At 35.4% G+C, this 144,179-nt stretch overlaps 4 protein-coding genes across 5 annotated transcripts; all 4 read right to left on the bottom strand.

The window, feature by feature from the left end:
* Positions 1-38,360: 38,360 nt before the first annotated feature.
* On the bottom strand, positions 38,361-40,677 carry LOC134853146 (uncharacterized). The gene is made up of 3 exons (XM_063869098.1): positions 40,580-40,677; positions 39,756-39,863; positions 38,361-39,360 (listed from the first exon to the last, which is right to left on the bottom strand). The coding sequence occupies exons 2-3, from the start codon at positions 39,839-39,841 to the stop codon at positions 38,418-38,420; spliced, it is 1,029 nt and encodes a 342-aa protein (XP_063725168.1). The 5' UTR covers positions 39,842-39,863; positions 40,580-40,677; the 3' UTR covers positions 38,361-38,417.
* A 7,695-nt stretch (positions 40,678-48,372) lies between these two features.
* On the bottom strand, positions 48,373-136,537 carry LOC134853404 (uncharacterized protein DDB_G0283357-like). 2 transcript variants are annotated; one of them, XM_063869399.1, is made up of 21 exons: positions 136,177-136,537; positions 135,969-136,063; positions 135,806-135,898; positions 135,637-135,721; positions 123,361-123,440; positions 122,724-122,807; positions 122,165-122,420; positions 120,449-120,549; positions 114,970-115,194; positions 109,986-110,180; positions 87,641-87,791; positions 64,392-64,568; positions 59,809-60,157; positions 58,632-58,765; positions 57,735-57,913; positions 56,526-56,697; positions 54,253-54,567; positions 53,663-53,907; positions 53,092-53,287; positions 49,262-50,316; positions 48,373-48,770 (listed from the first exon to the last, which is right to left on the bottom strand). In XM_063869399.1, exons 1-21 carry the CDS (start codon positions 136,393-136,395, stop codon positions 48,740-48,742), a joined length of 4,437 nt encoding a protein of 1,478 aa, XP_063725469.1. In that variant the 5' UTR covers positions 136,396-136,537; the 3' UTR covers positions 48,373-48,739. The 2 variants fall into 2 exon arrangements, with proteins under 2 accessions (XP_063725469.1, XP_063725470.1); XM_063869400.1 differs by having other exon boundaries at positions 114,970-115,185.
* LOC134853276 (uncharacterized) lies at positions 68,087-73,295 on the bottom strand. The gene is made up of 3 exons (XM_063869250.1): positions 71,737-73,295; positions 69,284-69,839; positions 68,087-68,747 (listed from the first exon to the last, which is right to left on the bottom strand). The coding sequence occupies exons 1-3, from the start codon at positions 72,350-72,352 to the stop codon at positions 68,441-68,443; spliced, it is 1,479 nt and encodes a 492-aa protein (XP_063725320.1). The 5' UTR covers positions 72,353-73,295; the 3' UTR covers positions 68,087-68,440.
* Positions 123,880-135,602, bottom strand: LOC134853405 (uncharacterized). Its single transcript, XM_063869401.1, has 6 exons — positions 134,955-135,602; positions 128,734-128,896; positions 126,369-126,547; positions 124,928-125,123; positions 124,530-124,724; positions 123,880-124,260 (listed from the first exon to the last, which is right to left on the bottom strand). Exons 1-6 carry the CDS (start codon positions 135,108-135,110, stop codon positions 124,139-124,141), a joined length of 1,011 nt encoding a protein of 336 aa, XP_063725471.1. The 5' UTR covers positions 135,111-135,602; the 3' UTR covers positions 123,880-124,138.
* Positions 136,538-144,179: the final 7,642 nt, after the last annotated feature.

The following is a 144,179-nucleotide window of genomic DNA, read 5'->3' as shown; positions in this document are numbered from 1 at the left end:
ATCAGTGGCTGCGTTTTTTAGTCCACGCATTTCAAAAAGGAGCCATTTCGTAAAGTTTTTTTAACTGAACAATTGAATTTACCTCGAATAAAGATCTACTTGAAGCAGGTCAAGAACATGAACATTTTGAAAGAACATTTTTTATAGATTTCTCTTAGCGTTTTTTTATCCTTGTTTCTGAATTAATATGCGTGATCCCTTAAATAAGTCAGAGCTTGTTTGATGTTTTGTTGGATTTTTTCTCACTTTGGATTTTTTTTTATAAATTACAGAGCTGTTGGTGATGCTACTTTAAATGATGTAGTCATTTCTCATTCGTAATTTGTCGAGGGTTCCTTTTTCTTAGGTCCACTGTTTTGGTCTGAGTAAATTTCCATTAAATTATTTGGCTCTTGTGTTCTCTTTTTTGTCCTGTTTTAGGTTAATTTTTTTTTCGTGGCATGTTTATTCAATTACTGACAAATCCATTCTAGTAATTTTTTGCTTGATGCCTTTTCAAAAACCTCCATCAAAAAATTTTGTTGTCTTTATATTAAATACTTTTCTTTCCGACAAATTTCAAAAGAAATTGTTGTAACATTACTTTTTTGTGGCAAAAAAAATTCAATTTACGTTAGAACTTTGCTAAAACATTGGTTTCCTTATTTATTCCAACAGACACAACGCCGCAGCAAAAAGTTGAGTCAGCCATATAGGACACTTTCGATCCCAAGTATCTTTTGATCCCAACTTTCAAAACCAGAAAAAAATTTGGTCGTTTGCAATCGTGGTAAAAACTTTCTAATCCATAGCGTATCTGCTGTCTTTTCCACGTTGTGCTGAATTATTCGCTAAGGTTAGTGAGAACTGGCGGTGATGCTGCTTTGGTTGTAGTCGTTTTTCATTCATAAATGGTCTAGGGTTCATTTTGTTCAGGAACACTGTATTGGTTAGAATAAATTTTCTTAAGAATTATGAGCTTTTAAGATTTCTACTTTTTTTTACTTTTTTTAGAATCCTAAAATTGGAATCTGTTTTTAACGTAATATGGACTACTGTAAGTGGAATCTACAATAAAAAACATGTAAAATTTTTTAATGTACGCCTTCTTTTCAGCAATTAAGTGCTACTAAATAGTTTTTGACCTAGAAACATGGAAAGAATTATCAAGATTTAATGCATTGGCCAAACATTTTTTTGGACTGACCACGAGATAACAATAATGCAGCGTGATAGCTCTCTTTCAGTAACAGCAAAGTATCTATAACAGATTGGCTTCACTGTCAATGAGAAAATTTTCATCGAGGAGACTGAATGCGAGCATGGTAACATGCACACCTCCAATCTTTCAGATACTCAAGCTTAACTCTTGTGGTTCTGTATATTTTAGCATAAACTATTTCAACGCAAGAACATTTTTTATCCGATTCACAAAAATCCATAAAAAAGCCACTATTTCATTGGCTGCTCAGTGAACGTACCTAGAGCAAAGAAGGAATGATAAGGCCTTGAGAGGACCCCGTTTCGTAACTAAGCGAGTAATCAAAAGACTAATCGAAAAGCTTTACTACAGTTTTTTTGATCACCATTCTGCGATTTTTTTAGACATGTCCATTAGTTCTTAAAGGTCAATTTTAACGATCATGAACAGAATTGGCCGCCAAAGTTTTAACTCTTCCAGCAGTGAACCACTATCTGAATTTTGCCATTGAACTCTGTCGGTTAGTCTTGCTAGGTATAACATTTTTCGAAAATCCATCAAAGGGCGCTGATGTTCATGATCTTTCTGACAGTGCTGATGTTCTTAACGGATCTAAGAGTGCCGGAGGATATTGCCGATATATCTGTTGATTGCAAAAATGCTGATGTTTCTGATTTTGCTCAAGGTTTTTTTCCCGTTTTTTTTTCTATTTCTAAAAGGTGCGTAATCTGGCATCAATACGTCAGAAAAAAAAAGTAACCAAGCTCCTCTTTTTCGGGTCTGCAGAGAAGTCCTCAAAGCCCCATAGATTTATCCTCTGCAAAATTCCCATTGCTACTGCAGTCTAATGACTGCGCTGCCGTGGTTTTGCTTTTTTTGTACAACATCATCAATTTTTAGCATAGTTTCCTCGGCCATTTCTGAATGGAGTCTAGTTGCTAGTCGATCTTTGTGTGTCATTTTTTTTCTCATATTTAGCTCAATCGGCCATTTTTTAAATGAGTCTATGCAATAGCCAAAAATTGTTTTATTTTTTTCTCTGGAATTTAGTTCCTTGGGTATAGTAAACCTAGTTACCAGTTGAGCAACGTTTGTCAAATATTTGCTATATTTTTTGCTGGTTTAAAAAGTCATTTTTTTAAATTTTACGCAATACTTTTTCCTTTCAATCTAGAACAATAGGCTGTGGAATGTTGCGATGAGGATTCGAATGTAGGTCAGATAGGATTCGAGCCTTTAGGTTGGTTGGGATGTCGTATGTGTTTGGTTTGTATCTCCGCTTTTTTGTCGAGGCGTATGTCGGTTTGAATTTCTACATTTAGGATCGTATTTAAAGGTTGTGCAAGTCCAACGTAGGTCAAATTAGATTGGGATGTCACTGATTGGGATGTCGCATGGGTTCCAGCTTCGGTTTGTATGACGATGCGTATGCCAAGATTCATAACAGATTAGATTCGATCGTTGATGTATGCGATCAAAAACTGATATAAGAAGAAATCAAACCAACTGCAATGATGAATGAAATTAGATCATTTGTTCTATCCAGGAAACTTGGCAAATTGCTCCAGTCAGACTGCTTTACCGGCCAACATAGAGCTTTGTTAGTTCCATCGTTGAATTCACTATAGTTTTTTCAAGCCAAGCGATGGGGCCTGTGGGTGGATGGCAACCTGATAGCTGCACTTTCAGGAAAATTTATTTGATGATATCATTTTATGATACCATGAGAACAAAAAAAAACTTAATTGTTTTGTTACGTAATCAGCAACTAATAAGTCATCAAATCTCAGATTTGTAATGAGTTTTAATGACCTTAAAACACAAAATTTTAGTTGAGACAGAGACACCGACGGTGCAGTCCAGCTATCTGCTGATGTCGCAGGCTGGTGCACTAGCACTGTTTCTCTCGAACTTTTCCAGCAGATCTGAGAATTATGTTTTTTCAGATTTTACCATGGTTTTTTTTAGGTCAAACGGTTGTTTGGCCATCGTATTTTTCTTCAATTTTTTCTCTTTTAGCCAGCAAGACTTTTTAATTTTTCCATCCATTGATCAAAAACAAATAAAATTAAGGAATACCCTCCAACAACACAGTAGAACTGCTTAAAAAATACTTTAACATCCCATAAGCCTTCAACTAGAGGTGATTTGTCCCGGGCATACAAAAAAATGACTCTCCAGATCCATGGGAAGCAAACGATAGTGATTCCAGGAAGTGCAAAGAGCCCTGTCGTATCTCGGTATTTCACGGCATAACTGAACTCAAAATTAGTTTTTTATAGACATAATTAAGCCAAGCTTTAGTTTTGAAACACAAACCCCTTGGACCCTACCTTTGGGCTTACGCCCTTAGTAGAAAAACCATCTAAGTTCTGGAACTCGTTTCTCGGCTCCGATAGAACGTTGCGAGCTATTGGCACTGGAAAAAAACACACCCTCAGACCTCGAATAGGCAATTTACGTAGAAAAAACTGAGCAGGGGTATCTCGATTTTACAGCGGCAAAAACTCAAGTGGGATAACATACTGGACACAAACAAAAAGCCTACACTCATTGTTAGCTAGAGAACAGTTATTAGTATGCGACGAGATAATTTCTTCATAGTACAGAGAACGATTGAGCGAGCCGAGAAGGGTAGCCGGTCCGTGGAAGACGCTTTTGCTTGAAGCAAACTAGGTGTGTCTTATAGAACTTTAGATGATCTGAACCCGAGTTTAGTACCAGGTAGAAATAGTCGCGTGAGCGAATTGATTTGTTGGAATTGGCGAGTTTGAAATCCCATCAAGTGAAAATCGACCTGCAAGTTAACACAGCGAGAACTGAGCGGAACAAAACGCCGACTTTGTTATGGAAGTAGTTTCTTGGTAGTTAGCTATGTAAGGGCATTGTAAGTCTCACGCTGCAATATTGTTATCTCGTATTCAGTCCGAAAAAATGTTAGGTCAAAAAATGTGGAGTAACGCTTAATTGCTGAAAAGAAGGCGTACATTAAAAATTTTACATGTTCTTTATTGTAGATTCCACTTACAGTAGTCCTTATTACGTTAAAAACAGATTCCAATTATTTTAGGATTCCAAAAAAATGGAAAATAGAAAATTCAAAAGCTATTATTTCTTAAGAAAATTGTTTTAACCAATACAGTGGTCCTGAACAAAATGAACCCTAGAAACGAATGAGAAACGACCTTAGCGAATAATTCAGCACACCGTGGAAAAGTCAGCAGATATGTTATGGATAGAAAGTTAGTCCCACGATTGCATGCGACCAAAATTTTGTCTGGTTATACAGCCCAATAAACTTGCTAATGGCGCTTCAATAATTATGTCTGCTGAAACTTTAAGCAAATTCTAAGTTCCACAGACACTGGCATTTTATTTTAACGTAAAAAGTTAATTTCATATCAATTTCATTAAAAAATTGTACTTATGAAAAGTATTTAACATCAAAAAAACGAGTTGTAAATGAAATTTTATATAAAAAAAAACACCAAACAAAATATCTTTGAATTGCATTTGACAGTAAAAAAATCAATATGCCACGAAGAATTTTTATTACCCTAAAAAGGTCAAAATAGAGAACAGCAGAGCTAAATATTTTTAAGAAAATTTTTTTAAACCAATACATTAGACCTAGGAAAATTGAATCCTGGACAAGTTACGAATGAAAAAAGACTAGCTCATCTGAGTAGCATCACCGCCAGCACTGTAAATATATAGGTAGGCGTCCGGAATGAGGAAAAAGTGCAACAAGCTATCCAGCACGCGAGCAAATTTTGATTTTTAAAGGGATCACGCAAAATGATTCAGAATACGGATAAAGCGACGCTAAGGTAAAACTCTAAAAAACCATTTAAAACTTTTTGTATTCTTAAACTGTTTCAATTAGACATCTAGTTGAGGTATATTTACATTTTCAGCTGAAAAAAGTGTTATAAAATGGCTCCTTTGAAACTGCACTAACTGAATTTCGCAGCCTGGGAGTTGAAATTCCATGAAAAACAGACAATTCAACTAGAAAAACAAATCCAATTAAAAATGAAAAATAGATTATGTTTTGAAAAAAAAAAACTGTTCAACAGTGAGTGCGTTTATGTGATTTTAATTAAGGTTGATGGCTTGATTAGGTTCGCATATATTGTTAATTTTAAAGCCAGCTTATGAAGCAGTGAAAACTTGAAAAAAACCAAGCTATTTGTATATCGTGCAATGATTTAAAAAAGCAAGTTTTTGATGCAACTTTTCACGCCAAAAACTGAAGTTTTGAAAGTAATTTGATGACGTGAGTTTCTCTGCAAAAGCAATTATAACAACTTTCTGATGTCAGCTATTCAAGCGATGAGCCTTCCATTTTAAGTTATATCTGATTACTTATATTGGCGTGCTTGAGGTTGAAAATTAACTGAGCAAGCTGGTAAGATATTTTTGGCGTGATTGGATTTGGATCAGGAAAAATTTGGTCGGAAAGAGAACAATTTTTTTTTCTAAAGCGAGCTTTCAGATTATATATATTTTTTAACATAAAAAATTTTTGATAACAAAATACGGTTTGCGAGAACTTCGCGAGAAGTGAGCTTTTTTTCGACATTTTTTTGTAAAGCGAGCTATCAAGCTATGATTTTTTTGAATATATTAAAGCACGCTTTCGATTTATAAAACTTTTAAATATATAAAGTTACTTCGATAACAAACTCGGGTTCACCAAAATTTTAAAACTCCTAAAGTAAGCTTTACAACTTTTGCTTAAAGGCCATTGAATTGCCGGAAAAGTTGAAACAATTTATCTCTTCTGATAGCTCTCGCAAACCATTTGAAGCAAACCATTCAAACAAGCGAACCATTCAAACCATTCAGATTTTTGAAGCGAACCATTCAAAAAATTCTTTTGGACCCCTTCATTTTGTTTTGAGGACAAAATTGAATCGTTGAAGGCGCGATTTCTCAAACGTTATGAATGGTAAGCTGATACACATGGAGCCCATAGCAAAAGAAAACGACATATAAAACTTTGAGAATGAATTTACTCGGAAGATCTGTTTGTGTTCAGATGAGTTTGTAAAAAAAACTCGTCAAACAATAAGTAGAGGGGCGTTACATTAAGAAAACTGTTTAATTGCCTATTTTTTTTTCTGTTTAATTCTTCAATTTTCAAACAATGTAGCATCACGTTTAGAAAGTGTTACTATCATTCTAATTGAGCGTAGTTTCAACGAAACTTAAACAAGCTTTATTGAGTATAAGTCATTTAGAATTTTCACTCCACGAGTGAAGAATATTGTGAAACGGAGGAAATAAAAAAACTAATTCTAAGATTCAGTTGAACAATAAAAAACTGGGGAATTTGATTATGAAAACCACTGAAATTTATTTGATTTTTTTGTCCTACTTCTACGACAGCTTGAGACAGGTTTAAAAAACAACAGCTGCTAACCCGCTAAAGGACAAAGATCTTTTTTGAAATATTACATGAAATTTTACTCTCCAAACTAGCTTATACCTTTTCATTCTGTCTATTCCAAAATAGGTTTCAAATTGTCATAGATCATTTCACCCGAGGCTCGTTAAAGTTAAAACTCACTCTGCTTCTCCTCAAAAAAATCTGTGGATCATACCCGAAAATTTATCAAAGAAACATAAAATTTGATAATGAATTAGGTGTCACATGAGAAAAAAGTTTCAAAGCAAGGTAAAAAACACTAATTCGAAATTATGATTCTAGATCGAGCAAGTAAAAACACTTCTGATGAATGAACAAAAGCAACGCAGTGCATCTGCTCCTTGAATGAGGAACAAAGTCGTCCTTTCTGTTGTTTTAGAATCATAATTTTGAAAAAAGTGTCCTACTTTAACGACCGCTTGAGACAGGTTTAAAAACAGCTGTTATTCCACTAAAGGACAAAAAACATTTTTGAAATTTACATGAAAATGTACTCTCCAAACTAGCTTATACCTTTTTATTCTGTCTATTCCAAGCTAGGTTTCAAATTGACATAGATCATTTCACCCGAGGCTCATTAAAGTTAAAAGTCACTCTGCTTCTCTTTGAAAAAATCTGTGGATCATACCCAAAAATTTATCAGAGAAACATAAAATTTGATCATGAATTAGGTGTCACATGAGAAAAAAGTTTCAAAGCAAGGCAAAAAAGACTAATTCAAAATTATGATTCTAGAATGAACAAGTAAAAACACTTCTGATGAATGAACAAAAGCAACGCAGTGCATCTGTTCCTTGAATGAGGAACAAAGTCGTCCTTTCTGTTGTTTTAGAATCATAATTTTGAAAAAAGTGTAAAAGTGTCCTACTTTAACGACAGCTTGAGACAGGTTTAAAAACAGCTGTTATTCCACTAAAGGACGAAAAGCATTTTTGAAATTTACATGAAAATGTACTCTCCAAACTAGCTTATACCTTTTTATTCTGTCTATTCCAAGCTAGGTTTCAAATTGACATAGATCATTTCACCCGAGGCTCGTTAAAGTTAAAAGTCACTCTGCTTCTCTTTGAAAAATCTGTGGATCATATCCGAAAAATTATCAAAAAAAAACAAGAAATTTGATCATGAATTAGGTGTCACATGAGGAAAATGTTTCAAAGCAAGGTAAAAAACACTTATTCAAAATTATGATTCTAGAACGAACAAGTAAAAACACTTCTCATGAATGAACAATAGCAACACAGTGCATCTGTTCCTTGAATGAGGAAAGAAGTCGTATCACATCGAGTCGAAATAGTTTAGCGGATAATATATGAGCTTGAGAAGAAAAAATTGCAAGATCAACTGACGGAAAGGTCAGTTTTTGAATGAAACTCAAAAACTTCTTACGAGTTGAACACTTGATTATGAAAGGAGTGATAGAAACCCAGTACCAGGCCGATGCGGTTTTGAAGGGTCAGGTTGAGGAGAGAGACAACGTACTTTGATATTGGCCCCTATCGCTTTTTAAAATCTCAGTACTCAGGGACGCCGGAAACAGCAGAAAGTGTAATTTTTTGGAAACTTTGGAAAATTTATATTCACGAATAGCTCCATTGAACAAGGCAATTTAAAAAATAATGATTAATTCTTCATAGAACCTAGTTACAATGATTGTTACTTGTTCAAACTGACTTCAATGATTTTCCGGTTGAAGGTTTGAGGGAATTTGAAAAAAAATCCTTTGAGCTGTGTTCCCGGATTGTGGGAAGAGAAAACGTTGGAGTAAAATTGGAAGAAAAAAAGGAGAAAAAAGTTGGGTTTCGCGTTTTGAATTAGCTGTGGCAAGCTGTTGAGAAACTCGATTGGGAAGCAGAGCATTTATCACGTTTATTGGGAAGCAAAGCATAAACGAAGGAGGAAGAGGTAAAACCAAACCGTTCAGTTTAGGCTGTATATGATTGATAAAATTATTCTAAGCATAATTTAAAGGTGCCATCAAAAAGCCATAAATCAACAACTTTGCAAAAACATAATGCACAACTCAAGATCACTCAGTTTTTGACGGTTGCCGATAACAAAAACTTTACGGCATCCTCATAAACGCCGTCGAAAAAGCATTAGCCCTCAAACTGCTTTCCATTTTCAAATATCTTCTCAATGATTCGTGGGCAAATTTTAACTCTTTTATATCGTTCAAATTCGAACCCTGTTTATTGAAGATCGTGAGAAAAAAAAAGCTAACTGCTCGCTTTTTCTCCACCGCGGGTTGCAAACAAGTATTAATTATACTCCTTTTCACCAATTTTGGTATCTTTTTTCACCTTCTGAACAAAATTTCGTGCGTTGGGTTGACCAGCGAATGTTTCGCGAATGTGCTCTTTGCGTAACGGAGTCAGATCATGCCAAGTGTGATAGCTGTTGCCTTTCATTTTTCGAAGTGCCAACTTGGGCGTTTCCGGTGTAAGCAAGAATGCTAAGTTTGCGCTGCAATAACTTCCAAGAAATTTGCATCTTTTCTGTTGCAACTTTGAATAAGAAAAGATGCATAAAGAAGTACTTTTTGCAATCATTTCACCCTCAACGTGTGGAAATTGTGTAAATTAAACTTTGTAATTTAAATTGTGTATTTAAATTTACAATTAAATTTACATTGTAAAATATGATTCGACAATTTTTTAGAGGATAAGATGGAACAGGGTTATTCCTACTGCTACCTAAGGTCTTTGATTGTTTTCAAATAGCAAATACTTCAACACAAACAAAAATACAACGTGAAAGACTATTTCAACTGCACTTTAAACACTTCCTTTATCTCTGTTCTATGTTACTCGGGTCTGCCTTTAATTGTCGCACACATAGTCTGGGTGGTTGAGCTCTCACTTGAACTCTAGCTTCAAGTTACCAGAACCTGGTCAATTTCGATGGCATTATGAGCACTAAGTTAAACATCTAGACGCGAAAAAAAATCAAATTGAGTTTTAGAAAAAAAGTTGAAAAAAGATTACTGATTTAAACAAAATTTCTTAAATACAATTTTATAATGTTCATTTTTTGAATTTCAAAGAAGAAACAGACGGCCCGAAAGCTCTTTGAGCTTGTAGAACAATTTATAATGGATAATTTTAATAAAACGGAGAAAGTTTTAGATCCTTTTTTAAAGAATTATCTGAGAAAACAGGATAATATGTAATTTTTCAATTCGCAGGGAAATATGATAATTGTTATCCAATTTTATGACAGAAGATGATCACTTTTTTGTGACCTTTATTCGGCTGTTCAACAGTGACTTTTTGTTGACTGTTCAGTATAAGTGCACGCCTAACGTTTATCTATAATTTTAGTATTTAAGAGCTAAGAACAAACATAAAAGTTTTCCAAATATGTCTTTTCAAAACTTTATTTCAAAAATTCTAGAATAATGAATAAACAATTGAACTTGTGTTTTTTTCAATGGAGTAGAGGCAAGTAAAGAAAAAGCAGCAGACGTCTCCAATGCGCACGCTTCAATTCTAGTTAACGGCCGCAGAGTTTCTCTCCGTTGCACCGCGTGGGCTCTTTCGGATCTCTTTGAGCAATTCCAGTTACCTCGGCAAATTTTGGGAAACAATATTATAAATCTAACTCAATCGCATACGAATTAAAAGTAATATACAATGCCCTTACTTAGATAACTACCAATAATCTACTTCTATAACGATATGCGCGTTTTGTTCTGTTCAACTCTCGCTCTGTCAACTTTCTGGTCAATTATTGCTTGATGGGATTTCAAACTCGCCAATTTCAACAAATCAGTTCGCTCACGCGACTATTTCTACCTGGTACTAAACTCGGGTTCAGATCATCTAAAGTTCTATAAGACACACCTAGTTTGCTTCAAGCAAAAGCGTCTTCCACGGACCGGCTACCCTTCTCGGCTCGTTCAATCGTTCTTTGTACTATGAAGAAATTATCTCGTCGCATACTACTAACTGTTCTCTAGCTAACAATGAGTGTAGGCTTTTTGTTTGAGTCCAGTATGTTATCCCATTTGAGTTTAAGTTACAGTTAGAGTTATAATTGTACCTAAAAGTCCAGGCGTCCGCTTAGTTGACTCCTCCGCAAATTTTATAAGAATACGTCCCCAACACTGTCAACAGTGTGAATTGCCAGTTTCTGTTTCTGTTATCAATCTCGTCACGCTTAGTTTGTGCCAGGTATGCGGTAGGTGTCGACTCCATCCATAATTGTCCTACATTCCTAAACAAATAATTCCTGATCTCCCTAAACTCTAGCTCTCAAATTGAATTCAACTTCAATTCATGCTATACATTGTTAACCAGATTTCCATGGTCTTTTCTTTAATCATCCCGTCAACAATCCGACCTCAACGGGTTAGTCGAAGACCGTTTGACGAGGTTATTTTTTGGGTTTTTTTTTGGTTTTTTGGGTCATAACACCCAAAAGACAACTTAAGATCAACTAAGGATCACCAGGGGTCTAATTTTTTTCATTCATGTTCAGAGTCTCCTGAGGTTCCTACTCAAAAGGTTTCTCGTGTCAAGAGGTTTTTACTCAAGAGGTTCCTACTGAAAAATATTACAAATCCGATTATTAGCCTACTTTCTATCCCAATTTAAAGGTCCAGAAGTGCTTTTGGCTAAAGAAACCGGAAGGTGTCGCCGGAGGAGTTAGTTTGACCGGTTTTTTTGAGGCGGTGGGGACTAGTATTGCTTGCTGCCATATAATCAATACGCCCGCCTTCTGTTTTTTGCGTAATTTGCCTATTTCAGATCTGAAGGAGCGTTTTTCCAGAGCCAATAGCTTCCGATTCATTCGTAAAATTTGGTTCAAATTCTAGCACATGCTGTATCATGCCACTACCCAGCATGTCCCCAATTAAGGCTCACCACGTTCTATGGGGGCCGAGAAAAGAGTACCGGAATTTAGGGGTGGGTGTTAGGTCCAAGATTTTATTACCGAGATCCGATAGGGCTAGTTGCATCGCCAAGAACCGTCATTGATTGCTTCCCATGAACCTGAGGAGTTACGTTTTTTGCATGCCCGGGTCAAACTATCTCTAGTTGAAAGCTTGGGGAAGGTTAAGCTGTGCTCCCGGATTGTGGGAAGAGAAAACGTTGAGAGCAGCACTCTAAAAATGAAAGGAAAAATGGTTGGGTTTTTGTGTTTTGAAGTAGCTGTAACAAGCGACTGAGAAACTTCTTGTAGGAATACTAACATTTGTTGGTGAGCAAAGCATAAACGAAGGGGGTAAAAACAAAAACCAACCAGTTCAGTATAGACTGTATATATTTGATAAAAGTACATGGAGCATATTTTGAAGGAGCCATCATAAAATATTAATTCAACAAAATGCAAAAACAACGCACAACCCAAGAGTATTTACATTTTGAAGGTTACTGAAGATGAATTCTCTTTCGGAATCCTCGATAACGTTGTTGAAAAGGCAAAAACCCTAAGATTGCTTCGTATTTCCAGATACATTATCAACGATTGTTGATTAAAAGTTCTTTCTACTGTTTTCTGTCAATTACGAACCTTGCTTTTAGCAGATCGTGAGGGGAACCTATCAGCACAGCTTTTTCTCGGCCACGTGCTGCAAGCAAGTTTCAATTATACTGCTGTTTACTGGCGCCTGCTGGTTTTTGGTATCTTGTTTCACATTCTGAACAAATTTTCGTGCTTTGGGCTGACCAAGGAATACTTCGCGGATGTGACCATTGTGTGACGAATACAGATCATCGCCAAGAAAGGATTCCGGTTACCTTCCGTTTGTGGAAGTGCCATCTCGGACACTTCCAGTAACTGTTTTCCACTTTGATCTCTTGCTTTTCGATATACACGGGGCGATCAAAAACAAGAGTACTACGGTTGCGCTGCGTCAACTTCCGAGAAGTTTGCATCTTTTCTGTTAAAATTTTAAATAAGAAATCAGGCATAAAAAAGTATTTTTTCAATCAATCTACCCCAAACGTGTGGAAATTGCGGAGGATAATTAGTCAACTGTGATAACCTTCAGTCTTTGGACAAGCCATAAAATGAATCTTCACAAGAATTGGTTCAAATATGCAAATTAGTGGATTCTTAAAATCTCTCCTCAAGCGAATTAACATGTGCAGTTTAAATGTTTCCTATTTGGAATTGAGTCATGCATCAAAGAATAAAACTAAATGCGACACAATTGCACTTGCGACAAATCAGCATAAAAGAGCTTTAAAAGTGGATTAAACTGTCAGTTGGATTACAAGGTAAATTGGTAAATGGCAGTTTGACACAGGATAAATTGAAATAAGGTAAAATGCCCTGCTACCTAAAGTCTTAGATGATATGCAATTAACTAATACGTCAACACAAAAATGAATACAACGTGAAAGACTATTTGAAAGCACGTGAAACACTTCCTTTATCTCTGTTCTGGCCCACTTTTTTTCTCGCTCCCAGTTTTTCATGCCAATCAAACCGCACAAAAAGTTTTTTTGGTTTCTATAATCTGTGAACTACATTTGTGAAGTGAGGCGTTCACTTCTAGAGCGTCAGATTGTGTGATTGATCCCCTGCGGTGGTAATGACATTGTTGGGGCCGAACTCTCACTTGACCTCCAGCTTCGAGTCTAGCAGAACCTGGCTAGTTTTGGTCGCAACATTAGTACGAAAAGAAACTTCCAAACGCAAAAAAACCGCAAAAAAACGCAATTTTAGTTTTAAGACAGCTAAATAGAAGAAAAACAATTCAATCAAAACGTTAAAAAAAATTGAAAACTTTCAATTTTTGAAATTCGAAGAAAAAAAAAGACGGCCTCAAAGATCTTTGAAATTACAGAAAATATTATAATTTACACTTCTTTGATGAAGTTGAGGAAAATTGAGTTAAAGAAAAAAAAACACTTGAGAAACTTGCATAAAAATTTAAATTTTTATTTCGCTGGAAAATCCGTTTTTGAAAAAAGTAAATGATCGCGTTTTTCGTGACCTTCCATTTTTCTGTTCAAAAGTGTTTTCTGTTCAATAGTTTTTTTAAAGCCCTGTTCGTGAATAAGACACAAAAAATTAACAAGACATAAATAACGTACTCCCAATTTTTATTTATAAAATTAGTAATTTTTCTGATCAAGAGTTTTTTTAAAGACCTGTTCGTGAATAAGACACAAAAAATTAACAAGACATAAATAAACGTACTCCCAATTTTTATTCATAAAATTAGTAATTAAGAGCTACAAACTAACAGAATCGTTTTTCAAATATTGTAGCTTTCAATTTTTACTTTGAAAAAGTTTAGCTTGATCTATTTACAGATACAGCTTGATCTATCTCTAAGCACGCTTTCTCTCTACTTAACGACCGCAGAGTTCCTTCCCTTTGTACCGTGTAATAGCGGGGGACACAAAGACAGGAGATTATCCACAATCTCGAAAAGTTTTTTTTAGTGGTCAGACTAAATCGACCGATCAGAGGATTAGACAATTTCATCTCGGCGTGTTCTCTTTATGGCTCTCCTTGTTCAATTAGAGCTATCTCAGCAAATTTTGGGCACAATATATAAATTGTACTTCAATCGCAGACAAAATCAAATTGAATTACAATGCCCTTATTTAGCTAACTATTAATAAAACTCTTCTATAACAAAGCGTTTGTTTTGTCCATTTTTTTCTCCGTCAACTTGCTGGTCAAACCTCGCTTGACTCGATTTCAAACTCGCCATCTCCGACAAATCATTTTGCTCACACGACTATTTCTACCCGTTACTAAAAACAGATTCAGAATCAACATAACTTCTATGAGACACAAAGAGTTCGCTTCAAGCAATGGCGTCCCCAACGCACCGGCTAATCTTCTCGGCTTGCTCAATCGCTCTCTGTGATGAGAATAATTTACATCGTCGTATACTAACAATTATTCTCTTACTATCTATTACAACCAACCGTTCGCTCTTTCTTAGCGTAAGTGTTCTCCTATTAATTAATGTATCTATACTCTAACTCAGTACCAATTGTTATATCTAAGGATAGGCTGTTTGCTAGACTCTATTATGTTTTTTCGTTTGAGTTTTAGTTTGATGAATCATTTTGTCTCCAAAAGTCCTGGCATCCGCCTAATTTTGCACATGTTTTTTGACTACATCCCTCACCATGTCATCACTGCCAAGTGCCAATTTCGGTGTTTTCATCAATCTCGTCAGGTCTATTAGATACCAGGTATGCGGTAGGTGTCACAGTTCGACCCAAGCAAACATTTATCATTCGATCGCAATAAACTTTTTCCTGACCTCCACAAACTGTAGCACTCGAGTTCAATTCGACCTCCACATCAGGCTATAATTCCTCAGTGAGCCTATTCAGATCTTTATTTTAGTTATCCCGTTATCGTTTCGATTTCATTTCAAGTATCTAAAAGTTCAACCTATCGTTTTGAAAGTCAAAATACACCAAAAACGTAATTCTTGGAAAAACAGTGAATTTCCCGTCAAATCATGTAACTGAGAGACTTTAATTTTACTGTAATTTTGTTCAGGGACTTTTTTCTTTAGTAGAGTTTAATTGCTAATAACAATAACTCATTAATAACAAAAACACATTCGCCAGCCAAATCTAAGTTGAACCCAATGCTTACCAAGTCCACTGTATTTAGCTCCACTACTCCAAGACTACAGACGAAGAATAAGATATTATTATAAGCCCCAAAACTTCTAACGTACCCCGTACAGGAAAATTGCCCCATACTTCTAAGAGATGGGTTACCTCCCGTGTTGAGTCTAAGGGTATTCATGCAGTTTTGGTTCATAACGCTCATTATTCATCTTAACCTGGGGGTCAACAGGTGTCAAAGAGGCAGGATTCAAGCAGGTTTAGGGTCTCTTGAGGGTCGTACGCAAAAAGTTTTATCCAGATTCGAGAATTAGCTTACTTTTTGTCCCACTTTAAACGTCGATTTTTGAATTTTGAAGCTGGGAAGACTAGTATCTTTTGCCATCATAAAATTATTATGCCCTTGCTCAGTTTTTGAGTAAAACGCCTATTTGCGAGCTGGGGGGTGTTTTTCTCAGTGCCAATAGTTTCCGATCCAACCGTAAATCTGATTCAAATTGAACCACATGTTGTTTCATGCCAGTACCCACCATAACCCCCAATTTTGGCTCACTATAATCTATGGGGGCCGAAAAATGAGCTCCGGAATTAAGGTGGGTTTTTCTACAAAGGGCATAAAACCGGAAGTAGGGGTCCAAGATCTTATTACCGAGATCCGATAGGGCTATTTGAACTTCCAGAAACCGTTATCGCTCTCCTCCCATTGAACTGAGGGGCCCTTTTTTATAAGTCCGTGTCAAATTATTTCTAGTTGAAGGCTTAAGAGAGGTTAAAGTACCATCCTTTAGTCTGCACACGCGGCTTGCGGGCAGCGAAAATGTTACGAGCAGCGTAAAATACTTGACCGTTTGTTTCCTGTGCTACTTAAATCATTGCCTAATTATTCTTAGGCATAGATTACTATGGCATGTAAACTGTAGAAATGCCATTTCTACAGTGATTATTCAGAATACACTCTACTATGAAGCAGATATAACACTTTACAATTGAATTTTCACATCATTATTAACTAAATTTAGATTTCATTTACAGATGAGATAAGTATAAATTTTTAATTAAAATTGTAATCTCTGGTTAGTTGAATCTTTTTCCTGGTTTCGTTTCTTCACACTTTTAAGAAAGTCACGCAGTGTGGCCATGATATTCATATGTCCACTTTTCTGTTGGAAGTTTTCAGCTGCTCCTCCAGCCACTGGTCCACATAATTCTTGTCCGACGGATCCTTAGGCAGCGCAGTCAATTTAATGTGCATGCAATCAGTCAGACTGACGAAGTTGTCACACATCTCGCTGATATCATTCGCTTTCTTTCGCATGGTGAAATAAAAAACCTGCTGCACACCTTTTTCGCCTTCATCCCTCATCCTTTCTATCTTAGTTATTGACAGGTTCACAAACTTCAGAAACACCTCGAGACATTTTATGAAGCTCTCTATTGCCGGAATTAAATCTGTAGTTGTAAGTGCAGCAGCTTTAGCAGCGATATTTGCGTTCTCATCCCTCGCCGCAGCATTACAAAGATGTTGCTCCCGCTTTGTTTCGTGATTATCGGCAATAGCAGATCCCACCAATGCAGAAATGCCGCACGTGACCGGAACAAAATTTTTTCCCCATGATATGGCCGATTCTGTACTAGCAGCTACTCCATCTGCTTGTCTCACCAGTTTGTCACGTTCCTGTTGATACTGGGTTTTCATTTTTTTAAAGCTGCTCAACCCCAATAGTTGCTTGGGATTTGTTTTTCTCTAACTGAGTTATTATATCCTTGTGCAGGTCCCTCAAAAACTCGCACGCAATTTCTGCTTCTCGGAAAGCTTCCATAATAGGGTAAGGCAATCCTTCATTGTTCAAAAGTCAATGCAGTGTAAATCTTCATGTAGGTTGCAGTGTAAATCTACAAAGTCAATGCAGTGTAAATCTCCATGGTGACCGGAACAAGATTTTTTCCCCATGATTTGGCCGATTCTGCACTAGCTGCTGCTTCATCTGCTTGTCTCACCAGTTTGTCACGTTCCTGTTGATACTGGGTTTTCGTTTTTTTAAGCTGCTCAACCCCAACAGTTGCTTGAGATTTGTTTTTCTCTAACTGAGTTATTATATCCTTGTGCAGGTCCCTCAAAAACTCGCACGCAATTTCAGCTTGTCGCAAAGCTTCCATAATAGGGTAAGGCAATCCTTCCATTGTTCAAAAGTCAATGCAGTGTAAATCTCCATGTAGGTTGCGAATCGTTTCATAGCCGTCTCAGTAGAAGGAAGAACTTTCTTCTTATACACGACCGCTTGCTTTCTCATATTGTCTCGAACCTCAACAAAATCTTTTGTGGCAGCATCTCGTACCGTTACTTGAAATTAGTTGAAGAGCTTTGCGATTGAGTTACTAAAATATTCAAAATGGATGCGAGAAACCAAAAAAAACTAATGACACAGTTGTATCTCGAAAGTTGGGTTGACATTATAGTTATTGCAAAAACGTGGATGCTGTTCTGCTCAATTTACTTGACCCCTGAGCGAATCTTTGGGCAATAGATAGCTATGTGTTTTGCCGCATTTTTTGAGCACAGGAGGATAGAAGCAAAAGCTTGTCATATTGGCGCAAGGGCTGTTTGAAAGGGCTCTTTACTTGCAGTTAAATAAAAAATTCATTTTTCATCGTTCACTTATTGTTTTGGAAAATTTAATACTTGCACTCCAATTGCTCATCACTTATTCATCGTTTTAGGAAAATCTGATTCTTAGACTCCGATTGCTCACGGAACAAAATCAGCATGTCGCTAAATTTTTGACGAAATGATAACTTTCTTTACTTTTTTTGCAAGCAAATTTAAGGTTTCTGTACTTTTAAAACTGAAAATGAAATAAATTGACCTGAACGACGCTAGACTGATCGGTGGGTTAACCAACGCCGTTTTCAGTTCGACCAATTGTTCATCTTATATGTCAATTTCTGCCATAGTTCTCTTCCGTTGGACACACCTGACATCAAATCAAACTACTATAATACCCCATTTTTGGATCATGTAGAATAAAATTGCAGTGGAAATAACTTCTTTACTTGACTGATTCCCCAATAACTTCAGGTCTAATAACTGGTAATAACTGCATAAAGTGTCTTTCAGACGGCTATTTTTTCTAGCAAATGAAGGAAATCGAACTCTTAGCTCTCTAAATACTTATTGTTCGTTAACCTTGTCCTGTCCTAACGTGAAAACAAACAAAATTGTAATGTCATTGTTTTTAAGCAACTACAACGCCTTCAACAAAAAAAACTTCATTGAAAGCAAATTTCGCAAAAAACTTGAGCAGGTTAATGGAAAAGTTTTTCATCATTTCTTTTAAAAAAAGAATGCTTTATTCTTTTTTATGTTAAAAGTGAATTGATTATAAAAAAAACTTCATGGCTAGTATCTTTCAGTATAGTTTTGGAAGTTTTTTTGCAAAAAATGAGCAACTCACCTCGTGCTGAAACTAAGCGCTCAATTATCTGCTGAATTTGATTTTAAACGAACTGAAACTCCGAGATCCAACAATGCTAATTATAGTTGATAGTCCATGTAAAAGATGCTTAAAAAGTGAAATAATGTCTATAAGTAAAGCTTGCAACTTATGAGTAGCGTGGTCTAGCATCAATAGTCTCCTGATATACAGAAGACTATTGGTTGTATCTACAATCGAATCAAACCGTTTTTATGGTAAACTTGTGTACATTGAAGAATTGGTAAATGTAACCACAGCTAGAGAAAATGATCAAATGCAGATTGAATTATCTCAGTCGTCTACGACAAATGATTTTAATCGCCATTCATAATCGATATGCAGAGGTTAGAAAAATTACCTCGACAGAGATAAAAATAAAATCAATACTAAATACTTTACTGTGACAATATTATAATTTGACTGATTCAAATTTTGTGTGATTAATATATTCAATTGTAACTACATATAGATTCTTATTTTTTCGTAAAATGCGAGTGAGTTTCTAATTATAGCCTTAAACATCTGAGAAACCGAACATCAAAAAAGTTCCAAATAGTTGAATTGATTTATTAGAACACAAATCCCACTACCCGCACCGAGCGCCCATGGATTCTAATCAATTATAATGGATTCTCGAGACAAAAAAAATCGAATAGAATCCGTTACGAATGTAAAATTTAGACCACGAAATCGATTATGTAGCCATTATAATCGATTATTTTTGAACAAATATAATCCCTTATAATCCATTATAATTGATTTTAATCCATTATTTTTGTCACTGAAATCGATTATTTTTGCCAAGATAATCCATTATAATCGATTATTTTGAAATGAAAATCCATTATAATCCATTATAATTGATTATAATCTATTTCATTTTTAGAACTAAATTCGATTGTTTTTGCAAAATTTTGCGAGAAATTTGCAGAATCTATGCCCTGTCTTTTACTTAATGCCATGTCTCAACTTCGTCCCCTCGCACCCTCAAGCTTTTTACCCCCCTCCCTTCCCAACAAAAGGGGCAGGGTAAACTGGGGGGAGGGGTGTAAGCTGGGGGGTATAAACTGGGGGGATGAGGAAGTAAACCGGGGAGGGGGGGTGGTAAATAAACCGGGTGAGGGGGGATAAATGGTGGGAGGGGAGTAAGCTGGTGTGGTGTGGTAGTATACTGGGTACTGGGGGCTTAACTGGCTGGGGTTTGGGGGGTGAAATGAAGTGTTAAACTGCGATGAATTAGAAAAAGTAGAGATAAAAAATATATAAATTTTTTCCTTAAATGTAACATTTTATGAGACATAACACGTAGCAACTATACTAAACAAGAAATGAGATAATTTTGAACAAAATTGTAAATTTCATGAATAACCCCTCAAAAATATCCATTATCATCGATTATAATTGATTATAATGGATTTTATTGGGTTGAAAAATACTAGGATTATAATCCATTTTAAATGGATTATAATCGATTATTTTGTCATTTTATAGATGATGACCATATTATTACAATATAATCGATTATGATCCATGGGCGCTCAGTGCGGGTACCAAAAAAGCATTACTAAAAGCAAAAAGTGCTCAAAAAACTTTACATTGCTGTATAAAAATTTTGATTATCCTTTTAGTAGTTTTTATTGTATTCGAAACTCAAAAGCATGTTGATATGAAAAAAAACTGCAGTGCAATCTGATGGATAAGTTGAAAGTCAAGTGATAGAGGTAGCTTGGTAACTTTGATAAACTGGAACATGGCCAGAGAAATTGAAAGGAAAGCACCAGCAAAGAATATGAAAAGAGAAGATCTGAAAAAAAAACAAAAACCAACTAAGATACTGTCAGTACTGAGCCAAAACTAGCGTCTGCACGACATAAATCCGGTGCATAATCGGTCTGAACTCTCAAAGAAGGGTGGAGTTTACGGCAACTCAAAGAGCGGCATCAAAGAAAAACTCGAGGTGTAATTTGTTAAGGTGTTATGAGGAAACTAACTACAAAACCAAATGCAAAATAAAAGTCAAAGAATTATTTGGCAAACAAGGTTGGACAATTCGTTCTGCGTTCAGATCTGAACTCATAGTCACTCTGTTGAAACTTGGATTTCTCACCAAGCAGATGTTTTTTAGTGAAGAAGGACGGTAAAAAAAGAAATGATATTGAAACTGATTCTGAACTAAATATAAAAAAAAGGTTCGGTAGAATCAATTTTGTTGCTTCAAAAGTCAGCAATCAAAACAGATGATAAAATCCGTAAATTGGGGAATTGGCCTTTTTGCTGAACTGAGATGACATAATCTTCTGCATAATTGCTCGGCGGGGAGACGCCGTTTACTAACATTCAGATTGGTTTATTTGGCCCATCACTAGAAGTATTCAATCAAATCATACATAGGAAACACTTAACTTCTTTTTAGGATTTTAAATTTTAAAATTTAGGATTTTATTTCCTGATCTTTTTATATAGGAAAAGGTACAAACGCCGAAACTGAAGTACTCCTAGCAGATATTGGTTTTTTGGATAGTTCATTTGCAGGGGGGTAATTTGGGCGCTGAAAAGAGCAAGAAACATATGTTCTAGATTGTTCTAGACCGTTTCAAAAAAATTATTAATTGTTCTAGATTATTTCAGAACTTTAATCCATTGTTTGGAAGAGCAATTTTGTCCATGTAGGCTACGTTCATACAGCAAATTCAGTTTAATCGACAAACAAGCACTTGTACTCGTGAAATTGAAGGTTTTTTGCACTTGTACAATGTTTACCCAAATTTATTGGTTCATATTTTAGACAAGTGCAAAAGAACCTTCAATTTCAAGAGTACAAATGCTTGTTCGTCGTTTAAACTGAATTTGCTGCTTGAACGTAGACTACATGGACAAAATTGGTCTTCCAAAGGATGGAACAATTTTAAATATAATTTGCGTACATTAGCTTTAGTTCCATCTCACTTCGTTCCTGTACAGAAATCAATCATTGCTCATCATGCATATTAAGCTCCTGCTAGGATGACTCTTGATTCATTTAACACATCTAACAAAGTCCAGGTTCATCAGGAAAAACAAATTGGTGGACCAATCAAAATTTTTGCCTATCTATAAAATATATAAATTTCACATTTTCAGTGGAGATACGGAAACCTCAATAGATAGAATTTGCAGATTGTTCAAAGCGCTGATTTGATTCATTTAGAAGATAAATGGATGTGGCGCAAAATAGACACATTGCAAGATCTCGATCAGACAATCATTAACCGAGTCAACAGGGGCAATAAGTTGGCAGCCTCTAAATTTAAAAAAAATTCACAGCCATACAAAACTCTAAAATTCGTCATACCAACCAAAATTTCCAGCGAAAGGATCAAGTCTGCAATACCTCAGTGGACATGCCTTTCCCTAAAAGCTACCATCAACAAATCATAGATAAAATCTATGAAATTGTCGAAAAATTGACATTTCACCGCCTGCATTTATTCAACAATAATGAAAGATGAGGTGTAGAATGAGGAACTTTACAAAGAAGAAAAATCAAAACAACAACATATTATATCCATTTTTGAAGAAACTTTGTTCTGGATGGTCGAAAATATCAGCAACAAGCTTTTAACATTTAATTATGTTGACTTTGAGACAATTTGTTAGTGGTCTCCAATCAAAAGTTCTACGGTAGCTCACTATGCAATTCTAATTGTCTCCAAATATTTAATATCACCCGCCAAACTAGTTAACATTTACTGCAAACATGTAGCCAGAATTTAAGGACAGAGTGAAATTAAAGGCGCATGTTGAAAGAGCGGTCAAGCGAGCAAAGTAGTTCGTAGATTGCTATTGACACATATTGGCGGAGGACTTTCACACAAAAAAAGAAAGCAAGCTTTTTTTAAAAAACAGTGTCTCGAAACAGTCGACCAAGCCAAAACATGTAGACAAACGCCAACATAAAATCAGATTTTTCGGAAACCTTGCCAATGGAAATTGGAAAATCCCACGGCATCGAAACATTCCAGCCTGAAAAATTTTGATAGACACCAATTACGAGTGTAGAACACCCATAAAATGTCGCTTCCCGTCACATCGATTCGATTTCTGTAAATGGCAATCGATTTTTTTAATGGCCGAATGTGGAGTAGCAAACTCAAGCAGCAATGAAAATAGACGCCAATATGCCAGTGTAGCAATTGATGAAATTTGAGGAAAACAAACAGATGCTTTTAAATAAGCATTCTCCACTTATATTTTACACTAAGGTTTTTCCGGTTTCAGTCTTTTATTGAACATTGGATTTGTCAACAATTCCAGCAAATTATACGCTCAAAGAGCTCTTCATCAGACGGAGCTTTTTCTTACCGAAGTCTGCGTAGAAAATTAACTAGCTACTCAATGTAATTCTTTTGAAGTAGATCCTTCGTAATTTGATATAGACAAAAGATCTATGCTAGACGTCTACAGTGGACTAAAAGGTCTCAAAGTCAGGTTTTTTGAAAAACTGGCTGGTGCATTTTTGCAACGGACCAATTAATGCTTCATGCTTCAGCGACATGAGTATAGGGCTGGTTGCAAACCGGAATTTTTTTGGCAACTCAAAGAAAAAAGTTCCACAGATTGCCGTGAGCGGTACTTCTCAGTTGCCTGTCAAGTTAAGTTCTTCCCGCGGAAAATCAGAACAAAACGGCCACATTTAAACTGGATAATAATTCAGAATTGCCTTTGGTAGTGAGTAATTGAAAAAAAAACTCTTCAAGACAACTGATTGGAGATTTTCTTTTTATAACAATCTAATCAGATTTTTGATATGGGGAACCTTCTGGAGAAAAAGTGTTGCAAAAAACGTCTGATTTTTTTTTTCAATTTTGTTTTCAGTTATCACAGCTAGCAAAAAAATTATGATTTTTCAATTTTGTTTGGAGTCATTACACCTAAATGGATTTTAAAATGACGGGAACAATATATCAATTTTCATGTAATAAAATGGGGCTATTACATGATAGAGCTTTTTTCTAGAAAAGTCTTAAACCTCAAAACAATTCAAAAAAATCGACTCTTTTTTTGTTCAAACGGATACAACTGGATCGATTCTGTTTTTTTGCTCAGTAATAGCTTAAAAGATAGTTCAAACTTGGCCAAATAGGGCGTATTTCAACTTTAAAATCATTACGGTGAAGAAGCTTGAACTTGGCAAGATATATGATCCGACAATTTTATGGAGTTGAATTTTTTAAAATTCATTTTTAAAGCTTGCAACAAGTCAATTGTTTGCGAAACAGTTAGTATCCTAAAAAATTCTTAAAATATGTCGAAGTTTTGTCTTACTACAAAAATAGAAAATCAATTCAGTTGAAGCTATCATATTGAATTGGAGTTTATCAAATTGTCATCGCTCGAAACTATTGCTTCAAAAAAAACAGCAATATTTCACTAATTTGTCCATTGAATCACAATAATTTAGTTTCATGGACGAATTGCTTGACTTCAACAATTCAATTTCGTCCTCAAAACAATTTGAATTGTTTCAAAAAGGTTGTTTGAATCACTTGCCTCAAAAATCTTTAACATTTGCAAACCAATTAATGAGCTATCAAAAGAGTAAAATTATTTCAGTTTTCCGGTAATTCAGAGGCTTTTAAACACGAGTTAAAAATCTTACATTAAAATTTTTTGAAAAATTGGGAACCCTAGTTTGTTATCGAAGTAACTTTATATATTCACAAAATCTATAGGTTGATAGCTCGCTTCACAAAAAATGTCGACTTTTTGTCGACCGAAAATTTCCTAATCCAATCAAACCAAAAACCTAAAAACATTGCTTAATTGAAACTGATCTCCAAGCATGCCAATTTAGGTAAAAAAATTTAATTTAAAACCGAAGGTTCATCGCTTGATCAGCTGATTACCCCTTAATTACCTTAAAAGTTTCTTAAAATTTTGCTTTTTTAAAGCATTGCAAGCTATACAAAATAGCGTCTTTTTATCCTCGTTTCTGAATTAATTTGCGTGACCCCTTAAATAAGTCAGAACTTGTTTGATGTTTTGTTGGATTTTTTCTCACTTTGGACTTTTTTTTATAAATTACAGAGCTGGTGGTGATGCTACTTTAAATGATGTAGTCATTTCTCATTCGTGATTTGTCGAGGGTTCCTTTTTCTTAGGTCCACTGTTTTGGTCTGAGTAAGTTTCCTTTAAATTATTTGGCTCTTGTGTTCTCTTTTTTGTCCTGTTTTAGGTTAATTTTTTTTCGTGGCATGTTTATTCACTTACTGACAAATCCATTCTAGTAATTTTGTGTTTGATGCCTTTTCAAAAACCTCCAATAAATAATTTTGTTGTCGTTATATTAAATACTTTTCTCTCCGAGAAACTTCAAAAGAAATTGTTGTAACGTTACTTTTTTGTGGCAAAAAAAAATTAAATTTACGTTAAAACTTGCTAAAACATTGTTTTCTTTATTGATTCCAACAGACACAACGCTGCAACAAAAAGTTGAATCAGCCATAAAGATCAGCTTCGATCCCATATATCTTTTGATCCCAAATTTCAAAACCAGAAAAAAAATTCGGTCGTTTGCAATCGTGGTAAAAATTTTCTAATCCATAGCGTATCTGCTGTCTTTCCCACGTTGTGCTGAATTATTCGCTAAGGTTAGTGAGAACTGGAGGTGATGCTGCTTTGGTTGTAGTCGTTTTTCATTCAAAAGTGGTCTAGGGTTCATTTTGTTCAGGAACACTGTATTGGTTAGAATAAGTTTTCTTAAGAATTATTAGCTTTTAAGATTTCCATTTTTTACTTTTTTTGGAATCCTAAAATTGGAATCTGTTTTTAACATAATATGGACTACTTTAAGTGGAATCTACAATAAAAAAACATGTAAAAATTTTTAATGTACGCCTTTTTTTCAGCATTTAAGCGTTACTAAATAGTTTTTGACCTAGAAACATGGAACGAATTATCAAGATTTAATGCATTGGCCAAACATTTTTTTGGACTGACCACGAGATAACAATAATGCAGCGTGATAGCTTTCTTTCAGTAAAAGCAAAGTGTCCATAACAGATTGGCTTCACTGTCAATGAGAAAATTTGCATCGAGGAGACTGAACGCGAGCATGGTAACATGCACACCTCCAATCTTTCAGATACTCAAGCTTAACTCTTGTAGTTCTGTCTATTTTAGCATAAACTATTTCAACGCACGAACATTTTTTATCCGATTCACAAAAATCCATTAAAAAGCCACTATTTCAACGGCCGCTCAGTGAACGTATCTAAAGCAAAGAAGGAATGATAATGTCTTGAGAAGACCCCGTTTCGTAACTAAGCGAGTAATAAAAAGACTAATCGAAAAGCTTTACTAGAGTTTTTGAGACCACCGTTCTGCGATTTTTTTTACCTGTCCATTAGTTCTTAAAGGTCATTTTTAACGATCATGAACAGAATTGGCCGCCAAAGTTTTAACTCTTCCAGCAGTGAACCACTGTCTGAATTTTGCCATTGAACTCTGTCGGTTAGTCTTCCTAGGTAAAACATTTTTCGAAAATCCTTCAAAGGGCGCTGATCTTGATCTTTCTGACAGTGCTGAGATTCTTAACGGAGAGAGTGCCGAAGGATATTGCAGATATATCTGTTGATTGCAAAAATGCTGATGTTTCTGATTTTGCTCATGGTTTTTTTCCCGTTTTTTTTTTCCTACTTCTAAAATGTGCGTAATCTGGCATCAATACGTCAGAAAAAAAAAGTTAACCAAGCTCCTCTTTTTCGGGTCTGCAGAGAAGTCCTCAAAGCCCCATAGATTTATCCTCTGCAAAATTCCCATTGCTACTGCAATCTAATGACTGCGCTGCCGTGGTTTTGCTTTTTTTGTACAACATCATCAATTTCTAGCATAGTTTCCTCGGCCATTTCTGAATGAAGTCTAGTTGCTAGTCGAACTTTGTGTGTCATTTTTTTTCTCACATTTAGCTCAATCGGACATTTTTTAAATGAGTTTATGCACTAGCCAATAATTGTTTAAATTTTTTCCTTAGAATTTAGTTCCTTAGGTATAGTAAACCTAGTTACCAGTTGAGCAACATTTGTCAAATATTTGCTATATTTTCTGCTGGTTTAAAATTTTACTTTTTTAAATGTTACGCAACACTTTTTCCTTTCAATCTAGAACAATAGGCTGTGGGATGTTGCCATGAGGGTTCGAATGTAGGTCAGATAGATTTCGAGCTTTTAGGTGGGTTGGGATGTCGTATGTCTTTGGTTTGTATCTCCACTTTTTTGTCGAGTCGTAGGTCGGTTTGAATCTCGAGTAGTATGTCAATCTACATTTAGGATTGTATTCAAAGGTTGTGCAAGTCCAACGTAGATCAAATTAGATTTGGATGTCGCTGATTGGGATGTCGCATGGGTTCGAGCTTCGGTTTGTATGTCGAGGCGTATGTCAAGATTCATAACAGATTAGATTCGATCGTTGCTGTATGCGATCAAAAACTGATATAAGAAGATTTCGAAATCAAACCAACCGCAATGATGAATTAAATTAGATCATTTGTTCTATCCAGGAAACTTGGCAAATTGCTCCAGTCAGACTGCTTTTCCGGCCAACATAGAGCTTTGTTAGTTCCATCGTTGAATTCCCTATAGTTTTTTCAAGCCAAGCGATGGGGCCTGTAGGTGGATGGCAACCTGATAGCCGCACTTTGAGGAAAATTTCTTTGATGATATCATTTTATGATACCATGAGAACAAACAAAAAAAACTTAATTGTTTTGTTACGTAATCAGCAAATATTAAGTCATCAAATCTCAGATTTGTAATGAGTTTTAATGACCTTAAAACACAAAATTTTAGTTGAGACAGAGGCACCGACGGTGCAGTCCAGCTATGTGCTGAAGTCGCAGGCTGGTGCACTAGCACTGTTTCTCTCGAACTTTTCCGGCAGATCTGAGAATTATGTTTTTTCAGATTTTACCAACGGTTTTTTTAGTTCAAACGGTTGTTAGGCTGTCGTATTTTTTTTCATTTTTTCTCTTCTAGCCAGCAAGACTTTTTAATTTTTTCATCCATTGATCAAAAACAAAAAAAATTAAGGAATACCTGCTCAACAATCCAGTAGAGCTGCTTAAAAGTTGTTACTTTAACATCCCATAAGCCTTCAACTAGAGGTGATTTGTCCCGGGCATACAAAAAAATGACTCTTCAGATCCATGGGAAGCAAACGATAGTGATTCCTGGAAGTGCAAAGAGCCCTGTCGTATCTCGGTATTTCACGGCCTTACTGAACTCAAGTACGCCCTTAGTAGAAAAACCCATCTAAGTTCTGGAACTCGTTTCTCGGCTCCGATAGAACGTTGCGAGCTATTGGCACTGGAAAAAAACACACCCTCAGACCTGGAATAGGCAATTTACGTAGAAAAAACTGAGCAGGGGTATCTCGATTTTATAGCGGCAAAAGCCGCCTCAAAACGAACCCGCCGCCTCAAAACGAACACTGGCTAACCAACTCCTCCAGCGATATCTTCCGATTTTTATAGCCAACAGCAATAAAGTAGCTTTGAATTGGACAATAGGTAAGCTTATAGTCGAATATTGATAAAAACCTTTTGAGTAACACACTCAGGAGATTCTGAACCTGCCTGAAAAGTTTGACCCCTGGTGACCACTAGTTGATCTTAAATTGACCTTTGGGCGTTATGACGCATATTCCATAAAAACGCATAGAAGTAACACCGGAAAAAGTTTTGACCATATCCCCGTGAGGTCGGAACATTGAGGTGATAATTAATGAATCGGAAGCTATTGGCTCTGGAAAAACACTCTTTCAGATCTGAAATAGGCAAATTACGCAAAAAACAGAGCGCGGGCGTATTAATTTATTGGCGGCAAGCAATACTAGTCCCCACCGCCTCAAAAATAACCCGGTCGAACTAACTCCTCCGGCGATACCTTCCGGTTCTTATAGCCAAAAGCAATTCTGGACCTTTAAGTTGGGATAGAAAGTAGGCTATTAATCGGATTTGTAATATTTTTCAGTAAGAACCTCTTGACACTAGAATCCTTTTGAGTAGGAACCTCAGGGGACTCTGAACCTGACTGAAAAAATTTGACCCCTGGTAATCCATAGTTGATCTTAAGTTGTCTTTTGGGTGTTATGACCCAAATACCATAATAAACCCAAAAAAAAACCTCGTCAAACGGTCTTCGACTAACCCCTTGAGGTCGGAACGTGGACGGGATGATTAAAGAAAATACCATGGAAATCTGGTTAACAATGTAAAGCATGATTTGAAGTTGAATTCAATTTGAGAGCTAGAGTTTAGAGAGATCAAGAATTATTTTATTAGGACTGTACGACAATTATGGCTGGAGTCGACACCTACCGCATACCTGGCACAAAATAAACGTGACGAGATTGATAACAGAAACAGAAACTGCCAATTGGCACTGTTGACAGTGTTAGGGACGTATTCATATAAGATATGAGGAGGAGTCAACTAAACGGATGCCTGGACTCTTAGGGACGATCATAACTCTAACTGTAACTTAAACTCAAATGGGATAACATACTGGACACAAACAAAAAGCCTACACTCATTGTTAGCTAGAGAACAGTTATTAGTATGCGACGAGATAATTTCTTCATAATACAAATAACGATTGAGTGAGCCGAGAAGGATAGCCGGTCCGTGGAAGACGCTTTTGCTTGAAGCAAACTAGGTGTGTCTTATAGAACTTTAGATGATCTGAACCCGAGTTTAGTACCAGGTAGAAATAGTCGCGTGAGCGAATTGATTTGTTGGAGTTGGCGAGTTTGAAATCCCATCAAGCGAGAATCGACCAGCAAGTTAACAGAGCAAGAACTGAACGGAACAAAACGCCGACTTTGTTATGGAAGTAGCTTCTTGGTAGTTAGCTATGTAAGGGCATTGTAAGTCTCACGCTGCAATATTGTTATCTCGTGGTCAGTCCAAAAAAATGTTAGGTCAAAAAATGTGGAGTAACGCTTAATTGCTGAAAAGAAGGCGTACATTAAAAATTTTACATGTTTTTTATTGTAGATTCCACTTACAGTAGTCCTTATTACGTTAAAAACAGATTCCAATTAAATTAGGATTCCAAAAAAAAATGCAAAATAGAAAATTCAAATACTAATAATTCTTAAGAAAACTTAATTAAACCAATACAGTGGTCCTGAACAAAATGAACCCTAGACCACTTATGAATGAAAAACGACTACAACCAAAGCAGCATCACCGCCAGTTTTCACTAACCTTAGCGAATAATTCAGCACAATGTGGAAAAGACAGCAGATACGCTATGGATTAGAAAGTTTTTACCACGATTGCAAACGACCAAATTTTTTTCTGGTTTTGAAAGTTGCGATCAAAAGATATTTGGGATCAAAAGTGACCTATATGGCTCATTCAACTTTTTGTTGCGGCGTTGTGTCTGTTGGAATCAATAAAGAAACCAATGTTTTAGCAAAGTTCTAACATAAATTGATTTTTTTTGCCACAAAAAAGTAATGTTACAACAATTTCTTTTGAAATTTGTCGGAGAGAAAAGTATTTATTATAACGACAACAAAATTTTTTGATGGAGGTTTTTGAAAAGGCATCAAGCACAAAATTACTAGAATGCATTTGTCAGTAATTGAATAAACATGCCACGAAAAAAAAATTAACCTAAAACAGGACAAAAAAGAGAACACAAGAGCCAAATAATTTAAAAGAAACTTACTCTGGCCAAAACAGTGGATCTAAGAAAAAGGAACCCTCGACAATTTACGAATGAGAAATGACAAAATCATTTAAAGTAGCATCACCACCAGCTCTGTAATTCATAAAAAATCCAAAGTGAGAAAAAATCCAACAAAACATCAAACAAGTTCCGACTTATTTAAGGGATCACGCAAATTAATTCATCAATCAATGACGCTTTAATAATTATGTCTGCTGGAACTTTAAGCAAATTCTAAGTTCCACAGACACTAGCCTTTTATTTTAACGTAAAAAGTTAATTTCATATCAATTTCGTTAAAAAAATTGTACTTATGAAAAGTATTTAACATCAAAAAAACAAGTTGTAATTGAAATTTTATAAAAAAAAACACCAAACAAAATATCTTTGAATTGCATTTGACAGTAAAAAAATCAATATGCCACGAAGAATTTTTATTACCCTAAAAAGGTCAAAAAACATTTCAACAGTGAGTGCGTTTATATGATTTTAATTAAGGTTGATGGCTTGATTAGGTTCGCATATATTGTTAATTTTGAAGCAAGCTTATGAAGCAGTGATAACTTGAAACAAACCAAGCCATTTGTATATCGTGCAACGATCTAAAAAAGCAAGTTTTTTGATGCTACTTTTCACGCCAAAAACGCGAAAGTAATTTGATGAGGTGAGTTTCTCTGCAAAAGCAATTATAACAACTTTCTGATGTCAGCTATTCAAGCGATGAGCCTTCCATTTTAAGTTCAAGAAATTTGAAAGTAATTTGATGACGTGAGTTTCTCTGCAAAAGCAATTATAACAACTTTCTGATGTCAGCTATTCAAGCGATGAGCCTTCCATTTTAAGTTATATCTGATTACTTATATTGGCGTGCTTGAGGTTGAAAATTAACTGAGCAAGCTGGTAAGATATTTTTGGCGTGATTGGATTTGGATCAGGAAAAATTTGGTCGGAAAAAGAACATTTTTTTTCTAAAGCGAGCTTTCAGATTATATATATTCTTTAACATAAAAAATTTTTGATAACAAAATACGGTTTGCGAGAACTTTGCGAGAAGTGAGCTTTTATTTCGATTTTTTTTTTGCAAAGCGAGCTATCAAGCTGTAATTTTTTTGAATAAATAAAAGCACGTTTTCGATATATAAACTTTTAAATATATATAGTTACTTCGATAGCAAACTAGGGTTCACCAAAATTTTAAAACTTCTAAAGTAAGCTTTACAACTTTTGCTTAAAGGCCATTGAATTGCATTGAAAAGTTGAAACAATTTATATCTTCTGATAGCTCTCGCAAACAATTTGAAGCACACCATTCAAACAAGCGAACCATTCAAACTATTCAGACTTTTGAAGCGAACCATTCAAACAATTCTTTTGGACCCCTTCATTTTGTTTTGAGGACAAAATTGAATCGTTGAAGGTGCGATTTCTCAAAGGTTATGAATGGTAAGCTGATACACATGGAGCCCATAGCAATTGAAAACGACATATAAAAATTTGAGAATGAATTTACTCGGAAGATCTGTTTGTCTTCAGATGAGTTTGTAAAAAAAAACAATAAGTAGAAGGGGCGTTACATTAAGAAAACTGTTTAATTGCCTATTTGTTTTCTGGTTCTTCAACTTTCAAACAATGTAGCATCACGTTTAGAATGTGTTACTATCATTCTAATTGAGCGTAGTTTCAACGAAACTTAAAGAAGCTTTATTGAGTATAGGTCATTTACAATTTTCACTCCACGAGTGAAGAGTATTGTGAAACGGAGGAAATGAAACAACTAACTCTAAGATTCAGTTGAACATTAAAAAACTGGAGAAGAATTTGATTATGAAAACCACTGAAAGTTATTTGATTTTTGTGTCCTACTTTACGACAGCTTGAGACAGTTTTAAAAAAAGAACAGCTTCTATCCCACGTGAATTTGATCATGAATTAGGTGTCACATGAGAAAAAAGTTTCAAAGCAAGGTAAAAAAGACTAATTCAAAATTATGATTCTAGAATGAACAAGTAAAAACACTTCTGATGAATGAACAAAAGCAACGCAGTGCATCTGTTCCTTGAATGAGGAACAAAGTCGTCCTTTCTGTTGTTTTAGAATCATAAGAGCCAAGAACAAACATAAAAGTTTTCCAAATATGTCTCTTTCAAACTTTATTTCAAAAATTCTAGATTTATCATTTAACAATTGAACTTGTGTTTTTTTCAATGGAGTAGATAAAAGTAAAGAAAAAAGCAGCAGACGACTCCAATGCGCACGCTTCAATTCTAGTTAACGGCCGCAGAGTTTCTCTGCGTTGCACCGTGTATTAGCAGAAGAAACAAAGACGGGATATTGTTCATCATCTCCCATGAAAAGCATACGAAACTCACCCATAGCGTGGGCTCTTTCGGATCTCCTTGAGCAATTCCAGTTACCTCGGCAAATTGTGGGTACAATATTAAAACTCTAACTCAATCGCAGATGAAATAAAAATAAATATACAATGCCCTTACTTAGCTAACTACCAATAATCTACTTCTATCACGATATCCGCGTTTTATTCTGTTCAACTCTCGCTCTGTCAACTTTCTGGTCGATTCTAGCTTGATGGGATTTCAAACTCGCCAACTCCAACAAATCAATTCGCTCACGCGACTATTTCTACCTGGTACTAAACTCGGGTTCAGATCATCTAAAGTTCTATAAGACACACCATGTTTGCTTCAAGCAAAAGCGTCTTCCACGGACCGGCTATCCTTCTCGGCTCGCTCAATCGTTCTTTGTATTATGAAGAAATTATCTCGTCGCATACTAATAACTGTTCTCTAGCTAACAATGAGTGTAGGCTTTTTGTTTGTGTCCAGTATGTTATCCCATTTGAGTTTAAGTTACAGTTAGAGTTATGATCGTCCCTAAGAATCCAGGCATCCGTTTAGTTGACTCCTCCTCATATCTTATATGAATACGTCCCTAACACTGTCAACAGTGCCAATTGCCAGTTTCTGTTTCTGTTATCAATCTTGTCACGTTTATTTTGTGCCAGGTATGCGGTAGGTGTCGACTCCAGCCATAATTGTCGTACAGTCCTAATAAAATAATTCCTGATCTCTCTAAACTCTAGCTCTCAAATTGAATTCAACTTCAAATCATGCTTTACATTGTTAACCAGATTTCCATGGTATTTTCTTTAATCATCCCGTCCACGTTCCGACCTCAAGGGGTTAGTCGAAGACCGTTTGACGAGGTTTTTTTTGGGGTTTATTATGGTATTTGGGTCATAACACCCAAAAGACAACTTAAGATCAACTAAGGATTACCAGGGGTCAAATTTTTTCAGTCAGGTTCAGAGTCCCCTGAGGTTCCTACTCAAAAGGATTCTAGTGTCAAGAGGTTCTTACTGAAAAATATTACAAATCCGATTAATAGCCTACTTTCTATCCCAACTTAAAGGTCCAGAATTGCTTTTGGCTATAAGAACCGGAAGGTATCGCCGGAGGAGTTAGTTCGACCGGGTTCTTTTTGAGGCGGTGGGGACTAGTATTGCTTGCCGCCATTAAATTAATACGCCCGCGCTCTGTTTTTGCGTAATTTGCCTATTTCAGATCTGAAAGAGTGTTTTTCCAGAGCCAATAGCTTCCGATTCATTCGTAAAATTTGGTTCAAATTCTAGCACATGCTGTATCATGCCACTACCCAGCATGTCCCCAATTAAGGCTCACCACGTTCTATGGGGGCCGAGAAAAGAGTACCGGAATTTAGGGGTGGGTGTTTTGACAAAGGGCATAAAACCGGAAATAGGTCCAAGATTTTATTACCGAGATCCGATAGGGCTAGTTGCATCGCCAAGAACCGTCATTGATTGCTTCCGATGAACCTGAGGAGTTACGTTTTTTGCATGCCCGGGTCAAATTATCTCTAGTTGAAAGCTTAGGGAAGGTTAAGCTGTGCTCCCGGATTGTGGGAAGAGAAAACGTTGAGAGCAGCACTCTAAAATTGACAGGAAAAATGGTTGGGTTTTTGTGTTTTGAAGTAGCTGTAACAAGCGGCTGAGAAACTTCTTGTAGGAATACTAACATTTGTTGGTGAGCAAAGCATAAACGAAGGGGGTAAAAACAAAAACCAACCAGTTCAGTATAGACTGTATATATTTGATAAAAGTACATGGAGCATATTTTGAAGGAGCCATCACAAAATATTAATTCAACAAAATGCAAAAACAACCCAAGAGTATTTACATTTTGAAGGTTACTGAAGATGAATTCTCTTTCGGAATCCTCGATAACGTTGTTGAAAAGGCAAAAACCCTAAGATTGCTTCGTATTTCCAGATACATTATCAACGATTGTTGATTAAAAGTTCTTTCTACTGTTTTCTGTCAATTACGAACCTTGCTTTTAGCAGATCGTGAGGGGAACCTATCAGCACAGCTTTTTCTCGGCCACGTGCTGCAAGCAACTTTCAATTATACTGCTGTTTACTGGCGCCTGCTGGTTTTTGGTATCTTGTCTCACATTCTGAATAAATTTTCGTGCTTTGGGTTGACCAAGGAATACTTCGCGGATTTGACCATTGTGTGACGAATACAGATCATCGCCAAGACAGGATTCCGGTTACCTTCCGTTTGTGGAAGTGCCATCTCGGACACTTCCAGTAACTGTTTTCCACTTTGATCTCTTGCTTTTCGATATACACGGGGCGATCAAAAACCAGAGTACTACGGTTGCGCTGCGTCAACTTCCGAGAAGTTTGCATCTTTTCTGTTTAAATTTTACCTAATACGTCAACACAAAAAAGAATACAACGTGAAAGACTATTTGAAAGCACGTGAAACACTTCCTTTATCTCTTTTCTGGCCCACTTTTTTTTCTCGCACCCAGTTTTTCATGCTAATCAAACCGAGCAAAAAAGTTTTTTCTGTTTTCTATAGTCCTAAACCGCAAAACAATTAAAATACTAAGCTATTATACAAAATAACGGTAGTACGAGAAAGCCAATTTCTTAAGATGGTTTTTCAGTCAAGCTGATACAAATGGCGATGATTTAATAATTAAACTTCAGAACTGCGTCAGTTTTTGTTCTTTCCACGTGCCTTTTTACAATTAAATTATTTTCCTAGGTTCCTAGGACAAATCAGGCACTTTTGTGAAGTGAGGCGTTCACTTCTAGACCGTCAGATTGTGTGATTGATCCCCTGCCGTGGTAATGACATTGTTGGGGCCGAACTCTCACTTGACCTCCAGCTTCGAGTCTAGCAGAACCTGGCTATTTTTGGTCGCAACATTAGTACAAAAAGAAACTTCTAAACGCAAATAAAACCGCAAAAAAACGCAATTTTACTTTTAAGATAGCTAAATAGAAGAAAAACAATTCAAACAAAACGTTAAGAAAAAAATTAAAAACTTTCAACTTTTGAAATTCGAAGAAAAAAACGGCCTCATAGATCTTTGAAATTACAGAAAGTATTATAATTTACACTTCTTTGATGAAGTTGAGGAAAATTGAGTTAGTGAAAAAAAAAACACTTGAGAAAATTGCATAAAAATTTAAATTTTTATTTCGCTGGAAAATCCGTTTTTGAAAAAAGTAAATGATCGCGTTTTTCGTGACCTTCCATTTTTCTGTTCAAAAGTGGAGTTTTTTTAAAGACCTGTTCGTGAATAAGACACAAAAAATTAACAAGACATAAATAAACGTACTCCCAATTTTTATTTATAAAATTAATAATTAAGAGCTACAAACTAACAGAATCGTTTTTCAAATATTGTAGCTTTCAATTTTTACTATGAAAAAGTTTAGCTTGATCTATTTACAGAGGTTTTTTTACAAGGTATTATTTCAACAATTTGGGAGTGTCTCCTCTAATCACGCTTTCTCTCTACTTAACGGCCGCAGAGTTCCTTCCCTTTGTACCGTGTAATAGCGGGGGACACAAAGACAGGAGATTATCCACAATCTCGAAAAGTTTTTTTTTAGTGGTCAGACTAAATCGACCGATCAGAGGATTAGACAGTTTCATCTCGGCGTGTTCTCTTAATGGCTCTCCTTGTTCAATTAGAGCTATCTCAGCAAATTTTGGGCACAATATATAAATTGTACTTCAATCGCAGACAAAATCAAATTGAATTACAATGCCCTTATTTAGCTAACTATTCATAAAACTCTTCTATAACAAAGCGTTTGTTTTGTCCATTTTTTTCTCCGTCAACTTGCTGGTCAAACCTCGTTTGACTCGATTTCAAACTCGCCAACTCCGACAAATCATTTTGCTCACACGACTATTTCTACCCGTTACTAAAAACAGATTCAGAATCAACATAACTTCTATGAGACACAAAGAGTTCGCTTCAAGCAATGGCGTCCCCAACGCACCGGCTAATCTTCTCGGCTTGCTCAATCGCTCTCTGTGATGAGAATAATTTACATCGTCGTATACTAACAATTATTCTCTTACTATCTATTACAACCAACCGTTCGCTTTCTTAGCGTAAGTGTTCTCCTATTAATTAAAACCATCTATACTCTAATTCAGTACCAATTGTTCTACCTAAGGATAGGCTGTTTGCTAATCTCTATTATGTTTTTCCGTTTGAGTTTTAGTTTGATCAAATAATTCTTTTGTCGCCAAAAGTCCTGGTATCCGCCTAATTTTGCACATGTTTTATGACTACATCCCTCACCATGTCATCACTGCCAAGTGCCAAGTTCGGTTTTTTCATCAATCTCGTCAGGCCTATTAGATACCAGGTATGCGGTAGGTGTCACAATTCGACCCAAGCAAACAATTATCAATCGATCGCAATAAACTTATTCCTGAGCTTCACAAACTGTAGCCCTCGAGTTCAATTCGACCTCCCCATCAGGCTATATTTCCTCAGACTTTAATTTTACTGTAATTTTGTTCAGGGACTATTTTCTTTAGTAGAGTTTAATTGCTAATAACAATAACTCATTAATAACAAAAACTCATTCGCCAGCCAAATCTAAGTTGAACCCAATACTTACCAAGTCCACTGTATTTAGCTCCACTACTCCAAGACTACAGACGAAGAAAAAGATATTATTGTACGCCCCAAAACTTCTAACGTACCCCATACAGGAAAATTGCCCCATACTTCTAAGAGATGGGTTACCTCCCTTGTTGAGTCTAAGAGTATTCATGCAGTTTTGGTTCATAACGCTCATTATTCATCTTAACCTAGGGTTCAACAGGTGTCAAACAGGCAGGTTTCAAGCAGGTTTAGGGTCTCTTGAGGGTCGTACGCAAAAAGTTTTATCCATACTCGAGAATTAGCTTACTTATCGTCCCAATTTAAACGTCGATTTTTGAATTTTGAAGCTGGGGAGACTAGTATTTTTTGCCATCATAAAATTATTATGCCCTTGCTCAGTTTTTGAGTAAATTGCCTATTTGCGAGCTGAGGGGTGTTTTTTTTCAGTGCCAATAGTTTCCGATCTAACCGTCAAATTTGATTCAAATTGAACCACATGTTGTTTCATGCCAGTACCCACCATGTCCCCAATTTTGGCTCACTATAATCTATGGGGGCCGAGAAACGAGCTCCGGAATTAAGGTGGGTTGTTCTACAATGGGTATAAAACCGGAAGTAGGGGTCCAAAATCTTATTACCGAGATCCGATAGGGCTATTTGAACTTCCAGAAACCGTTATTGCTCTCCTCCCATTGAACTGAGGGGTCCCCTTTTTGTAAGGCCGTGTCAAATTAATTCTAGTTGAAGTCTTAAGAGAGGTTAAAGTACCATCCTTTAGTCTGTGCACGCGGCTTGCGGGCAGAGAAAATGTTACGAGCAGTGTGAAATACTTGACCGTTTGTTTGATGTGCTACTTAAATCATTGCCTAATTATTTTTAGGCATTGGGTAATATGGCAAGTAAACTGTAGAAATGCCATTTCTACAGTGATTATTCAAAATACATTCTATTAAGAAGCAGATATAACACTTTACAATTGAATTTTCACATCATTATTAACTAAATTTAGATTTCATTTACAGATGAGATAAGTATAATTTTGTGATTAGTATTATAATCTCTGGTTAAATGAATCTTTTTTCTGGTTTCATTTCTTCACACTTTTAAGAAAGTTATGCAGTGTGGCCATGAAGTTCATATGTCCACTTTTCTGTTGGAAGTTTTTCAGCTGCTCCTCCAGCCACTTGTCCACGTAATTCTTGTCCGACGGATCCTTAGGCAGCGCAGCCATTTTAGTGCGCATGCAATCAGTCAGACTGACAAAGTTGTCACACAGCCCGCTGATATCATTCGCTTTCTTTTGCATGGTCAAATAAAAAAGCTTCTGCGCACCATTGTCGCCTTCATCCCTCATCCTTTCTATCTTAGTTTTTGACAGGTTCACAAACTTCAGAAACACCTCGAGACATTTAATGAAGCTCTCTATTGCCGGAATTAAATCTGTAGTTGTGAGTGCAGCAGCTTTAGCAGCGATATTTGCGTTCTCATCCCTCGCCGCAGCATTACAAAGATGTTGCTCCCGCTTTGTTTCATGATTATCGGCAATAGCAGATCCCACCAATGCAGAAATGCCGAACGTGACCGGAACAAGATTTTTTCCCCATGATTTGGCCGATTCTGCACTAGCTGCTGCTTCATCTGCTTGTATCACCAGTTTGTCACGTTCCTGTTGATACTGGGTTTTCATTTTTTTAAGCTGCTCAACCCCAATAGTTGCTTGAGATTTGTTTTTCTCTAACTGAGTTATTATATCCTTGTGCAGGTCCCTCAAAAACTCGCACACAATTTCTGCTTCTCGCAAAGCTTTCATAATAGGGTCAAGGGAATCCTTCCATTGTTCAAAAGTCAATGCAATATAAATCTCAATGTAGGTTGCGATTCGTTTCATAGCCGTCTCAGTAGAAGGAAGAACTTTCTCCTTATACACGACTGCTTGCTTTCTCGTATTGTCTCGAACCTCAACAAAATCTTTTGTGGCAGCATCTCGTCCCGTTACTTGAAATTCATTGAAAAGCTTTGCGATTGAGTCACTAAAAATATTCAAAAATCGATGCGAGAAACCAAAAAAAACTAATGACACAATTGTATCTCGAAAGTTGGGTTGACACTATAGTTATTCCAAAAACGTGGATGCTCTTCTGCTCATTTTATTTGACCCCTAGCGACCCCTGAGCGACTTTTTGGGCAATAGATAGCTCTGTGTTTTGCCGCACTTTTTGAGCACAGGAGGATAGAAGCAAAAGGTTATCATATTGGCGCAAGGGCTGTTTGAAAGGGCTCTTTACTTGCAGTTTAAAAAAATTCTTTTTTCATCGTTCATTTATTGTTTTGGAAAATTTAATACTTAGACTCCGATTGCTCACGGAACAAAATCAGCAAATTCAAGGTTTCTGTACTTATAAAACTGAAAACGAAATAAATTGACCTGAACGACGCTAGACTGATCGGTGCATTAACCAACGCCGTTTTCAGTTCCACCAATTGTTCATCGAATATGTTAGTTTCTGTCATGTTTCTCTTCCGCTGGAAACACCTGACAGCAAATCAAACTACTATAATACCTCATATTTGGGTCATGTAGAATAAAATTGCAGTGGAAATAACTTCTTTACTTGACTGATTCCCCAATAACTTCATATCCCATAACTGGTAATAACTGCATAAAGTGTCTTTCAGATGGCTATTTTTTATAGAAAATGAAGGCATTTGAACTCTTAGCTCTCTAAATACTTATTTTTTGTTAACCTTTTTTTGTGAGTATATTTTGTAAAATTGTAAGGTTTCGACGACCAAAAAAAATTGTTTTTGATGTCAAAATCAGAAACTAATACTTTGCTGAAGTAAAACCTTGATGAATGGCATTATCCAAAGCGAGGCTACTGAAGGAGACAGTACAAAAGGTTTGAGTGAGCTCCTCGAGCTCCTATTTTGAACATTTTTGCAAACCAGAAGAATGAAACTTCTTTTCGGACAAAAATTTTTTTTTTTGAGATGCCAGATCCTAACGTGAAAACAATCAAAACTGTAATGTACTTGTTTTAAACAACTTCAACGCCTTCAAAAAAAAATCAATAGAAACAAACTTCGTAAAAAACTTGAGCAGGTTAATTGAACCTTTTTTATCATTTCTTTAAAAAAAGAATTCCTAATTCTTTTTAATGTTAAAAGTGAATTGATTATAAAAAAACCTCATGGCTAGTCTCTTTCAGTATATTTTGGAAGTTTTTTTGCAAAAAATGAGCAACTCACCTCGTGCTGAAAGTAAGCGTTCAATTATCTGCTGAGTTTGATTTTACACGAGCTGAAACTCCGAGATCCAACAATGCTAATTATAGTTGATAGTGCATGTATAAGATGCTTAAAAAAGTGAAACAAGTGAAGCTGTCTATAAGTAAAGCTTGCAACTTAAGAGTCGCGTGATCTAGCACGAATTGTCTTCTGATCTACAGAAGACTATTGGTTGTATCTACAATCGAATCAAACCGTTTTTATGGTAAACTTGTGAACATTGAAGAATTGGTAAACGTAACTACTGCTAGAGAAAATGATAAAATGCAGATTGAATTGTCCGAGTCGTCTACGACAAATGATTTTAGTCGTCTTTCATAATCGATATGCGGAGGTAAGAAAAATTACCTCGACAGAGATAAAAACAAAATCAATACTAAATACTTTACTGTGACAATATTACAATTTGACTCATTCAAATTTTGTGTGATTAAGATATTCAATTGTAACTACATGTAGATTCACTTTTTTTGGTAAAATGCGATTGAGTTTTTTGCGATACATGGCTGTAGCAAAATTTTGATTATCCTTTTAGTAGTTTTTATATTATTCGAAACTCAAAAGCATGTTGATATGAAAAAAAAAACTGCAGTGCAATCTGATGGATAAATTGAAAGTCGAGTGATAGAGGTAGCTTGGTAACTTTGATAAACTGGAACATGGCCAGAAAAATTGAAAGGAAAGCACCAGCAGAGAATATGAAAAGAGAAGATCTGAAAACAACCGAAAACCAACTAAGATACTGTCAGTACTGAGCCGAAACTAACGTCTGCACGACATAAATCCGGTGCATAATCGGCCTGGACTCTCAAAGAAGGGTGGGTTTACGGTAACTCATAGAACGGCATCAAAGGAAAACTCGAGGTGTGATTTGTTTCGGTGTTATGAGGAAACTAACTACAAAACCAAATGCAAAATAAAACTCAAAGAATTATTTGGCAAACAAGGTTGGACAATTCGTTCTGTGTTCAGATCTGAACTCATAATCACTCTGTTGAAACTTGGATTATCACCAGAGAGATATTTTTCAGTGAAGAAGGACGGTAAAAAAAAGAAATGATATTGAAACTGATTCTGAACTAAATATTAACAAGACTGCTCGTATCAAGGCGAAGCCCTGAATATTCCGACTGCCTTTTAAGGTTTATGGAGCAGCAGTAATAACATAAAAAATTAAATGAAATAAAATGAATGAATTTTTTTTTTCTAAAATTTGAATTTTTTTAAATGAAAATCATCCCCCCACACGCCATATAAAGAACAAAAAGATAGATTTCGTTCCTTGTAACAAATCAATTATGACAAATAAGCTTCTTTCAACCAATTTGGAACGATTTATAAGACGGATTAAATCTCCGGTTACGCGTTAATATCGCGAATTATATCGCGCGTTAATTGTCCCAAATTGGTCAAAATGGCCAAAATGGCAATCTTTAAACCCTCATAACTTTACAAAAAATGATCACAGAAGAAAAATTATTTCAAATTTCAGCTCAGGACATTAATGGCTTTCGAATGATATAAAAAAAATTCCGTCAAAAATGGCTCGTTAAAAAGTCGAAATTTGTCTGAAGAAAAAAAAACCCACCCCGAGCACAAATACTCCGTTACTTTCGTATCGAACGTCGGAATAAAAAGGTTCAGTAGAACTTTTCAAGTTCAATTTTGTTGCTTCAAAAGTCAGCAATCAAAACAGATGATAAGATCCGTAAATTGGGGAATTGGCCGTTTTGCTGAACTGAGATGACATCATCTTCTGCATAATTGCTCAGCGGGAAGACGCCGTTTACTAATATTCAGATTGGTTTATTTGGCCCATCACTAGAAGTATTCAATCAAATCATTCATAGGAAGTACTTAACTTCTATTTAGGATTTTAAATTAAAATCTTGCGCGGAGTAACTCAACTTTAGTATCTCAAAAAAGAAAGCTTTTCTTGATCTTTTTAAATAGGAAAAGGTGCAAACGCCGAAACTGAAGTACTCCTAACAGATGTTGGTTTTTTGGATAGTTTATTTGCAGGGGGGTAATTTGAGCGCTGAAAAGAGCAAGAAACATATGTTCTAAATTGTTCTAGACCGTTTCAAAAAAGTTACTAATTGTTCTAGAATGTTTCAGACCTTTGTTCCATCGTTTGGAAGAGCAATTTTGTCCATGCACGCTACGTTCATACAGCAAATTCAGTTTTTACGACAAACAAGCCCTTGTACTCGTGAAATTGAAGGTTTTTGCACTTGTACAAGGTTTACCCAATTTTATTGGTTCATACTTTAAACAAGTGCAAAAGAACCTTCAATTTCACGAGTACAAGTGCTTGTTCGTCGTTTAAACTGAATTTGCTGCATGAACGTAGACTACACGGACAAAATTGCTTTTCCAAACGATGGAACAATTTAAATATAATTTGCGTACATTAGCTTTAGTTCCATCTCACTTCGTTCCTGTACAGAAATCAATCATTGCTCATCATGCATATTAGGCTCTTGCTAGGATGACTCTTGATTCACTTAACACATCTAACAAAGTCCAGGCACATCAGGAAAAACAAATTGATGGATCAATCAATTTTTTTGCTTATCTATTAAAAAAACATTTTCAGTGGAGATACGAAAACCTCAATAGATAGAATTTGCAGATTGTTCAAAGCGCTGATTTGATTCATTTAGAAGATAAATGGTTGTGGCGCAATATATACAAAGTGCAAGATCTCGATCAGACAATCAACCACCGAGTCAACAGGGGCAAAAAACATGGCAGCCTCTAAATTAAAAAAAAATTCACAGCCATACAAAACGCTAAAATTTTTCATGCCAACCAAAATTTCCAGCAAAAGGATCAACTCTGCAATACATTAGTGGACATACCTTTCCCTAAAAGCTACCATCAACAAATCATAGATAAAATCTATGAAATTGTCGAAAAATTGACATTTCACCGCCTGCATTTATTCAACAATATTGAAAGATGAGGTGTAGAATGAGGAACTTTATAAAGAAGAAAAATCAAAACAACAACATTTTATATCCATTTTCGAAGAAACTTTGTTCTGGATGGTCAAAAATATCAGCAACAAGCTTTTAACATTTAATTATGTTGACTTTGAGACAATTTGTTAGTGGTCTCCAATCAAAAGTTCTAGGGTAGCTCACTATGCAATTCTAATTGTCTCCAAATATTTAATATCACCCGCCAAACTAGTTAACATTTACTGCAAACATGTAGCCAGAATTTAGGAACAGAGTGAAATTAAAGGCGCATGTGGAAAGAGCGGTCAAGCGAGCAAAGTAGTTCGTAGATTGCCATTGAAACAAATTGGCGGAGGACTTCTCGAAACAGTCGACCAAGCCAAAACATATAGACAAACGCCAACATAAAATCAGATTTTTCGGAAACCTTGCCAATTGAGATTGGAAAATCCCACGGCATCGAAACATTCCAGCCTTAAAAATTTTGATAGACACCAATTAGGAGTGACATTTGAACACCCATCAAATGTCGCTTCCCGTCACATCGATTCGATTTTTTTAATTGGCAACCGATTTTTTTAATGGCCGAATGTGGAGTAGCAAACTCAAGCAGCAAAGAAAATAGACACCAATATGCCATTGTAGCAATTGATGAAGTTTGAGGAAAAAAACAGATGCTTTTAAATGTTCATTCTCCACTTATTTTTTACACTAAGGTTTTTCCGGTTTCAGTCTTTTACTGAACATTGGATTTGTCAACAATTCCAGCAAACTATACGCTCAAAGAGCTCTTCTTCAGACAGAGCTTTTTTTTAACGAAGTCTGCGTAGAAAAAGAACTAGCTACTCAATGTAATTCTTTTGAAGTAGATCCTTCTTAATTCTTAAAAGATCCATGCTAGACGTCTACAGTGGACTAAAAGGTCTCAAAGTCAGGTTTTTTGAAAAACTGGCTGCTGCGTTTTCGCAATGGACCAATTAATGCTTCATGCTTCAGCGACATGAGTATAGGGCTGGTTACAAACCGGAATTTTTTGGCAACTCAAAGAAAAAATTTCCACAGATTGCCGTGAGCGGTAATTCTCAGTTGCCTGTCAAGTTAAATTCTTACCGCGGAGAATCAGAAAAAAACGGCCACATTTAAACTGGATAATAATTCAGAATTGCCTTTGGTAGTGAGTAATTGAAAAAAAAACTCTTCAAGACAACTGATTGGAGATTTTCTTTTTTTAACAATCTAATCAGATTTTTGATATGGGGAATATTCTGGACAAAAAGTGTTGCAAAAAAGTCTGATTTTTTTTTACAATTTTGTTTTCAGTTATCAAAGTTAGCAAAAAAATATGATTTTTCATTTTTGTTTGGAGTTATTACACCTAAATTGATAAAAAATGATAATTCCATGTTTAATCTAACCATGAAATACAATAAACCACTTATACTCAATAAATAACACTTAAGACTTCGCAAGTAAAAAACACAAGTCTTTTGAGTAAGTACTTATAATTGAACAAAATTTTACGTTTTTTTCAATAATTTTTTGTCATGTTACTCTCACAATGATATCATGTTACGCACACAATCATCAATTAAGAAGATACAAAACTTATCTTTTTCGAGCTTGAGATTTTTTTTCTTGTCTGCATTTCCTCCTCATTTGCGCTTTCATCTAACTCTTTTGACGAACATAAATTTTTTAAGAAAACAAACAAAAACATTTTTTAAAAAACTATTTTTGGGAAATTATAAATTGGTCGAGGAATATTATCGAGAAAAGTTTTACTTTTTCATTTCTTAGCTGAAGCAGTAACTGGAATTTTCTAACAAACGAAAAACAACTACTTCCAATGTATACCAATTCCATGAAGATTTTTAGCATTTAATTCGATTTATGAAAAGCTTTTCAAATATATGAAGCAAATTATATGCAGATTTTGATTTAAAAAACCCGGACTTTTTCTCAATGTGCGATATCTTGATAAAAATAGGCTTTCTCACTTTCTCGGAAATATAAAACTGTCTAAAACGAACAAGTGTGTTTTGTATCGGGCTCATTCCTGATGCATTTGATGACTCGAAACCGAGCATCACTACAAACTTTTCACAATCACTTTTCAAACCAAAAATTTTCTCAGTTCCCGTCGTTACCCTATCCTCGAACTCAAGTTCTTCCTAATGACGCTACCTCACTTCTCTCAACCCTTCCAGCATTTTTTCCGACACTCCAAGCCCTGTGACTGATGACCAATAAGAATTTAATTTAGATGACTTCAATCAGCACCACAAAAGCCATCATGCTAACACCCAAGCACAATCCGCCGACCAACCCACTCCACTTCTCCATCAGAAACATCAACATCATCCATCCCTAGCACCTCCACCCGTGCACAACGCAACTCAATGAATGAAAGTATTCAACCAACTCAACCAAAGATTTAGTCAATCGACGTTCACCATCACGACTTCATCGCACAAACCACCCTAGACACAATAACACCCACGAGTTCCTAACTGACAACCTTCCTTTTTTTCCCAATATCTCTACAACAGAAACGTCCCCAAAGTCAACGAGACCCTAATGTTGACGAGCACTCACTAATTCCTATACATCCTTGGTTTTGTTACAAACAAGTTTTCAGCCCGCTCCAAAAAGTAACCCGCTCAAACTTTCAAGCTACGCAGTTTATTTTTTAACTTGAGATTTAAATGTTATGGTATTGAAGGCGTTATCAATTGTGTGGTTTTGCTCAAGGTTGTTTATCTGAAGCACTCAGACTGTTAAGCCAGGCAGTGTAATTCAGAGCACATGCATTTTATGAAACATAGCTCACTAGCCTTATGCATTTTACTTTACATCGTTCAAACTTACCTACAAACACATGAAAAATTAACAATTATAATGCTACAAAGAACTTCATAGTTCAGAGATAGCTTTTAGTGTTTAATTAATTATTGTAAATTTTAGTTCTATTTACATAGGTATGTGTGCATGAAAGTTCACACAATCTCAAACAATAAAAGAACCGTTTGAAACGTTCTAGAACAGTCTAGAATGATTTGTTCCGCGCATGCTCATTCATCTTCCCCAGCTAGTGAGGTATCCACCCACCTTCTACTCCTCATGTTAATATGTGGGAGGTTTCGGGTGCCAAAAGTCTTAAACCTGGTTTTTTAATAGATAAGTAAACTTCTAACTTCTGTCTTATCTGAATAAATGGGAAAAAGGCTCGATATTATTAAATTTGTCTTCAGGTCAGACAGAAGGCTAAGACCAATCTAATGAAATGGAGAACTGCAAGCGTCTCCCACTGATCTACTCACCTACACTAAATAACTGTATCAGAAGTGAAAAACCGAATTGGATAGGCGAAGACACTGAGGACGTGTTTTCAAAGACGCATCTAGAATTGGTCAATATGGTTAGTGTTAGATTTAAATTTCAGACAACCGAGAGGTAATGACATTAACTGACTTGAAATGGATTGACTGGCACACAGAGCATCAAATATGATTACTTAAATCGAAGAACCCGCAAGACTAACTTAATTGTAGTTTCCAACATATGTTTTAGATACCTGTAACCAGATCTGTTGATGAACACTTGTGAAAGCACTGTAGGTCCAATGGTGCTCTCTTAGGTGGTAAAATTTTTCGCGCACTTTGAAAATTTTTTAACAACCTACAATAAAATTTATAAACAATTTACAGACACATGTACTCAAAATTGCCGACTAAACTTCTCGTTCTACGCTTTAGTGCTCAAACAATAAAGCAAATTATTTAAGCTTGGCGAGGTACCCCGAATGAGCACTTTTATCTGCGACTTAGCTTGGAAAAAAAAGAAAGGTCGCAGTAAAACGCTACGCTCGAATGTATAAGCACCTAATTTTATTATAATCAGCATCACATTCAAAGTTTGATATCATTTTTTCAATTATCAAAAATTATTTGGAATCAGTCAAAGGGCAGTCGGAACAATGAGACCTTTCCTCTAATACTAGTATTCTTATTTATAATTAATTTCCATTAACAGGACAACAGAATAATGAAATCAGACAAGGGCAATCAGCCCAAAATTTATCTTTCCACTCATTTAAACTATTACTTTGTTTACTCGATCTTCTTATATCACCTTTTATCATTAACTCAGTTCGGCAAAAACTCGAAACATTCTAGGGTGCTACATTTTTTAGGCTTAAAAAAGGAGCACAGCCTAAAACTACAACACAAGCGTTTTTTGAAAAAAGCTTAGAATATCTATTTCGAACTACCATTTTATTGTTCAAATTTTCCGCGCTCAAATTTGAATACAAGTCTTCCTCTGTTTTTATTATCGTGGAGCCCTTTCCTTTCTTCTCGTTCTCAAGTTATATGTTAACTGCTGAAGGACAACATTTTTTTATGATCTGTAAAAGATATTTCAGTGAAACATAAAATGTATGTAAATTTTATTTCACATTGTCTAAAACAAAAATTGGACACCGAAAATTTATATTCAATAGATTTATCGCCACTTTAGAAACCACTAGTCATAATTTATTCAACTTTATGCACGAGAAGGGAGCGAATGTAACTACTCATAAGGATTTGATACAAAAATAGAGTTTACAAAGCAGGACACAAAACTGACAGTACATTGTAAATTACACCGCATTATTATCACCTATTTTTTAAAACTTTAAATCAATTAGATCACTCATTTTTCAACCTCATTGATTATTTGAAAAACCTCTTTATTGATCGAGCAAACCGGGTAGCTTAAATTTGTAGTATTTGAATTTGACGAGAGTTGAGAAGAATGTCTAAAGCACTCCAAAAGCAGATGATGTAATTCGGTGAAATTTTAACTTTTGTCAACAAGTTTTTATCAAAGACTTAAAATAAATATCGGGTTAAATTACATGTTTCAAAGTAAACTGAAGAAACAAAAAGTAAAACTTGGGCCAAGTTTATTGCATCGTTGAAATGAAAATTAAGTTTTGAGTAATTTATTTGCTGGCATAAAAATTGATACGGAAAAAAGTTTTGAAGGCCACACAATTGATGAATTCTAGGAATTTGCCTGTTGAACAGCCTCTCTTCAGTTTCTTCTCTCGTGAAGCGCATCTGCCCTAAATCATTCCAGGTCAATCGAGTTGGTTTTTGACTACGTTCAGCTACAGTCGGAAAGAGAGAGGCGTGGAATCACTAAAATAATTCAATCGTAATTTTTAAAAAACCAAAATTTAGCGTGAACAAATTTTAAGACTTTTCCTGTAAAAAAATCAGCAAAACCTATATAAGAGTACTCACTACGTTCAATACTCTTAAAAAGTTATTCTAAATAAGACCTTTCCAACTAACACGGCCCTTAGGTATCAAAACTGGCACTTAATTATTTCAGTTTAACATAATCTTTTAGCGCAAGATTCCAGCTGAATATTTGATAGACATTAACTCTTCAATGTATTTTCTTGTCTTTATAAACGAACTTCGATCAAGTTCTTTAATGTATATTTTGACATTATAATGGTCAATAAAACAATGCGCGAATTTTTTAGCCAACGTATCTATTTCTCTGTATATATTCACCAGGTCTAAAACGTACCACCAGAAAAGCTCTGATGACCTGTTTGGTATCATTGGTACCGTTTTTGTCAATGCCATTCTAAATGAATTCAATTTTCAATTCGACTAACCCACTACGTTCTGAATAGGTTACTTCTGACACTACGTAAGCCTCATTTGACCTCTCCATTCCAATATTCCTTTCACCCCCAAACCCCAGGGGGTAATTTGACCCTTGAACCATCTGTCCATTTTGTGCTAACTTAGCCTTCAATTTATGGACTGGGCTTTGATAAAAAATTTGCGGTGAACCGGGTGATATTTTTTCAGCGTGGTCGAAATCCGACTTAGAGTGAGTCATACTCGTTTCTCGGTGCTCCTGAGTCGTGTTTATTCCAGTTTGAAGTGAAGTTAAACTTAAAGATTGGGGGAACATTTCGTCGTGACTGAGATTCAATTCTTGTCGTTGACTGATATTACCACTCATAGCATACGAGTTCGTGTTGTGAAAAACTGTTGTAGCTGTCACTTTACTCGGTGAATATTCAAAATCTGAAGAACTGTAGGGCATTGAAAACTGATTGGACTCGTTAAACGTCGTATGTAAATTTCCTCCTGTAGTTTTAGCAACAAAGTGTTCGGTAGAACCATTTCTGATAGAAGCATTATTACTATTATATGTTGTATTATAAGGCATGGCATAGTACTTTTTGGATGATTCCCGGACGGTCGGACCTCCAGTTGGGAAAAATAAGTTCGGGGTCTGAATGGAGGAGTCCGCTGGATTCGATCGCCTAAACAGTTGCGTCTGACTTGCGATTGATGATGTTGATGATGCTGAATGTTCGACCGCCCTGCTGGTTGATATGTTTGAACTTAAACTGGCACTTGACATTGCTTGTAGCTGATTTGAACCCGAAACTATTCCTGGTGACGGGATACTACAGGTCGACGCATTTAGATTCAAATCTATCCTCGAAGTTGGGTAATTTCTGTGAGTACTTGCTCCCATTTGTAAACTGACACTTGATGTGGGTTGTCGCCAATTGTTGCTGTTGTCGCCAGTTGTGGTGTAGGACGTGGATGCGTATGATGATCTTGAAGATGAGAGAAGGTCGTCGTTTGATTTATGTTTCAGTCGCATCGAAGAGTAAGTCGGGTATCTTCGGCTTCGGTAGTCCGTCACCTATTCAAATACCAAAACAATTCTCATTGTATCAGAGATATTACAAAAATGGGCCACTCTAAAAGCAACAAAAGTGGATATTAACAATAATGTTTTATTTAGCAAAAGTTATGTCATTTTCTTCTACAACCCTAATTGACTCGTTCAGTAAAAATACAGTAAGTTAAGAGCTCTGCGTCTGGTTTGCATTGCCCTGTTTTAAAGACAAATTTTGCTGAAGAAAATTTCTATTGAAATCCCTTGTCAACTTTTTGTCGAAAACGCAGATCATCAAGTTGCAGATTTATTTTTAAAATCAGCGCAAAATTGAATACAAACACTAGAAAAACGACAAAAATCAGCTCTATAAAGTGAAATAAGAAAAAATAGAAATAAACCTGAATTTAGTTCAAACCACCGACCACAGGTTCTCAATTCTCAACACACACTAGCCACAAATCAAGCAGAGATCAGATGCTATGAAAATTCCAATGCTACAGATTATAGCAAAAGTGCCACCAAATGAGCAGTTTTATTTGCAAGTTAGGTTGGAAAAGAAGTAAGCGCGTACTAAGACACTGCGCTCGATAGTGTAAGCATACAGATGGTTGGAAAAGTGTAACAAATTCAGCAAGGCGACAAAAAATGATTCAAATTTGTTGAGCATTTTTCAACTTCCGATCTTCAAAGAAAAAAGTATATCACGCAAAAGATCTATGAATTTCAAGATGTTTATGAATTTTATAAAAACTGGATCAATAGGCCATTTTTTTATTTCCCTGTAAATAAGAAAATTAAAGTCCATTTTTGGAAAAAAGCCAATCACTTTTTTGGTTTTTCTATTCAATAAAGGAGCTTGTATTCCTTTTAACAAAGAAAATGGAGTGAACTCAAAACTAATTCAAAAGTTGAAGCGCCAAAAGTCAAATTTGAGCTTGAACAATTTTTACGGCCTTTACTTGAAAAACAAACAAACAAACAGACGAAGTCATCAAAACATAAATGAGTGACAATCACTTCATTCTTTTACTTTTAAATGGCGAGAGCTCTAAAACTGAGGTCAAAATCAGACAAAAGCAACAATGATGATTTCAAAAAGAAAACTAAAATCAGTTTATTTACTTACAGGCTCGCAATATCCTATCAAGAAACCCTCATTAAGTTCATGCACTTCATCTCTCAAATTATTCATTTTTGATGGTGGCGTCTCTCTCCCTCATGAATGAGAAACCAAATAATGTAATTTCTTTTCAGCCAATCAGAATTGAGTAATCACAAATCTCAAAACATAGCCAACTTAAGAATTGATTTGTTGACCACGGATTTATGGAAAATAGTCTGAATGCAAGTGAACAGAAAAATAGATGCCCTTAAAGTTCCTTGAATTTCTAAAACAATTTACGTTTGCTTAACTTATTTCGCTGGAAATCTTAAATTAAATTCCACTTTCGAAACTAGAAATAGATCACCAATTGTGTGACCTTTACAATTTCGCTGTTCGATAGTGGACTTTGCCTTTCTTTTAACAAATTAACAAACTCAAACCGCGAAAAGTAAAATTAAGCCTACACAAACTTTAAGACTTTTCCTGTAAAAAAAATCAACACGACCTATATAAGAGTCTGAATTACGTTCATCGACTCTTAAAAAATTTCGAAGAAATCGAATAAATTCAAGCCACTAAAATTGATATTGGCCGAGTAAAACATAGGCATATACATGAATTTTCAAACTTTCGACATAGGCATATACATGAATTTTCAAACTTTCGAAATCGAAGTCGCGTGATTTCGAAAGTTTGAAAATTTAAAAAATCTAAGACCAATTCCAAAAATTCATCTAAAAAATTCCCAAAATACCAATTCATCTAAAAATGAAAAAAAAATTTTTTCCCATATTTGCACGAATTATACAGCAAAACTTTTCTGGGCTGGTATAATTCATTTTCTGTTCATAATGACTTCGGTTTTGTGCAATAGTGGTTCAGCCAATAGGAACGTCGGATCAATTGAGCAATCTCTCCCCCCCCCCCCATGAAATCATAGAAAAGATTTTCCAACGAATGTGGAACTCCAAATTTTCAATATAAAAAAAGCTCAAAAAATACAACCAGAGTGAAAAAGACTCAATAAACTGAGGCATGAACAGCGACATTTTTCTGTCCTCAAAGGAGGAAAAATGTTTTGCTTACAATATTAAGGTGCTGCGGAGAACTGTGTTTGATATTCAGATAGAAGGCTAGAAGGCATCAACCTGGTAAGTCGCATACCTCGATGAGGCAATGCTCGCCCAAACGAAATTTCGCAATACTTTTCTCGATACTTACATAAAATAAACTTCAGAGGGTCAATTGATTGCGTGCTACGAACACATCAACTATCTACTTGCTTTTACTGATGTTTTTTGTAGCGGTTTACCGTTTTTGCTTGGGGGGGGGGGAGAGAGATAGCTCAATTGGTCATTGACTACATTATCGCAAATAATAGAGATTAAAAACATTGTCAGAACAATTTAGCTCAGAGAGGTCAAATAAAGATTGAAACGTTTTAGTCCAGTGAATTGAAGTCGTTTTTTTGAAAAAAAAACATCACAAACGTTGATCACATAAATATTAAACCATATGTAGAAATGAAAATTGAGGTAAATTCATACCAGAATTGTTTAAATCGTAACCAATTATTCGCAAATTAAATTCAATTCTGAACTAAATAAAGGCAACCTACAGACAATTTAGACTGAATCATCACTGAGTCTTAATAAAAATATATCCAGGCACTACAAAATATCCAAGCTGACCTGGTAAGCAGTCTTGGGCACATATCCCTCTCCATCATCCTCATTCCCCTCAGAGGGGGTGTACCCCCCATAGAGATTGTTGTACTCTGGTGGGCGAGAGTAGAAGGGGTTGGCGCCAGAGGGAGAAGGGAGGATAGACCCCCTACTACTGGAAGACTGGGGGGTTCGGGGTAGAGTGGTTGTGGCACTGTTGCGACTGAAATTGAAGACAGTACGAGGTCGAACCAGAAGTTTTTTAATCATTCATTAGCATCAGAACTTGTCTTATACATAAAATTTTAAAAAAATAAGGAACTAAAAAAGGAAAAAAGTGTAGATATAAAAATATTGTCTCCTTTCGATATTAAGAAGTTTTCAACATTTGATTTTCATTTTAACAATCTTCAAATGACCAGACTCTTTAATCATTGACATTTTTTGGCAAATTAACTCAATTATGGCTGGTATACTTTCGTCCGTAAAATTTGCGACTGGATAAGTTCACTGTGATGATTTATCTGGGATAATTTTGTTTCGATTTTTAAAAGAATTCCGAAACGCTACAAATCAGCAAACAACAGCAACAACCAACTTGATCATCATTAAGGCTGTCGGAGTCGCATCTAAATCCCTCTCCGACACCCCCGTGGAAGAGAAGTCATGTTCCTCTCCTTCTCCTCCCCCTCCCCCTCCCCCATTAGTTCCCCACGTGGTGCTGAGGTGGAGGGGGTTATGTCTTGAAAGAACCAGTGGGGTGCTGGGACTGGACTTGACGATGTCTCTAGAGATAGATGTCGGGTGGGGGTTGTTGTTGACAGGCGTGTATGAAAGGGGAATCTGAAAAATAACAATCTTCAGATAAAACTTCAAAATAAAATTTAACTAATTGAAACAAAATACTTGAAACAATAAACATAGTTTCATGGGCATTCTAGCCGAATAGAATCATACACAAATCTGTTGAAGCTTAAATTAAGAGAAAAACTTGGAGCCAAAACTTTTTTTAGCAAAAAACTGAAACGAAAACATCTCTCTCCAATTTTTTTTTAATTACCCTTTTAATCCCTTTAGTGAGCTTAAATATCACCAGTAAAAACAGAATTTCCATAAAACTAATTGCAAATTCTTTCTTTCTTCATTAAACTGATTGCTGCCTATAACATACTTATTTTCCCTTCTTACCTGACTATGATTAGAATACATCCCACTATTCGTCGGAGTTGGAGTATTTAACGCGTCTGTACTCTGAGCCGACACGCCTATATGATTCCTCAGTCTATCTGTCAGACTATGTGCTCTATTTCTATTCACACTTCCCATCAATGTTGTTGTTGTTGTTGTTGACAGTTCGTAGTGACGGAGGGTGTCTCCACCGCGTAGTCGGTGGGAGGGGTCGGTGGCGATGTTGTTGTGAAGGTGAGAATTGTTGTTTGTTTCGATTGAGAAGTTGTCGATGTCTCGTTTTAGTTGAACTAGTTTGAACTTCATGTCTCGCAGCTGAAACAAATTCATTTCACTTAATTGGTATTTTTGCTTTTTCGAAAAACTCTGGAAAGACTAATGATCATGAGCTCTGATTGCTCGACGTTTTTTCCATTGGTTTTGTAACAACTCCTTCCGTACCAAAAAAGCATTCTTCTAACCACAACATCACATGTCCTAAATAAATGAAAAGTCAATTTATTAATGAAGATTACTCAAATTTTGGAAAAACTATAAAGGTAGTGACATATTCCCCTGCATCATCATTAATTTACACGTAGATTTATCCCAAAAAGTATTGATCGTTTAAGCAGAACAGGACTAAAGGTGCTATACGATCCAACACTGATCTTTTTTCAATTTTCAAAATCATATTATGATGCTCAAAACTGGTCATTTCAGATTCATTCGAGCAAAATTATTCGAGCGTATCATAATGCTCACATCTGGTCATTTAAGCTTCGTTCGAGCAAAATTATTCGAGCGTATCATAATGCTCAAATCTGGTCATTTAAGATTCATTCGAGCAGTATCTCAATTATTGTTAGAAACAGAAGCTCATTTAACCAGTTGGTATTTTTGGACCGTGTAACAGAAAAAATTCGTAACTTTCTCTGGCAATTCATTTAATAGTGCTGCCACAGCTTTGACAAATTTTCTAAATGACCTATGGCAAAATTCAGCTGTTAAACCTTACATGCTCTTTGACAGTTTAGCATAAATAATCTGCAAAAAATACTTGAAATTCGATGACGATTGATAGATCGATCATGAAAAGAAGCTGTCACCGATTTCTCAGAAAGCAATTAGGTTTGTAGGGGGCTATTCTCATAGGCGAAGGACCGAATGGTCGAAAAACTCATGGACGGAGGACCAAAAACAAAAAAGTCGAAAGTCAGTTGTTAAAATGACACAATTGCGGTTCAACTAAAAGGAATTAAATGAAGCAATATTTTGCTTCTTTTATAACGAACCCCTTGAAACATATTTTCATATACCCTTGAACTCGCCTGCGGTCAATGACCATTTTAAAAAATTGCATGGTTCTGCCGTTTTTATATTCGGCCAATACTAGTATTAAGTCCTTGGAAACGTTTAACTTCTTTGAAATTTTCATGATTACGTTCCAAACTTTGGAACACTGAAATCTGATTGGCTGATTTTCGTTTTTGCCCCATCGGTCCTTCGCCTATGAGAGACTCCACTAGGCCCGTATTCTGCCTTTGACAAAAATACCTTTTAAAGAAGTCCATAACAAGCATACGACTAATAATGTCTCGTTTTAAAAATTCAGATCAAGGATGTTCAATATTATCATTCATTTAACAATTGGTTTTAAAAATTGGTTAATTAAACTGATTTAACCGAAAATGAATTGGTTGAAGCAATTTGGCTAAGAAGGGCCATATTTCACCATTTCGATTTGCAATGAAAAAAAGCCCTAAAACAGCCCTAAAAAAAGCTCATTGAATTTCTAGAACAATTTATAATTCGCACTTTTTCGATAAAAATGACCCAATTTGAGAAAACTGGATCAATAGATGAACTTCTTTTCGCTGGGAAATCTGAAAAGTAAATTCCATCTTCAAAACTAGAAAACGATCACGTTTTTCGTGGCCTTTACACTTTTGCTGTTCGATAGTGGAGTTTGCCTCCCTTTTAACAATGGAAATGAAGCGAACTTTGAATTGAACTTAAAAAGAAATCAAAAGCCGAACGCCGAAAAGAAAATTTAAGACTGAACAAATTTTTAAAGACTTTTCCTGAAAAAAAATTAAAAGCATCGCGACCTGCATAAAAGTTTGAACTACGTTCATCCTCTCTTAAAAAGAACGCTAAATAAATTCCGTAGCAAATCATAAGGTCTGTAATCTGATTTTGAAAAAAAAATGCCTTTAAACCAAGTCCATAATAAGCATACAACTTAAAAATTAATTTAAAAAGTCTCGCTTATAAATTCAAGGTCACCTTACCTGAGTCTCCATCTTGGCAATGTTCTGTTTGCGCTCCTTCCTCTGACCTCGTCTGACCTTCCTCCCACTGGCCCCCTGTTCACTCAACAGTCTCTTCTCAGCCTCCACTATCTGCGCCTTCAACTCCACCTCCGCCTGCAGGTCACTCCTCTGTCTCTTAAGTGCTTCCAGCCTAATCAGAACAAAGTGAGGAAATTAGGATTTATTTTATAAACCAGTAGGCAGTACAAAGTTATATCCAAGTTTACAAATTCAAAGGAGAAATTCAAGTGCTTCCGGTCTACTCAAAACATAACAAACAGAGAAAATTAATATATATTTTTTCAATATTCCAGAAGGCATTACAACGTTCGATCCAAATTTATAAATTCCATGAAGAAAATCAATAAAGTCCAATGATGAATATCTACTAAGGAGCAATAACTATCCAAAAACCCTAAATTAACTGCTCCGACCCTAAGCATCGAAACAAATTGAGAAAGAAAACATCAAATTAGCATCGATCTAAGTAAAGACCCAACAAAAGAATTTTAAAAAGCTCACAGAGAACCTCTTCTCATCCATGATTACAAATCATATCCGTTTAACACTTAATTAAATAAAAACAAGTTGTCTCTTGTATATTGAGAAATAGAAAAAATCATCTGCAATTCTAATCTAGCCGATGTAAAAACTGAAACTGAGGTGGTGTAATATACAAGTCACGTAAGCCTGCTTATTATAGCCTAGTACTTAAACAAGAACACACACAACTGATGCTTTTTCGACAAAACCAAAGACATATGTTAACAAGGATAGCCAGCTACTGTGCAAGTAGCACAGAACGTTCCGATCATTTTCATTTAAAAAAAAACAAGAATAGTTGGTAACAAGAAAAATACAAAAAAGGTTTTCCAAATTAGTGTCGCTTTTTCTGCTTGGTGTGATAAAGATCTGAACGAAAAAAAATAGAACTTAGACATGTTCGGCAATCAGGGTAAAAGATGCCAATTGGAAAACAGTTTTTTGTAGAAAAATGACTAGAAAAACGAAACAAAAAAATTGTTTAAAAAAACAAAACCGATCTGAACACTCAATCTTTGGGTCAAAGAGAGCCAAAATTCACAAATCGAAAACAAATTGAATGTGAGAATTTAAATAAACTAAGATTTGACTCAAAATTCATTTTTTCATTTATATGCACATCACTGAGAGAAATGAAGTTTTTACCTTTCCTCTGCTGTTCCCATGCCCAGTTTGGCCTTGTAAGCTCCTACTTGACCCAAATTATGCACTGACATGAGGACACTCTCTGGCAGCTGGAATCTAGTGCCCACTCTCTTGCGGGGCTGAGGGGGAGTGTTGCCGGGACTGACTGGATACTCTTTGGGAACTACGCCTGTGATCTCCTGTAGAAGATAATAGAAGAAGATCAGTATGCACATACATAGTTATAGACGTACATTGTAAAAAACCAAAAGTTTGAAGTATAATTTCTTTTACTTAAGTTCTCAAATTAGCCAAATTGGCATACTCCTTTTCCTGTTTTTTTTTATTCAGTCAATGGTGGCTATACCGGAAACTATTACGTATTAAATAGTTAAATAAAGTAAGCCAAAATCTATTTAGGGCAAGTATAACCGAGTTCGATAAGTTGCCTGAACAGCAAGAATATCTGGTTGCTGTACAAGTAGCACATAATAACCCGCCCACTGTAATCTAGTTATTGTAACTTTAAAAAAAAAGAGTTCAAAACGAAAACTTTTTTTAGGTCGACCAAACTGATTTTCTGAGCTCTCCTAAAGCACTACAAATACACTGTTTTGGCCAAAATGTCTGCGCCGCAGGCAAAATTTTGAAAAAACAGGCCAAAAAAGGCGTTTTAGACACTTTTTGGAAAATTTTTACGCTCCCCACCTCAAAATTAAAATATATTGGCGCCAAAGGCGCCTTAAGAAAAATTTTAGCTTCCGTCACCAAAAATGAATATCTCAAAATAGTACAAAGGGGGGACCCTTTGGGTCGGCAGGTGGTCGAATCCCTGAGATCCGCCGCTGCCATGGGCCAATAGTTACTTCCCACTCTGCGAGTGCAACAAAACTTAAAAATTCAAAAAAATGAACTCACGCTCTCCTGCATGCAGACTTCTTTGAGTTCGTCCAACTTGTCTCTCAGTTTGTCCAGAAGAGTGTCCCGCTGTGCACTGAATGCCACAACCAAGTCCTGTAGAGTCTCCATAGAGGGACCCAGATCACTTGTTCCTGTCATACCATCAAAATAAATTAATAAATGATAACTTAGTTATGATTATGATGCTAAGTATCATCAACACGCGCTGTGTAATATTCAACTAACGAGAGCCTATCTCAATGAAGTGTTATTGTGGTAAATGAAAGATTAAAATTGGCTCAAGACGAACTGCAGAACTAAGGACACTATCAGCTGTCATGACAACTAGGATTATAGAAAAGGTGCAAAATCCTCTCATTATTCTTATGAAAACCCAGTCAAATAAATTTAAAAGAACTTCGAATCTTCTGCTAGCATTTGGATATGCACTTCTTGGAAGCAAATTTGATATAGATGGGAATGGTCAACAGATAATAACAAACAATGGAAACTTTTCTATTTTAAATTTAAGATATCTTCTAAATACGTTTTAATATATTATTCAGAATACATTGAATCCTGATTTACACCATCAGTTGTCTAAAAACGATCTTTTGATCATTTAGAATTAGAAAATCAAACTTTATTGCACTTCTATTTTCATTATAGTTTCAAATCAATTGTTTTGACCACAACAATTAACACAGCAAGTTCAGTTTCAATCGATTTAAAATATCAGCAAAACCGCACTTCGCGACTTGAGATAACATGTCACACGTTTGAGCGCTTAGTGGTATTTTGATTACAGCTGTCGTGTTAAATATGTGCACATTACATGGCAATATCAGCCGTGAAGCGATAACCTTCTAGGATTAAACGGCAATTCCTACCAAAAATCATCATTATCACCACCAAAAAATGACTTGTTAAAAGAAGTGAACAAAAAATTTGTGAGATTTTTAAGACAAGAGCACCTTTTTGCAGTTTCATCAAAGCACCTTTTTTGCGATGTGAATGAAAAGAAAAGCTTGATTCCAAAAAAATGGACATAAATATAAAGAAGAACTTCAAATTTATCCGATCAAAAGAGTCAACGGTTATCAAAATATTTTTCTCATAACAAAGTGCCTGCAGTTTAAATTCTGAACGCTTTATAAATTTTTAAAAAGTCGCCAAGTTTTTCACTCGAACTCACCTGAGAGCATGGAGAAACTCGAAGAATCTTCGCTGAACGAGTTAGTATCCCCAGTCTGCAAACTCCACCCAGTGCCACTGTGTCTACTACCCCCACCACTTCCTCCTCCCCCTCCCCCTCCTCCGTGCCTATTACCCCCCACTGAACATGCACTATTCTGGAGTGACTTCTTATGTAGGGGACTGTTATTCGTGTACAGTTTATGATGGTTGCTGTAATAATATCCGCCACTGTTTCTGTGACTGTTGTTGTTATTGTGATATCCAGGTCCGATATTGTAGCCTGAGTCACTGAAGCCACTCGAAGAGTTGATTGACAGCTCACTATTTGATAGATGACTCATGCCAACCTAAATGCATGATCAGTTTCGAAACTCAAGTACAGAAAAAGTAGTGTCCAAAAAGTAACATCATCATTACAAAGCATATATGAAGTAGAATGATTGAACATTAAACTCGGAACATACTCGGAACATTCTTCGGTACATATTATCAGGGTTTTTAAAGCACAGTTAAACTAATATTTTTTAGTTTTGCGACATCTATCATCGGATGCATTATCCACATTTAACAATTATGAAGGTTAATCTAAGGCTACGGCAACCAATTTACTTGTCAAAGCCAAGATAAAACACAGAGGCAAAGCGGAGCTTCGCACCACCTGCGATAGAAGAAAATCATAGAAAATTGAAAAATGTTGAAAAGAATTAGGTAAACCATAACTTTCGTATGTCTCGATGAAAGACAACTAGGGCCCAGCTAGAGCAACAGGTACGTAATTGGTATTTTTTAAATTTTGTTAAACTGATGCAAGACAAAATGCTTTATTTCAAAATTGTGCTTAGCGCAAAATTCTGTTGTTTCTCTTAAAAATAAGTGAGAAGTGTGTGAAAATTTTAAGACATAACCTTTCCCTTTAAAAAAATTAAGGAGTAGCCACTTCGGCGAAAAAAACTTCGCGCAACCGCTTTTTTAGCTTAAAAGTTTTATCTCAGACTTGATAGGGTAGTTTTTAAAAAAATTCTGAAAAGTTTCTATAAAACGGTCAAAGTCCAAAAACATTTCTCTGCTAAAAGCAGGTCGTGGCCTGTAAGGTAGATCAAATTCCAAAAATCGGGTTTCTCGGTTGAAAACTCAACTTGAGAATTGGCACAAGAGATTTCGAGTATATAAAAAAGCAAACTACCAAGGCAAGCTTCCAACAACCTAAGTCGATTAAACCTATGATATCAGATTTGGCAGGATATTTATCGAGAAAAGTCCAAAAAACGGCCAACAAATCAGAAAGTTGACATTTCTGAGAATCAAAGGTTTTTTGTTTTCAAACAACTGAGCGTAGCCGCTCATAAAGCAGAAATTCGCACAACCTGTAATTTTGATTGGACCCAAAAACCCAGGTTTGGCAAGTGAAAAAGTTTAAAAAAAAACAACAAAAAGTTTGACTTTTCCGAAAGCCATAATTTGTGTCAAAAAACTTTGCGCCTAGTCGCCTATGCAACGAGCTTCTCACAACCAGTTTTTTGAATTGAACCCAAAATCTCAGATAAATGAAGGTATTTTTCGGTAAAAGTCAAAAATTAGATAAAAAATTCTTAAAATCAAAAAAATGACTTATCGAGGATGATAATTTTTTGCGTTAAGCTGAATGGCCACTAATGCATGGAACTTCTCATTATCCGTTATTTCCAAATTCAACCCCCAAAAAAATCTCAGGTTTGTTTTCGACTACAGTTAAAATAAGATTCAAAAAACAGTGAAAAAACCAAAATTTGACTATTCCGAGGGCCATAATCTTCTGAGTTAAAAGTTTGAGCGTAGGCGCTTATGAAGGAAAACTTTTCATATCCATTCTATTCATTGAGACAAAAATCTCAGACTTGGTATTTCTGTTTTCGAGAACGAAAAAAATTCAAAAATATCGGTCAAAAGCAAAAAAGAGCTCAAACAGGTAAACATCGTGAAATATGTAGATTGAAACACACCATGAAAAAAACTATTATCCAGATAAAGATTATCACCTTTTCACATCTGCTCTACGACCGCTGGTAACTGCAAAAAAGCAGCTACAGTTTCTATCACATTGCCAATAGTATGCAGCAGAAATAGACCAAAATAAAACTAATTCAATGTTCCGAATTTGAAAATCCGACCTGTTCATTAGGAGTCTTGCGTCCTCGCATCTGCGCCACGTCGCTTGAAAGTAAACTAGTAGCCCAGCTAATGCTGGATCTTTGTTCTAATAATTTTAATGAAGTTTTGTATAGAAACGAAAATGCATAATTTTGAAAATTCCAAAAAAAAATTGGTTTTACACAAAACCCTAGTGTTTCTCTGCTTCAATAGGGGATTAACTGCTTATTTAAAGAAGAAAAATGAAGTCTTTATCTCAAATTTAGCCAAGTAATTTTCAGAAAAAGTGAAAGAGATTCCAAAAATCAATCAAAAATTCAAAAATGTGTCTTTTCCTGAATCCATAAATTTCATTATAGTTAAGAATGGGGATACTACTTCTACTATTAATAATGATAATGCATTTATTGTCCACTTTTATATTGTGGCAGAGTTGGAACTTCGGAGAGTGCGTAAGCAATGGTTCAGATGAGGGCATTCAAGCTATTTAATCGAGAATAGCACGTTTTTCCACGCTAATCGATTGTGAATTTGAGGCCCAAAGTATTCAGGTCTCGTTTAACACAACCGATCTAGCGTTTTTCAGGCATTCCTGCTGGTCTTTTCCCTGTATCTGTTGTTTTGAGCGTATAGAAATTTTCTCTTGTAGCTTATCCAGATCAACAATACCTGTCATTTTCATTACGGCTTCGTTTGTAACTCTGACTCCTGTAATCCTGAGCTTTCATATCTGCACTCTTAAAAGAGCTGGATACTGCCTTGGTCTGCAGCCAGGTTTCAGATCAGTACATCAGACACTTTGTAACCAAATCAACACCTTTATTCAGCAGCAGAGGCGCAAATTACCTCAATTGTTTCCAGAAAGCTGCTATTCTGCCCTATGATGCACTTATTGCGTCACTTTCATCAGAAATCATATCACCCAGAAAGCAGAACTCTTTGAGAGGACTCAGGGTTTCAAATTGATTGATCCGTGGAGTAGCATTCTGATTTGAGCAAAAATTAGAAGGATTATTGCATCTTGGACAAATATAATTAGTATTATTTTGAGGTATTTTTCTCAGACCACTGCAACTTTCATGCACCCATTGATTACAAGAATCGCAGAGTTATGAATTTGCGCCGACTCCCTTTAAGCAACAAGCGCATTTATATTTTCTGGTTTTTGCGACATATTTCTGCCCTGGAATCCAAAGCTTTACTTTATCCACTTTGATTTTTAAACCGCGTTATTGCAAAGCCTTGTTCCAATTAATAAACTTTTCAATAGGCTGGGATTCTGTTTCAGCAGGTAACAAGTTCAACTGCATATAGCATATCCCATGGTGCCATAGAATGGCCGTTTCTTGTAGCCTCTTCCATTAGTAGTATAAATAACAATAGGCTAAGTGCCGATCCCTGATGCAAGCCTACTTTAATTTCAAAGTAATCACTGCATCCTTGAGGCCGGCGAACTCTGGTTTTCAACTCGGTGTACAAACACATGTTTAGTCGTACCCGATTTTCAGTAACTCTCTGGTGTCTTAGAGCCTAGGGGATCAGCTCCCTGGGAACACCGTCGAAGGCATTGACGCAATCAACAATTATGTGATGCATGGATTTTTCTTTTCCGCAAATAGCTCTTTCAATTGTCCAATAAGAAAAACTATTTTTATTAATTGTCTCAGACGTGTTTCTGGTACTCTTTCGAAAATTTTAAAAGCAAGTTCCAGTAATCTGATGCCTCTGTATAATCCACATTCTAACAGTTTCACTTTCGCTCCAGTCGGAAGGGATAAGACCGGATTCTAACACTTCCTCAAGGACTTCAAAAAATCCAGCAAGTCCACAATTCCTGGCTCATTTTAGCCTCTCCTTTCCACACCAATAATTTTAGATTGAAAACTCCCGCACCTTGATTTTTTACATTGAAACCTTAATATATGATTTAGCTAGTAGTTTTCTCGAACAAAACGTCTCAAAAAACGGTAAAAATTAAAGCAAGAATTTTTCCGAAGTCTATATCAGCTTTTCTAAAAAAAATAACAGGGTAAAACAGATAACGCAGGAAATCTCTAAGCACCATGTTTGTTTAAATGATATATCAACCTCAGAATCAGCAGGTTAGTTTTTGAAAAAAAAACTTTCCAAAAAACGGGCAAAATTTCCTGCGCGTCGCAAAAAAGAACGAAAAACAACAAACCTCATATCTTTTCATAATACATGTTTTTTTTCTAACAGGAACTAACATTAGCCAAAAATAAAGCAGCAACCTATGCCATTAAATTAATTATGCTTAATTAAGCTTAAATATTATTAAATTGAAACTTTTATTTGCGACTTGGGTTGGAAAAAAATCTTTGTGATAATACACTACGCTTCGCTTGTTTAAAAAAATCGTAAAAATACACTACGCTTCACTTGTGTAAACAATATTTAATACTTGTAATTACTCAATGATGCTTAAATACCAACCTCGTTTAGACTAGAGTGGGAATCTCGTCCTGCTTCGCGATTGTTGTTGTTGTTATTATTATTATGACTATTCGCATTGTTGATGTTGGTTTGGCTGGTGGCCACCATTGCCGCCGATGCGTAACGAGCAGGCAGAGAGGGTCGCTTTATTGCTTGGATTGCTGAGTCAGCTGGATCCTGGAACAAAAACAGAAGCAGTACAACCCTCTTTGTCAGGTAACCGAAGTTGTTATTTGCACTCTTTCTTGCATGCAAAAAATTCACATTAGATATTTATCTGTTGAAATTTTACATCATCCATTATTTTACGTCATCACGATGGGAATTCTCTAGCTCTCAATGTAAACATATTTTACCCGAATTTCTAAACAAAAAACGTTCCCTATAATTTCAAAGTGCAATTGAATTGGCATACAATATCATAATGAGATTCATGAACTTACACAATTTAAATGATCACCAAAGATGGGCTTCAAAAATTAGGTCAAAAAAGGGTCTTTATAGTGATTTGGGGAAAATCAATTTGGTCGACCTCAAAAAGGTCGACAAAATTTTGTTTTATTTTGAAAATCCGCCCTCTCGAAAAAATTCTAGATCCAGCCCTGGCCCCTGCTAACTGCAATTTGCGAGTTGAGATCTAATAAGATAGCCATAACTCAGTGAACAGTAAATAATTAGCCTCCTGGATATGCGATTTGCTGACACCATGAAAAAATTTCAAGCTGCTAAGACTCGAAACGCATATTCAAAAACTTGGGAAAAACGCCAAACTAAGTCTAAATCGAATCTCCAAATTTTGCGAAAAAAGGTAAAGGATGCCGCATAACGTGTTATTTTTTAAAAGCAATAACAATTTTCTTTCACGGACATTTCAAATTTTCTATTCTCTTAATTCGTTCACGTCATCTCATGGCTGAATACAAGATCTTACAAAATTAAACATGATAAATATCTGCTCGCCATTTGGGATACAGAAACGTAACTCAGAATTGAGCCTAAAAAATTTGACTGTAGAACATCAACATATCTTTCAAAAGATTACAAGTATTAGTACGATCTAGTCAATTTCCTACACTTATGATTCATAAAAGCTATCTTGACAAATCAAACCATGTAAATGAAACATATGCCAAGAATGAGGAAAATCTGAAGAAAATTTAGGCCAAAACACTTGCATTCATATTTTATAAATTCAAAAAAATCATAATTTCAGGTGCTTCAGTATTGCTTTCTTCGGAATAGAAAAGAATGCTAAGAAAGAACAAACAATACGAAAAAACTTACGGGCATTTTTTCTATTCCGCTGGGATCCTTAACCATGTTAGACTTACCAAAAGATCAAGTTATGTATTAATTTCAATCAATATTTTTGGTGAGGGTCATTTGAGTTTACCTGGAAAATTGACAAAGAACAGACAGTTGGATAAACGTTACCGCTTAAAAAAAGAACGATTGCTTAAAATTCAGAAGAGCCAGTTGCTGAAAGCACATCTACAGTTATTAGAGAACAGAACAATAATTAGTATAAAAACGAAAATACTCCAGTTTTTCCCAATACTGGAATTCTACTGTCTTCGAACTTAAAAGAACAAGAAACCGACCAAATCAAAAACACTTGAGCTTTAATTTGATACCGAACTTGTTGTTTCCTATGATTTATCCTCATAGGGAAAAACATACTACGCCACAGGGGCGGACACCCCCCCCCCCCCCCCCCCCCTCAAGGATTCCAACCCCTGCCGACCCAGAATTTTCAAAATTTTGCCTGCGGAGCAGAAATTTTGGCCAAAACAGGGTCTTTGTAGTGCTTTGGGAAAGCTCAGAAAAGCAATTTGGTCGACCTAAAAAAAATCAGCCCCCCTCGAGAAAATCCTAGATCCGCCCCTGCTACGCCATAGCTCGATCGGGACACAAAACTAGCGTACTCATCACAATAAAGCTATTTTGAATATCTATACGTGAACGTACTTTATCCCTCAAAACCTATAAATTACGGCTAGTCACGGGCAGATTAACAAACAACACAAAAGGTTCCGAAATCTTTGAAAATTACAAAAATTCGGTTTAGATTTGCAAAATTATCCGTACAAAAATCTGAAAGCTTGAGTCACCAATACATTCACAACCCTATATTCGAGTCTATAGGCAATTCTGTTTATTAGAGCAGAAACCTGCAACTATATGAATAAGATCCCACAACGATCAACGCAAACTTTGACTGATTGAATATGTCAATTTTTGACTGGTTTTGAAAACAAAGCCTTATACGTACAAACGCTCCGAGGCCAAAAGTCAAGACTGCTTGTACCAGGGCTCTGCCATGAATATATTGACACGCCTATAACGACTACGAGAAACTTTTTGATTCACGAAACTTTTTTCAGAAGTTTGGATTTTTTCCAGACTTTCTCAAAAATCTTCCTCCATAAGTTCTGCAGAGAACAGAGATACATTCAACATACGAAAAAAAAGCTTGCAGCCTTTCAATTTGGATCGATTTCTGCCACGGATTAAATCTCCGCTCACTCGTTAAAAACACGAAATATATCGCGCGTTAATTGTCCCAAATTGAGAATTTTCGAATCCCATAAGTACGTCACAAAAACAAACATAGGCGCAAAAAAAACTTTCAAAATTCAGCTTAGTACGGAAAAAACTTTGCACAAAAGTTTACTCTCTAATTTTATATTAAGATCAATTATCCACGAGAGATAGGACCAACATACGAGCTGTACAGCTAATCACGGCGGACCGCTGTTGTGCCCCTGCTTAAGAACTACATGCAATTTTTTAGGTTATTTTTTCTGGGCTGGGTAATGTTGCCTCACTCTCAAGCAACGAGCACGGTGGGCCTCGAACATCCGACCTTTCGATTGAGAGGCAGAGACGTAACCACTTCACCACTGCTCCCCTTTGAAACAGGAATGATCGTATCTGGACAAAGCCATGAAAGTTCCGCCCTTTAACGTCTATGGAGTTAAGTCCTTTTTCAAACAATAGATATAACTTTTAAAAAAAATGAAAATTTTTTCAGTTTTTTTTGAAAATTTTGAAAACCATCCCCGAAGTACAAAGCGATTTCTTTGGATTATAGCTAAGTATCAAATTGTCCCAAATGATATGCCTTAATTGGAAAGAATTCTAAAACGGATTAAATCTCCGCTAACGCGCTAATAGCGCAATATCGCACGTTAGACATCCCAAATTTGAACCCCTATAATGTAACAAAAAACAATCACAGCTGAAACATTTTTAAATTCTAGCTCAGGACAAAAAAGCCATTCGGATGATATGAATAAGTATCTTCACAAGTCGCTACGTAAAAGTCGAAATTGGTCTAAAAAGAAAACCGCGCAGCGCACAAAAATTTTGTTACTTTCATCGAAAATTGGAAAAACCAATCTTTTAGAGATAAACCTAAATAAATGAAAAATCACTTGAAAATTAGACGAAATACCATATAAACAGAATTTTTTTTGCTATTCCGGATAGTTATAGTACTTACGCAATATTCTTCTGAGCGAAATAACTGATATATAAAAAAATTTCTTAGCGCCATTAACTGATAAATGAATTACAAATTATTTATGGGTGAGCTCCAGCTTCAAATTTCGTATTGCTGAATTAGTACAAACAAAATGACAATTTAGCCTTATCAGCTCACTGCAAACTATCAATTTCTTCGAAACCGCAGTCAATTCATATCATGATATGATATTGCACAAACTGTACTAAATAAGAACCTAGATCGTTCAAATTTATCCAAGATACTCTCTGAAAGTAGATTTAACCGCGAAATGACCTTGGTGCAAACTTTAATTCGATACTAATACGGATAACATGAGGTCATGACACACAACATACTGTTACCACGTTAGGCGAGCAACACTCGATACCCTCAGGACTCTAAATTCTTACGAGGACAACTTCTAATTTTTCTTTGAAAACACTTCGAAAATAAATTTTATTGCTTGTTTAAAAACTTTGAAAATAATTGTTATTGCTTGTTGAAAAAACTTTGAAAATATAATTTTATTGCTTGTTGTATATTATCTAAGAGAAGAGGACACTACTCGGTAACACTTCAAAGCTAAATCTGCTGAAGTTTTTAGCACCCAGTATGCAACCAATGAACTCATCGCCAGAAGAAACGGGACCGAAATCAGAGCCGAGAGCCACAGTCCTGTGATGAAATACTGCGTGGCTCCCCCGCCATTTCCGAAGTGGTTGTCGTGGGGTTGTTGTTGAGCTAGGGTTAGTGACCCACAGATTAGAATTAAGAGGGTGATGAATGGGAGGAAGAATATCTGAAGGCCTTTGATTACTCCTGCTTCATTGTATAAATCGCGTTCGTGTCTTATTTAACAAACAAATACACGCTGATACTTAGAGTTTTGACCCAAATAGTCTAATTATATGACAGCCAAAAAAATAATTAGTTAACCCAGCAACTATAAATAGCAAACTTAACAACTTACCTATAAAATGATTAACAATTAGTCTTTATCAGGGGCGGATCTAGAAGTTTCTCGAGGGGGAGGGATTTGGGATTTTAAAAAATCGAAAATCTTGTCGACCTTTTTTTAGGTCGACCAAATTGATTTTCCTAGCTCTCCCAAATCACTATAATGACTCCATTTTGAGTCTTTATTGGTTTTACTTATTAAAGGCTGCTGGCTGAAAAAAGGAATCTTTTTCAGGTTTGGAAGAGAGGTAATGCGTTCATTTAGGTATGGATTTTGAATCGGCAGATTGTAATGTTATATCGCGTCAGTTTAAACTAACAGAAGCAAAATTCTGCGCCTTCTATAAAAAATACTTTCAAAGCAAATCATTCCTCTCAGATTTTTTTTAAAACTCGAAGCGTGTATTTGCAAATTCGTTATATTCACATGGGAAACTTCTCGGCAAAGTAGCAACAAGGTTTCTTCCACAAATACACAACCCAAGACTGACACCAATGCAGAACAACTTCAACTACTGTCAACGCCAGAACCAGACCGAAGTTCGAATCATTAACTGCAAACTCTCTTTGCTTAACCAACTTCAACGACACTTTAAATTCACCAACAGCACTAGTCTCAATATCTCCAAAAATTTGTTCACTCTTATTAGTGGGTATAAAAGTTATTCCCGCGTAAAATAGTGCGAACTGCATGTCACATAAAACATGGTGCAATAAAGTTAACAGTGCACTAATAGTAGCCAAATGATGCACGGGTGCAAGGCGACCAATTCCTGGTTGATAAAAAGGTCCCCCGAATGCAGGTCTCGGGTTGGTTAAATTGGGTTGCATTGGCAGGGGTAGAACAGGGGAGAATCCGTTTTGTATTTGTAGCAGTCCTGTGGTTGTTTGTGAGTCGTTTTGACTCGAGTATCCGCGGTGTAATCGGTGTTGTATTCGGTTCAATTGTCGCAAGTAGCACGAGAAAGAAACGAGAGCTAACACTGGATGGCAGACACCCGGTTCAAACAAGGTAAAAAACTGGAAAAAATACAAACCGATAATGGATGCAAAATCCAATACACTCAATCGTCTCAATTCATTCATAAATTACGTGAACACAAAACAAAAAAAAACAGTTTCGAGCGCATGTTTTAAGAAAGAGTCACCTTTATTCATTATTAAGCAGTCCTAACAGGTCAGATGACCTTTTTAGAAATCTTTTCCCTTTTTGTTTTAGCAGGCTCTTTCATTGAACCCAAAATAGCAAATCTGCATTTATCACTTCTGTCAATTAACACCGGATCTACAAAACAAAGGTGAGATCAAAGAATTCTTCCGATTTCCCTTTCATCATTTTTGACCCTTTGCCCAGGCTGAACTTAGTGAGCTTTTATTTTTCATGTTCTTTCTGACCTTTGAGCACTGACTTGGAAAAAGTCAAAAGTTAAGAGCTATTTTCTTTTTTCTCGTTTGAGCTGCACATGTAAAAAAAATGATGAGAAAGCTGCAGAATTTGAGCATTTATAAAACAAAAAGATAACCAACAGACAGTTGGAAAAATCTCAATTAACGCATGGAAACCCAAAACAAAATTTTACTTAAGAAAAAAAATTGTTATCTAAACTTCATGTTGATTTTGGATAGGAAAAGCAATCTATCAATGAAAAATAAACAAAAAAGCGGTTGAGTTTCTAGAAAAAGTTATGATTGGCACTTTTTTGATAATTTTAAACCAATTTGAGAAAACTGGATCAACAAGAAAAAATTCTATTTGCTAGGAAATCTGAAAAATGAAATTCCACTTTCGAAACTAAAAGTCGGTCAGGTCTTTCGTGACTTTTACACTTTTGCTGTTTGATAGTGGAGTATGCCTTCTTTCGAACAAAGGAAATACGGAACTAATACAAAAAATCGAAAGTCATAAATTTTAGCCAAAACGAAAAAAAAACCATCGCGACCTATATAAGAGTCTGAACTACGTTCATCGAATCTAAATAAAATCGTCAAAATTCAATAAAGAGCGACAAAATAGAAGCTTTTACTAGAGAAACAAAATGAATACGATCTTTGGCTGATAATTTAAAACTACCATAACAATTAACTTCTGTAGCAGCAAAAGATTTGGAATTGAAAAAATCATCATGAAAAGAAAAACTAAAGAACTCGATCATCTTTCACTGATATTTAAAACTATCACAACAATTAACTTCTGGAGTAGCAGAACAATTGGAATTGGACAAAATACTTACAACACTGTAAAAATCCGTAACAAAATAACTAAGCCGACCAAACATTAGCAGACACACAACAAGTTCACATATTTTGAAACTGGAAATTTCCTTTTTGAATAAAAACGCCAGGTTCTGGCCAGATTTGAACAAAGGACATCTACCACCTCAGGCAGAGTGCTTTTCTCAAAAACCAAATGTACTAAGATAGGTTCAATTTGATTTACGCAAAGCTATCATTTGATTTAAATATTTTGTTAAATAAGAAAATTACGTGATGCGGCAACTGCCGACAAAACAATCAGAAACGATAGGCCGAAAATTTCTTTGAAACGGAAAAATTTGACTTTTAATAAATAGACCTGCCTGGATTTGAACCCAAGACCTTTGCCGTCCCAGACGTGGTTGTTACCCAGGTTTGGCCAAAAATCCGAGAAGCGTAAAAATATAATTGGTTGAGCTATGAAAAACTAAACTATATCAAAGCGCATTTTTTTTTTTCGGTTATTGGAAAGCAACATTTGAGCTGTGCTTTCAAAACGAATATCGAACCACAAAAAAATTGAGCATGGCATAAATTACTGCCTTGATACGCAAAAAAAACACCGAAGAAAAATGATAGTCGCACTGCTCATTGCTTCTGGAAAAATAATCGGGTGACTGCCTTTACCAATATGCACTGAAAACAAGGCCACGTCCAGAAGCAACGAACACATTGAGTAGAAGCAAAACTGATGATCGAATTTCGCCTTCAATTCAAGAATAACATACAGTTGCATCGCAATATTCATAACAGCTAACGATAGCAAAAACATCTGGAACCCGCAACGTAACACAAAGCGTAGCCCTGTAGCTCGAAAAGGCGAAAAATCTTGATAATCTTGTGAGCTTTTATGGCGTATTAATTGTCGTAAAGGCGATGGATGAGAATTAGAGCTATGGCCTTTTTCATAGTCTTCGTGGTCCTTAATTTCATGACTGGTCGATTCAACCTTTCCATTCATTGGAGTTACTCTTGGGCTGTCGAGTAAGCCACGTGACAACTCTGAAGTTTGCAAACTAGTAATTTCTTCGCAGTCTAATGATAAACAATAATTACTAGTCTCATTTATTTCAACAACTGATTCAGTTTGAGGGTTTGCAATTGTATCGATAGGTATTAAACTGCTTTGGCCTGATAATGGTGCGCGATACTTTTTCTTTTTCGATTTTATTTTCGCTTTTTCTGGTGAAATAACAAACCAGGCGGCAACATTGACTGCAATTTCAAAGCTCCAATCCGGCATAATCCAAATGGTAACGGTCAACAAAGTTGCAATTTGTGGATAGAACAATTTGTGGGTAGAACGAAATTTCAAACGAATTCAAATAACTAGATGCCTTTTGAAATGAAAATTTACAACACTTAATATGAAAAAGGAAGCAAAATTCAATAATGCGAAGACTTTACATCTGCTTTAGATTTGGTGAAAAGAGGCGGCGTAAAGGTGACATTTTAGCCCCTTAGTCAAATGTCAAATTTCTAACAAAATAATTGCAAAAACTCCCAAGGCTATTTCAATTTTCCTTCACAAAAAAGTGTCTTTAAACCCAGGTGTTCAAATTTAAGAATTCCACTTAACCTTAAAGAAAAGCAAGTAAGTTAAGACCGCTTTAGAGTCTTAAAATGAATATGAGATTAAAAAACATCGACGTAAATTCTCAACAAAGGAAATAGCCGGGGGGAAAATTCAATTCCAACGCTATTACATTCGAGATTTTAAGAATCAATCTACAGTTTTCTAGTAAGAATTCACAGTTACAAAATGATTTCACGATCCTGTTCACGTGATAAATGGGGCTATTCAACTCTTTTTCCATGTGCTGTAAAAATGCTAGTTTTCGGAAAAATTATGCTAATGGTAAAGGGATAGGAAAGCCAATTTAAGCTAACCCAAAAAAAATAACCTAATACATTTTTACTGGGTAATGGGAAATGATACTAAAGTAAGAATGGAGGTTGGTGATTAAAATGAAAAAGTGTGAAGTGTGTCGAATAGAGGCTAACTAGGGATAATTTTTTTCTGATTCAATTCCATACTTTCATTATGTCGAGTTGAATTTCTATATCTGACTACTTCTTAGCTAGGTGTTCATACAACGGAGTGGTACTAATAACTAAAAGGCAAAAAGTCTTCCTTTAAAAGAACAAATTTTCCCAATTGAAGATGCTTAAAAAGTCTACGATTTCATCTATAAAATGGATCAATTTATGAATTCTAAACCGACTTCTCAGCTTTTCTATTTTATACTATTTTAAACATCTTTTAAGAAATTCTAGTAGTGTAACGCACGAAAAAAATGGCAGATAATTAATTTACGAGTTATTGTTTCTCACAAAAAAAACTCGGACAGCAAAAAGCAATTCTACCGTAAAACAATTCGGATAGCTGCATTATGATAATTCTCTGAGGGTGAAAATTACCAAAAAGGGACAAGTCCCCAGGCAATTTAGTCCAAGTATCAGCTGTCTTGAGAAGCTCACTACCCATTGGGAAAAAGTGTGGAAGGCAAGTACTCTTTGGATGGTCAAATAAAGGACTGAAGAAGTGTGAACAAAGTCCACATGCTGCTTCAAAAAGCCTGGAAGCGACTCTAAAAATTGCTCAAAAGTATTGGAAAAAGTCTGGAAGCGACAAGAAGTTGAAAACAAAAACGCTGGAAAAATGACTGAAAACTTGGATCAGCGTGATAAAAAAACGACTAAAAATTTCAAGAATAAAACATGTTGAACTATATCACATTACTGACGGAAAAGTGTTTGAGAGCAAAATAGTACCGTCAGCTTCCAATAATAAAAAAAAATGGAAACAATTAAATTTCATCTCCAATGAATTATGCAGAACAGATGAAAAAGCTCATTCAAAATTTACGAAAAAACTTCAACCTACTTGACTTTAGAAGCATCATTCTAAACAACTATCATCAATCGTAAAATAAAGAAGCTAATGCCACCCCACATACAAAAATGGTTAAAACTTTTTTGAACAGTCAATTAAATGTGGTGTTTAAAAAGCCTCAGCAGCTTAAAACTGCCGCTATCACTTCAACGCTTACGCAATATCAATTTAGAAATTACGCATTTAGTTTTAAAAAAAGAACAGGAAGAATTGAAATTTCGGTAAAACTACACCGCCAATCCTAAGACGAAATGAAAACTCAAATGAAATAACAACAAAAATATTCAGTTTTAATAATTTTTGACTGAAAGGAGATTATGATCAGAGTATACTTTGTTCTTATTTCGTGCCAATAAATGGACCTACAACTACCTAACCTATGGCACATTAATAAGCATAATCCATACACCCAGATCGACCACAAGGGTACTAACAGCCATATTTACAAAACACAACCGGGTGATTTTTGTCTGCTCGTTTTGATCTCAAATCCAGTTTACGCGTAATAGAAAATAAATTTATTATCACAAGAATGCTAGGCCCCAGAAGTGCTAAACACTTATGGATCCAATTAAAGGTAGAGTTATCCCATTTTCAACAAAATTATGTCCAGAAATCACAAATGATTTGAGTCGAATGTGCAATGAACTCTCCAAGGTGCACTTACGGTTTTATTTATGCAATTATGGCAGACTGAAATAAAAACCTATCGACTCAATGTTAGAACCAGAGTAAAAATTCAAAGAAGCTAGCATGTAACGCACCTCCGGTGCTTCGAATTTATGACAACTCATAAAAAACGGCATATAATGGAAATAAAAATTGCATCCTTTGAGTGTACTCTGACAGAACCCAAGGATTACACAGGGTTGGTAAATTCAAGTTTTGTAAAGTTAGTCAAGTTCATTTTTAATTCAAATTTTGAAAAACCATACAATTTTTTTTATATCAGTTCATTGAAAAATTTTAAAATGACAGAAAAACGTCACATCTCGATAAACTAAAAGCAAATGAGCAGTCGCATTTGGACGCAAGATTTGCAACTTCTGAGAGTACTGCAAGTGCCATATCCCGAAAACTACAAAAAATTCAGCACTTATATTAGGAGGCAAGATTCGCAAACCCTTGAGAGTACTCTGACAACCCCCAACTTCAGGGTTAGGAATTCCACAAATTTTGAAGAAAACTTGGTTTTCTATAAATTTTTTTTTCGAAAAAATCATAAAACATCAAGAAAAAACCCTGGGAGTGCCCTGATAAAGCATCACCAGAGATGGGAACATCAGAAAACTTCTAAATCTAAGTTCTTTGAACAATTAAGAAAAACACTACAAACGTCACAGCTCGGAAACAAAAAGCATTAGAGCAGTCGAAATGGGACGCAAAAGTGCAACATGAAGAAGCTCCTGAGAGTACCCCCAGAGTACCCAACTACAAGGTTCAGAATTTCAAATCATTTGAAATTTTAAAAATCCAAGTTTTCTGAAAAATTTAAAAGAAATCATAAAACACTTCATATCTCGAAAACTACAAGCATTGAAGCAGTCATAATTGGAGGCAAGATACGCAACCCCTGAGAGTACTCTGACAGTCCCCATTACAGAAGTAAGGTTTTCTAAAATTTTTTGAAAAATCTCAAAAATTGCCGTATCTCGTAAACTAAAAAGATTTGGTTACTCATATATGGAGGCCAAAATCGCAACACCTGGGGAAGCTCTGACAGCATCCCAATATTGAGTTTTTAATTTCAAGCTTGGTAAAATAAACGCTGAATTCAAACCGGAAAATCGATTTAAAAAAATCTTAACCATTGCAATATACGATATAGCTTAAACGTGAAAAAATTCTTTTGTTAAACATGCAAAAATAATACATTGAAAAAGCTTAAACATGGAGAGTTAGTGAAGCCCTCATTTAAATATATAATAGATTCTAACAAACTACGCCATATTATGCTGGCGGTTAGCTCTTCCGCACTGTTCGAGATCAGTCGGAACATAAAAAGTAAGCTTGTTAATAGAATTAACTACACGTATAACTTCAGGTAGTTATAAAAAGGCTTGCGCCAGTACCAAAAGGACTAAATTTTAGTCGTAAAATTCAATTAATTTGAAAAGTGCAGTTCAAAGCAGCTAATAACTTACTTTGAAGGAGGACAGCCGAGCTCAAAAATTCCAATGCGATACAGAATGAAGAAACCAAGCGAACAGAGATTCAGAAAAAAAAACGCCAACGAACTCGTGGAGACTGGAAAAAAGGCACTCTGTGGGAACATTTTAAACTGAAGAGTGTGAGTTATTAGTCAGTTATTTCCACAATCTGCCTTAAAACCACTTCCTACATACGAACTACTTTTGCAATTTGGAAAAAAAAAGTGATTATGTATATCTGTTTATTAAGAGCGACAAAATTTTGGAGATTGATGGGTTAAATGTCTTAATAATGAAACTATTAATTGAGTTTGAAAAAATGACACTATTTCGAAACAATTTAACACAAAGAGTGAGTTATGGGTAATTTACAAAATCTGTTTTGGCTAAGACGAAGACAGCGAAAGTCAAACATCATAAATTAGAAAAGCTGTATAAATATCTTCGCAGAACTCTATTTTCCCAAAGAAAATATTGAAAACAAAGCAGACAGTTTTTTAAGCGGGAAGTCTAATTTTTTAACTCTAATTATCTCAAAGTAAAGCAGAGAAATTGGCAGATAAAAAAAAAATAAAAAAAACTTTGAAATATTTTTTTGAATAATGAAATAAACAATTTTATAGTTGAATATTTATAATGCAATGTTCTCCCTCACACACATTGGGTCGAAAACGAAACAACGGAAACAAAGAACACATAATTAATTGGGCGTTTAGAAAATCAATCAAAAAATCGCCTAACGAAAATAAACCATCCACTGCATGAAAAGTATCCCAAAAATATAATTCGACACTAAGTATCAATTTCGACCAATGCGTCAAGCTGCAAATAAAAAAAAAATAGACTTTATTCGACTTTAATTACACAACCGTATCAACTATTGTGTTTTGAATTAGAAAAACGAAAAAAAAACTGAATTCGAAACCTGAAGCAATTCGGTCAGATGCATGTGGTCAAAAACGCCCAACCGCTCTTCGCAAAAGTCCATTTACCAGAAACCAAATCGGTGCAATAAAAGTTGCTAAGGTATTCGCGTGACGGTTAAACCTCGCATATATTTCTTAAGGAAGGTACTTATTAAGCTTTTCGCACTAGCCCGATAATATATTTCGACAATCAATTCTGGGGAAAACATAATTGGAAAGCCACAAAAACACATGAACCACGTGAACAAATTTTGTAGTGAACTTACAGACCGAAAGTACACGTGAAATAAATGCCCTATATACTGGAGATAACGAAGTCGTTCAAAAACCAGTGTTTTTATTTAAAAACTGTAAATGTGCTCAAATGAAGAGATAATTAGAATGACCGGTAGTAGAATTAGGAAAAACTATACTGTCGAGTTCAAATATAATAAAAAAATTCTACAATTCAAAATAAAAGTAAACTTCAAAGAAAGGATCTGGGGTTTTTTCAAAGAAAAATCAACCCATTTATTACAGCAGGAGTATTTTGAATTCGTTGCAAGTTACTTGCTGGTATGAAAAGTTAAAAATAAAAAGGAGACCCAAAATTGATCAACGGCGAAGAAATTGAAGTGACGTATGTGCGTTGCATTTTGATTAGGTAATAAGTTAGGCTAGTGATTATTTTAGGACCAGGGTTGAAAAGATTAAAACAGCAAAGGCTGTTGAGGCTTCCTGCCTACACAGTTAAGTCCGCTCGACCGCTGACTTCACTTATAGACGGCCAGAAAAAAATGACAGCAGAAAATTTTAGACACTATTTACCGCTAAAATATCAGTAAGCAGCACAGAGTTTAGCTGGAATGGAATCTTACAGAAAATGATTTTTTTTTTCAATTTAATGAGAAAATTATTTTATAATTGAGGCGACAACCTTATCTGCATAATCCGGCCCGAAATTAATCACAAATTCAGAGAAGTACGATTAATTTGAGTGGTAAAAGAATGGTAATATTTCCAACCAGTAGTATAAATTGTACCCTACAACAGTCAAATTTGTCATCCGCTGCGGATGCAAACGACGAATTAACCATTGAAAATTAATCCCAGACAAGAGACGTATATAACATCCTTGACAATTTAATTTCGAAGCTAAAAGTGGTCTTATGCGTGTTCGGGAACTAATCCAATATTCAAATTAGACCACAAAGAATAGAGACAGGGTAAGACCAGTAGCACGCAAAAGTGCACCCGGGGAGGGCAATTAGGGTTGCCAAAACTTTTCAACATTATCGCCAAATTTTTCGATAGCTATTTTTTTAGAATTATTTCTGTCACAGGCATTAAAATATTGCATTCATAGATATAGCTTGTTAAAAAAATAAAACATAGCCAACAGACAGTAGCAAAAGTTTTTTAAAAAAATAAGGAAAACGAAAAAAAAAAATGATTGAAAATTTTTCAACTTTCGAAGAAAAAACATACCACGTTGAAGTTCATTGAACTTCAAATACTGTTACTGATTGACTATTTTTTTTGGAAAGTTGACTTATTTAAAGGAGCTCTATCAATAGGTAATTTTTTTGTTCCGTCGGGAATTCAGAGAATCAAAGTCCTGTTTTGATACTTGAACTCATTCACGTTTTTCGTGGCCTTTACAATTTTGCAGTTTGATAATGGAGTTTGCCTTCATTTGACAAAGGAAATGAAGTGAACTGGAAAAGAAATCAAAGTCAAACCGAGATAAACCAAATTTGAGCGTGAACAAAGTTGAAGACTTTTATCAAAAAAAAATATAATCAAGCCCTATGGAAGTGAAAACTAATTTGTTCTTTTATACTTAAAAACTGATTAAACAGATAAGTCTCAAGCTGAATTCAACGAAAAAGCAGAACTGGAAAACAAATTAATATTTCAATCGCCTTATACACTAGAGGAACGAAAACAATACGAGCTGTTCAAAAAACACTTCACCGGCGCACCACAGGTTGCATAGTCATAAGAGTTAAATCCAAGAGCTACTGCCTCATTAGCATAGTAAGTACGTGCTCATTTGAGAACGCTATCTCGAAAACTCAACAATCTCCTGCCAATATTTTCAATGGTTAAGCGCTCTTGTTGACTTCTCTCTTCAGGTCTACCACAGCCTGGCCATATATGGCCTTGAAAGAGGTAACGTAAAATGTCTAGACGCAAAAAACTTAGGTAACATAATAACCCTGATTAAGGTAGTCTGAAGTTTTTTGGGGAAACATTGATCCATGCAACTCAAAAAATCCGAACATTAAGCTCTGCAACTCGGATTTTGCCTATAGCCTATCTCTGTTCCAGGCGATTGTGAGAGGGTTAAGCTAAAACCCAACTCTTTTTAACGGGGAAACTCTCAATGGGGAAACTTTGCCATTTATACATTTTTTAATTGACCAGCGTAACATGTCTTCCTTATAGCAAATGATTTTGTATTGAACTTAAAAGAAACCAAACGTAAAACATCGAAATTGGCGTGATCACAGGTATCTTAACAACGTTCATTGACACTTAATCAATCTTCAGAAAAAATCGACGGCTAAATCATAAGAAAAAATTTCTTAGCGTAGCAAAATTTGAGCCTCTTTTGTAAAAATAAGAAATAAACCAAACCATTCTACCAAAACCAGTAGGAAATCACTTAGCTCATTGCCATTAAACGAAACAACAGCCTGAACTTAAATATGGGCTGCTAGTATTAATAGACACAGAGGCAAAGCTGAGCTGTTCGATAAGGAGTTTACCATCAATTAACATAGGAAACGAAATGAACTTGAATTGAAAAAAAAATCAAAGTCGAACAGCGAAAAATCAAATTTCAGTGTGAACAAAGTTTAAGATTTTTTTCTTAAAAGAAAAACAACAGTACATCATCAAGACCACCGTTAGTAAAAACCACTTCGTTCTTTTACTATTAAATTACAGTTTACAATGATTACTCTCAAGTTGAAATCAACGAAAAAGCAAAACTGGAAAATTGTTTAATATTTCAGTCATTTTAACCACAAGGGAAATCAACAAAAGATGAGCTGTTCGGCTCTTTACAGATAACTATTGGCCTTGGCCAAGAACATTATACTTTTTTTGTTTTTATCTAGTTTATGTTGCCTCACCCTCAAATAACGAACACAGACCATATTCTTCGTCGAAACACCAACCTTTCAATTCAGAGGCGGATACTTAATCACTTCACTGGTGCACCAAAGTTTGCATAGTCGAGTTTAAGACAAAGTGATATATAAAAGCTACTGACTCATTAGCATAGTAGTTAGGTGCCCACTTGAAATCACTATCACAAAAACTAAATAATACCCTGCCAAGACTTTTGATGGGGAAGCGCTCTTGTTTGACGTCAATTTTCAAGTCTACCACAGATAACCAATAAAGAAAAGGTCGTAAAATGTCTAGACGAAAAAAACTAATTGCTTTCAAAATGGTACATGAAAATTAAAAACATCGATGAATTTGAAGCAGCTGATGAATTTGAAAAACAGAGCCAAAAACAGCTGAAAAAGTTACAGCTAAAGCAAGTAAAACATAAAAAAAATGAACATTTTTTAAAACATTTTTTTCACGCATATTTTAAAACTTTTTTCACGCAAATTTCAAACGTATGTATGATCAACACTTGCTTCATGAAACTAGCCCAATTGGAGAAAACTGGATCAATAGGCTCTTCTTTGATCAGCGGGGAAATCTAAAAACTAAAATTTAGCCATTTACATTTTCTTTATTGGCGGGAGTAATGTCTTCCTTTTAGCAAAATATTTTAAATTGAACTTGAAAAAAAAACATGAAACCGCAATAATCGAAACTGGCGTGATCGCAGGTACCTTAACTACGTTTATTGACTTTTAATCAATCCTCGTCAGAAAGAATCAACGGCTAAATCATGAAGAAACAATGAATGTAAAAAAAATTTTGAGCCGAAAAAATTCAAAAAATTCCCCCTCATCCTCAAAACACAAACACAACTCGTCAAATGACACAATATGAGGCCACTAGCCCAAGAAAAACAAAAGCCAAAAACAATTCACAAAACTTCAGACAATTATAAGTTATCAACTCACCCACATGCTCAGCACACAAACATTATTTGCGCACCAAACCGAACAAATTGAGGTCACTAAGCCGATATAATATTGGCCCAAACCTACTGAGCCAAAAAAAATGAAAAAAGCCGAAAAACAATAAGCGAAAGAAACAAAAAAACTTGGAATTACAACAATAAAAAACGAAAAGAAGCGTTGAAAAATTGAAGAACTATTACTGAAGTTGCCTATGAGATTCGTATTCCTGACATTCAGAGTTACATTCTGATAATTTCACCATCGCCTTCCAAATACAGCCAACAATAACGTCGGGGAAAAATTGAGCTACCAATTCAACCACTGTCTGCTTTGTAAAAAAATTCGAAAAAGCAAAAAATATTTAAAACGTTCTTTTATTCAATTTCACCGTATCGTATTCATTTTCTCGGACAGTTAGATAAATCTTAATGAACCAAAGGAGAACCAAAAAGGATTGTTTTCTAATTTTCAACTTTTGAGTTAAAAAGAACTAGCGTGTAACGCACCTCTTGTGCTTCGAGTTTTTGAAGAAAAAAAAAGCGAATATATTGACAACAAGATCAGCAACCTTTGATTGTACTCTGACAGCACCCAATAACAGGGTTGGTAATTTTGAATTTTGAGAAAAATTTTAGTTTCGAAAAAAATTGAAAAACCATAAAATCATCAAATCTCGAAAACATCTCCAAAACTGCAACCAGATGGAGTGATCTGAAAGCCCCTAACTAATGGGTTGGAGACTTCAAATTTTGAAGAAAAAAAAGTTTTCTGAACGTTTCTGAAAAAATCGCAAAAAAAGTCTTATTTCGAACACAAAGAATTGAGCGGTCAAATTTGGACGCAAGACTTGCAACCAATGAAATAATTGAAAATATTCTGACAGCCCCCCCACCCCCCTTCATTACAAGTCCCAGAAAGTAACTTGCATTTATTTTGATCGAAAGCGAACCATTGAGCACAATTACACAATCTAAATAAATGCAAGAGCAATTTAATCGTTAGCTCTTGGAAACAGGAGACCAAAAAAGATACTCAAACACAGGTGAAGCGGAGCTACGCACTACTCAAGCCAACACACAAAACAAACATTGCAGCTAGAAGACAGAAAATGAAACCAGATCAAATAAGTCAAATTTTTCTTCAAAAATTCGGAAAGCCACAACTCCAAATGCTTGACTCGAAGATAATTAATTTGAGGAAAACACATTCAGCAACATTTTTAGGGTTTAATAGGTATAAAGCAACATTTTTGAGAGGAAACTAAGCCGAAAAATTGGGTATACGCGAGTTGAGTTGACAACAATTACTGTCATCATAACTTAAAGATATTATGCCCTGGTTTTCTAAGACTCCTCCCCCCCTCCGTAACTACCTCTCTCCAGAAACATAAAAAGGATGTTTATAAGTCAGGGGCTTGTAGATAAACTATTTAAGGAAACAATCGAAAACTCTTTCAATTACAAGGAAATCGCTTACGAAGCAAGAAAAAATCATGGTGTGGCAACTAAGCCAGAAAAACAGACAGACTATAGGTGGACAATTTATAAACAGGAAAATTTCACTGAAAAAAAAAACAGATCCTGCCCGGATTCGAACACAGGACCGTTGCAATTCCACGCGTGATAGTTTACTCTATGCTAACCCACTGAAGAATCTAAGGAGTTTGATTTTTTTCAATTCAAGCTATCGAATGATTCAAGTGATTTGTGAAACAAGTTCTCAACCTGAAAGAAGCCTGTATTCAACGGAAGCGCAATCAAGAAAATCAACGTACAATGATTCTTTTGACTGCACTCTCGATTTAAATGGAAAACAAATGTCTATTTCGGAAAAAAAAAACAAGGCCAAAACATATAGTCAGCAGACAGTTGAAGTAGTGTCCATGAACTCGAGGAAACAGAAAGAACTTATTAGTTGCCTTTTTTCAGTTTTAGAATTTAAGGAGAAAACATATTTCAAGCCAAAGATGTTCGAATTTCAACTAAAGTTCATCATTCACACCTATTTTTAAAAAATTCACCCACTTAGAGAAAGCTGGTTCTTAATGTTATTTTTCTATTGCTTGGGAATTCTGAAGACTGAAGACCATTTTAATTTTCTCGCGTCATTTGCACTTTTGTTATTGAAAAGCGGAAGTTGCCCTTCGTTTTAACGAGAAACCTAACATCCAACTGCAAAGAGTCAAAATTGGGCTTGAACACCTTATAAGACTTCCTAAAAATGCAAAAATAGAAAAAAAAACACTAAATAAGTGATACATGATTTGAAGTTTTTTTTACTTCTGTTTCGAATTCTGCGCGGCTTTTTAGTTAATTAGCCTGAAATGAGCCTAAAAATGGTTGAAAAATCCTACTGCAACAAATTGGAAGAGGCTGATTTATTGGATTACAATTGTAAATTCTTGCTGAAAATAACTCTTAGAAATGAAAATAAGCAGACCAGTTCCTCTCCACAACGGAACAAATTTTCTGGTATTTGTTTTTGGATTGCAAATCAACATAGAAAGTGTTTTATGATGCATGTCACTAGAGTCCATATGACATTAAAATGCGCGAAAACACACACCGAAGGCCATAGTTTATTCACACTCATGGGCATGGTGAGAACAAAAACCTTCTGATATCGATAGATGCACGCCGAGAACTCAAATACCTTCTCAACTAAACGTATTTTAGACACCGGTTTAAAGTAGCCACGCAAAACAATGCTTCAGTTTGCGACTGTGTGCATATCTATCTACACTATCCCAGAAACGACATGAAGTTGATTCCTTTGAAGTTAAACATTGGCCATTGTCTTTTTCAAATCATATTTAGATTGAAATGAAAAAAAAAATAACATACCTTCAGTACCAAGCCTCATCGTGTTATCCAGTTGCATGTAATAATTCCATTTAATGTAAAAGTAAACAGTTATTAAAATTTGCGCGTGAAATTAACTCATTGTAAACTTGAACTATCTATAGATTCCCCAAAAACTATTTAAGCAACGACTTCTTAGATGAAATCGTGATGCTAAAACTGATTTATCTTAATGAAATAGATCACATATTTTATCGAATACTCTCACGATTTATAATCATTTAGATTCTGGATAATGCGAGGATACCAACGACTTTTTACTGTGACATCTACAACAAATTAAAAACAACGCCATCGTAAATTCTTTGTAGTAACATTGCAAAGTGACCCATACAATTTCGTGATAATTCTCAGACCCATTCAGTGTTTGAGCTAGGGAAAAGCAAATAGGCGAATGGGGACTAGAACACTACGGGCTCAGTTTAAGCAAACCTATTTAACTCACATTTCTGCACTGAACAACATGAAAGGAAGATCAGAAAGTATGAATATTTCATCGAACTCCCACTTCGCCTAAACTGAAACTAACTTCACGAGTGAAAACGGAGAAATAATTACTTAACAGATGGAAAAGTTCTTTTTTCGGAAGATTCTCGATAACTACTAGTCTGTTTTTTAAGTCAAACTTTCTCTCTGCTTCATTAAAAAAATAAAACAAAACAACCAATCTTCCCGCTTCTATTTCGGCCGCACAGTCTTTCGGCTAGGATAGCATTGAATAAGAACTCTGTTCACACAACTAACGGTACGAGCTGTATTAATCTTACTCCAGTTATAAGGTACAAACTGGTTTAACAGTTCTTCACATGAGGTTTCAAACGGACAATATCAAAACGGGTTCTGACACAGAATGGCGATCTAAATGACAACAGGTGTGCGAAGAGCACTCGACAAACAAATAGTGCAATCAGCCGAAAGTTCGGTAGGCAACTATTGCATAATTGAAGCATAATTCTAAAAAATCACTCAACAAAATCAAAAATCACATGCATAGGATAGTTAGAGCATCAAAAAATGTGTGAATAACTTCAGCAAAAAATTATCTTGAGTAAAAAAAATATCATATTTATCGAAAAAAAAACAGTTTCTATTAAAAATAAAACTTAGCAAAAAAATAAGCAGAAAAATTTTCATGGCTAGATTAATAAGACTCAATTCAATTTCTTGAAAAGCTATAACCTGAGAAAAGCACTACTCGGTTTCTGATGAGTTCAACTTTCGTTTAATTGTAACACTTTTTTAATCTTGAAATTGTACACAGGTAACTATAAACAGCCTGAAAACAGTTATTATTCAGTTCAATTCAAGTACAACTTACACTATTGCGAAGTTACATTTTGTTTGTTCATTTCCAAACAAACCTACAGTAGTACAGTCGAATGGGGGTAATTTGACAGGCTCACTAGTTTACATTACCGATATTGTCAGCTTATTTAAAGCAAACCCGATTTTTGAGATCTGCTCAAGTTCTACTATCGACAGGAATTGAATTACAACTATCTCAATGGTCATTCAGCAAGTAACAAAAAAAAAAACAGAAAAGAATCGAAATCAGAGAACCAATTAGAAACTGCATTATGTGATTGACTTCAAAGTAAGTTTATGAAATGATCGGCTAACCAGACGGAACTCCCAGAAGTATTTCAACAGAACGTAACTCTGCCTTATGTTTACCTAGGATTACCTCAATGGACTTTCATTTTACACCTATAAGAAATCTGCACTTAACGCAAAATTTTCCTCAGTAAAATTTACATTAGTACGAAACTAGATGGCAATATAGTAACTCTGTGGTCATAACTTTTCAATGATCAAACACTGAATCTCTAAACGCGAATCATGATTCGATCACAGAATAGCGTTTGAGAAAGCTGTACTACTAAACTAAGCAGCCAAATTTTGTTGTATAATACCATACCTTTAGCATGGGTTAAAAATTATATCAAAAAACTCTCACGCATTCTCAAAATGATCCTATTGTAAAAAAAACTCCTCATTTCGTCTAAATGATCATGACATAAAACGAGATATTTTGAGGAACCGACCGCCTTTTGCTGGATCAAAATGGGTTTCAAGAATTGTTTAAAATTTAGGGTTTGAATCAGGTTAAATTTTACTCTGACATTGCAGCTACAACTTGAGAGAAACAAAAACAATAAAATAAATGCTCGATAAATACTTCAAAATGCTGTTTCTGAACCATAACTCTTGGTTAAAATTAGGACAAATTCGCAGTACTTCGACATTTCATCTTCTTTGAAATGGATTTCGGTGTTTATTTCACGGGTTAAACATATTTACCAACACTCTAAGCTCAACTACTAGAAACTGTCTCGAATGCAAGCAAAAACATGTTGATTTTGTTTCAAGTTCTTCTGCTTTTTATAAAACACAATATCAAAAAGATGTTTTGAATTTTACAAGTCAAAATCAAAAATAGCCCAGTATTTTTGAAAACTGCAGAAGTAAGAACATAACTTGAATTTTGTCCGTCAAAACTGTTTAGAATTTTAGTTTTACTGGTTTGAATTCAAACCAGTTAAAAACTTGTCAGTCTTTTTGGAAATTGAGAATATTATCATACTTGATAATAAGGTAACGATTTGTTACAGACGGGTTTTGTTTTGATAGACAATTAAACCCAAAATTCAGGGTTCCTAATTCCATTCTCAGCTAGAAAAAGATTTTGTCTAGTTGATTCGATTTAATCCTGATGTTTGCTATAATGTATCTCGACTGAGATATGACCACAGTATTTTCACAATACACTACCAGATATTCAAGTTACACCTCACGTTATTTGTGCTACCACAATTTTTTTCTTAGTCCCCGGTCTGCTCAATGCCCCCGATCAACTGTGGGGAGGGTAATATCATCCATTTTGCCGGTCCCACCTTGAGGAGGCGGATGACACAGAGACCCCTATAACCGTGACCAAAGTGGGATTCTATCGCACGACCACCGTGTTGAACGACGCTTGCCTTACTCCACTCGGCCGCTGGTGCTAACACGGTTTTGCAATTCCAAAACATAGCCAACTAACAGTTGCAAAAGAATAATGAACGCAAAGAAACTGAAAAAAAAAGTTTTCAAACATTTTTGAACTTTTGAATTTCGAAGAAAAAAAGATGGCCTTAAAGCTCTTTGGATTTGTAAAACAATTTATGATGGACAGTTTTTTTTGTTTAAATTAACGCAATTTGAGAAAACTGGATCAATAAGTAATACTTATATTTCGCAGGGAAATCTGATAATTAATTTCTATTTTCGAAATAAGAACTCAATCACGTTTTTCGCGACCTTTACAATTTTGCTGTTCAAAAATGGAGTTCCATTCCTTTTAACAATATAGAAATGCACTGATCTTAAAAAGAAATCACAAGTCAAACCGCGAAAAATCAAAATTGAGCATGAACAAATCCTGAAAAAAAAAACAAAAAAAAATCAGCAAGACTTATAAGAGTACTCACTGCGTTCTTTACTCATAATTAGAGTCTCACTCCCACGTAGCCATTTTGACCGACCATAAGGCAAACTGCACGCAAAATATGAACCCTCCCTGACTGATTATTGACCGGAGCTCCCCCCAAACCCTCTGATCATCATTAACTGCACTTACATTAAGATTTGCGACACTGCCACTTCCATACCGCTCCTGGTGATCTCCAACGAAACCTCTTCCCCCTCCGTAGCCTTGCTCAGAATTATAATGTCCCTGCAAGTCCAGAAAAGTCCAATTGAGGTAAAACTTGTGATGATCTTGAGCTAATCTAAACACATGTTTAAATATGATCAGATGCGGATTTACGATTTTCTCCAGCGGGGAGTGCGGATTTTTTGGGGTTTCCCAAATCAAAATAAGTCATTTTTCTAATAAAATGTGCGCCAAAAATGTGCGCAAAACAAAAATTAAGAAGACCGTTTTGAGCTATTTTTAACAAGTTTTGACAAAATGAGTTGATTTTTTTCGGCGCGTTTCCCCTCAAAATAGATAATAAAATCGCCCCAGAAATGAATTTCAGTCAATTGAGCCAAAAATATTTGTCGTAAAAGAGTCAGGAAGGCTAGGTGGCAAGTACGCGAGGAGACTTCGCTATTTAAAAGGATAGTTGTTCTGATTTCGCTGCTTCTAAGGTGAATGTATTAGTTTAGATCCGGCTAGATCACTAAGTGACTGGAAGAAACTATGTCGTAAAGTTTTTTTCCAGCCGATTGTGGTTTCGAGACCATGTAAAATAAACGTTCATTAACCAGCCACAAACTAGTCCTTAAAGATGAAAATAGCGCCACCCAATTTATTGACGAAACACTTCAAATAAAACTAAGACGCTTATTGTGAAATGTATCTATTGGAACCTGATCTAAACTACATTTTATGATTGGATAAATTAAATGTTTTACCAATGTAAAGTATTTAATATTAACCAATCATGATCCATCTAACTAACAACCCACTTATTTGTAAGTGCTGAAGTTACTTGTAATTTCAGCACCAGAGAGATTTGAATTTAACTTAGAAATTAGTTGGACTCTCCCGAGCACTTCAGCAGCCGCAATAAACCAGTATACCCTAGATCTATTGAGCCTAGCAGAGACTAGTTAAACAACCTGAGACTAGATAGTATAAGAGTAAGATTAGGATCGGTATTAGACTAAGAAGTTGCACGAATCTATCCGGCCGAAAATAAGATAGCGTGACGAGCAGACGGTGTACCCTATCCGAAATTACTCTATGAGTTAACCAACTCGGTCCTAACTCATCTGGTGCGACCATAAGTCTCGAACAAGACCTTACTAGATTAGAATTAACCAAAAATAGATTAGAAATTAAACAAAAACATTTACAAAATGTTATACGACAATAATTTAATTGAAATGTCTCTCCGACTCAATAGATCAGAGCCAATATTCCGAACCATAATAGAACTACCCGGAATTGGAAGAAGACCTCGAACCAAAGACGACATACGACAAAGTAGAAACTTGCCGTATAGTTATATGATAGTTCGGCAAAAGCCAGAACAAACTTTTATATTTCGAATACTACTTGCAATGAATTTAGATTTCCATTTGCAAACATAAAACCTTGAAGTTACTCTTCAAAATCATTTCAGGCGCTAAACAAAATTATTAATATACAATAACGATTGATAAAAAGATCTAAGATCGTTCTCCTAAAATTCTGCAGTAATATACAAAACATGTTTGAAAAATATTTATTGAAAAATAAAAAATAAAAATTAGTAGCATGACAATAAATGGTTAGTAATCATAAATCATCCTGTTGTTCCAGCTCCATCACCTAAAACATAACAGCAATCATAAACCCACTAATATCATCAAAACACTAAATCTTTCCTTTACACATATTTAAAATTTTATTAAAACTTAAATTCACTTAATTTTAAAACCAGATCATCAAGGCTTATCCTTGGATCTTAAATCATTTTCTACTTAATTAAATTTCAAATTTGATCATCAAGGCTTATCCTTGGATCAAACAGAACAACTTTGTTCTCCCCCACCCACTTAATTAGTGTCTAACGACCTCAAACGTCGATTCACTACCCAACCCTTTCTAAAGACCCAAGACTAATAGAAATTTTTAAACAAAACTAATCATTCAAATTAGGATAAACAGTGAAGAACTTCGGTTATTCATCCTTCACTTGACCCCCCCTCTTACCAGACCCAGGATAAATCTTAGACTTAGTAAGTTTAAAATAGTATCTAACGAACTACTCGCGTTCTAATTATACCTGAACCTTGTGGATCGATTTACTATTCTCCAACCCTTGAACACAATCACTACCCCTAAGTAAGATTAAGTAAGTTAACACCTTAACTTATACTAGCCACGAGAAAGTAAAAAATCATTCTTCGGAATCGATATACTTTTCTCTCCAACCCTGAACAAATAGACCCAGGTTAAGCTAACCAAAAAATCGTAAGAACTAACAGTTTAAGAAAATAGAAATCATTTAACAACCTTTTGCATCCGTCATTCTAAACCTTATGTCATTTAAAAACCTAGGAAATAAACAAACAATCGTTTTACACAATTGTGAAATAGATAACAAAAAATACGACCTTGTAATCACACCTCATACAAAAACAGTTGGATACATTCGAACAAAACGACAAACACTAAAGAGAAAAATAATAACTAAACAAAGACAAATAACACGAAAAAGATTTTCAAAAAATCGAAACGCATTTTCAGAATCAGAAACCAACAGTTTAAACGAACTCTACAAACTAAAAGAATCAATAGATAAAAATTGCCCAATTCACGATCAATTATATTTTTCTGACTCAGAAACAACTTCAAATTCATCACAAAGAGGAAAAAGAAGAATAAAAAAACAGTACAAACACAAACCAGTACATCTATACAATTGGAATCAACCAATTCGACACATTAATAATTACATATTAACAGTCATCGAACGGAAAAATGAGTTCAACGCACACCCCAGGTGACGAAACTCCAGATGATGATGAAATCTTTCCTTTTATAGTAGACGCAGACACTGATAGAGGACAACACATATTTTGTCAAAATTTACTCGTAAATTTATTTGAACCCGGAATCAGTCCATGTAAAACAGAGTTCCCCGATGTAAAAATCAAAAGACAAATCATAGATCACTATCTAAAAGATATATGCAACATAACACAACAGTATGGAATCTACTCCATAGAATTCACCTCACCAAACCATAATAATAGAAAATATACAATTCAAACAGACGATCTTGATTTAGAATTTTCAAAAGTTTTTTCAGAATATATAAAAAGCATCCAATATCATAACTCACAAAGAGCAAACTCCATATTCACCAATGAAGTTTTCGCAATAATATATAGTTATATTTCAATATTAGAGAACGAAACCCCAATAACAAATGTCTCACCGACAGAAACATCTAAACATTTGAAAGTACGACATGAAATCACACTACTCTCTAGTTATTTAAACATCATTAAAGAAAATTTCACGAAAGACGACGTTTCACAACATACAAAACACGATCTACAAAAAATTTTGGCATGGTTCATAATAGATTATTTCACACACAATATTGATTTAATTGCACAAGCAAGAAAAAATTTTAGACCCCAAAATTCGAACGATGATACCGCTATCACAGAACAATCAGATTATGTTTGGGACCCCGAATGGTCTCATCCCGTATTTATAAGCTTTCCACAATCAATCTCAAGTCAAGCAATAGGTACAATATCTTACATAAGAGATTATGTAAGAGTAATACCATTAACAATTGATGCAACACCATTAAACTATAATACATTTTTACCCGATACACAAAATAATAGTTTAAACTCGACAGTCATACACAACGAAAACCTCAATGGAACTAGGAATCTTACTCAACAAGATATCCAGACACCATCACACTTCATAAATGAAGAAATTGTACACACAACAACTACACAACAAAGTATTTCACCAATACGCCCAAATTTAACAACACCAAGAAATACAAATCCTTCACAAACACAGGTAACCTTACAATCAACCGTTAAACCTTCGGTTGCCCCTAAATATTCACATATGGATTACCAAACATACAGACCCATGACAATACCATCAAAAACACGCAAAACATTCACTAGAAACAACTTTGCAGACCATAATTATAATTATACACATCCATCAAAAACATATAATCAACCACAAAGAAATTTTAACCAATATACAAGATCTCGAAATTGGGATAACCCAATGGCCCAACCTAATTCAACAAATTTCCAAACAAATCCTCCACGGGATCACAGTGAAAATTACCCATTTTTTCAACAAAATAAAAATAAAAAACAGACATCTTATCAAATGGATTATTTATCCTCAGATGATGATTTCTTACAACCAGATATATTTGCACAAAATACTCAAGAATATCGTAGACAAGGAATACAGAGAACACGTACAAATCATAGAAATTTTTCTCCACAACCAATAGATGCACAAAATCAACAACCAATTCAACAACAAAATCCAATTAATACACAATCTTTTCAACCAATTCAACAACAAAATCCAATGACTGCACACTCGTATCAACCATCACAAATGCAAAATGAAATACCACTCCCATATTATCTCCAACAACATGAAATAACAAGAAACCAACTTTCAAATTTTTCTCAAATGCCAAATGCAGCAGAATCATTACAAATGACAATGAATCCATACCTTATGGGTGGATCATCAATAACATCAAACAAACCTTTAATGGTTTTCACAGGAACAGACCCTGAATACTCTGTAGAAGATTATTTAAATGCAGTAACAGCAAACCTGATTTTAAATATTGGACCTGAACCAATTAATACGCCACTACATCAAAATTGGATACATCGACGCACAGCGTTAATACAAACAACCTTAGATGGCGCAGCCCAAAAATGGTTTTCAGTACTACCTCTAGAAATAAAATCAAACTGGAAAAGGTTTACACAAGAATTTTCAAAAATGTTTGACTCCGAAAGAAACAAACAACAACAAAGAGTTTTATGTAATGAAATTCGCAGATTACCAAACGAAACCATCAAGCAAATAGCAGTACGAATCGAAACACTAGTTCGAAAAGCATATTCATTAAATACACATGACTATAAAAACACAAAGATGACAGAAATCTTAATGATGACCTTAACACCACAATTAAGGAAAATAGCAATAAAAAAGAGAGCATCCCATCCTTCTTCAATTCGAGAACCCGATTTAGATTTTCGAAAACTAGTAGACAAATTAGAACAAGCAGAAATCACGATGAAACTAGAAGAAACGGAAAATCTGAAATTACAATACGTTAACAGAATTGAAACGACTCCCACTAATATTAATAATATACAGGAATCAGAGACAGACCTCGTTGAAAAAATCACTGAAATACTCAATATCTACGAAAAGAACCCAAACTTTAAAGGCAAACTATCTTTCAAAAAATGGTGTAATTATTGCCGACGATACGGACATAGTATTTCCGAATGTAGACAAAAACAGCAAGACAATCAAAATAAACCTCAAAAATATAAAGAACCAAATAAATCATTCTATCAATACATGAAAAAAGATCAAAATCTACCGAACAAAACAGTCCACAGCAACAACAGTTCAGGAAAACCACTCCCGAACAATACAAATTATACAAGAAATCAATCACCATATAACTCAAGTTATAGAGGAAGATCACCAGAACGAAGAAACACGTATAATTCATCACAAAATCACTACAATAGACCAAATAGTCGAAATAACTACTCCAGATCAAATTCAAATACACAACGATTTGTTTCTAGATCTAATTCCCAATCAAGAAATAACTACTATCCAAACAACCAATCACGAAATTCATCATACAATAGGAATAGAAACTACTCCTATAATCGAAATAGAAGTTATTCAAACAACCGAAACCAGAATTACCCGAACAATCAATCAAGGAATAACTCATATAATAGATCGAACTATAACAGACCAAACAATAATTACCAAAACAGATCGCGAAATAATTCACAAAATCGACACTCAAGTTATAATAATCGTTATAGAAATTATTCCCAATCACCACACCGGAATAATAATAACTATAATAATTCTAATAATCGCCACAGAAGTAGTACACCTAAACATCAAAGACAAATCAATCAAGTACAATCTAATCCAGAAACAACATCAGACCCTCCAGGTATTGATGACACAGTAACTGATACGTTACAACTCAATCAAATAAACTGTACATCATCAGATTCAGAAAGTGATACTGAAAACACTCTTTCTATCAATATGATAAAAGTCGAAAATGACTATGAATCTGTCATATATGAACAACCCTTTTCATCACACATATATGAAAATCAATCAGAATTTCTTCAAAATTATTACACTACACCCATAAATTCCACACCAACGACACAAGAAACAAATGAGATTAACACTACAAATCAAACCAATAAAAATACCAAAACAAAATGCTTGAATACAAACCACATTTATCAAAATATACAAAAAGAACAACCCAAAGAAAAAATTTGGACAATACCATTTCTCTTAGAAAGCCCAAGAAATAAAGAATTTCAATCACCAGACCTTGAAATAGATTTTTTAATTGATTCAGGAGCAGAATCAAACATAATAAACATCCCCACATGGAATGAAATAAAAACTTTACACCCAAAGCTAACACCTCTTGAAACCTCCAGTAAGTTAGCAACAGCACAAGGATCAACATTGATAAACTACGGAAAAATCCAATTATTTCTCCTCCCCACCAGAACAATGGAACAAAGCAAAATTTTAAATAAGCCATTTAAACAAATATTCCATATCACTGACATTAAATATAATATCATTGGAATACCATTTATTTCGAAGTATATACCAACAATTAACATACTAAATAGTAAAATATTAATCAAAGATAAATATACAAAAACAAAAGAAACATCCTTAACATTTTTTCAAAGATTAAATAAACAACCACCATTCTTTTCAAAATTCTACCCGATATTTAACAAACAAAGAAAACACCTAAAACCACTATCAGGAAATATCTATAATTTTTCAATCAAACAAGTTCACCAATATGATAAAGAACAAAACAAACAAAAATTTTATATGTCAGAATTTGAATTCAAACCTATTCACAAATTTTTCAAAATCACAATCTCATCCATAAAATATTTGAAAAATTCGAATTCCGATATCATTTCCTTACATGTCTATAACAACACACCTTACCAAGTAACATTACCTTTAGGACTTTTAGGATACTGTGAAACCAACGCTACAATATCACCAATACACGAAAAAGCCTATCGCGTAAATAATATACTCCAATTACTAGATATTTGCCAATCTACAATTCTTAATGAAGAATTATCTATAAATAATATAATAAGTAACGAAAACAGAAATACGGATTATTTCACAAAAACTCCATATTTCAAACCTACATTCAACATAAGTAACTACACAGAGGACCAACAGAAATTTTTAACAATGTTTAATTTCCAACATTCACAAATAACACAAGACGAATTCGAAAAATTAGCCAAACAGCTAATTAAATATTCATCAGTCTATGCAACATCAAAATTCGATGTTGGGAAAATCAGTTCATCACTACATCTCCCGTTAAAACCAGACGCAGTTTTCAAAAAACAGAGAGCAAGTAAAGTACCAATTCACTTACATGATAAAGTGAACAGATTACTCGATATTTTAGAACAATACAACATTATATCACCAGTTAATAAAGAAGAACAACCAAAAGGGAACACATTCATCAACCCCGTTATCATTCTAGCTAAAGGAGAATCATTAAAAATCGTTCTCGATGCTAGATACCTCAATTCACTTATAGATGAATCAAAATGTAATTGGCCCATTGAACCAATACAAGTTATTTTAACAAAAATAAACGGCAAATACTTTACAACCGCCGATATGAATAGTGCATACAATCAAATGCCACTAGATGAACAATCACGACGTTTAACACAATTTGTTATCGGAAACCAACAATATGAATTCAACCGCTTATTCTATGGAATATCCATAGGACCAGCAGCATTTTCAGCTTTTATGAGCAAAATTTTTAGACCACTAATACTCAAGAAAAACGCAATCACCTATTTAGACGATGTTTTTATGCAATCACAAACAAAAGACGAGATGTTCAATGTTTTAGAAAAATATCACCAAATACTTCAGAACGAAAATCTGAAGGCCGCCCCCGATAAATCACACTTCTTTTTGACAAGAGTTAAATTCTTAGGACATAATATAGAAAGAAAAACAATCACTCCATTGAAATCACGCATTGACGCTATTCAAAAACTTCAACCACCAACAAATAAAAAGAAAATCCAAGAATTTCTTGGAATGTTAAACTTTTTAAGTAAATATGTTTATAAAATGCAATTATATCTACGACCATTTTATAACATCCTTAGACAACAAAATAATTTTGAATGGAACACAGAACATCAAACACGATTTGAAGAAATAAAGAAACTTTTAACTGAACAAATTTCAAACACAATTCCAGATTCAAATCAACCATTTTATGCAATGTGCGATGCTTCGAACTTTGGCATCGGTGCAGCACTATTACAATCACATAATGGTACAAATAAAATGAACCTCATATCAGCAAATTCTCGATTATTCACTCAAGCAGAGCTACGACTCTCAACTCTAATGAGAGAATGTACAGCCATAATATATACACTGACAGAATATGAATTTCTGATACTTGGATCAAAACATCCAACAGTTCTATTCACAGACCATAAACCAATCATCTTTCTCTTTACACAAAAATCTAACCCAAACCACCGAGTTTACAGATTTCAACTAATTCTAATGAAATTTCCAAACTTACATATAGTTTGGACAGCAGGAAAAAATCTTGCATTACCAGACACCTTAAGTCGAAATACACCACCTGAATTACTTACACGAAAAACAACAGTTGAAATACCCAAAAACATAAAATTCTACCTTGCAGAAAACGAAACATCACCCCGATTGGAATGCAAATATGCAGTAAAAACTGATATTGAACAATCACAAATAAATAATTTACAACATTTCCCACTTTATTTAGATTGTCAAAATAATCATTATGAAGTTGATTTACTTGGAACATCAACTTTCAAACCAATCCCATATTCTCAATGGATAAAAAATAACACCCAACAAAAACGAACAAAACAACACCCACCTAAGAAAGACCATTTTCCACTAATTGAAAAAGAAGATTTAACTGATAAAATAAATTTATCAGGACCACAAACAAATGATTCAAAATACACAATAAATCAAGTTTTTGACCTTCACGACCCACTTGACACAATACCCTTATCTAAATTAGAAATCGAAAACATTTTTCTCCCCCCAACAGAAACAATTACAGTTTCAACACTGAAACAATATCAAAATCTTGACCCGATAATTAGACAACTAAAATCATGGCACAAATATAAAACTAAACCTATCAAAGCAGATTCAACCATTCTAGGAAACAAAACACTCCTCCGATACTTTCGCAAATTTAACAACACAACAATTAACGAAAATACAGACCTTTTAGAGTATAACCTAAATGAATCTACAGTTCCATGTCTCCCTTTAAGTATGATTCTTATAGCTTTTAATATTTCACATACACAAAATATTAAAGGACACTCTGGATCAGAAAAAACATATTCAAATTTTATACAAAACTTTTATTTCCCAAATGCACCAATTTGGATAAAAGTACTATGCAATGATTGTATAGTATGTCAACTAAATAAACCTTACCCGAATCAAAAACAAATAGCACAAAAACAAGATTTTAAAGGACAAAGCTTGTACTTTAACCATCGTATCTCATTTGATACCAAAGGACCAATTTCACCCTCATCCGAAGGAAACTCCTACATTATGGTAATTGTTGACGCATTTACACATTATGTAGCAATTAACCCAGTACCACATTGTAACGCTTATTACGCTTACACAACACTCTATGAACACTGGATAGCAAAATTCGGACTACCAGAAATTTTAGTTACAGACAACGGTACAGAATTCATAAATAATGAAATTATCACACTATGTCATTTATATAACATTAAACACAAACCACGTACATCTCATGCACCTTGGACAAACGGCTTAGTCGAAGGTATGAACCGTTCATTACAAGAATATCTTAGATGTATCATCAACGGAAATGATACAAAATATACCGAATGGTCAGCAGATGTAAAATTATTTCCCTTAGCGTATAATTCACAAATTACGACAACTTTAGGAATGTCACCATACGAAATGGTTTTTAACCAAAAGCCACGCAAACCAATAATGTTTACAGCAAATTCTCATAAAAACGCACAAGGTTATTGTCAACCAAATAAAGACTCAATTTGTTATAACCTACCTTTACATACACACGATGAAGATCATTTTCATCACCCACAAATTCTTAAACTAGCCTCCGGTACACACACCGAATGGATTCTAAATAGAGATAAGAAACACAATGAAATTTACCAAAAAATAACGAAAAAGTTATTACAAAGACAAAACATAAATGACCAAATCAATTCACGTTTTACACCAGCTTCCGATTTAAAAATTGGAACATTTGTTTTAATACCTAATTTTAATACTCAAAAAGGAATTTCTAAAAAATTACAACCCCTCCGAAAAGGACCCTACCAAATAATTGCAAAACCCACTGATGTCACATATAAAATTACCGACTCAAACAAAAAAGAAATCGTTCAGCACCGAAACAACCTATTACCTTATTACCCAAAAGAATACGCACTCCGCGAATTAACTCAATTATATTCTTTCACAGGATTAAAAATCATTCAAAATGAACCACATCTGAAAAACACAGAACAAAATGATAACCCCACCAAAAATCAAAACACAAAACCAACCGCCACCAAAAACAATACACAAAACCATAAAGAATCTCCAAAACAAAGAAAAAATAGAAAAATGACCGAACAAATAATACCCCAAGAACAAATCGACAAATCAGAAAATAGAAAAACAACAAGACTCCGAAATCAACCACGTAAAAACTATAAAATATTCATCCCCCAATCTAAAATTTTAAAGAAAGTAGAATTTCAAAAGTAAATTTAACATTTGCTTCACAATCTTGAAACCTCCGAAACATTTTTCATTTACATTTTTCAAAATAACATGCTGACAAGTACGTAATAATTCTAGTTCAAAATAGACCAATTGGATTCATCCAATCCGTCACTTTCTCTAACTCAAACTAAGACCAATTAGACGAATCATATAGAACTCCAGGCACATCTATAACTATAACTTTACGACCTCCAGGTCAAAAATAAGCAAACCACTCCAACTTGACAACTAAAATAAATATCACCATAATACCGTACCCCTCCCTTATCTAATAACCCAAAGATCAACAATATTTCCCCAACTCAGACCACGAATACCCCCAAAGCAAATTTGTTAAATTAGCCTAAAGTAACAAAATGAACATTTTAATTAGCCTAAAGTATAAAAATCTCACCATACCCCGGATCATTTGACAAACAAAAATAAAGAAAAAGACGACCTCCCAGTCACCATGAAAATTGCCCCCAACAATTTTTTACAAAACTCAACCCACTTGTCAAAAAACTAATAAATAATCCGACCACACTAGAAAATCGCCTCAAACAGCAAAAAATATTCGACCAAGAGATCATTTCTTAAATGCTCTTCTCTCAATCAGTTACTCAAATACTCATAAATCTTAAACATTTTTTTACAATACTTGAAACCTTTATAATATTTCTTTTTGATATACTTGAATCTTTTCTAATAATCCTAATCATTTTTTGTAACATTTTTTTAATTTTCTACACTATACTCGAACTATTCCTCCAACTTTCCAAAACCCTTGATTATATCCACAGGTACGATTTATACAACTTGTCTAAATGATACGAACAATTTTCAGTAGAACCGATATTTTTTTATTGTTTGTAATTTTCATAACATTTTTATCATCCCTCATTTTGACCATCTGTAAATGTATAAAGAAAGCAATCCTCACATTTGCCCTAGCAACAGTCCTTCTAATTCTTTTTTTGGAAGAATATTATAATAAACACAAAATTTCTCACTAAAGTAATAATTCAAAAAACCATCAAAAATTGCTACCCAACAGTCACAGAATCAGTCTTCACCGACATCATCCCAAGATAATCCAACACCACCTTCAACTACTCAAAATCCTCAAACATCTACACGAATTTCTTTTCAAGACAATCCATACACTTTTGAAGAACGACATACTCGTTTATCAGAACCACTAGAACCAGTTCAACGACAAGCACCTTTAAGCGAACCAACATATAACCTATATCCAACACTACCACAAGAACTAAGTAGAATAAAAAATTCTAGTCAAAACCAAAATACAGTCGAAATAAATAGACAAATTATACATCCTCGACGAAACAGAAATTTTCAAACTCCCCGAGTTCATTTTGATATACCTCAATCCCCATCACAAAACACTCCAGAAAACCCCATTGGTATATTACCAGAAACCCCTACGCTTCTTTCACAACGTAGCACCTCAAGCCTACCATCAGATTACTTAGGTTCAACACCAACATCTGAGCAAATACGTGAAAATCCCTTTAACCCCCCAAACCAGGCATCACGACTACCATATTGGACTACACATTCATTTACACAAGGTGAACCAAATTTAGTCAATGACCCCATAGATATTTCTACGGATACAACAACATCCTCATCACTACCAGAAACATTATCACTACCATCAACACCATCAATAAGCCAGTTTTCACCACCACCCTTTAACTTAAACTTTCCAAATAATCTCGACGCCAGATATCGAGAACAATCATCAATAAATATTCCTTTAAGACTAGATTGGAATACATTTACAGCACCTCCACCACTATTTGGACAACATCAAGAAAGTAACCGCCTTCATAACTGGGCACTTAATAGATTACAATATCGCCAAGATATTCACAACGATATCCGTGATCACAATATTCAAATACTCCAACAAAACAGTTTACAATTAAAGTTTGAAATCACAGTTAAGTTAAATAATATTACCCAACATCCCTACCCAATAAATCCACCTAACATAACAGCTCAATCACTACCACCACCGTTTATAACTACTGAAGTAATATACAAATACGACAGATATACCAAAAACACAATTGGCTACATTACATTTTATAATCCATACTCAGGATTATCATACACATGTATATTCTAAAATTATTAATTTTTCTCCAACTCCTTTTTCTAGTAATCTCAAATCAAAACATAAACCCTTCTCCTCGTACAGGACCACAAGATTTATTAGTAACACATTACGATTGTGAAGAAAATGAACAAAAAACACTACACAAATATGCAATAAATCAAGTATCACAATGTGAAACAGAACCACAAGCTATAGAAACCACAGATGTATTAGCAACACTCTATTCAAAAGCCCGAGCAACAACAGTTACAGGTTATAAATTCACAGCAACATTTTCCGAAAAGAAAGTACATTGTTCACAAGTCTCGAATGGAAACAAAAACCGACTTGACCATGAATCATTCTATCAAAGTAATATAGAACGTCTTTTACATCTCAATCCCGACGATTGTAAAAATGAATTACTTAGACTAAACATCACACAAAATAAAAACTCCCAAAGAAAATTAGTTAATTTTCAAGTTTTTTCAGACTCTGTACATCAATCACAACTTGAAAGACACCAAGGACATATAAAACTAGACGAAAAATACCCGTATAACGGCGCACACGGACGATTAACCTATGACCTACACGATAAACATTGGATACCACACATTGGTATAAATGACCCATCAAACTGCAAAGCAGACACAAAAAATAAAGGATACCAAGAAATAATGTTTTTTGATTGGAAAATACAACTCGAAAAAATACAACTAACACGAGATTTATCAGATAATACAATGATCTATCAAGGAATCCGATTACCTTGTAAAAATGATCAAGGTTATTGCGACCCTACAACGAGAACACAAGCAACAATTGTTTGGTTCCCCGAAGATACATGTACAACATTTCAAGTAGCAAAAATACACGCTCGTATGATAAAATTTCACGAAAAATATTTTATACAATCAATTCCATATGAACAAGTCCATCCATCACGAAAACTAAGTTCTAATTTTAGAAACATAGACAATATAGAAAACAAATTGACACGTTTTCAAATATATCAAGAAACAGAACTTGCATGTAAATACAGGAATCCACTTCACAGAACACAATACTCTGAAATATTAGTTGAATACGAAAAAGGATTCGACATGACCACTGGAAAAATAAAAATCGACCCATATGCCACAGGTCATCCTTTAAACGAAGGAACATCCTATATACCAGTTAATTTTGAAAAAAGCAACGGACAACCTGGTGGACATCTAAAACCCCATGACACCAGAAGCACACGCTTACAAGAATTATCACTAATGAATACTACATATTTCGGTAATATCCACTATGATATTCATTTAGATATGAAACTAGATTATACAATTAGCCGAATTTTTCAAGAAATGTCACTCTCCGAATTAGAAACACTACACCACCTATGCGAATTAGAACGAACACAAATATTACAATCACTTGCACTAGCAGTATTAAAAATACCCTATGCAGGATACTTATTATCTGGAAATAGATCAAATTTTTTAGACTATGAAGGAAACATCTTATGGTTTTATACTTGTACTAAAAAAGTATCACCACTATACGTTTTTGAAGATAAACGATGTTATAAAAGAATCCCTATCTTTTATAAGAATAAAGTACATTTCGTGGATACACTTTCACGAAGAACCTATTTCTGGGATACCGCAGTCCCATGTGGATCAGAAAATAGCCACAATGTAGTACAACTAAACCCTGATGAAAATAAATATTATCTTCTCACTCCATATCCCACATTAATGCAATCACTCAAAAAATTTTCACCAGAAAGCATTCGCGCTATCGCTCGAAACCCAAATATAGACTTACAATCAATAGGAATCTATTCAAAATCAGATATTCAACATCACATTAGAACACAACAATTCCAAGAATTATTAACACAAATGGACACTATACAAAGACAATCAATAGACCAAAATTTACGCAAACTTGCAGAAACCGCAGGATTTGCCGATATCTACACCCAAGACTATAGCGGATATTTTAAGGACATTAAAGATTATATATATCTAAACGGCGAAAAATACCGTCCCCAAGATATATCACCAATTAACATTTTTAGCTTTGTTACACTCAAAAATGAGATCCTCGATTTTCTAGGATGGCCCTACTACATCTTAGAAAAATTGACTATTTTATACGCAATGTTTAACTTTATTGGATTTCTTTTCTCACTTTTAAAAGGAATCTACAACACATGTGCTATACACACACAAGTAAACAGACAAGCAAGTGTAGCACGCATACTATTTGCAGGATTTTTTGGAATCTTTTCTACATCTATAAACAAAATTCTTTTAGACGCACAAATAAAAGAATATAACACAAAAATAACAACACGACAAAATACATACGACGAAGAACATAACAATGTCGACACACAGCCAACGGCACCACAATTACCACCCCTACCAAATAACCATCCACTATCCCTAGTCCCACGAAATTTTCGAAATTTAGCAATCACACATAATCCAAATTTTCGACTCAATACATCACAAAGTCCCGTCCAACATATAATGACACACCAGTCACAAGATGATAATACTTATGAACAAATTATTGAACAACCCCATACCACCGCTTTTCAGTCTCAAAATAATCATTTTTTTAGCCCACGATGAGCCGCCAACTTGGATCACTACACCGATCACATTCCCATCCAACCAACCTTACCTCTCCAATCCCAATCATACCACTTTTTGCTTTTCCGCCACCCGATTTCCCATCTAGTAATGTAACATCAGGCATGAATTCCGATACTAATTCACACATCTCAGTTTTATATTCCATCTCACAACTCAATAACCCGAATATTGAAACCCCCGATGAATTTGCCGACTCAGAACCATCCCCATCCAATAATTTTCATAACTCTTCTAATTTTTCTCAACCCCCTTTTCAACCCATATTATCCAATAACCCTGACCCAATCACTCCCACACCCTCTTATGCTTCCCAAGTTACCCCAACCTACTCCTCATACCATTCTGACCAATCATCTCATTCTCCAGACACCCCCCGAATCTCCCCAGAGCTAGATAATTTTATTACCCTTCAACAACAACCCTACCACCTTAATACCCCAACCATAAACCAAATCTCCTCCACAATAAATTCATCCAACCCCCCTACCCCTACACCCTCTTCAAATTATACTGAATCATTAGCACCATCATCCACATCAACTGAATCTTCACTCAACACTAATAGAGCTTACCGCACTTTTAAAAGAAAGTTCCCCAACCATCCTTTCCCAGCAAAACCAGGAACAGCCCGTGAATACATCAACCACCCCAAGCATACTAACACAAAAGAATTTTTAGCCATCACCTTACCCTCATTCCCACAATACACCTTAAACACCCCCCACGACACTAACGAAACACGCAACTTCGTAGATGAATACGTTTTAATGCCCACTCTCTCTTGGACCTCATATTATCATTTCACTAACCCTCTTTGCTTACCTTTATCTAACACTCACATCGATATAGAACGAAATACGGACATGCTATATCGACTCACTACACCACTAACACCTAGACAATTTACTTACGTTGGATATAAAAAATCACTAAAAACACACACTGCACCTAGAGCTAACGAATATACACTCGAATACTATGATCACAGCATCATCAGAGCTAACCAAGATCAATTCTTAGACGACGATCGCTTCGCTAATCCACAAATTACCGAGAAATTTTTCATCAAGACACCATATACATTCACACTAAACATCTTCGACCGAAAGTTTGATCACATTATTTCAGAAGCACTAACAGACACACAAGCATACGAAAGTTTTAAAGAACGCTTCCAAATATTTTCACTAACCTTTCATTTCCTTGCACCACACGAAAGAGATTTACACTGCTCACACGATATTATGTTGCGCACTAAACAAACCCACACATATAGTTATTATCGCTTCATCCAAAATCACTTTGACCTACACACACCCTCTAGACAACCACACCATCGTTTTCAATTCATTAATTCCAAATACACTTCACCATTTTTTCTAAATTTCACATATTGTATTAAAGACACTAACCTCCATGGTATTCTTCGAAATTATGACCCCATAACCCAAATGTACATCTTCTGTCCCATTACCAAGACCTTCAACGCAGAAGAATCCCGACCCTTCCTTATCCCACACGAGTTTGTACAACCTATAGAAATCCCCATTTTAGAATTCATCCACAACACTAAATTCAATCACAAATTATATAATCTAATCCAAAACACACCTTATGAGTTTGCAGTTGGCACTGAAGAACTAACCACTATTAAGGCACTTCAATTGCTTTGGCCACTGCTTCAAACTAAAAATATCATCCGCATCTTAGCTAAACTACTAACAACTTCAGAACTAATTCACGACATCTTCCCCCACGGTTTTTTCCCCGACGACTAACAGGTAAGTATGAATTAAATGAATATTACTAACTAATTAAAATATTAAAAAACTCACCATACTTTATTCATGTTTTCTTTAGATTTTTAGCCTTCATCCGACGATCACCTACAAAAACCACAAAAGACAAATAAAAATCGCAAATTTCATCAAACAGATTTCAAAAATTTTATTAATCTCTTACACTTATAAATTTATAAATTTAATACCAATGCAGTAAATTCATTTCTAAAATTTTCCCCCACAAGCAGTAAATCTAATTATGATGAAAATTTGTATCTTAATATTCCCCCATGACTAGCAGTAAATTTCTAAATTCTATGTAGTAAATTAATAAAATGCAATTGCAGTACTAACCTTTTGATATTTTCATTCATTCGCACAGAAATTCTATCCACACTCGCACAGCTCGCCCACGAAGAATTGTTTAAAATAATGAATTTCAGTTTCAAGTTTTCACACTCAACAACTCTAACATATAATAACATGTTTCAAACTTTCCTTTAACCCGGTTGGAAAGGAATCATATACTAAACAAAACTAACCAACGCAGCTTACTAAATACCACAAATCATAGAATAACAGCATGACTTAGAAAAGAAAACCAACGGTACCCAAACCGGATTAACCCAGTTTAAAACTGGATAATTTATTCTTTTGAAGACTATTATAAAGTCTAAGAAAGAAATAATAAAACACAAAAAAGTCGAAAGACAAACCCATACCACAAACAATTTGATTTTTGAAAAAAGGACACAACCAACAAAACATAAGTAAGACCACGACAAACCCAACATAAAACGTTGTCACATAACAGGACCCCTCACAAAAACCGCATGAAATCATACTCCCACTCCTGGCCTAACCCACCAGGAAGGACGTCCTGAGCATGCTCTTTAGCCGGCCTAACCCACCGCGCTACACCCACGCTTTGTGACCACACCACTATTTTTAATAAGAGCTACTCAAGTGTGAGTAACTCTTCAAAATAACCGAACTAAAACAAAAAGCTTTTGTGAAAACAACTAACTAAAATCATTATTAAAAAATATTAAACTAATAAAAGTTTTATAAAATGTAAAATCACATGATGCAATATATAGATCAGAATACAACACCAAGGACGAACATCAAAAGACAAGACGACCCCACTACACTCGAGAGAGAATGACCAACTACAATCGATATGCCGCCCACAATCACAACTCAAAGGATTTAGAGTACGACTTGACCTCGCAGAAAAGGACTTCATTGAACTAGACCAATGACCACCTCGATGTTCAAGTACACGTACAGATCCGAGTAACCAGGCATCCCCTCCACGCACAATCTCCACGCCATTCCCAAACTAGATCATACACAAAAGAAGTTCTCCACGCAGAACAGAAAAACCTGACATAGCAAACCATTCTGAAATCAGATTTGAGTTTGTTGCGAAGACTTAGTCGTTGTCACTAGAAGACACAACGTCTTATGTCTCTAACTCCAGCTTCCTGGAACTTCTTTAACAAAAAGGAAACAGAAGAAATAAGATGTTCGCCAAACACCAACTTCCATCATCCATCCTTCGAATTGCAAAAGAACTATTCTAAAAAACTCTGTAAAACCCGGATGGGTGGAACCTGATCTAAACTACATTTTATGATTGGATAAATTAAATGTTTTACCAATGTAAAGTATTTAATATTAACCAATCATGATCCATCTAACTAACAACCCACTTATTTGTAAGTGCTGAAGTTACTTGTAATTTCAGCACCAGAGAGATTTGAATTTAACTTAGAAATTAGTTGGACTCTCCCGAGCACTTCAGCAGCCGCAATAAACCAGTATACCCTAGATCTATTGAGCCTAGCAGAGACTAGTTAAACAACCTGAGACTAGATAGTATAAGAGTAAGATTAGGATCGGTATTAGACTAAGAAGTTGCACGAATCTATCCGGCCGAAAATAAGATAGCGTGACGAGCAGACGGTGTACCCTATCCGAAATTACTCTATGAGTTAACCAACTCGGTCCTAACTCACTATACACAGACGAAAAACAAAAACAAAACTTATAATTGTTTTTTTTTTGTCAAATAAAGTTATAAAAAATGGACAAAAAAGTCCTGAAAAAACTGACCTGCACCGATAAACACTTTACAAAGAGCCTTCAAAAGGCTAAAAAAAAGAAAATAAGCAGACACGAAGGTCTACAAAATTCGAAAACTTTCATTTTCGACAAAAAACAGGTCCTGACTGAAGCCGAACATCCGGGATTTGTCGTGGTGAACCATGGATACTAATACTGCACTAAAAGCAAAGAACACTTCTTGAAACTATATAAAAACAACTTTTAAAAAATTTTTGTTGAATAGCATGAAAAAAATCAAAATAGGCAAAACTTCTTGGAACTCGATTTTTTCCCAAAACCGCAATGAACCGAAAAATTTCTTAATTAAAGTAAAAATGCCCAATTCTACGGCAAAACTGGCGCTGCGGTAACCAACCTGACAAAAAGTAAACAAACAGATCCGACAAAGATTTTTTGACGCGCTGACATTTTTGCGCTTACAAAAAACAGGTCCTGGCCAGATTCAAACCGTTGACTTTTGTCTTTATAGGTGATGCGTTACCTTTTCGGCACATGCGTGAATCAACGTCTGACTTCAAATGAACCAAAGGTAAATGATTCAAGTAATTCTCTTAAACTAGTTGTTAACCCAAAATAAGTCTATATTCCGGTTTGAAAACGGTTGCTAATCGCAAGCGTAACACAGAGGATAAACTGAGCTTCGAGCCACTAGCGATAAAAAAAAGAAAGCCGCTAAGCCAGAGAAATTGAAAAAAAAATTAGAAAAAGTCGAATAAACTAGATCTATCAAAAAAAAATAAGGCAAGTTTTCAAATAAAAAAAACATGCCGAGACTATGCTATATGAAATAAGCATCGCAAGAGAATTTACCAAACGGTAATTAAGCCAAATAAAATCTTGGCAGAAACCCTTTAAGCTAAAAAAAAAATGAACAAGACTTAAGTTAAGAAGTCCCCTTCACCCTTCAAACATAGACACGAACACACAAAAAAATTTCGCTCATCGACAGACGCAATGTTGCCATTAAACCGATTTAATATAGGCAAAAACCTATCAATCCGAAAGAAAAGAAAAAAAGACAAAGCCTACTAACAGTTGGAAAAAATCACTGAACGCAACCAAACTGAAAAAAAAACTGAATGGTTTGTTAAAATTAACCCAATTTCAGAAAACTGGATCAACAGGTACAACTTTTAGTTCGCTGTGAAATCTGATAATTAATTTCCATTTTCAGAAGTCAATCATGTTTTTCGTGACCTTTAAACTTTTGCTGTTCGATAGTGCAGTTTGTCTTCCTTTTAACGATGGAAATGCACTAAACTTAAAAAGAAATCACCAATCAAACCGAGAAAAATCAAAACTGAGCGTGAAAAAACTTTAATACTTTTTCCTGAAAAAAAACATAAAAAGTCAAGGTTAGTAAAATTACAAACATCAGTGGAGTGGTAAATCAGAAAACTAAAATCAACTAATGTAAAAAAAAAACTAGAAAAAAAACAACAATTCAACAATATGACAACTATGCCGACAAAAAGGAGACAGATAATGAGCCGACAATTTTTTGTGAAACGGAATATTTCCCGTTCGAACCCAGGACCTTTGCCATTCCAGGCGTAATCGTTACCTGCAGACAAACAGTGCAGGAGACAAAGAAATTGGATTTAATTAAGAAGTGAAGACTGTTCTGTGCTTGAAATTATTTAAAGGGTAAAAAGTCTAGGATCCGATTGCAATACCCCTGCTATCGCAAGGGTAATAATTCATTGAGTCGTCTTAATTTTTAACCCTTAATACTTCACCCGCTACTTTATCACCACAATCAAGAGAACCCAACGCCACAGGTTCACCCTGTTTTTACTGCCAAAAAGGTTCAGCTTGTTTATTTTTATTTGACATGACTTTGCTCAAGATCAGGGGCGGATCTAGGATTTTCTCGAGGGGTGGGGGGGGGGGGGGTTGGGTGGGATTTTCAATTTTCGCCAATTTTTTTTTGTTTGGGTCAACCAAATTGATTTTTCGAGCTCTCTCAAAGCACTAAAAAGCCCCTGTTTTGGTTTAAAGTTCTGCGCCGCAGACAAAATTTTAGGCACCTTTTAGAAAATTTTAGGCACTTATATTTTTTAGGCAACATTTTAGGCACTTTTTAGAAAATTACAAAAAAATCGCGTTTTTTCGGCTCGCTCTCCCCCCTCAAAATAGTACGAAGGGAAACCCAGGTAGGGGGTCGAATGGCTGAGGTCGAATCCCATCAAATCCGCCCCTGCTCAATATCATATCAATTTTAAAAATACTGGTCTGATTACTTCGCAAAAATTTTAAACGATCGGCAAGGTCATGTTAAAAAATATATAAAGCGAACTCAGCAACTTGCATATTTCATTTTACTTCGCCAAATTTTTCGCAATCAAATCTTTGTTAATTACTGACGCTTTTTTCAGTATCTAATCTAGTTTAACTTTGAAAAGGGGTTAAAAAGTAATAACGAAAACAACTTTTGAGGATAGAATATTTGAACTTAAGAAATGGTGGGGTGGGGGCGGGGCAAAAAAGCGATGCACTTAAGAAATGGTGGGGTGGGGGGGGGGGGGGACAAAAGAAGCGAGGTTATAAGATTGGGAACCGCTATTTGGGGATCGATCAATTACCTGAACACATTCTTCATTAGATCATTTTTGCCACTCCACGTGATCAAACTAGATGACGTCATCGTCCTATTTGAAGATGATGACTGTTTGGTGTTGTGAATTTTTGTGCTTTGAGATGAGTTGCTGTTTGATATTGATATTGAGGATTGGGAAAGTTCAGCTATGGATCCGCCACCACCTCTCTGATGGTGACTGCTAGAAAACACAAACAGAATGATAAAATTAATGGTCGTCGAAATCTTACTTCATTTCGATCTAACTAACCGTACATTTCTAACTTTACATTGGGAACTTACAACGAGAACAATAAAAGAACGAAGCAAAGTGCCTCGCCACTTGCGATACAGCACAAAAATAGCATGACAGCTAGCCGAGGGCTAAAAAGTTTTGAAACTCAAGATTTAAGCCTTCAATTCGTCCCACCGAAGCGAAGACGCAAAAAAATATATTTTTTTCGCGGTTCAAATAAAATTACACAGAAGCGACGCTGCGCTTCGCCAACACAAGCGAGGAAAATGCAAAAAAGAGCTCAAAACAGGCAAAACAAAGTGAAATCAGGAAATCAAATTCTTTGTTGAGACTAGGAGAATCACTTTTTCACAACTGCTCCACGAGCACTTGTAATTTTACTAACACTAATTACCAATAAAGCAGCTGTAGTACATCAAATTGCCAATTTTATGCAGCAAAAATTTGACCGAAAAAACGAAACTATTTATTCCGGATTTCAAATTTCGACCTGTTGATTAAAAATCTCACGTCATCAATGCGCCACGGTTGCTTGGAAGTAAGCTAGTGGCACAGCTAATGCTGGATCTACCTGTTCTAAAATTTTTATTCATATATTGTAGTACTGACACGCGTAATTTTCGAAAAAATCAAAAAATTGGGCTTTACGCTAAACCATTGTTGTTCTCTGCTTAAATAGGGGGATTATCCGTTTATTTAAAAGAGAGAAATCAGCAGAAAAGAATAACTTTCCAAAAAACGGGCAAAATTTCAAAAATCGGACATTTCTAAGGCCATTTTCAAAACGCAGGGCATAGATGCTTGGGCAGGTAAGTTTCGCACAATTGATTTTTTTTGGTTAAACCCTTAATCTCCGATTTAACATTGTAGTTGAGAAAAGTCGAAAAATTTAAGAATTTACCAAAAATAGGCTTGTTTGAGGTCATAACTTTTTTCTACTGAAAGTAAGGAATAGCAACTAGAGAAAAGCAGATCCCCATAACTTGTTCTTTTGATTGAAACCCTCCTCTCCAATTTGTGCCTCTAATATTTAAGACAACAAAAAAATCGAAACAAATAGGCCAAAAATCCCCCTACTGAAACTTTTGAAGGCCGTAGAACGTGAGTTAAAAGGAAAGAGTCTAGAAAAAAATGCAGGCGCATAGAAGGGCGGCCGATTTTTCTATTAATGGCTTGTTGTTGAAAATCTGTAGCATTTTTTTGAGATACATTGAAATTTCTGCGAAAAAAGCAAAAAATTTACAAGGCGTCGCAAAACAAAACGATAAACAACAAATCCCATACAATTTCATTATAACAGTTTTTTCAAACAGGACCTTACAATTCTCAAAAATAAAGCATCAACATATGCTATTAAACTATTTATGCTAAAATAAGCTTAAACACAATTAAACTGAAATCTACCACTGGAGCCACCAAATGAGCACTTTTATTTGCGACTTGGTTAAGAAAAAAATTTATATCTTCGTAATAATACAATACACTTGGCTTGTGTAATGAGGCAAGTATCTCGATATACCTTAAGCAAAAAATACATTTAAAGCGAAAAAAAATAAGGAAAGTATGACGAAATCATAGGACATCAGGAGTAAATCAAATAAAGATGTCAAATTTTGTGAAAACTCAAAAAAATCCATCCTTTGGCAGAGTTAGCCAAAAAAAAACAAGCACCATTGAAATTTTTCTGCGAAAAACAAACGAACTAAGAGAACGGTATCGAATCCAGTACCTTTGTTATACCAATCATAAATCTGCGTTAGGGCCAAATCTGCCACAAGTTTCATATGCGAAAATCAACCTACATGTTCTTTCATCTTAGCATTTTGAGCTAATCTGACAATTACTCCAAAAACAGATCGTTGGAGAAGAGTTAAGGAAAGCAAAGAAACCGAAAAAAAATATTGATTTATTTTCTGAAAACTTCTTTTTCAAACTTCAAAGAAAAAAATTGAGCCCTTAAAGATCTTTGAATTTAAATTTTTTTAATGACTGACACCTTTTTGATTTCAAAAACTTTCAAATTGCAAAACATAACTGATTCTTGACACAATAGCGGCTTATCTACTTTCTAAGGGGATTTATTATTTTTCTGAACGCTGTTTACTTCGACAAACAATTAATACATAACTGATTATGCAGGCAAGGTTCCCAAAAAATGTTATCCCGATTGAACCCTAAATAACAGATTTGGCGAGGTATAATAGTTTCTGTAAAAAAAACTCAAAAAATTGGTCAAAATTTGCAGTTTTTCTTAGACCAAGTTTTTCGGCAAGAAAAAGGGCGTAGCCGCTCATATAGGAAAATGTTCTACGATCTTTACTTTGGCTTGAACCTTTTACCCCAGAACTGGCACGGTGGTTTTTGAGAAACATTTCAGTTTTTTTTTAAATATTGTTTCACATTTCCCATAGTCCTAAAGTTTTTCTACAGAAATTAGGGCGAAACCTCTTAAACCGCGAATATAAAAAAGATCTGTTCTTTCCGTTGCTTCTCTTTTGTCAAACTTTGCAGGCTAGTTGTCGTGAATAGTGAAAAAGTAATTAAAAAATCTGAGTCGAAAATCCCTGTTGAAAATTTAGTTGAAATGTAGTTGAAAAAATCCCTGCAACTACAATGAGAGTTTATTCAAGCAAAAAACTCAACGACGTGGCAGCTAAATCGAAAATCTTTGAGCAGAAACCAACTGAACCGAAAAACTAAATTTATGATTTTTTTAATCATTCAAGTCCCCCCCCCCCCTGAAATTAGAATGAACAACACTTGCAATTGTAATTACACTGAAAATTGTCTAGAGCGCAAGCAAAATCCGTTGTGGCATATTAGCCGACAAAACTTGAGCGAACAAAAAGAAACCAACAATTCATTTATCTCGGATTTTTTTTCAATTTCCTTGATACTGAAAAAACAAAGTCTGGACGGGACTCGAACCCCAGACCATAGAGTACTCAGGCAACTGACTTACCTCCAGGCCCAAGGGCGAAGCAACCTGGAGGACGTTACGAGAAGAAGAAAAATGAAAAGAAGTCAGCTAGTCAGCAAGTGATTCAACAGATATTGTTAAACTAGTTGTTCACTAGAAAACAAGTCTACATTCCAGTTTGATAACGCTTGCTAATTTCAAGCGTCATTACAGGGAATTAGAAATTTCTGGTTACAAATGACAGTATCTAGCTTTATACAATTTTAAATCTTTCAATTATTACGAAATGGTTTAACCACAGCTTTTTTGTTTAAAAAATATAAATAGAAATTTGTCTTAGGGGGCATATCAAACCTAGCCAATAAACAGTAGGAAAAGAGTCAACGAACGCAATTAAATACTTTTCAAAAAACAAGTCAGTGTTTTTTTATTATTTAATTGCGTTCGTTGACTCTTTTCCAACTGTCTGTTGGCTAGGTTTGATATGCTCCCTAAGACAAATTTCTATTTATATTTTTTAAACAATCAAGCTGTGGTTAAACCATTTTGTAATAATTGAAAGATTTTAAATTGTATGATTTCATTCGCGGCTGGAATTTTGAATTCTTTTTAAGTTCAGTTCATTTTCTTTGTTAAAAGGAAGGCGAGGCGAACTCCACTATCGAACAGCAAAAGTGTTAAATTCACGAAAAACGTGATCGACTTCTCGTTTCGAAAGCGGAATTTAATTTTCAAAATTCTCAGCGAAATTAAAAATTTACATATTGATTGGGTCAATTTTATTGAAAAAATGCCTATCATAAATTTTCTAGAAATTCAGAGCTTAATGGGCATTTACTTTTTAAAAAACAAGTCATTTTTTTCCCATTAAGCGCTGAATTTCTAGAAAATTTATGATAGGCATTTTTTCATTTCGCTAAGAATTTTGAAAATTAAATTCCGCTTTCGAAACGAGAAGTCGATCACGTTTTTCGTGACTTTTACACTTTTGGTGTTCGATAGTGGTGTTCGCCTTCCTTGAACAAAGAAAATGAACTGAACTTAGAAAGAAATCAAAACTCCAGCCGCGAAAAGTAATTTCGAGCCTCAATAAAAGTAAATTCGATCCTGAAAAAAAATCATCACAATCTTTAGAAGAGCCTGAACTGCGTTAATCGACTCTTAATATCTCTTCAGCCGAAGTTACCATTTCGGGGAGAGAGAAGGAGGAAAAAACATGAATGACGCAGACCAACAAAGCAGAAACGAAGCCGTAATTTGCAAACATGCCTTCTAAAACGGCGAAAAGGAGAAAGCAAGAAATTGTGTCTTAAATCAACAAACTATAATTAAAACACCTCGGAGACAACGCGACTCGTAAAAACAGCTGAAACCGAACTGAAAAACTTATGTATCTTTTTAATCATTCAGCCCAAACTTGAAGATCCCAAATATCAAAAAAGAAAAAATCTGACCAATAAGGTCGATCTCACATATATCTGATTGGTTCAATATTGATTATCAGACAAGGTATTGTTTGAATTTTGGGTTTAACAGATACTGCTCAGTGAAAGTGCCAAATCTGAAAGTCATTTTCAATTGATCAGGGAACGTGGCAATTTTCGCCCTTCATAAATTTAGTGGCCCATTTCGACCCTCTAATTGTTCACACCAACTTCATTATGAGACTTTGTGTGATATTAGGGAGATATTAGGAGCGCATATGAGAGAGGCAAAATTTGTCACTAAACTTGAGAAGGACGAAATTTGTCTAAATCATGATCTAGACATTTTTCAGGGCGGAAAAGACCAAAAGAAAATTAGACCAAAACTAACCTGTTCAGCCCCATCCGAGCTGAACTGAGTCCCGAAAACAGTCGCCGTGTTGCACTCTGACTACCCCCTCTATTCATTGCCTCCGATGAGTCCGATCCACTGAACTGACTTTTCCTCGACAGTGGACTGTCGTTCAAGTTGTCGTATGGATGGACACGTGAGTATGAGTCATCATCTATCGTGTTGTCGTATGTTTTGCGTCTATTTCTTGAATCTCTGGAAAGACTTAAATGATTTCTCGAGTCAAAAATTTTGAGATGTTTTTGCAATTTCTTGTTTTTAGCAACCAATTTAAACTTCAAAAAATTAGAACCCAATTTAAAAATATGAGCAAGCGATGATTTATGAGATGGCTCAGAATAACTACATTTCAATTTTTATAAAATTCAGTTTTAAGTACGTGATCCCGATTGCCTTTAATGACATGAAAAAAGACACTTTCAGTAGAATTTCCTATCAAAAAAAAACAATTGAGCCCGGCAAAAAATCACTCGAATTAGGTCTCTCAAATAATTGATATGATTATATAATCATATTCTTATGAACTCATTCATAAACCATCGCTGAACATCGGCCATCCAGATTATCTGGAAAATCACCGCAGAAAGACTACTATCCGAAAGCGACGTGAACAGATAATTCATTCAATACTAATGTGGGATTGGACATCAACACAGAACGAAGCGGCAAGTTCGCAAACTTGAGAGAGAAAGAAAAAAGAGGTGGGACCGGCTGCGGCAAAATGGATGACATCTCCCCCTCCCCCACGGTTGGTCCTGCACTGAGCAGGCCGGGGGCAAATAAAAAAAAAAAAAAAAGAAAGAAGCTAAATGGAACTTCAAAATGCACAAAAACACGAAATTTTCATGATATAATTTGGAATGTAATAAGCTAAAGCCAAATACACTTACTTTGCATGTACTCAATTGAAACGTATAAAACCACATTGTGTATATCTAAACATTAAAACTTCGCAAATACATAAATTTGCGAAAGTTTTGACGTACACTTCAGAAATTCAGAACAATTCTGAAATGGAGTACACTATTACACTATTATACATTATCACATTAATACACTGCTGTATTCAGCAAATCGGGCTCTTTTCCAGTTGTCTCCCCCCTTCTAATTTGTCTGAAGTTCAATGTATAAAAGTTGATTTAAAATGATTTATCCTAACAAAAACTGCATTACAACATGACGGCGCGAACAGGTGAACAAATTTTTTTACAACATTTCTAATATGCAAAACGCCGTGTGATAAATCTTTCAATATTTATATTTTGTAATTTTGCGAGGGGGTGGGAAACTGGAAAAGAGCCGCAACTCGTGTTTTCGGTTCCATTGATGACTTTAGAACCATTAAACGTGTTAACTTATTAGTAATCAAATTTCACAGCAAAAGCTGCATGATCTGCAAAAATTGGTAAGGCTGCATGAGCTGCAAAAATCTCACCAAAAAGAGCACTAATATTTAAAACTTAGAAGAAAAAAGTTGGAAAGAAGTGACCATGTAATATCACATGCCATTCCGCATGTGTAAAAACTGCGCAACAGAGATGACAATAGTTAATACAGAGGCAAAGCTGCGCTCCGGAAACAAGCAATGAACGTGCAAAAAAGCTCAAACAGGCAAACAAAGTGATATAAAAAAAAGATTTTAGAAAAACACCTTGAAAATTGTTTCATTGAGATTAGGAGTATCACGATCTCATATCTGCTTCACGAACTCTTGAAATTTTACAAACGTTAGTCATCAATATAGCAGTTACATTTTCTATCAAAGTTCCAATGTTATGCAGCATAAATTCGATTAAAAAAAACTTTTTAAATAAACCGGATTTGAATATCCGACCTGTTGATTTGGAGTCTCACGTCCTCGCATCTGCGCCACGGTCGCTTGAAGTAAACTAGCGGCCCAACAAAAGCTGGGTCTACTTGCTCTAACATTTTTAATCATATATTGTACTGATACGGAAACGCGTAATCTTCGAAAACTCAAATGGACTTTATGCTAAACCGTGATTCTCTGCTTAAATTTACCGCTTATTTTAAAGAGAAAAATACTACTTGCTCTTTTAATTCAAGACTTTATCTCATATTTGTCTGGGTAGTTTTCAAAAAAGTGAAGATTCTTAAATAGATTAACTTTTCTCTTAATCATGGAAATGGCCTCAATACTCCCACCCTGACTTTTAGATGAAAGATTTGCCCAACCGATTTTTAAATATGAACCCTTAAAATCAGATTTAGCTAGTAGTTTTGAGGAATTTTCCGAAGTACATATCAGGTTTTCTACAAAAACATAGTGTAAAACAGATTAAAAAGAAAAAATATAAGCACCATATTAGTTTTAATGCTCTATCAACTTCAGGTTAGCTTTTGAAACAAAAAAAAAAATTCTAGGCCATTTAAAAAAACCATTTAAATTTACTACCCCTTTTAAAACTACCAAAATGTCAAAAAATGGGCTTAATTGAGGCCATAACTTTTTAAAACAAATTGAGAGAACAGCAGCTCGAGAAGGGAATTTATTCTTTTGATTGAAACATTCATTTCACGTATTTTTGAATTCAATATTTGAGAAAATGAAAAAAAAAAATCAAAACAAATACGCCAAAAATCCCCTTATTGACACTTTCGAAGTCCATAGAACATAAGGTAAAATCAAAAGAGACTTGCAAAAACTTACAGGCACATCGCAGAGCAGCATGTTTTTCTAAAAGTACCATTTCTTTGGAAAATCGGAACAGAATTTTTTTTTAGAATTGAAATTTCTGCAAAAAAAATACAAACATTTTTCAAAGCTCCGCAGAAAAAAAAACGAAAAACAACAAATCCCATGCATTTTTCATAATACATGGTTTTATCAAACAGGGACTAACACTGGCCAAAAATAATGCAGCAACATATGCCATCAAATTGTTTATGCTTAAATAATATTATGCTTAAATTGTTTATGCTTATGATTAAATTGAAATACACCAAAAGTGCCACCAAATGAGCACTTATATTTGCGACATAGTTTAGAAAAAAAACTCTGGGTATTGAAACACTACTCTATGCTTGTGTATATATGATTAAATTGAATTATACCAAAAAAAGCCACCAAATGAGCCTTTTTATTTGCGACTTACTTAAGAAAAAGAAAAATCTTCGTCACTACGCTTCGCATGTGTAAAAATTAATTACTTCTTTAAATTTGAATTTTATTTCATAATCATTCACGTTACAATTTTTATCGCTAGAACTTTTACTTATAAGTTCCCGGGTTGAATTCCCAGAAATAATCTATGAAAAGTGGCTAAACCAGTTTGATAGTAGTTTTATGGATGATTCCGTGTTTTTACATACATCATCGGTGATTTATTAATAGCAATAGAAAACTACTGAAAACATTTATTCAGCTATGACTTAGCGATAATTCATGGATGACTTAGCGGTGGTAACTAAATTTTTTAGCGCTGAATCAATGTTTTGGCGCTGTGTTATCAATGACTTACGCTTTTAGGTACATTTTTTGTTCAAGTCCAGTTTCTAGTTTTTTGTGATTTATGCTTCTCACATGATACGCCGTGACAATCTTTGACCAAATGAAAAGAGAGCGTCGTTGAATTAGGAATGCATTATAGCGAAAGAAAGTTAGATTGATTACTAAATAGTTTGTAGATTTTTGTTTCAATTTGTTACAAAATATTAACTTATTAAATAAATTTTTCATCAAGTAAACCTTTTCTACCGAGGAAGCCCAGAGATTTGTACCTTAGGGAGATTGCCCAGAAGTCTAAGGTCTGCGGCAAAAATCTCTCCTCAAGTGACTGTAGCTTAATGCATCACTCTGCTGGTAGTTCGGAACACAAGTTTAATCCCTATTTCATCGCAAAAAGTAATCACTAATAAATTAGTGTTATTTCAGCACTGAAAGCTGTTATTAGGGCAAAACAATTATAAATTCAGCGCTTATCGCTTATTAATTCGTAAAAGTTTCAAATTTTCTGACTCTATGTCAAGGAAAAGTCAGCAGTGAAATTTGCTATTTGGGTCAAGATTTGGTCCTAACCCATTGATGGCAATCGCATCACTTTTTTGCCCGATTTCTCATCGTTAACTTTTGATGAGAACTCGTAGTGAATCTCATAAAAAGCAACAACAAATTGAGGTTTTGCGATTCGCAGAGGATCTATGAAAAGCTATCCAGCTTGACTACTCATAGTCCGTCTCTCTTATTTACCCATATTTCCTCTTATTTGGGAGTTTATTTGTTAATTGAAGCTTTTTTGGGACTCAAGTTATTTTTTTGCGTCTAGAGCTATTATGTGGTACCACTATTGCAGCCGAAATTGGTCAGGCTGTGGTAGACATGATGCTAGAGGTCAAACGAGAGCTCGTCCGCACCCACTTTCATTGCCATGGCAGGGGATCGATTACACGATCTGACGATCTCGAAGTGAACGCCTTACCAATATGCTATTACCTATTACCATATTTGAAGGATAAAGTATAATCATTCAGGAAAGGCAGAGTTGCTAATCTATTTGAACTCACAACAAAGAGGGATCTTCCTGAAGCACCCCTCCCGATATGGACTCGCCATCAACCTCGACAACACTGCTTCCACTTACAGGTGAAACTTGAATTATTTCACTGTTATGTGATACTTCGATAATCATTTCGAAGTTTACTTAAGACCCTTCTCTTTTAGAGCATGAGAAAAAAAATAATTCGAGCATTGATTTAAAAAGTGGATCAAAAATCAATTAACAAAACTTTTCTGATAGAAAACTATGAAGTAGGTCTCGACAAAGACTGTAAAAAGGCCACAAAATGCCCTTGATACCTTAAATTTAAACACAGGCGAAGCTGAGCTTCGCACCACTTGCGATACATATTTGATTAAAAACAAACACACGGAAAAATTTGAAGAAAAAAAATTCAATCGTTTCTGTCACCAAAAAAGCAATCTCAGCACTTGTGTCACCTCTACGCCAAATGGTTGATTGAATTTTAAATTATAATTAATATGCGGCAACAAAGCCGAATATACCTGAGCATAAACCTTTCATGCCGAAAAAAATTCAAAAATTCTCAAGTAACAAAAAAAATGTATGTTACTCCCCTCAGACCACACGCACCTACACAAACTTTTTTGCTCCCGCAAGACGCAATAAGCGGCCACTAAGTCGATATAAATCGAGTCGAAACCTACTAACCGGATAAAAAAGACAAAAAGTATAAAATAAACAAATCGGGTTGCTAAAATTACAATCAGTTACAGGGAAAAAAGTCTGGTTCCCGATTGCAATACCCTTGCTTGTCGCAAGGTTTATTGCAGTACCCTTGCTTATCGCAAGAGTAATGAGCTCTTTTTCAGTAATTTGAATTTTAAAAGTTTGCAGGTGGGGGGGGGGGAAGGAAAAAGAGCCGAGTAATGTAATAGAAACGGTATTTAAACTGTTTTCTTCTCTAACTCCCTTCTCACCTGGGATATGTGTTTTCTTGTTGTTGATGTGTTTGTTCTACTTCTATTGTGAACTCCTTGCCCGATTGTCTCATCTGTGTTATGGCACTCCAGTTATAGCTCTAAAACAATTCATTACCAGTGGCTAAATTTCAGGTACCACATCAGTGAAATAAGATGTTATGCTTTGAGACAACGATAGTAAAATTTCTGGGGGGCCGCAGTTTTTCAAAAAATACTGTCGATCATTTTTTCGACCAATTTGATTTTTTGAGCTCTCCCAAAATTGAGCTCTCTAAGGAAAAAGTTTCGGCAAATTTTCGAAAAATAAACAAGCTACAAATGACGTTTTGAGCACTTTTTTAATATACTTTACCAAAAAAAAATTTACAAAATGAGTTTTTTCGGCGCGCGCTTCCTCAAATTTGGTTATATTGGCGAGAAAGGCGCGTTTATAAAACTTTTGCAATTGGTGGGACAAAAATCGATGTAAACTATACCAAAGGGGGGACCCTTTGGGAAAATTTGGCAACCAGAAATAGGGGAGGAAGCTGTCCCCCGACCCCCATGGGCACGCTACTTTATAGAAGGAAAACTACGTTTCCTTCTTTAAGGCCTTTGCTTTTCAAAATGTGGTTCACTTTAAAACATAGCCAGCAGACAGTTTAAAAAGAGCCAATGAACGCAAGTTAACAAAAAAAATACTGAATTCACCATCCTTGTCGCAAATGTTATTTTATTCAAATTTCTTGTATTTGAAGGTGTTAAGTCCTATTAAAAATACAGTCCGTTTCACATAAATTGTCAGTCGTTCCCGCTCTAAAATCTCAACTTTCGAATTTCGGAAAAGAAACAGATGACCTTAGAGCTCTTTGAATTTCTACTACAGTTTATGGATGACACTTTTTTGATAAATTTAACCCAATTTGAGAAAACTCGACCAATAGGTAAATTTTTTGTGCTGGGAAATCTGAAAATTAAATTCCTGTTTAAAACTAGAAGTCGATCACGTTATTCGTGACCTTTAAACTTTTGCTGTTCGATAGTGAAATTTGCTTTCTTTTTAATACAGGAAATGAACTGAACTTGAAAAAAAAGTTAAACAGCGAAAAAGTAAATTTGAGCCTTAACAACTTTTACACTTTTCCTGAAAAAAAAATCAAAAAATTATTAAAACCTATATAAGAGTCTGAACTACGTTCGTCGACTCTTAATTATGTCGCGTACTCGAAAAAAATAGGGATAACTTTTTTCTAAAATCTTAAGAGCAACGCTCCATTTATCATTTATTCTTAGTACACCCGAACTATTTCAAAACCATAAAAAGCAAAAACTATCCGTCTTGTGTTGTTGGTTGGTACTTGTGTTCTCTGTAAGAAACTGTCGTTTTGATTTAGCCCTATACACAGTAGCTTGCCGAGAGGGGGCAGTAGGGGGGGGGGGTTCGACCGCCTTCCTCCCTCAATTCTGCTAGAATAAATTTTTCCTAAGGGTCCCCCTCTTTGGTATAATTTTACATCCATTTTCGGCTGACCAACTTCAAACATTTCTAAAGGAGCCTTTGGCACCAATATAACTAGGTTTGAGGGGCATACAAAAAATTGCAATTGGTCGACCTAAAAAAAGGTCGACCATTTTTTTCTTCTTCAAAAAACCAACCCCCGCATCCCACAAGAAACCCTTCTGCGCACTCCACTGCCTGTACATTACCATATAAAGTATATCAACATCTCTTACCGCGTCGAGGCTTATCGAGTCTCCATCTCCAAAGCCCATCTCTTTACTCCCACCCCCACCTTGATTACTCCACTGTTTCAGTCCCCCAACCCCCACAGACAACCAGACCAGTCTTCCACTTGAGGTCTTGTTCTTCACTGGGTATAGATGTTGACCATACGTAGGGATAGATTGCGCTATTCGCATGTAGTCCACAATACATCGTTGCTTCGAGCAGCCGATCAAGTTGTGGTGTTGTTTACTGATCTCGTGTGTGCTTAAATACAAAAAAATCATTAATGACAATGGAAATGAAGTGAACATGAAAAGAAATCAAGGTCAACTCAAGAAAAAATAGTATTGAGCCCGACAAATTTTGAACAATTTCATTTAAAAAAACGGAACAATCATCTCGACCTATATAAAAGTCTGAACTAGGCTCATCGACTCTTAAAATCACTAATGTTTGTTTCACAGTCGGTAATGTAAGATTACTTATAAGATGAAAAAAATCTTCAATAGTTGACAAATTTGACAAATAGAAACAAGTTATCCAAATTCAGTTCTTGACTTGACTAACCAATGTGCTCTCAAGGCAGCTTGTGCATCTGCTGGAAAAGATATTAATTTGTGCTCTGATATGATATCTCCCGTAGTCTCCTCACTAAAACAAAGTTCAACACGAGATTTCTATAGCCAATTAAAACCAGTTTTCATTATTTGATTTAAACGTGCGCGTGCCTTGCCAAAGACATCATAAAAAATGATGCCCGGTTTTCGGAACGTTCCGAGTCTCGACGAAATAACCCTCTATTGAATCGCGGATGAATTAGCCGCTTCACAATCGCTCCATAAACCCAGTACGATTTGCGCATTGTTGATAAACTCAATGGGCAATTATAGCAATTTTTATAACACTCACGAAAGTTTCACAATGCTATATGCTTTAGAGGTGGAAAATTTTTTATTGTCTACAGTTCTCAATCCAAAAGGTCGGCCTTCCGAGAATCATCATGATCCGTGATCCTCAATTTGAGGATCAATTGACCTTTCACACCCCCCCCCCCAAAAAAAACAGACAATCAATATTTATGTTTAAATTAGCATGCATTTCAGATTTGCTTACCATTATCATTTAGTCAGCTACTATACAATCGTATATATGCAATCAATGAAAATATATATTTTTTGGAATTCGTGCAATTGGTTTATTTCACCTGTGGAAGTCACCAAAGCTCTCTTGTATGGCTAGTGCAGTTAAGTGGATCAGCTGGTCCCAGTTGGCATTTAATTCACCCTAAAACGGATCGGCAATTTGAGATAATTTAATCAACTTCCCAAATATCGAAGTGAGCTTCAAATCATACTATCACATGATGCTACCTTGACAAAATAGCTTTATTAGCTAGGATCCTATTATAACAATTTTTTTAACCAATCGTTCCTTTAACAAACGTTTTAAAATGGTTCTTCTGTTTTTGTTTAAGTTATAATCTCGTTATTAGCTTTAAGCCAGCGTTTCGATTATATTTAACTTTTTAATATACGAACTCATATCCATAACCAAACTAAGCTTTCTTTATATCGCATACAAAATAAATCCGTATGAATTTTGGCCTTTTCCCATTATAGCATCTCGGGATTATTGAAAAACAACTAATATCCCCTAACAAGAAAAATCAACTACATCAAAGCATTATTTTTTTATTTAAGGGATCTGTAATTCGCGGTAGTGAATAAAACGGGAAAAGGTTTAAATTCTTATCTAAACCAGCTCCAAACTCTAGTTTCAAACAAATAGCAACGGGATCGCTTGTCTTAAAAGCAACAATTTTATCTACACAGTATTGTATTTACACGTCATCAAATGCGAAAAAATGTGATTTCCTTTCAAAAAATGAGTCATATAAAAATTTTCAGAAATTGAGAATCTAAAATGCAATTTGAATTTTTTCTAGAGGGCCGCTAATCGTAAGCGTTTTTCGGCTATGTGAGTTAGGGTTGAAGTTCTGAAACTGGTACACATCTGCCTCGGTCCCATTTGGACAGTGTGATTCGGAGGAAACACTTCCAGACTACCCAGTTATCGAGCTGACTGGTTTCCAGGAAAAAACGACCTGAAACAAAAAAAACTCTATTCGAACAAATATTGCAGCATAGGGACAAGGATTCTTGCTGGGTCACATGACAACTCGCAATGAAATACAGCTTACTAAAAACATAGACACACACAGTTGGAAAATTGTTTATTAAATAAAGGAAAAAGAAAAAACAGACTGAATTTGTTTTCGAATTGTCTTTTGTTGCGAAGAACCATCAAGTGGTTGAAAATTCTGTGGTTAAGACTGGGTAAAAAAGTCTGGATGAATTTGGTCGACCGACTCACCACTCTCGTCCAGCTGCTGTGTAATCATCTCGTTAGTTGACACTCTCATCACTTCCACATCTGGCGACTTACACTTCTCTGGCTTCTCATTAGGCTCCACCACCCCCAAACTTTTCGTGTTCACCACACACACTCCGTCTCTGTCTGGGTCGGATGGGTCATACGTGTCGGTGGATTGCACTTCACCGCAGAAATCTGCAGAACAAATTGGAATAACTTAATTGGAAGCAAAAATTCACTGGCACCTCTGAACTATTCAAACATAGGCTGCGTAGTTATTCAAACATCATCTTTCGTCATCATCGCTCATAATTATTTACATATCCTTCACTCTTATTCATTAAAATCATAGGTTTTTTCTTATTTTTTCAAAATTAACAAAAATTAATGTGTCTAACCAGAATTTGGATCGGTGTCATTCACTGTCATCTTGAAATATAAATCAGGCGGGTTCATTCTGGACACACCTTCAACCAGAAACAGTCCTCTGGCATGACATACAAAGAAGGATTCTTCCATTATGCGACACAAGCCCAGATTGTCATCTGCTAAGTGGAGGAAGTTGTCCTCGTCCCACATTACTACCTTCGTCACCTGATACACATGGAATTGGTGATCAAAGGGAAAATAAATCATCTTTATGAGTCATATTTATCATCCATTTTCGAAAAAAAATTTATCATGGCAAAGATCTAAGATTTCAAGAATATTTCATGATATCGAAATAAAATCTGAGAATTTCATGAATAACTCAATTTTAATTCAGAGGTTAAGGCGGAGCCTCGAATCACTTCCGATACATTCACTGTATCGGAAGTGATTCGGAAGCTAGCGGACAGAAAAGGAAAGGAAAACCACTACGCCCAAAATATTCGAAAAAGATTTGAATTGTCTAGAATGTTTATTAAGAAAAAATAACACGTCTAGAAACACAATAGCTGGCGTTAAATTTGTATTCAGACACACTTAAAGACCGGCAAAGAGTGTCAAAATCTTTGAAAATTTTGAAACTTTTACAATTTTTCTAAATCAAAAGTCACTTTGAAAACTGAAAGTCGTTGAAACTTTCTCTACCCATTTCCTCTTTGGAATTAGAGAGCGCCTTTTATCAGATGAAACGGAATTGCACTTAGGAAATCAAAAATCAAGACGCAATAGATCAAACTTGGCGTCAAAACTGGCTGAAAAAAAAAACGTTGTGTCGACTACGTTCATTTACACCAAAAACATACCCACAGACGGTTGGAGAAGAGACAATCAACGCAAATAAACAGAAAAAAAATCTGATCAGTTCTTTGAAAAACCTTCTAGCTTTCGATTTTCTAAGAAAAAAAACAAATGGCCTTAGAGCTCTTTGAAATTCAAGAGCAAGTTATGACTAGTACTTTTTGATAAAACTAGCCCAACTTAAGAAAACTGGATCGATTTCTCACTGGAAAATCGAAAAATTCAAATCCATTTTCAATACTAAAAGTCAATCGCGTTTTTCGTGACCTTTACTTTTCTGCTGCTCGATAGCAACACTTTCCATGAAAAAAAAATTAAAAAGATCATCACGACCCATTTAAGAGTCTGAACTACGTTAGACACACATGACCACAATAAACACACAAAAATTAATGAAAACTCTATGACCATTAACACTTGAACAGTTGTTCTCTGTTTTAAGCTGGCACTGCCTAATCTCTTATGATGGTCCTTTTCCTCTTACTTAGTAAAGTACATCGTCTTACTTCTAAGATTCTAAGTACACAACAGCGGTTCGCCGTGATGAGCTGTGAAAATCTTGTAATGGTCTTAATCTAACGAAAGATATGATTTGAAGTGGACTGAACTGACCTTCTCACTTGGGAACTTGAGTGTATCGCATCTGACCAGATCTGCGATAACATGAACATGTGTTTCCTTCTTCGCACTTAAGTAGTGGCAATCTGTCCTCAGTGGGTCTGAGCAGTAGGCATCTCTCCAACTTTCCTTTTCACTCCCAGTCGTATCCGCACACGTGTAGCCCTTTCTTCCTGAACAACCCAAATTGCTATTCCAACCGAAAAAAGAGACAGAACTTCTGTTCCGACTACTGAAAATGGGAAGCAACAATGTATTTGAGTGGGTTTTTATTTCTTTTTTTTTTGTTTTGAAAGCAAAATCAGGCTCCACAAAAACTTATCGAACAAGGTTGAGTGATATATCATATAAAAGCCCTATCCGCCCTGATCGAGCGACATTAAAAACAGTTGTCCAAATGTTGAGAAAAACCGGTTTTTAGTAAAATTTCGAGCACAAAAAGCAAGCGAGCACGCTTTCTTTTGAAGTGTATGTCATGAAACTTTAGTTTAGCTCCAGTAACATTTTAAATTGACTTTAGTTTAGCTCCAGTAAATTTTTAAGTTTTTTTAGCGTTCGGAATAATTTATCTTTGGAATAAAAGTTTCAAAAAATGTCTACAAAAAAATTTTTGAATTTTTTTGTTCTCTTTCTTGTTCTTTGTCGACTGAAACCATTGCCCGATTTGCCTTTTTCACAGTAACTGTCGAAGATTCCCAACTTCTAGGTTTTCGTAAGATCCTTATATTACAACAAACGACACTAATTTGAAAAAAAAAAACATGGAAAATATTTTATATGTTTTTTTTAAAGTATGGTCGGAACATTCTGTGCTAGTTGCACAGCAATTGGCTATTCTTGGTTATAAATTTACTTATCCAGCATCACATCTTCCATGATTTGACTTTTTCTTTCATGTTTCAGTTCAATGTCCAATTCATCATAAAACCCCCAAAATTTACCGTTAAAGGTGAAAAAAAAAAGTTTAAAAACGGCCGAGGAACTCAAGAAAGACCCAAAAATTCCGTTTCGACATGACAAAAAAAAACACGTTTTTTCGGCACGCAGTCTTCAAAATTAATGCACGCACCGACTCCGAAAGCGCTTTTAGAAATAACATAAGGGTGATCTGCCGAAATTTCCTTTTTTGAAAAATTGACTTTCAAAATAAATTTTTACCACTTTAAAGCTCTTTGAATCTCAAGAATCTTCCGTCCTGGAATCCTCTCTTAATGAAATGGACTCATTTTGGGAAATCTGGATCAATGTGCAATTTTTACTCGACTGGAAAGCAAAAAAATCTTTCTGATATATCAACCATGTTTTTCTGGGCATCCACAACAGTGAAGTCCCCAACTAGGGCCAGGCTGAAGCTGTAGGCACGTGCTTGATTTTTTGAAATTGTAATACTGATGCTGGACGAAATTCGTATTTTCAAAAAATGTTTTCTGCCCAAAACCTTGGTTGTTTCTCTAGTAAAAGAGGTGAGAAAAGTGAGAATTTTTGTGAATTTGAAATCTTCCCAAAGACATAACCTTCCCAATTTTTCCCTAAGACAGCCTCGTCTGCAGAAAAAATTCATGCAACCGCTTCTTTCGATTGAAATTTTCATTTCAGATTTGACAATCAGTTTTTATAAAAATTGATAAGTCTCTAAAAACAGTCAAAGTTCAAAAACTTGACTTTCCGAAATCCATAACTTTTTTTCTGCTCAAAGATTTCCTAGGTTAGTTTTTGAGAAAACGAAAAAAAGTATCAGAAATATTGGTCAAATATTCCCCCACAGACGAGGAGAGTATGCAGGCATACAAGACTGTAGGAGGTCTGTCTATGGATACCCCTCTTTTCAAAATGGGTAGAAGGTTTTTTGCATAACAATGAACCTTTCCAAAGCGTCTAAAAAAGACCCAATCCCATATGCTTTCATAATTCTTGTTTTAATCAAACCGGAGTTCGAGACAAACATGCCACGCAAGGCATTCGAAATTCAAATTAGCAACTGAACATAACTTAGGAAGTGGAAACAAGGCCGACAATCTTTGATCAGACACCAGTTGAGCCGAAAAAAAAACTGATTTTGTAAAAAAAACTTTAATAAGTTTCAAGCCTCCTTGAAACTACCCTGTAGTAACAAGTACCCAACCAGTAGCTAAACTTGAGTTTTCATCGTGACATTTGCACTCGTGACATTTACAATTAACGGTTTTATTTACAGATGCTTTTAAACATGACTCCTAAGTTTTATCTCTCTTTTCAGATCTTTTGCTTAGGTGAACACCAAGATGAAGAGATCTCGCGACATTTCAAATTCAAAACTTCATTGCCAATCTTCTGATGCTTTTAATTTTGACTCACGAGTTTTTTGAAAAGCTTATCTCACCTTCATTTTTGACACATCCTTCAGTGAGTATGACCATGACAATGAGTGCAATCATAAACACGACAATGATCATACATCCCACTATGGTAGATCGGTCCAACTTGTCCTTGCGAAACTTCTTCACTTTATTGTGATCAATATTAGCTTCTATTGTTACTGGCAACTGAAACAACATACGAAGTGAAGTCCCCACTTTATTTTACCATATAGCATATTTATGATTCTAAAAAGACAACATACAATTTATATACCTCAAAAACCTGAAGCTCTTGTGTATCATACTTTAATGTCATTTCAATAGCTTAAAAATGCGAGATAAGTCTTATTATCAACCCCGGTCAAATCAATTATAATTTTGTCCAGCTCTAATTCTTGATTAAAAAAACAACCAAATCTCAAAAACCATTGTGATTTTCAAGCATCGCCTGACCATGGGACAGCATGATTTCTTGTTTGAGATATTGATGCACCAATGAGCACATCAGAGAATGAATCAAAATACAGTTTACATAGTACATGTATCTGTTGTTGATGAGAGTTACTTTTATTTAAACGTTGTTTTAATCTATTAATGGACGCGATAGCCTGGTCATAGAGGACCAAACTTAGCTAATTTCAATGTATGACTAAAAATGAAGAAAAAACTTACAAATGGATAAAATTACAACAGACTTATATCAAGAACGTTCGTATCTTCTATATCTAGCAAATCTGTCATATTGTGCCATTTATATTGAACATTATAATCCGAACAGATTATAGCGCCACTTTCGAGATATAAAAATAACAAAGAACAAAAACAAAACGAGAAACTTCAAAAAAAAAATAACTTAGTCAAAAATTTCAAAACCAAAATTAACCATTATAAAACTAAAACTTAATAGTCTAAATCGGCTCAAATTTCATGAACTTGATTGTCTATATAATCCGCAAAGCAATTAAAGGTTAGTGAGAAAAATGGAAACTTTGAGGCAGATTTTGGCGTTTTTTTTTCACATAGAAAATATGGACACAAACACACACACACAAATTTACACACGCACACACACCACAAATACATATTAACACACACACACAATTTTGAATTTGATACTGAACACAGACTATTTCGTCAAAATGTGCGAATACTGAACACAGACTATTTCGTCAAAACTTTAGCTCCAATTTTCAAATGGAGCTAAAGTATTGAAAAAAAACATGAAACTTTAAGAAGCCGACAAATTTAACCGAAAATCTTTTCAATGCAAAAATCGACAAATTTATGCTTTATGAAGTATACATTCAAAAAATACTCACAGTTGACCTCTCTATAAACAGCATTCAACCACGCAGTGTAATTGTATCGTAAAAAAAGCAAACCAAGCGGAAAAAATTCAACCGAAAACGACAAAATGAAAAAAAATGAAGAATTTTCATTCAAGATCTTTAAACAAAAATAAATTGAAATAACACTATTCATGTAACTCAAAAGTATTAATTACACAAGGACGAAGCTGCACATCGCATACACAAGCGAGAAAAGGCAAAAGTAGCTCTAAAAATTTCAAAACGCGAAAAAGATAAAAGAATTTAAAAAAGATATGTGCCAACAGACATTTGAAAAAGATTCAATGAAAGCAAGTAAAAACAAACTAATTTGTTTTTTGAAAATTTTCCGATAAAAAAAGTTGATGCCCTTAAAGCTCCTTCAATGACTATTTATGAATGACTTTTTAAATAAAATAACACCATTTGAGAAAACTCCATCAATAAGCGAAATTTTTATTTCCCTGGGAAATCTCAGAGTTCAATTCAATTTTCAAAATTAGAAGTCATCTCATCTCGTTTTTCTTTACACTTCCGCTGTTCAAGAAATCAGAAGTCAAAATAGTTTGACAGAGCCTGATCAAAGTTTGAGACTTTTCCTGAAACAAAAACGGAAAAATAATCACCGCGACCTATATAAGAGTCTGAACAAGGACTTTTCATTAAAGAAAACATGATTTTGCAGGGGGAGATTACACCTCCGTTTGAATTATTTCTTTTTATTTAAGAATTGGCACCGTGGTTTTTGAATTATTGAAAAAAGTACAAAAATGGGTCGAAAGGTCAAATGATTTAAAAGTCCATAGCGGATTCCTTGACAAAGTTGGAAAAACTCGCTTATCCTTACCAAAGTTAAATAAAAAAAAGCTTTTGATTGAACCCTTATTCTCAGATTCGGCCTCGTATTTTTCGAGAAAATCAAAAATTCCAATAAACACAATTTTGCTAAGTGCAACAATGGCTTTTCTACGAAAAGTAGGGCATAGCAGATATGAATAGAAATTCCTAGCGCATGATCTTTCGAATGAACCTTCAATATTAAATTTGGACAATTCGTTTTTGAGACAATCATAATAATTTCAAAAAACGGTCAAAGATTCGAAACATAGAACTTTCTCAAATTAATTATAGTTCTTTCACAAAAACTAGAACCTAGTCTTTATGCAGAGAAATTTCACAGCACTTCTTCTATCGATTGAACCCTTCATCTCATATTTCGCACTTAAATATTTTTCTACACACAAACTTCAAAAATAAACTTTTTTTTTGCTGAGATTAGGGCTTCACAGCTTATTCAAATAGAAAAACTTTACCCGTGTTTTTTCTTTTAAACCTTTTATCTAATATGTGGCTGAAACTTTTCTAGAAAACTCATCAAGTTTCCAAGAAATGAGCTGAATTTCAAAAACAACCTATTTAAAGATGATAACTTTTTTAATCAATTTTTATAAACGTCTTTTTATTTCGTCAATATAAACGTCGATTTTTAATACCTGCTTTTTATTTCAACAGGAAATAGCCACCAAAAAACCAGCAACAAAAACATAATGCTATGGAGCAAAAATTAATCAGATATAGAAACTCAAAGATTTCACCAAATATCGCACTGCGCTCAACTTGTGTAGAAAGACGGTTGAACAAAAAATAGCATGAACGGGTAATAAAAGTATGCATAAGACGTCACGTGATAAAATCTGAACTAGTTACAACTGAAAAACAGTACCCGGTTGCAACACATTTGCTCTCCCATGTGTTATTGCTAAAATAACTTCACAAATTTCATCAAGCAAAACACGGTCATGGACATTTTGAATTCAAATAAAAGAGTGCAAGAGGAAAACAACGAAAATCAGGAAAAAATGACTATAAACGGAAAGCCCTTAAAATAATGAGCAAAAAAATGACAACCGTATCGTATATTTTCAGGCTCTACAGCTTGCTCAAGGAACCCTTATCTATTGCTTAAATTATTTATCATTCTACAAGAGAAATCAAGTAAACCAAAAACGTTGTTGATAGAGAAATAAATGATCAAAAAATATATTATTAAAATTGCGTATAAAATTACCTGTATGACAAGCATAAGAAAAAGGACGCTCAAGCAGAAGCCAAGAGGATTTTGAACGACAAAACCATTCAAAAAAGAACGCAAAAATGGTTGAAACAAAATCGTTCCTTTTGTTTAAATTTGTTTTTAAGAGGTTCTTGTTGGGTTGACTCTGAGCATCCCAAAACTCTTTTTCAGAGTCTTATCGGTCTCCATGGTTTGCAACGAGACTTTTAGGAAACTAAATATCAGGTAAATACGGCGAGATAACTAAAGCCGACACCCAAAAGCTGAAAATGCAATAAACATTTCGGCAAAAAGGTCGTATTAAAAGCATGGCACGTACAGCCCATATAGTATCCAAATGTGCTGTATATGAAGTATATGCAAGAAAGTAAACGCAATTCGGAACAAAGCCGGAAGAACCTAAGTCGACAACCATAAATCAAATAAATCATCAGCAAAAGTATCAAAATTCTACATACGGTGGTTAGAATTCTAGATATTGCATTTGAGCATGTCAGCAGAACTAAATTGAAAAAATGTCAACAGTGCAAAGCTTGTTTTTCAAAAACATAACACAGAAGCGATGGAGCGCTTCGCACCACTTGCGATGCGAAACTACATGCCAAATTTCGATAGATAATCTGGCTCTTAAGAAAAACGGAATAATTAAAGGAATTAAGTTTAAGAAACAGTCGGCTGAAAACTTAGGACATTTTATGCAATTCCAATCGCACTACCCAAACTATAGAGGATTCGGAATTTCAAATACCAATCATTTCTTTCTGATTACCATCAGATAGCAAGGATACAAAAAAGTGAGTTTCGGTCCGAAAATCATCATCCAAAAACTCCAAAATTCGCCAAGAAACTTCGCTGAAAATCTTGGAACTAAACAAACTACATGACCAACAAGAACGTCCAGATGTATCAAAGGCAATTTCGATTGCTTAACGAAAAAAAAAGATCAAAATGAAAAAAAAATTAAACATTGAGACTTCAAAAAATTTGAATACAAAAACTTCAAACAATACTACAAAGATTGGAAGAAAACATATATAGAAAACTCTTAAAAACCTATAAAATCAACCCAATTACATCAATCTTGTGAAATATGAATCTATTATGCAATGGTAAGGTAACTGAACCACAACAAAAAAGATCACAAATGAAAACAAGGATAGCCGATTTCTGCGCAAGTAGCACAGAATGTTCCGACCGTAGTCTTGAAAAAAAATTCTAATTGGTGTCGTTCAAATTAGTGTGTAGGTCGAATCCTCTATAGTTCGGGTAGTTCTATTCGAATTGCATAAAATGTCCTGAGTTTTCAGCCGACAATTTCTTCAACTTAATTTTACTATTATACCTTTTTTCTTTCTTATTTGGAAACTTGGCATCTAGTTTTGCATGGCATGTGGTGCCAAGCACTTCATCTCTTCTGTGTTTTGTTTTTGATAAGCAAGCGTCGCAAATTAGTGTCGTTCAAATTAGTCAATGTGATAAAAAAAAATCTGAAGAAAAAAATAGAAATTATTCGAATGCAAGTCATAGTCAAACAAGCCAATTGGTATCCATTTTTTCTTAGAAAAATGGCTAGAAAAACGAAAAAAAAATTGTACAAATAATTTTTTTAATTTTTCAATTTATTTGCAGAAATTTTTGATTTTTCGAAGTTTTTGATTCCCAAAATGGCGCTAAAAAATCAAAACACTAACTTCACTTATTTAACTTCACTAACTGAAACTTAGTTTCTACGGCTTATTTTAAAATTAAATAAGCTATTGTAAGGCTGCGCGCTCACCATATTAGCTCGAAAATTGACCAAAAATCAAAAATTTCGAACCAATTTTTTTTAAAAAACTGAGATAAAATTTTTGAAATGTCGTTCGAATCGCGATTGAAAGGGCGTTAATATGATACATCATTTGACCCATTCCGAGATTTATGGTACCTAATCTTGCGTGGAAAACAAAAGAAAAATCTAAATCATACCCGAATACAAAGTTCCTCCACATTTTTCAAATGGTCGGAACAATAAAGACGCCCGTTAGTTGAACCACGAATTTCATAAAATTGAAAACATTTCTAATAGAAACAACTCTTAAATATCGTGCAACACCCACCAATTACTTTCGTAGACAAAAACAATCAAGTCATAGTTTGATAACAATAGTTTCCGGAAACATTTTTACAAATTTTATTAGTATTTTATTTACTAGACTAAATAAATTTTATTTTATTTACTAGACTAAATAAATTTTATTTTATTTACTAGACTAATTTCCAAATTTTTAAATACCTTGAGTGGATTTGAAATGATTTATTGATTTTCGAGTTGCGCACACTATCAGAACAAATAAAATCAAACACTTTCAAAAGAAAAACTTTTTTCTTTTGAAAGTGAAAATTTTAGCGTGTATTAAAAAAGCGTGTTAAAAAAGAATGTATAAAAAAGCGTTTGCGCGTGTTACTATCTTCTAATTGAATTAAACAATTAATTGAACAGAATTTTAAAAAATACACCAGGCAAATAAGCCGACAAAAATTGGACCAAAATCAATTAACCCTGCAAAAAAAAATGTTCACCAGTAGATTCAGTAACGCATTAACTCTAGACACTTATGTTTCTTGACACTATTGTTTGTCTGAGAAAATTAAACCGCTAAAATTCGAACTTCTCATTTTGTCATCACGCTAATTGTAATAACGCTAATTTGTCATCTTCATGTATTGTCGTCGTCTTAATGGCCTGTTGTCTTTTTTACTTATAGTCTTTTCCTATAAGCAAAAGAGCGAAATAATTTCCGAAGGTCATTGGCCAAATCTTTAAACAATCTCGCAGCTAAGATTTTTAAATCATGCATACCTCTTCCTGTAAATTGAAATCATCAACTGAACGATCAGGTATCTCAGTCATCCGCATGTTTACACCAGATTCAGAAGAAGTCCCAACACCTTCATCCATCACTGCGCCTTCTTTTTTCATCGAACTTGAAGACACTTCGTAATTTCCACGCTGCATTCTTTTCACCAGTTGTTATAGTTGTATAACCAATTAATTTTTTCCACAGTTAAAACCCATTCTCAGTCAATTTTATCACCATGAAAAGATTACAAATTATCAAAGTATGCAATTTGGAAAGTTAACTACTCTCGGATTATGTTAGAAAAAAATTAACGAATAACTATGCAAAATCAAATTTACAGCGTATTAATTATTCAAGGATAGTGGGAAACTTTTTGATATTCATTGCAACTAAATCCTATATGCACTCAACAAATAAGCTACACGAAACAAACCAACAATGACTTATATATAGATTCGCTTAATATACGAAGCGTGACCCATTTTAACAAAGTATGTAGTTATTAAGAAACACTATTGCAAAAACAACAGATGGATTTTCATCTCAGTAGTTTTCGGTAAGCATCGCCGATTTAAACTTAAGAAGCTCACATTAAGCTCTCGAAACGCTGACATGAAATAATACGAAACATTCTAAATTTACTAATTTTTACTTGCCTTCTTTTGGATAAGTATATCTAACCTGGTACACTAATTTGCGACATTCAAAGTAATACAATTCAATTGATGTGAAGTTGGCAAGTTGCGTGATATCCGGCACAAAAAATCTGAAACAATAGATTTGATCATGCGAGACAACTTTGATCATTGCGAGAAAACGGATAATTATTGGCGGCTGTAATAGTTCTCACTTGACGCCCAAGTAGACTTCGAAGTTTCGCTTCGTTGAATCAGCAATGCAGGATGTTGACTTTGCTTTCGGATCGAGCCAGTGCCGATTTTGTCTACAACACAGAACACTTTTCTTCAGCCATACATATTTCGATGGTTTTATTCACGTAAAACGTTACTTACTTGTCGTCATAAGTGTACAGTGCAAAAAACTGTCTTTCACCGACTACAGCTTGACTGCAGGCAATGTCAAACAGTTCTTGTACTGTGAGGTCATTCTGAAGCACACAAAAGTCAAAACTACTTACTTTCAAAAAAATAAGCAAAAAAAAATTATCATGCAAGGGCTGTTGTATAGTAAATGAAATGGTTTTTCTTCTTCTCTAATTACTTTATAGGCAAAATCGATGCGTCGCCCATTCGGTATAAAAAGTAGAGTTTTCCTCTCATTGGGCTCAGAAGCACTTCCGTTGACTCTTGAGCTGCTAGATCCATGCTCAACAGAACTGAATTGAGATTTAACGCTATTGGATGATTTTCGACTGGACGAGCTAGCAGAAGAGCCGCGGCGAGCTATCAGCCCACTCATTGAAAATGCACCTGATGACATTTTGAGACAACTGGTTTTCAGAGCAATTGCTGGTTTTTCCTATATGGCAAAAACATTGTAGCCACGATATCATTGTTGCATACGTGAGCTTAAATATAAGATTACATTTTTCTGTTTCCAAATAAGTATTCAACCATCGGGCTATCTAAAACATGTCAAAAAATCTGAGTTTACAGAGGTGCGATCGAAGCATAGCATTTCAAGCTAGCGAATAAAAAACAAGACGGACGTCAAATAATACATTTGAAAATCAATTTCTTAGAAAAACAAGTAGAAAAACATAACCAACAGAATTGGAAAAGCTTTCATTTGCCAAGCAACTAGCTACTAAGCCAACAGTACAGCAGACGACGCCAGTTGAGCCAAAAACAAAAAGTCATATAAACTTATGATACAAAAAACTAACAAAAAAAATGTGATAAAAGGGGGTCAATTAAAATGGGCCCTTCCGTCATGCGACGGTACGCGCACAGGTTGGATAGGGCCATTTATTTTCAAAGGGGGTCAATGGTAAAAGCCCCTTTTAAAAAGGGGCTTTTGGTTGAATACATACAAAACTAGCTTTTACAACTGATCTCGATATTTCTTAAAATGGTAAAAACCAATTACTGGTCTTCACACGATGTATATTTAGCTGACAAAGTCGACTAAACGTAAGCCGAAATTATATGCTCGAAATATAAACAATAACTTAGATTTTCAAAACCCATGCTATGGGTTTATTTACAAATAACAGCACGACTGTCAGATATGTAAAAAAAATTCTTGTTAGAAAAGCAAGCCGAATTAATAGAGCAGAAATTCAAGTGAAAAAAAATCGGGTATTTGTGTTTTTGTGACATTCGACCAGAATGTATCAAAATGCAGTTCGAATTCGAATTTTTTGTGTTCTTTGTGTTCTTTGTGACATATTCTCGAGTTGCTTACCAAATTAATTACTCCCAGTTCTTGAGCGTGCTAGGATGTGAGTATCCAATTTAAATTTCTAGAGTGTGTTTTATGATTGTTATGTTGAGGTAAGGCGAGTTTTAGGTTGATCCATCTGAGATGGATCAGAGTTCCACTGTCTAATAAAAAGTAATTTAACGGATTGTTCCGACCCGGTTTTTAACGGCGTTCATGTATTTTGGGTATTTTGAGACCTAAGTATGGGGACGTTCTTATTTCTAGAGTGGGGGGACATTTTGGTAGTAGCCTTAAGCTATAACGCGTCGTAGTCTCATGTCACAAGCGGACCGAATTGGCTCCGACTGATTTGAGGTAGAAAAACACAAGAGATAGTGACCCTGACTCTTGAGCCAATGGTTATAGGGCCTATTTTTCTTAAGCCTCATGTGTGACTGCAGTAGACGAATGTTACATAGTGTTTTTATGGCGCTCCTGGTTGTTTACGACATCAAGACTACGGAGTCGAACCCACTTGAGACAGCTCCGGGCTGCATGCCCATTCTAGAGTACCGGTGTTACGGTTCGGCGGGAACGTGCAAACCTTCCGGTTGTACCGTGATAGCTTTTTAAGAAAACTCGAGAAAACTTCCTGGTACGCTCTCCGAACGAGGCTTAGCTAACCGAGTAAAGGGGGGCAACTAGGGGGACAAAAACACGAGCAAAAAGACAAAAAACGAAACAAAAACCAAAAAAGAATAGAAAAAGGAACAAAAACCATAAAACGAAAAAAGACAGTGACTTTGACACCAGATTAGTTGGATCAAACCTTTATATTAATTAAATAGTATACCCATACTGTTTTACAAGTTCGATCGTTTCGATCAACCTAGCAATTTAACCCAGTAACATCAATAAAGTGCCCGAGTGTGGGGCGTTGTCAAGGGTTTTCAAGTGATAAAAGTGGGGTCAATTAAAATGGGCCCTTCCGTCATGCGACGGTACGTGCACATGTTGGATAGGGCTATTTATTTTCAAAGGGGGTCAATGGTAAAAACCCCTTTTAAAAAGGGGCCTTTGGTTGAATACATACAAAACTAGCTTTTACAACTGATCTCCTCGATATTGCTCAAAATGGTACAAACCAATTACTGGTCTTCACACGATGTATATTTAGCTGACAAAGTCGACTAAACGTAAGCCGAAATTATATGCTCGAAATATAAACAATAACTTAGATTTTCAAAACCAATGCTATGGGTTTATTTACAAATAACAGCACGACTGTCCGATATGTAAAAAAAATTCTTGTTAGAAAAGCAAGCCGAATTAATAGAGCAGAAAATCAAGTGAGTAAAAATCGGATATTTGTGTTTTTGTGACATTCGACCAGAATGTATTAAAATGCAGTTCGAATTCCAATTTTTACTAAAGCAGCTGAGCGGGAAAATTGGTGGTTTTAGCACAATAACAGTGTTAAACGTTCAGTTAGACGAATTGGGAATGGTCACTTTGGTGTGACCTGTTAATTTTTGAAATTTCATTTGAAAAGAAAGACAAGTTACGACTTCGAAATTTCGCGACAACTGGAAACTGAGAGAAATACAGAAGAACAGAATTCGTTGAGAAAAACGGTGAACGGCAATTGTGCGAGACAGATCGAGATTGAAAAAGAAAACAACTATCAGAACAATTATAGCGGCTATATGCCGCTATGTGCCAGTCGGTCAAATTTGGAAGTTTGACCTTGAGAAAAAACAAGAACGTTTAATTTTGAAATGAAATTTGATTTTTCAAAAATTCGAATGGAGCCTGTCATGCACGTTTTTCCCGCGATAACTGAAAACCGAAAAAGAGAAATCAGAACGATCGAGTAACAATCGCGGGAAAGTTGCCAGATAAAACAGTAGGAAATTGCTATTCGCAATTTCCGTCACAATAAAAACTAGAGTAGAGCTGTCCTGTCTGAAACAGAAGGAAGCGTGTTCCCGAGAACTGGACTATTATTGATCGACTGGATTATTATTCAAACTGGACTAGAGTGAACCTTCGATGGAAAGGTGGACAGCTTGAGTGTCCCAATGGTTCACGAGAAACTATACTCTAGAGTCCAATCTTGTTCCTGTTATTGAAACTGATAAACATTAAACTCATTTAGTTATATTATTTAATTCTCGAGTTGCTTACCAAATTAATTACTCCCAGTTCTTAAGCGTGCTACGATGTGAGTACCCAATTTAAATTTCTAGAGTGTGTTTTATGAGTGTTATGTTGAGGTAAGGCAAGTTTTAGGTTGATCCATCTGAAATGGATGAAAGTTCCACTAACTAATAAAAAGTAACTTAACGGATTGTTCCGACCCGATTTTTAACGGCGTTCATGTATTTTGGGTATTTTGAGACCTAAGTATGGGGACGTTCTTATTTCTAGAGTGGGGGGATATTTTGGTAGTAGCCTTAAGCTGTAACGGGTCGTAGTCTCATGTCACAAGCGAACCGAATTGGCTCCGACTGATTTGAGGTAGAAAAACACAAGAGATAGTGACCCTGACTCTTGAGCCAACAGTTATAGGGCCTATTTTTCTTAAGCCTCATGTGTGACTGCAGTAGACGAATGTTACATAGTGTTTTTATGGCGCTCCTGGTTGTTTACGACATCAAGACTACGGAGTCGAACCCACTTGAGACAGCTCCGGGCTGCATGCCCATTCTAGAGTACCGGTGTTACGGTTCGGCGGGAACGTGCAAACCTTCCGGTTGTACCGTGATAGCTTTTTAAGAAAACTCGAGAAAACTTCCTGGTACGCTCTCCGAACGAGGCTTAGCTAACCGAGTAAAGGGGGGCAACTAGGGGGACAAAAACACGAGCAAAAAGACAAAAAACGAAACAAAAACCAAAAAAGAATAGAAAAAGGAACAAAAACCATAAAACGAAAAAAGACAGTGACTTTGACACCAGATTAGTTGGATCAAACCTTTATATTAATTAAATAGTATACCCATACTGTTTTACAAGTTCGATCGTTTCGATCAACCTAGCAATTTAACCCAGTAACATCAATAAAGTGCCCGAGTGTGGGGCGTTGTCAAGGGTTTTCAAGTGATAAAAGTGGGGTCAATTAAAATGGGCCCTTCCGTCATGCGACGGTACGTGCACATGTTGGATAGGGCTATTTATTTTCAAAGGGGGTCAATGGTAAAAACCCCTTTTAAAAAGGGGCCTTTGGTTGAATACATACAAAACTAGCTTTTACAACTGATCTCCTCGATATTGCTCAAAATGGTACAAACCAATTACTGGTCTTCACACGATGTATATTTAGCTGACAAAGTCGACTAAACGTAAGCCGAAATTATATGCTCGAAATATAAACAATAACTTAGATTTTCAAAACCAATGCTATGGGTTTATTTACAAATAACAGCACGACTGTCCGATATGTAAAAAAAATTCTTGTTAGAAAAGCAAGCCGAATTAATAGAGCAGAAAATCAAGTGAGTAAAAATCGGATATTTGTGTTTTTGTGACATTCGACCAGAATGTATTAAAATGCAGTTCGAATTCAAATTTTTACTAAAGCAGCTGAGCGGGAAAATTGGTGGTTTTAGCACAATAACAGTGTTAAACGTTCAGTTAGACGAATTGGGAATGGTCACTTTGGTGTGACCTGTTAATTTTTGAAATTTCATTTGAAAAGAAAGACAAGTTACGACTTCGAAATTTCGCGACAACTGGAAACTGAGAGAAATACAGAAGAACAGAATTCGTTGAGAAAAACGGTGAACGGCAATTGTGCGAGACAGATCGAGATTGAAAAAGAAAACAACTATCAGAACAATTATAGCGGCTATATGCCGCTATGTGCCAGTCGGTCAAATTTGGAAGTTTGACCTTGAGAAAAAACAAGAACGTTTAATTTTGAAATGAAATTTGATTTTTCAAAAATTCGAATGGAGCCTGTCATGCACGTTTTTCCCGCGATAACTGAAAACCGAAAAAGAGAAATCAGAACGATCGAGTAACAATCGCGGGAAAGTTGCCAGATAAAACAGTAGGAAATTGCTATTCGCAATTTCCGTCACAATAAAAACTAGAGTAGAGCTGTCCTGTCTGAAACAGAAGGAAGCGTGTTCCCGAGAACTGGACTATTATTGATCGACTGGATTATTATTCAAACTGGACTAGAGTGAACCTTCGATGGAAAGGTGGACAGCTTGAGTGTCCCATTGGTTCACGAGAAACTATACTCTAGAGTCCAATCTTGTTCCTGTTATTGAAACTGATAAACATTAAACTCATTTAGTTATATTATTTAATTCTCGAGTTGCTTACCAAATTAATTACTCCCAGTTCTTAAGCGTGCTACGATGTGAGTACCCAATTTAAATTTCTAGAGTGTGTTTTATGAGTGTTATGTTGAGGTAAGGCAAGTTTTAGGTTGATCCATCTGAAATGGATGAAAGTTCCACTAACTAATAAAAAGTAACTTAACGGATTGTTCCGACCCGATTTTTAACGGCGTTCATGTATTTTGGGTATTTTGAGACCTAAGTATGGGGACGTTCTTATTTCTAGAGTGGGGGGATATTTTGGTAGTAGCCTTAAGCTGTAACGGGTCGTAGTCTCATGTCACAAGCGAACCGAATTGGCTCCGACTGATTTGAGGTAGAAAAACACAAGAGATAGTGACCCTGACTCTTGAGCCAACAGTTATAGGGCCTATTTTTCTTAAGCCTCATGTGTGACTGCAGTAGACGAATGTTACATAGTGTTTTTAAGGCGCTCCTGGGTGTTTACGACATCAAGACTACGGAGTCGAACCCACTTGAGACAGCTCCGGGCTGCATGCCCATTCTAGAGTACCGGTGGTACGGAAGAGGTGACCAGCTGAGTGGGAAAGTGGTTCAGGAGCACTTGAGCTGAAACAATAGGAGACTGGACTGGAAGAGGTGACCAGTCGAGTGGGAAAGTAGCCAAGAAGGATTTGGCAGTTCTCGAGTTCTCAAGTTGTGCAGAACGGGTATCGTTAAAATCCACATTACGTTATAGGAGATAAGTGTAAAATTGGATAAGCGAAATCCCCCGGTTTTGAGGAACGTTTTTCTTTGAGCAGGCCTGGAGACAGGTCTACGGTTTTCTCTTGAGAGGTTTAGCACCCGGCGCTTAAGGTAATTTTAGGCTTAAGAAGGGGGGCTAAAAAGGGGGGAGGTTAGAAGGGGGGCTGGTTAGGTTAAAAGTTGGCGGTTGCAAATTGTAAAAAGGGGGTAATTACAGTAACTAATTAATCGACATCGTTGATTTAGTTACATTAGTCATTAACACGCGTTGGTAATAATAAGTGGATATCCAAATTTAAACTCGAGTTAAGGCAGGTACGCTGGTCGGATTGGTAGGGGGGAACGGACATAGACAATTCTGGTGATACCCAATAAGATCATTAGTTGGGGGGAGGAAAACGCGTGGCAATTAGGTACCAGACATTTTTTTTTTCGATAGAAGGTAGACATTTGTCACCTTTGAATTTTAGGTGGGTTCATCTTTCTGTTTTATTACTTTTTCTTGCTTAGGTTTTTGTTGCATTTTGGTGAGGATTTGTGTTTGGTTTTTATACAAACAGGTGATCACAAGATACCTGCGCACAGGTTTTGGTTTCAAGTTGCCTGGAACATTGAAAAAGAGGTAACTAAAAAAGGGGGGTCAGCATTTGGCCTTTAAGAGAGGGTTTTTGGGAAAATTTTTGCTAGAGCTTGAGTGGTGGTACAAGGTACAGTGAATCAAAAAGTCCCTACAACAAAGAAGAAAGAGGTCCCACTGCTCAGACACTTGTTAACAGTCTTGGGACAGTGCCAAAGAAGTCTTGGGACAGTACCGGAGAAGTCTTGGGACAGTGCAGTCTGGGGACAGTCTTGGGACAGTGCAGTCCTGGGACAGTCTTGGACCAGAACAGTCTTGGTACAGTCGTGGGACAGTGGTCTTGGGACAGTGGTCTTGGGACAGTGGTCTTGGAACAGTGGTCTTGGGACAGTGGTCTTGGGACAGTGGTCTTGGGACAGTGGTCTTGGGAGAGTGGTCTTGGGACAGTAGTCTTGGGACAGTAGCCTTGGGACACTAGTCTTGGGACAGTGGTCTTGGGACAGTGGTCTTGGGACAGTGGTCTTGGGACACTAGTCTTGGGACAGTGGTCTTGGGACAGTGGTCTTGGGACAGTGGTCTTGGGACAGTGGTCTTGGGATAGTGGTCTTGGGACAGTAGTCTTGGGACAGTGGTCTTGGGATAGTGATCTTGGGACAGTGGTCTTGTGACACTAGCCTTGGGACAGTAGTCTTGGGACAGTAGCCTTGGGACACTAGTCTTGGGATAGTAGCCTTGGGAGACTAGCCTTGGGACACTAGTCTTGGGATAGTGGCCTTGGGACACTAGCCTTGGGACAGTAGCCTTGGGACAGTGGTGTTGGGACACTAGCCTTGGGACAGTAGTCTTGGGACAGTAGCCTTGGGACACTAGTCTTGGGATAGTAGCCTTGGGACACTAGCCTTGGGACACTAGTCTTGGGATAGTAGCCTTGGGACACTAGCCTTGGGACAGTAGCCTTGGGACAGTAGTCTTGGGACACTAGCCTTGGGACACTAGCCTTGGGACAGTAGTCTTGGGACATTAGCCTTGGGACAGTAGCCTTGGGACAGTAGTCTTGGGAGACTAGCCTTGGGACACTAGTCTTGGGACAGTAGTCTTGGGGCACTAACCTTGGGGCAGTAGCCTTGAGACAGTCTTGGGACAGTAGTCCTGGAATAGTACTCTCGGGACAGGGGTCTTGGGACACTGACAAAATTACTGGGACAGTACCGAACATTCTTCTTGGGACAGCAGAAAAAAGCCTGGGACGGTACAAAGAAGAGTAG

Source organism: Symsagittifera roscoffensis, chromosome 8 (genome assembly GCF_963678635.1).
Source record: "Symsagittifera roscoffensis chromosome 8, txSymRosc1.1, whole genome shotgun sequence".
In the NCBI taxonomy this organism is placed as follows: Eukaryota; Metazoa; Xenacoelomorpha; order Acoela; family Convolutidae; genus Symsagittifera; species Symsagittifera roscoffensis.
This window is presented reverse-complemented; position numbering and strand designations above follow the sequence as displayed.

Bases quoted from the DNA above. Each gene is read 5' to 3' on its own strand.
- LOC134853276 (XM_063869250.1), bottom strand. From the start codon at position 72,352: ATGCCGGATTGGAGCTTTGAAATTGCAGTCAATGTTGCCGCCTGGTTT. The intron at 69,840-71,736 runs GTAAAGGCAGTC...TCTGCCATCCAG, and splicing joins CTTGTTTTCAGTGCATATTG to TGTTAGCTCTCGTTTCTTTC. The intron at 68,748-69,283 runs GTGAATATAACG...TTGTTAAATAAG, and splicing joins TTTGCCGAGAAGTTTCCCAT to ACACGAACGCGATTTATACA.
- LOC134853404 (XM_063869399.1), bottom strand. From the start codon at position 136,395: ATGTCATCAGGTGCATTTTCAATGAGTGGGCTGATAGCTCGCCGCGGC. The intron at 87,792-109,985 runs GTAATTGATCGA...ACATGTGTTTAG, and splicing joins CTAATGAAGAATGTGTTCAG to ATTAGCTCAAGATCATCACA. The intron at 53,908-54,252 runs GTAAGAAGGGAA...GTTATTTTTCAG, and splicing joins TGTATTCTAATCATAGTCAG to ATTCCCCTTTCATACACGCC.
- LOC134853405 (XM_063869401.1), bottom strand. From the start codon at position 135,110: ATGCAGCGTGGAAATTACGAAGTGTCTTCAAGTTCGATGAAAAAAGAA. The intron at 128,897-134,954 runs GTATGCATGATT...ATGTTGTTTCAG, and splicing joins ATTTCAATTTACAGGAAGAG to TTGCCAGTAACAATAGAAGC. The intron at 124,261-124,529 runs GTGAGTCGGTCG...TTTTTGTTTCAG, and splicing joins ACAGCAGCTGGACGAGAGTG to GTCGTTTTTTCCTGGAAACC.
- LOC134853146 (XM_063869098.1), bottom strand. From the start codon at position 39,841: ATGACAGAAACTAACATATTCGATGAACAATTGGTGGAACTGAAAACG. The intron at 39,361-39,755 runs GTCAATTTATTT...GAATATTTTTAG, and splicing joins ATCAGTCTAGCGTCGTTCAG to TGACTCAATCGCAAAGCTTT.